The following is a 123,832-nucleotide window of genomic DNA, read 5'->3' as shown; positions in this document are numbered from 1 at the left end:
GGTTTAAAACTGAATTTGTTTGCTTTGAAATTTGCTTTGCTTTGTATTGAAAATTCAGTTTGACTACTTTCACTTTCAGGTCTGAAATTCAATTTCAGTTCCAAAATTCAGTTTTTTGTGTTACACATCCAGGTTCTTGAAGCCACAGACTAATCAAACACAGATTTACTGATTCACGGATGTCATTCACTATTGCTGTGTCCAAATTCAGGACTGCATCCTTTGAAGGATGCATTTAAAGGCCGATAACGTCCTGGATGAGGCGACAAATGCTGTCCAATTCATTTGACTTGGTGATTGACATCCACTAAGCTCATGTATGCTGCACTGCTCCAGCTCAACATGCCGTAAAGGACATTTAACCTGATGTGAAATGTAAATTGATGAATCTGTGTTTGATTAATCTGTGGCTATCCTCAAGGACCCGGATGTGTGACACAAAAAACTGAATTTTGCAACTGAAATTGAATTACAGACTTGAAAGTGAAAGTAGTCAAACTGAATTAATACAACAAAATACATTTTAAAAGCAAATGAATTCAGTTTCAAACCATAAAATTCAGTTTAGTGAAATTCATTTTCAAACCAATGCATTTAATTTCAAATTACACAAATACAAATTCAGTCAGAGCAATTCAAATTCAGTTTTTGATTGCACAAGTTTCTTCCTATACATAGCTGCAGTGAACTTTAAGTTTTTGGGGTTTTTTTGACTACTGTGCTGTTCTGCTACACCATTCCTAATCCCTGATGCTGATGGTGGTGTGTTTGCTGGATGAATGTCAGCTATTGACACTACACTGGAGCTGCTGCAGCCCCCCACCCAACTCCTTTGTATTTATTTAGCTGAAGCTTTCATTTCACTGTCCTTATTTATGACTATCTCCCCTCAACTTCTGATATTCTAATGGAAAAATAAAGAGAGTTTTTACTAAAGCTGCTACTCATCCATCCTGTGTTTTTTTCTCCGTATCGGTGTGTAGATTTCCTCCTTTGTACCGGTTTCAGATTCTTAATGTATGATGGTCTTAAGTAAAAATACCAGAGTTTCATAGTATTAACATGTACGTTTAAAACTAAATCTAGAACATGGTCTATTTTTTTGTAATTATGCAGGCAAAGTTTTTTTCCACTTGCTGCTAAAATAACATATCAAGGTTATAACATTTCTGAATTATTTTGAAATTGAAATTCCAGATACTTGAAGGTGTCAGGTTCATCTACAGGTCCTTCTCAAAATATTAGCATATTGTGATAAAGTTCATTATTTTCCATAATGTCATGATGAAAATTTAACATTCATATATTTTAGATTCATTGCACACTAACTGAAATATTTCAGGTCTTTTATTGTCTTAATACGGATGATTTTGGCATACAGCTCATGAAAACCCAAAATTCCTATCTCACAACATTAGCATATCATTAAAAGGGTCTCTAAACGAGCTATGAACCTAATCATCTGAATCAACGAGTTAACTCTAAACACCTGCAAAAGATTCCTGAGGCCTTTAAAACTCCCAGCCTGGTTCATCACTCAAAACCCCAATCATGGGTAAGACTGCCGACCTGACTGCTGTCCAGAAGGCCACTATTGACACCCTCAAGCAAGAGGGTAAGACACAGAAAGACATTTCTGAACGAATAGGCTGTTCCCAGAGTGCTGTATCAAGGCACCTCAGTGGGAAGTCTGTGGGAAGGAAAAAGTGTGGCAGAAAACGCTGCACAACGAGAAGAGGTGACCGGACCCTGAGGAAGATTGTGGAGAAGGGCCGATTCCAGACCTTGGGGGACCTGCGGAAGCAGTGGACTGAGTCTGGAGTAGAAACATCCAGAGCCACCGTGCACAGGCGTGTGCAGGAAATGGGCTACAGGTGCCGCATTCCCCAGACCTGGGCTACAGAGAAGCAGCACTGGACTGTTGCTCAGTGGTCCAAAGTACTTTTTTCGGATGAAAGCAAATTCTGCATGTCATTCGGAAATCAAGGTGCCAGAGTCTGGAGGAAGACTGGGGAGAAGGAAATGCCAAAATGCCAGAAGTCCAGTGTCAAGTACCCACAGTCAGTGATGGTCTGGGGTGCCGTGTCAGCTGCTGGTGTTGGTCCACTGTGTTTTATCAAGGGCAGGGTCAATGCAGCTAGCTATCAGGAGATTTTGGAGCACTTCATGCTTCCATCTGCTGAAAAGCTTTATGGAGATGAAGATTTTATTTTTCAGCACGACCTGGCACCTGCTCACAGTGCCAAAACCACTGGTAAATGGTTTACTGACCATGGTATCACTGTGCTCAATTGGCCTGCCAACTCTCCTGACCTGAACCCCATAGAGAATCTGTGGGATATTGTGAAGAGAACGTTGAGAGACTCAAGACCCAACACTCTGGATGAGCTAAAGGCCGCTATCGAAGCATCCTGGGCCTCCATAAGACCTCAGCAGTGCCACAGGCTGATTGCCTCCATGCCACGCCGCATTGAAGCAGTCATTTCTGCAAAAGTATTCCCGACCAAGTATTGAGTGCATAACTGTACATGATTATTTGAAGGTTGACGTTTTTTGTATTAAAAACACTTTTCTTTTATTGGTCGGATGAAATATGCTAATTTTGTGAGATAGGAATTTTGGGTTTTCATGAGCTGTATGCCAAAATCATCCATATTAAGACAATAAAAGACCTGAAATATTTCAGTTAGTGTGCAATGAATCTAAAATATATGAATGTTAAATTTTCATCATGACATTATGGAAAATAATGAACTTTATCACAATATGCTAATATTTTGAGAAGGACCTGTATATAAATGAAATGGCAATGTCCAGCCATTATACTGTTCAGGAAGGAGACAAGATTGGTATAAATACAGGTCCTTCTCAAAATATTAGCATATTGTGATAAAGTTCATTATTTTCCATAATGTAACGATGAAAATTTTACATTCATATATTTTAGATTCATTGCACACTAACTGAAATATTTCAAGTCTTTTATTGTCTTAATACGGATGATTTTGGCATACAGCTCATGAAAACCCAAAATTCCTATCTCACAAAATTAGCATATCATTAAAAGGGTCTCTAAACGAGCTATGAACCTAATCATCTGAATCAACAAGTTAACTCTAAACACCTGCAAAAGATTCCTGAGGCCTTTAAAACTCCCAGCCTGGTTCATCACTCAAAACCCCAATCATGGGTAAGACTGCCGACCTGACTGCTGTCCAGAAGGCCACTATTGACACCCTCAAGCAAGAGGGTAAGACACAGAAAGAAATTTCTGAACGAATAGGCTGTTCCCAGAGTGCTGTATCAAGGCACCTCAGTGGGAAGTCTGTGGGAAGGAAAAAGTGTGGCAGAAAACGCTGCACAACGAGAAGAAGTGACCGGACCCTGAGGAAGATTGTGGAGAAGGGCCGATTCCAGACCTTGGGGGACCTGCGGAAGCAGTGGACTGAGTCTGGAGTAGAAACATCCAGAGCCACCGTGCACAGGCGTGTGCAGGAAATGGGCTACAGGTGCCGCATTCCCCAGGTCAAGCCACTTTTGAACCAGAAACAGCGGCACAAGCGCCTGACCTGGGCTACAGAGAAGCAGCACTGGACTGTTGCTCAGTGGTCCAAAGTACTTTTTTCGGATGAAAGCAAATTCTGCATGTCATTCGGAAATCAAGGTGCCAGAGTCTGGTGGAAGACTGGGGAGAAGGAAATGCCAAAATGCCAGAAGTCCAGTGTCAAGTACCCACAGTCAGTGATGGTCTGGGGTGCCGTGTCATCTGCTGGTGTTGGTCCACTGTGTTTTATCAAGGGCAGGGTCAATGCAGCTAGCTATCAGGAGATTTTGGAGCACTTCATGCTTCCATCTGCTGAAAAGCTTTATGGAGATGAAGATTTTATTTTTCAGCACGACCTGGCACCTGCTCACAGTGCCAAAACCACTGGTAAATGGTTTACTGACCATGGTATCACTGTGCTCAATTGGCCTGCCAACTCTCCTGACCTGAACCCCATAGAGAATCTGTGGGATATTGTGAAGAGAACGTTGAGAGACTCAAGACCCAACACTCTGGATGAGCTAAAGGCCGCTATCGAAGCATCCTGGGCCTCCATAAGACCTCAGCAGTGCCACAGGCTGATTGCCTCCATGCCACGCCGCATTGAAGCAGTCATTTCTGCAAAAGTATTCCCGACCAAGTATTGAGTGCATAACTGTACATGATTATTTGAAGGTTGACGTTTTTTGTATTAAAAACACTTTTCTTTTATTGGTCGGATGAAATATGCTAATTTTGTGAGATAGGAATTTTGGGTTTTCATGAGCTGTATGCCAAAATCATCCATATTAAGACAATAAAAGACCTGAAATATTTCAGTTAGTGTGCAATGAATCTAAAATATATGAATGTTAAATTTTCATCATGACATTATGGAAAATAATGAACTTTATCACAATATGCTAATATTTTGAGAAGGACCTGTATATAAATGAAATGGCAATGTCCAGCCATTATACTGTTCAGGAAGGAGACAAGATTGGTATAAATACAGGTCCTTCTCAAAATATTAGCATATTGTGATAAAGTTCATTATTTTCCATAATGTAACGATGAAAATTTACATTCATATATTTTAGATTCATTGCACACTAACTGAAATATTTCAAGTCTTTTATTGTCTTAATACGGATGATTTTGGCATACAGCTCATGAAAACCCAAAATTCCTATCTCACAAAATTAGCATATCATTAAAAGGGTCTCTAAACGAGCTATGAACCTAATCATCTGAATCAACAAGTTAACTCTAAACACCTGCAAAAGATTCCTGAGGCCTTTAAAACTCCCAGCCTGGTTCATCACTCAAAACCCCAATCATGGGTAAGACTGCCGACCTGACTGCTGTCCAGAAGGCCACTATTGACACCCTCAAGCAAGAGGGTAAGACACAGAAAGAAATTTCTGAACGAATAGGCTGTTCCCAGAGTGCTGTATCAAGGCACCTCAGTGGGAAGTCTGTGGGAAGGAAAAAGTGTGGCAGAAAACGCTGCACAACGAGAAGAAGTGACCGGACCCTGAGGAAGATTGTGGAGAAGGGCCGATTCCAGACCTTGGGGGACCTGCGGAAGCAGTGGACTGAGTCTGGAGTAGAAACATCCAGAGCCACCGTGCACAGGCGTGTGCAGGAAATGGGCTACAGGTGCCGCATTCCCCAGGTCAAGCCACTTTTGAACCAGAAACAGCGGCACAAGCGCCTGACCTGGGCTACAGAGAAGCAGCACTGGACTGTTGCTCGGTGGTCCAAAGTACTTTTTTCGGATGAAAGCAAATTTTGCATGTCATTCGGAAATTAAGGTGCCAGAGTCTGGAGGAAGACTGGGGAGAAGGAAATGCCAGAAGTCCAGTGTCAAGTACCCACAGTCAGTGATGGTCTGGGGTGCCGTGTCAGCTGCTGGTGTTGGTCCACTGTGTGTTATCAAGGGCAGGGTCAATGCAGCTAGCTATCAGGAGATTTTGGAGCACTTCATGCTTCCATCTGCTGAAAAGCTTTATGGAGATGAAGATTTCATTTTTCAGCACAACCTGGCACCTGCTCACAGTGCCAAAACCACTGGTAAATGGTTTACTGACCATGGTATCACTGTGCTCAATTGGCCTGCCAACTCTCCTGACCTGAACCCCATAGAGAATCTGTGGGATATTGTGAAGAGAATGTTGAGAGATTCAAGACCCAACACTCTGGATGAGCTAAAGGCCGCTATCGAAGCATCCTGGGCCTCCATAAGACCTCAGCAGTGCCACAGGCTGATTGCCTCCATGCCACGCAGCATTGAAGCAGTCATTTCTGCCAAAGGATTCCCGACCAAGTATTGAGTGCATAACTTTACATGATTATTTTAAGGTTGACCTTTTTTGTATTAAAAACACTTTTCTTTTATTGGTCGGATGAAATATGCTAATTTTGTGAGATAGGAATTTTGGGTTTTCATGAGCTGTATGTCGAAATCATCCGTATTAAGACAATAAAAGACCTGAAATATTTCAGTTAGTGTGCAATGAATCTAAAATACATTAATGTTAAATTTTCATCATTACATTATGGAAAATAATTAACTTTATCACAATATGCTAATATTTTGAGAAGGACCTGTATGTGTGAATCAATCCAAGAAGTCAAGTGAAAGACCTTAAGATGCAGCCGGTATTATCCACAATGAAAGAAGTCTATTACTGACATGGGGTTAGAGGCCACTCAGGTTGGAAGACGAGATTACACAAAAAGTCAGATTACAGTCTGCAAATGCACTCAGGAAGAAATATTATTTTCTGGAGATACAGTATGTACTGGGGTCTGATGAAAAGAAATCTTAAATGTTTGTCCAAAGTGACCATTTTTACTTTTACGTGGAGGATAAGGAGAAACTTGCAAGGCTGACAACATCCCAACGGTAAAGTTCAGGAGTGACGTCATTGTGTTTTTGAGGTGTTCTGCTGCAGGAGAGAGTGGTGATGTTTGCAAAAAAAGATAGTATCACGAGGAAGGAACATGTTGAAATATTTAAACAGATTCCCAAGTCCTCGGGCAGGAAGTTAAAGCTTGGAAGCAAATGGGTCTTCTAAACAGACAATGACCTAAGGCGTACTGCTTTCACTGTTACGAAATGGTCTAAGGACAACAAAGTTGATATTTTTATTTTTTTCAGTTTTATTTATATAGCGCCAATTCCCAACACATGTCGTCCCGAGGTACTTTACAAAGTCAATCCAGTTGAATCATACAAATTTGAGGCAGCTACATACATTCTAGTTAATCCTAACAAAGAATCAGTTTATTTATTCAAATTGTTTAAACATTTTTCTGTCTAAGGAAACCCAGCAGATTGCATCCAGTCAGTGACTTGCAGCATTCCCTCTTCCTGGATGAGCATGTAGAGACAGTGGACAGTCACTGGTGTTGACTTTGCAGCAATCCCTCATACTGAGCATGCATGTAGCGACAGTGGAGAGGAAAAACTCCCTTTTAACAGGAAGAAACCTCCAGCAGAACCAGGCTCAGTATGAGCGGCCATCTGCCACAACCGACTGGGGGTTTGAGAGAACAGAGCAGAGACACAAAGAGAACACAGAAGCACTGATCCAGGAGTACTTTCTATAGGAAAGAAAAGTAAAACATTAATGTTAGTAATTCCTTTAGTGGCTTCATCTGGGAGAGAAAGAACACTGATCAGATGAACTCTGAGCCAGTTTTCAAGTCTAGAGGATGAAAGAGAGCACATAGTTAGTCACAGTAAAATCTCAGACAGTAGCTAAGTCTAGGAGAGAGAAAAGGTTAAACACTGAAAGACAGGACCAAGTGGATCATCTGTTGAAGGTGAGTTTTAAAGTGTCCATCATAAAACCCAACCCTGTATCTGCTGTGGATCACTTCCAGATCCTAGGGAACCCCCCTTTCTCAAGAACTGAGATGGTCTTCACACAAAGAAGCAAAGACTACTTCCTATGGCAAATAAATAAGTTCAACCTTCCACAGGAGCTGATGGTCATCTTCTACAATGCCATCATTCAGTCTGTCCTGTGCTCATTCTTCACTGTGTGGTTTGGCTCATCTATAAAGCAGAACAGCTCCAAACTACAACAATCAATCGGGTCTGCAGAGAGGATCATCAGGGCTAACCTTCCCTCCATCCTGGCGTTGTACAGGTCCAAGGTCAGGAAAAGGGCAGCTAACATCTCTGCACACCCCACACATCCTGGACACAAACTGTTTAGACCTTTACCCTCTGGTGGTGCTACAGAGCGCTAATGGCTAAAAGCAGCCGCCACAGACAGTTTCTTCCCCCAGGCTGTTTCTCTGATGAACAGAATAAACACCTCACAGCCAATCAGCTGCTCTGATGGAAACAAAAATGCATATTTGCACCATCACAACCTGCCTTCCATCTTTTATACACTTAAAAAATAAAACAATTTTGATATACCACATAATGGAAACCAAAGTCAAATTCCTTGGCCAGTTAAGTCAATTCTGATTCTGATAAGGATGCATTCGCCTTAAATTTTACCTCTTGGTGAGTTAACGATCTGGAAAGAACACCATTAACCAGATAGTTTGTTGTGATTTTCTACACCTGAGTTTAGATTTTAATAATTTTAGACCCTAAAAATGGGCAAAAAGTGTTCATTCTTCTTGATAATGTGTATGTTAGTAGACATGAGATTCCCTCAAAATTCTAAGCTTTATTAAAGATACCACAATTTAACACTATTTGCAAAAAATATTTCAAACATAAATATACAGTTGGTTTTATTTATGACAGAAAAGCAACAGGTTCATAACAGAACACAATAGGATATCTTGGAATATTGATGTTGATACATGGACTTAAACATAAAATGTCAGAATAAAATCTGCATATTTCAGTAGTAACTTTTTAGCATTTTAACCCTGCTGCTTTTTATAATTAACATCAAGAGTATGCAGAGCACTTATAAACTCATTAGAAGCCTACTGTTGGCTGTTTAACAGACTACTAGTTGGACACTGTGATTTTAAAGCCTAAATAAGTGATATGGAACTATAGAAAACTAAAGAAAAGCCTTTAGTTTTTAGTAGACTGCCTAACATCAGAAATAGTTTCCAGTAGCTTAAATTGTTAGAGATCCAGAGATCAAAATTAGTCAGCTGTACTTTCATCAACTTTGATTGGGATCAGTTTTTTTCCCGGTAATTCTAAATGAGTCAACTGACAGCATGCACTACTTTTCTCATTTTATGAGTTGAATTAAATCAGATAAAGGTTAGATACTTATGCTTAGATGCATAAATGGGCATAATCTTGTAACTCCTTGGTTTTTTGTAGGAATCGCAACTTCTACCTCGGTCTTTAGAATAAAAATAATCGGAACTGGTCAGAATAAGCAGGTCAGACAAATCGAAATTGTTATTAGCCAAAAAAGCCTGATAAGAGCTGTAGAATTTGTCATTTATTGTAACTGGAGAATAAGTTCCTTTTTCGTTCAGATGACCAGCAGTGGTGGGGGATCGGTGGTTGAGTTGCTCTTTGCTTCTCTTAGAACTGATAAAAACTCTGGCAACTCCGGCTCTTTTCTTTCGTTTCTTAACAAGGTGGTAAAGGTTTAAAATGGTCACTTTTAAGCCTCGGGTCCTATGTACATGTGAGTGCTCAAAATGCCCTTTTAGTGGATTTCTAGTTGAAGTGGCCAAATGCCCATAACAGGGGACCGACGTCGCTACTTCTGTAAGTAAGGTGTATATATATGACGACGTTTCAATGTAAAAAAAAAGAAAAAAAAAAAAAGACTTCAGCGCAAGTCCAAGCAGTCCAGTGATAGCCCCTCCTTTCAGATCCCTGCTCCTTCCTCCTCCTCTTCCTCCTCCGGTCGGTCGGTCGGCTACATTCCCTGCTACCTTTCACCCCGAGAAACCTCAGTTCGATACCGACGCAGTGCGGACAAATCCCGGAATAAAATGGTAAGAACTGTTCGGTGAATTTCCGCCTGATGGTACAGAGGTTTGTAAATAAGTCCGGTCTCCGCATGAATCCCGCGGGTCTCCCGCAGACGGTGAAGCCAGTCGGTGGGTAGCGTGTTGTTAGCTAGCATGGCTGCCACTCCTGTTAGTCCGCAAACTACGGCCTGTATTCGGTGTGTACGTGGCCGAGAAAGAGTTCCGGTTACAAGATGTGTCCTTGTGTCTTTTATGAAATTGCATGCATTTCACGGTAAATCAAGCTTCGGCTTTGAAGCCGGTGTAAATTCTTAAAAAATCTGGGCCGGCCCTGCCCTCTGGCCGTGGCGTGGAGCTTCGGGCGGCCATCTTATCATGCTGTGGTGCTGTTCGGCCGACCAACCCGTACCCAGCTGTCCCGGGCTGATCCAGGCCTGCCGAACAGATCGAACCGTGGCTCTCAGGGTGACTCTCTGCCGGGCTGAGTCAGAGGGTGACTGTGCAGACTGGGTGGAGGCTTTCAGTGACAGCTGTTCTTCACTCATTCGACGCAGAAACAGAAAATCTAATCACAGAGTGTAATTTGACGGACTGGGATTAATTAATGGTTAATACGTTTACATGTTATTGTCAGCTAACCGGTTAACCTACAATATTAGAGTTGGTTTTAGTTTAGTCACAGTATTTAAAAAGGAGGGTGGGGCGTTTTAGTACCGAGTCTTAATGTTGAACAGCATTTTAATCTAATCCAGCTACAGTTTTTCTGACCTCATCCCAATTTATTTAAAAACATGTTAAGACATCAAATTAATTATTCTTTCGTTTTAAACTGACGATTATTCAGAGCCCCAGTTCTTTGGCTTATATTGATCTTTAGATAGTAAGACTAGTAAAGTACATTACAAACTCCTCACATTTAAATGTCTAGGCAGATTTTAGCTACAGTACCCAGCACTGTTTTAGGCCCTTTTTCCATGGGCTCTACTTGGGCCGGCTCGACTCCACTCAGCTCATTGTGCGAGCAGTTCCATAACTGGTTTTTCCAGCCGGTGCCTGCTTTCTTTCTCAGGAGCAGGAACCAAGACTGCTGTTCACTGATTAGCCATGGGATGAGGAGAAATGAGACGTTTTTTGTAGTAGTAGTGCGGGGAAATATGATTTTATTATTTACAATTCATAAACCATGTCTGAAGGCTGAAAGTAAAGAAAAGGAAGCCATGCCAGCTTTCTGAATTACACACAGGCCGGTCACGCTGTATTTAATAACCTCCTAAATCAGCTGGTCACACATTAAATGGCTGTAAATTTCAACCAAAACACACAAACAATACCACCTTCAGCTAATCTAATAGTCCATGTAGAAAAAGAGCGTCTCTCATATAAAAGGCTCAAAAATAAGAAAATTCAGGCAAAAGTCTGCGATGTTTGTGCTTAAAGTACAGCTACAAGTGATCAAAAATAGGCAGGACTGCAAGCCATGACTCCAGCCGTCAGTGAGTCAATGGAAACGCAGCCGGTTCTGTACTAAGTAGCATGAGGACAAGCGGAGTTAACATCAGCATGTTGGCTAATGTTACCTTAATTCTGGAAAACAAAACTAGCTAAAGTGACCAGTTTAGGTGGAAAAGATCTGGATCCATTTCCAAAGCTCATGATTTTTTTAACTGATAACAAAAGATATAGTAGTAATATCCTAAATGAGTGCAATATTTAGGTGATTTACAGCATACACACAATAAGTGGAGTCCAACTTAACATTTTAGTGAAAAAAGCTCTGTTTTCCTGTTGTGTTACATTGTGAATTAAGTGTGATCCTGCAGGAGCCTTGAGGGTGTGGTGCTTATTATTTATATTTTGAGCAGTCGCATTTCTCACACTGTGTGTAAATCTGTCTATGTGAATCTATAGTGAATCTGTTGATTCACTATAGAGTTGGCAGACTCTTTCATTAATGGTGAGATTTTCTAGACTGCCAACATTTCCTAATTCGGCATGATTTCTATGTTCAGTTGTTGCCCTGCATTTTTCAGCATCAACACATAGAGAGCAGTTTTCCAAAACAGATTTCTGCTTTTTGTAAACCTTGTAACACTCTTCAGTTTTTATCAAGGTAACTCCTTTTTTTTCCAAAAATTAGAAAATATTATTTCTAATTACATTTAAAGTTTGTATGTTCATGTTAAGAGTTAACATTTCCTCCTATAAAGCCTCAGCTTACCAATCTTTTCCTTTTGTTGGACATGATTATTCTCCAGGTGTTCAGACAGAGCTGTTTCTATAGTTAAAACCAACTGTGGCACTTCATCTGATCCTTTATCAGATTTATATCTCCTTAAATTTCTAAGGGCAGTCTTTTATTCAACAACTCAATTTAACTATAAAACACTACGTAAAACAAAAAATTTGTGGGGGGGGGTTATTCCATCCCTTATTAACTATAAGTGGGAGCGTTTAAACCTAGTGTTTATAATCTGCCCTGAGGATTCAGATTTTAAAAGCAAATTAACGTACCCTCCTATCTAAGCATTCAGGTGGCTGTTCAAAAGACAACAGGCAAATTTAAGGAGGCTTCTTCATCCACACGTAGTGCAAGGGTCAACCTGTAAATCAGCTTCAGTCCCTGAGATCTCCATCTTTTAAGTTTGGAACAGGTGAATCAGGTGTCTCATTGCCATGCATTGACTGTCAAGAAAACAATGCTGTGCTGTTGCTGGATGAACATGTATCTGTCATAAAAACAGTCGTATCACCCTTATTTCTTGTCTGATTTGTATAAAATATGGCTCAAACTAAATCTCAGAAAATATCTGATGTTATGATTCATCACAGTTTGTTGGTTTCTGGCCTTGATGCTGGGATCTCTAGACTGATGCACTAAAAGAGGGTTCATATAAGGTGGATTGGCCATCAGGAGCACTGGGACATTTCCTGGTGGCATGGCCGTTTGTCTGGCCTGCTCAGCTAGTTCTGCTGGGCAGCACCAAAGGCTCGGTTCTGGTCGCACTTGTTTAGGCCAACACATTATAGTCCATTCTGTTTGTGCAGCTCACCAAAGTGAGCACCAGAACTAGCTTTATGAAGATGTTTGTTGCTCTTTGAGGAAGCTAAAGGGAGTAAAACAAATGTTACGTTTTTACAAAGTATATTGCAAATGTTGGAATAAGATTAACGAACAGAATCTGGGGGGGGGATATGTTTTGCTAAAATGTCCAGGAATTCAGATCCTGTGTAACCATCTAAACTCCAATAATGAATTACTTATGAATGTTGGAATCCTTGTATTATAGTATTTTATTTAATCTTTATTTTAACCAGGTAAAATGTGTTGTGTGTGTATTTTAAACACTTTCATCAGAATCAGAAAAGCTTTATTGCCAAGTACGTTTTTGGACATACAAGGAATTTGTTTTGGCGTAGTCAGTGCAATACAATACAAATTAAAGAGTATAAACATATCTACAATATAATATAAATATATGTGCACAGTTTTAAGTGATACCATGGCATACCTGTGTACACCGCTTAGTTTTTCTAGAATGTTTTTACTAATTACATTCAAGTCAGACTGTCAAAGCAATCTCCTTCTACTCAGATATTTTCATTGGTCTTAAAAAGAACCAGTTTTGTGTACTTCTAATGCTGCTTCTGCAGCAGCACTGACTCCATGCACAGTAATGGCTTATGTGTGTCATGCGATAGCCACGTAATGTCAATCCATTAATATATCAATGGTTTTACCTATAATTTTGAACAAAGACAATGATCATACAGTTAATATTCTAAAAGTTCCTTAGCATTATTATTGTATTACCACTTGGCATGGGTAGCATTATTAAATTATTTTCTTATAAACATTTTAAAATCTAGCATTTTCCATAAAAGAGGTTGAAACCTCAACATATTAAAACTAAGCCACTAGGCTGTTCAGCGTTAGCTATCTCACTGGCTCAATTAACTACAGATATCTCTCGACATGTCATAGAAAACGTGTTTCCTTTTACATCTCTGTGCTTTCCCTGACTTAATTTTTAAACACCCCAGTGATAGTGAAAATAGCTGATTTTGATTTTTATTCTCCAAGTAATGGTGTGCACATGGAAAAAGGTTTGCATGCACGACGGGAAAGCTCTTAATCTGGTGCTTTCACCCATCAGATGTTGGAGTTTCTTTCTAGTGGTTAATGGTTGGGTGTCAATCAACTTGAAAATCGTCGTGTTCCACACTTCAGCTGATTTCTTGGTTCATGTAGAGGTAGTATGAGAGATCTAAAGAGTCTGTAGCGGATTTAGGACTTCAAGGTTAAATGTCAGTGTAAAAACACTGAATATTGTATAGAAAAAACCATGATGACCACAGCAGAGCCGTGAACCTGATGGGTATGTCTAAATGTGTACTACGTCTCCCCCTGCAGGCATCAGGTGTGACAGTGAATGATGAAGTCATCAGGGTTTTCAACGACATGAAGGTGAGAAAGTCTTCAACTCAGGAAGAAGTGAGGAAGAGGAAGAAGGCGGTGCTGTTCTGTCTGAGCGAGGACAGAAAGAAGATCATTGTGGAAGAAGGGAAGCAGATCCTCGTGGGAGACATCGGGGAAACAGTGGATGACCCTTACGGCTGCTTTGTCAAGCTCCTCCCCCCCAATGACTGTAGATATGCCCTGTACGACGCCACCTACGAAACCAAGGAGTCAAAGAAGGAGGACCTGGTCTTCATCTTCTGGTATAGTATTGATTGTGGGGTGCTGGGGGCTTCAGGTTGGAACACCACTTTCTTTGAAAAGATAGAAAAATTTGCGAGTTCAGTTTGACTGAAATAATATTGGGCTGCAGTAGTACAGTGCAGTGCTTCCAGGGGGTTATTCTGATGTAAGGGTTTAGATTTTTTAAAAGTATTTTGGGAGAACTTTGAATAAATATGAATAAAAAACAGTATGTATTGGTTTTTAATTGACTGATTTATACATTGATCGTTGGACCATGTTACTGCAGCCTAAGGTGGAGATTTGTGTCCTCTTGATGAAGCTCAAATGCAGGAAGAAAACATCAGTCACAGCCAATGACAAGCAGAGGCAGCCCAGTATCCATGTTTCCACTCTCTACAGCCCTGAAATGCTTTAAAAGGAATGTAATCCAGGGCCTGGCCTGGAATACATTCTGTCCAACTGATTCAGAGTAAAGTGATACCTGGACTGCATGTCTGTGGAAATGCTTCTGATTGGCTTATGGGCATGACAAATGCCATTTTCAGCAAGAAATTTGAGACTCATGTGCGCAAATTCCTCTTCTGCGTGGTTGTAGATTTGTTCTCATCAACCAGACAGCATGCTCATTTCTGCTTGGAAAAACTAGAGGTTGACTGATGTGGATGTTTTCTGTATATAACATTTTTAGAAAGGCCACTGTCTAGAATAAACTGTAGATGTGTGCTGAATAGAAGAAATCTATGTTTAGATGTTTAAAATCAGTGGCGGCAGAAACGGCTCCATTTAACCACAGAGCCTCAGTTAGTGCTGTAATTGCATACGTGTGCCTTTATCATTCAGGCATCGTTTGTGGGGTTTTCTGGATTATTTGATGGTCAGTGGCAGTGTAAAGCAACAGAACATGACCCCACAGCAATGCTGCTCCTTTTTTAATGCTGGTTCTGTCAGACTTTCAGGTTTAACGTTTTCTTCTGCTAAGAAAGGAATGGATTTTCTATTCACTGTTGCAAAATGCTTATTCAAAGTCAATATTAAGATTTCTCTCGGAGCAACAACACATTATTAACATTATTACAGATATTAATTAAGCCTTTGATCAGTCTAAAATAATGCTGTACTAGTTTAGTTTTCTGGCCCAGGTTTCAGTGTCATACATTACTCATCTGAATTTCCCACGGATTCCAAAATAAAAACTTGAATCTGCAGATAAAACCATAAATATAAAAATACTTAATATGAACTCTAAAGTTGCCTGTTGTCTGGATTGGGGGCTCGGGCCTGTTCAGCCATTCCTCTATTAACATTATAGCAGCTGAGTGTTCGTCGTGTTGTCAGGTTTGATGTATGAATTCTAACAAATCTTCTAATAAAGGCTGAGCAGAAAGTGGTGTAAAATGAAATATGCATACTAAAAGCAGTCATGGGTTATGGAGGTATGATTTTTGAAAAAAAAGAGACCTTGGAGAACTAACCTGTAGCTAGGATTCTCAGAGACAGCCTCCTGTGCACACACACCTGCAATAAACTGGTTAGAAATCTGTTAATTGTTCAGATTACTGTCCATGTTTTTAAAACCTAAAAGAATCCACTCATTAAGTTCAGCCATCCAGATCATGGGTATTGGCGGGTAAATGACCTGGTTGTGTGGGATTTGACCTGTCTGACGCAATCTGGTTCTGAATCAAAAGGCTCTTTAACAAAACATGTCAAGGTGGGATTAAGGATAGGTTTGTCATTTTCATGACATCGGGGCGAGCTGGCTTTACAGGTCCAGGGAGTGATGCAGTGATGGTGTATAACAGGACAACAGACTAGAGTGGAGATGCAACTGTGAATCCATCTACAAGAAGGGACAGAGCAGACTGTACTTCTTGAGGAAGTTTAGGTCCTTTGGTGTTTGCAGCAAGATGCTGCATATCTTCTAAAAGTCTGTTGTGGAAAGTGTGATCTCTTCTACCATCATCTGCTGGGGAAGCAGCATCAGAGCCAGGGACTTAAAAAAGCTCAACAAGATGATAAAAAATGCTGGTTCTGTTCTGGGGACTCCTCTAGAACCTCTGGAGATCATTGTGGAAAGAAGGATTCTTCATAAAATGAAGAACATTATGGAGAACCCTGAGCATCCTCTTCATCAGACTGTCCTACAACAACAGAGTGTCTTCAGTCAGAGGCTTCTTCAGATCTGCTGTAAGACGGAGCGCTACAGGAGATCCTTCCTGCCCACAGCCATCAGCATCTACAACGGCTCTTTGAGGAAACCTTCATAATATGAGCTATAACAACATGTAATTTCCCTTTGGGATTAATAAAGTATTTTTGAATTGAATTGAATTTGTATGGGTTATTCGATCTGCCAGCAGCAGTAAACAGAACTCCGAAGTCATATTGATGTAAAGATTAAGAAGGTTAGATGTATGATTTCTAATTTGAAGCATTTACTTGATAAACAACTGGATTGCTGTTACCGTTTATAAAAGAACTGCATTGAGGAGGAGATTTATTAGTACTGATGGCACTGCTACATGACACCTTCCATCGTCCTGCCCTGCTGGTTAAGGTTTTCGTCTGTTTGCTGTAATGCTGGAGATCGCCGTCTCCATGTGTGATTTCTGAATAGTCAGAGGGAGCGCAATGCAGGTTTCTATTGGAACTGCTTTGTGAAAGAGAACCCTACACAGCGCATGATCGCATCCGTGCTCTACTCATATTAAGCTTCTTAAATCTTGACCAATTTTCACACTACGTCTCCCATGTCTGCTCCAACACTGATGCAGTGGGGTCTTCTTCAGAAACGCAGCACATTTTCTGTCATACATGGACTGTGTGTCACAACTGTGCATCTGCTTTCATGTTCCTGAGTGGAACAGTTGATTCAGATGTATGAATGGATGAGAATTTCAGAACATAAAGGCTCATCTGCGGGTGTTTTTTACTCCGCAGGGCCCCAGAGAGTGCTCCGCTGAAGAGCAAGATGATCTACGCCAGCTCTAAAGATGCCATCAAAAAGAAGTTTACAGGTGAGGACTTGGTGTGGCTTTAAAAGGTCCTAAATACGTCTACGGTTTTTATCTAACATTTCTGCTCCTTTAGCTGGCCTATTGTATTGTTGTGAATTAAAATCAGTACTTGCATTTATAATTTTCTACCACTCCCTTTGTCATTGCACTGTTTGTAACTTTTTAGCTCGGAAACAAGGGTGTCTGTAGTTGGCCAATATCTTCCATCAGTAACCATGTATGTGCTGTAATCTGGGGGAAATGTTTGGTAACCAACATGTAAAAGCAATGGCTGAGCCAAAAACAAACAGTATCTTTTAGTTTTACGTTGGCTAATCATTTAAACATCTCAAATATCCAGTGGCTCTCCAAAATTCTACACACCTCTGAAATAATGCCAGGTTTTTGTGATGTAAAGAATAAATTTTTTCCACCTATAATGGTATGTGTATTCTGTAGAATACAACCGGGGGGGGGGAAAGCCTGATGTATACGCTTGAACTAATACTCTGTTGAACCAGCCTTTAGATTAGCCTTCAGTTTCTACATGTAGTCTTCTTTGTTAGTTAGTTTGGCAATATTTGCTCACTCTATTGTTGATAATGCCATCCACACAGACAAACCCGTGGTTGCATCTGGGGAACAGTAACCCCAGAGAATGCTGCCGCTACCACCAGGTACCACTGAGGGTCTGGGGTTCTTTTGGAAATGAGCAGACATTCAAAAATAACAGGAAACTGTTTAGTACCAACCAGAAATCCCTGCATTGTTGTCATCGGCCCCCTGGCAGCCTGTCTGAGCATCTTTCCATCTTGTCTTTTGATTGTTTGTGGAGAGATATTTTCAATGCTGTGGTGTATTTTTTTATGTCCATTTCTCCTGACTGATATATTTGTACAGTTAGCTATTATGACTCTTTGTGACTTTATGGCCGATGGAAAAGAAGATCCTAGCAGGACTGCTGAACTATATTTAAAGGTCATCAGATTGTCTATATTTGAAAGCATGCGGGAACTCGATAAGATACTGAATACTGAAATTAAATCAAAAGGTTTTTCAACAGTGTATTCATTTAAGAGTATGCACACTTAACCCACTTAAAATACAAAAATATAGCAATATGTTATTAATTTTAACAATACATATTTCTTACAAATATTCCAGAATGTTTCACATTATTGGTTGCAAAGTTTAGGAAATTATTTATCATAAGACCCTGGTTTTGTAACCAGGGTGTTTTGGCTTCTATATGCACTATAATGTCTCGTTAGGAGAAAACGAGCCAGCACACACGGTAAAGAAGTTTTATCTTTAGATATGGTAGACATTTGATTATTTAGGACCATAAAGGCTTTGAGGCAGACATAGGGTTCTTTTTTTTTTTTGGTTTTGCTCCTTAAACTAGTGTCAATAAATCACCAAGTTCAGTTGAGTCTGTTTAAATAACCCTATTTCACCGCAGGCTTCATCTTAAGGTACTTAAGAAAACAATCTAATTCTATTTACACACGGTCTGGTTTTCTCAATCTCTGAGACATTTCGTTGAATGACCCAGGTAGCTTCCTGTTAGTCTAGTCCTGGCATTGCTTTTGTTAGGGGTTTATAAGCTCATACATGGATGATCAGACTGGATTGGTCAGACTTGCCCAACTCAGGTGTGTTTGTTGATTTAGTACGAGTCTGTGTGAATGCTCAGGTGTGGTCTTCTGCACCAGCATTAACTCTAGGAATGTCTTCTCAGGTATCAAGCACGAGTGGCAGGTTAATGGCCTGGACGATATTCAGGACCGCCGGACGCTGGCTGAAAAGCTGGGCGGAAACGTGGTGGTGTCTCTGGAGGGCAAGCCGCTGTGATGCTGCAGCGGTGAGCCGAGCGGAGTCAAGCCAACCGCCGTGCCATCAGGACCGAAGCAACCAACCCCACCTGAACACCGTCACTTCACCCAGAAGCTTGCTCTGTCTATATCCATGTCCTGAAGGTGTTGGTGTCTTTAGGCTTCTTGTTTTATTTTTGTCTTGGTTCTTACTGCTTTCTTTTTTCCTAAACATGAAGAAGATCTCATTAACATAATGATATGCAAACACCTCCCAGTTTGTTGTCATGTGACTTTTGCTCACATGGCAGAAACAAAACAACACTACCAAACCCCAGGAAGGTTCTCTCTCTCCTTCTCTCTCACACAGCCAGAGTTTTGCCAAAAAGTTGATATGAAGGAAGCAGCCACTGTTGTGGAACAAGAGCGCCACAAAGCACTGCCTCCTGCTGTACACGGGTTGCACTCATGAAGCTTTTTACATGAATATTTATTATTGTAATCTTTTGTTTCCTTTCCATTTTATTCAACCGGGCAGACACATTGTGTTAGTCTATGCATAAAATTTTTGTCCAGCACTTTTCCTTTAAACACTACAGGTTGAAACTGAAGTTCCTGACGTTAAATTCCTTTTTTGTTTCCAAGTGAAGATTTGTTTACCTCAGTTTTCATTCTTGTTTGGCTGACCATCATTAGCTGTCTGCTTGTCGCCTTATTTCAGTTTGAATGTAACAGTCACACCAGAGTTGGAGTGCACTTTTGTTTTGTAAAGAAAGCACTAGAGGAAGCAGGTTTGACCCCCTCCCTCCCTCCTCCCTAGCAGTGAGAGATGACTCCCACATCATCATCATCATCATCATCTGGAGCCTTAAAGTGAAACATTGTTTCTGAGATCACAGGAAGCCACTTTGCAATAAAAGCCTGTGGCAGACAAGACGTCTCCTGGTCTTTTATTTTTTTCTCCAATCACAAAGTTTAATTTATTGAAAGGTTTTGTTGTCCTTAAATCTTTAGGGTTACGTCCTCTCTTCATTTTAAAGCACCGTTTCCACCTCATAGCAAATATAGAGCTGTTATAGTTTCTTTATCAATCTGTTATGATTGACACAAAACTCGTGGATTGGGTAGTCTGGTTTTTCAGTGCTTTCACCAAAACCCCGGTTTGTACCGTCGAGGCCGGTTTCTGAAGCTGATCATATGATTGTAAACCCATCCCAGAGGCAGGTTCCCTTTTGGGTAGGTTTCCTCCTGTGCAGGTTTCCTATTATTTTAGATCTGTTTATCATTAGGCTGGAAACTGTTTTTATACTAGGCTATTTTGCGCAAAAAACAACAAATGTATCCATCCTCTTTTTGCAAGGTTTTGTTTTCCTCATCTCAAACCTAAAAAAAGAAATAAAACGGTTCTTAAAAAAAATAAATGTCCTGGATATTTATCACAACGTATAATCCACCTGTGTTGCTCCCATTTGGACCCCACGTGTGCCTGTTGGCTGGGAAGTTCTCTTTTTTAAAATGTCATGTAACATCTGCTCTTAATTAAAATTAAATGATTTGTCACACAGCATCATGTTTAAACGTTGCATATTTACATGCTCATTATTTTGATTTACTAATTATATTTATTCGCCATACTGCATTTATTTCATGTTAATTCATTTCATGTTAATTAATATTAAAATTCAACATTTGACTAATCTTGTATAATGAGGTTCAGTTTGGTTTCCTCACAATCGAAAAGCCTAAGATGCTTCGTCAATAACTTTTATCTTACTGAGGGAAAATTCTATGAAGAATCTTAGAATTCAAAAAATTCTAAGATTTTTCTTAGAATTACATCACTAGGTGCTACTCTAGTCTTAGGATTCTTTTTGAATATGGGCCCTGGTCTTTACCCTTGTTGAAATACTGAATGTGGTGTTCAAGGACAGTATCTCAAGGTTTATTGGTGGAGAGAAGGACACCAGCCTTGGAAACCCAAGTGTCATCTTACTTTTTGCAGATGTTGTAGTACTAGGTACCCTGGCTCTTTATGCCAGTGAAATGTGGTGTTCTGCTTAATGAAACAGAAAATGTTTAGGAGGGCATTAAGGTGTTCTGTTACAGTCAGGACTTTATAGTAAGTCATTTAGTTATCACCACCTCAACCAACATTACACCTCAAAAAATATAGTGGAAAGGTTTAATATTTGTTGTCACTTTGATTTATTACGCATAGAGTAAAATACACAATAATACCAAAAGTATTTGCTTACCCCTCCAAATAATTGAAACTAAGTGCTGCAATCACTTCCCACAGGTACATAAAATCTGGGCATGTAGACTTTCTACAAACATTTATGAAAAAATAGGTTGCTCTCAGGAGTTCAGTGAATTCCAGCATGCAGTAATGGGTGACACATGTGCAGCGAGTGCAGTTGTAAAATTTCCTCATTTCTAAATATTCCACCAGTGGTATTATAAGAAAGTGGAAGTGATTGGGAATGACAGCAACTCAGCCATGAAGTGGTAGGCCTCGTAAACTGGTGGAGTGGTGGGCAGAGGATGCTGACTTTCTGCAGAGTCAATAGCTACAGATCTCCAAACTTCATGTGGCCTTCAGATTAACTCAAGAACATTACGTATAGAGCTTCATAAAATGGGTTCTCATGGGTGAGTAGTTGGAATACTGAGTGCAATGCAAAGCTTTAGATACAGTGGTGCAAAGCACGCTGCCACTGGACTAGATCAGTGGAATCACATTCTCTGGAGTGATAAATCACGCTTCTCCATCTGACAATCGGATGGACCAGTCTGGGTTTGGAGGTTGCCAGGAGACGATACTTCTCTGATTATGTTGTGCCGACTGTAAAGTTTGGTGGAGGGGGGATTATGCTGTGGGGTTTTTCAGGAGCTGAGTTTGGACCCTTAGTTCCAGTGAAAGGAACTCTGAATACTGAATGTTTGGAGATGACCCCTTCCTCTTCCAACGTGACTGTGCACCAGTGCACAGAGCAAGGTCCATAAATACATGGATGAGAGAGTTTGGTGTGGATGAGTTTGACTGGGCCTTACAGAGTCCTGACCCTAAACCTGATAGAACACCTTTGGGATGAATTAGAGCGAAGACTGAGAGCCAGGCCTTCCGGTCCAACATCAGTCTATGACCTTGTCACTTAAGTTGATATGCAAGTCAAGCCAGGTGAGTGAATACTTTTGGCAAGATAATATACTTTAAGCCATTATTTATTGTTTAGTGTCTCAGAAAATTTGAATATTATATATGATTATTAAAAAGGATTTATGAAACAGATATGTAAAGCTTTTGAAAAGTTAAATTTTTCCAGGTTTTCCATTTTTTGTAAATAATATCTTCTCGTGCACAATTAATGTGCTTTTTGTAAATTTTCAAATCACCCTCCTAAGTAAAAAACCTTGGTGTTATTTTTGACCAGGACATGTCATTTAAATCCCAGGTTTCCAGGATTCCCTTCTTTCACCTCCGGAACACACAAGTGATGAAAAGAGTTAGTGGGAGTGCAGGTGCCCCCCTGTTTAGAGTGGAATTTAACTAGGCAGAATGAAAACGAGGAAAACATGAGTCCCTCTCCAATAATGAAAATTTGTAACCCAGCTTGTATGTTTTTACTAAGATGTAATGAGAGCTACCCCCATGCTGTCCAAAGTTGGGACCCTAATGAGTTCATCATGAAAAGGAAAAAATATAAGTCTATAGATGTTTGTAAATGTGTTTAATATTCCAAAATATAGTTGAATATTCAAAAAAGTTTGATTTTAGATAACAGATGGTTAGTTCCTTTATAAAGTAATGGTAAATGGACTGAACTTATATAGCGCTTTTCCAGTCATATAGACCACTCAAAGCGCTTTTACACTAGAGCCACATTCACCCAATCGCACTCACTAACGCTCACACATTCATACACCGATACGCAGATCGGTAGGCAACTTGAGGTTAAGTGCCTTGCACATCGACGTATGGAAGCTGGAATCGAACCCACAACCTTCTGATTGCAAGACGACTACTCTTCCTACTGAGCCACAGTCGTTAGTGCCCTCTTCAAACTCCTTCAATAATTTCTGTTTCTGGGCTTCAGATAATAAACTGAAAAATCAAGTTAGTGTTAGTGTTTGGGATATTACTCTTCCTCTTTAAAAAAAAGTTATAACCAATTCGTATGTTTTGAAGGTTTCCATGATTTTTTTCCTCTCACGAGATTTTTGTGTCTGTTAGTGTTTGGGATATTACTCTTCCTCTTAAAAAAAAAAGTTATAACCAATTCGTATGTTTTGAAGGTTTCCATGATTTCTTTTTCCTCTCACGAGATTTGGGAACTGTGTTCACTTCCTGTCACCAGCCGTTCGCAGCCATGATGGTGGGTTTCTCCTTTTCCTCACGCTCTCGCTTGTTTTTGTGCAGTTTTTCAGCGTGGTGATGGCTCGCGTCGTGATATACACTTGCTGTAGTTATTTTCAGCTCGGACTGTGGTTAAAATAACTGTTTGTTTGTGTCTCCGCAGCAGGAAGGGCTGGACGACGGACCCGACTTCCTCTCCGAGGAGGACCGGGGAGTGAGTGCCCTCCTACTGCCTGTCTGTCTTTGTACCTGTGAATCTGTTCACCTGTCCAACTATGTGTCTATATCCCCCTTGCTAGGGGGGCTTGTTCTTGTTCAACTCAAACCACTGGGTTTTTACTAATACATTTTTAACCTGGCGTGTCATCCTGTCTAACGTTAGCTTCATGCTAGCTAGTGCACCGTCTGTCAGTTGTGGTCAGACTGGTAACCACTGCCTAGAGTCAAAATAAAGACCTAGGGGCTGAGGGGCCTCTAGCTCTACCTGCTAACACAGCTAAAGAGACAGCTAACAGCTATCTGTGGTCAGTTCTTCTGCTTTATTTGTAACCGACATTATCGGTTTGTGCATTCCAGCTCCACCGTCGGGCTGTCACATGACTTAACACACATCTGTTTGTGTTTCTTTTGGCTTTTGACTTAAAATAAGTTTGGGCTTTCATGTCAAACACAGTGGACAATGTGCATCAGACTTGCTAACTTCTGTAGGAACGGATTCATGGTAGATCTACATATATGGGGCTGGCTACTATTGTATCTGAGGATTCCCTATGGCATTGTTTTTCAACCCTGGTCCTGAAGGCACACTGTCCTGCATGTTCTAGAGGTGTAATTTGATGGCTGATTACCAGCTTTTGCTTAACTGGAATCATCAGGTGTGTTGAAGCAGGAATACCGTTAAAACATGCAGGGCAGTGTTCCTTGTGGACCAGGGTTGAAAAACACTGCTCTACGGTGTAGTTGTTGATATGACCCACAATCTCACAGAAAATGTATAATTTACAACAATAGAATAAATTGTGATCATATAAATAATACATTATCAAATATTTATAATAATATAAATAATTTTTTAATAAACATGTGGTAACTAACTTGTAATAGTCTTTTATTTAACTAGAAAGTCATGGTGGTTGCTGTAGGATATATTTTCATCATTAAAAGTAGCAACAGATAATTTTTTGCCTGGGGACCAATTCTGCTTAGATTTCTTTTTTCAATTTCAGCAATCCACTGAAATGGAGAAAAAAACTCCTAAATGTTTTTGAAACTTGCCTGGGCTACCTTTCTGTCTGAAGAAGGGAAACAACTTGGGAAGAAGAAAATGTATCGATTTTGATGCAAATTTGAGTATTTTTGAGTAATTTATTTTTTTGTAGCATCAGATTATATCTAAATATTGATTATTTTGACAACCCTCATAGATGGATGAAAACATTCCTATTTGTTTGAAACTATCATCTTTTCATAAATTGAACTCCAAAACATAACTTAATAAATACACCACGGCCATGTCATCAATAGGGATAGAAAAAAATCATCAAATATTTTGGGTAGGTCAACTTTGTTATCAACAAGAATTCTCAAAACTGTAAACCGCTAACAAAAAGCAGCTTTTGATGGGATGGTGCAGCCAGTTGCATAATCACCAATCAAGTGATTGGATGCCAAATTACAGTCGCAGACCCGCTGATGAGATACGAAATTTCAGTGATGCTGTTGTTTCCGGTCAGAAGACTCATGGTGATCATGAACTACTTGAACTACTTTAAATCTAAATCTGTCAGGGGTATGATTAATATTGGGCTTAACTGTACCTATGCTTGCAGTAGGTAACTCACACTTCAGCAGGAAATATCTGCTTGTGTGGAGATTGTGGGAGTACATTTTAGCCCTGTTCCATCTTGTAGGACAGACTCTTATTGACGTGTTCCTGGATATCAACTTTACTTTTGACTTTTTTAGAAGTTTAGAATAGATGAAGACAGGTGTGCCTGCAATGAGATCTAACTAGGAAAATGAAACCTCAAACCAGTGGATGTTGCTGAATACAGACACTTAACTGGAATACTGAATTTGGCATGCTAGCCTCTTTCCCATCCAGGACATCAATAAAATGCTAACAGTTTTATAGAATTTAGATGCAAGTCTTGAAAAAAACGAACCAATTCTGTCACAATGGGAAACTTCAGGTTAGTTTACAAAGGCAGTGGATACAAAATATAGCTACCTCCCAACCCATAGATCATAACATAACCCAAATGTCAACACTATAAATCAGCTTAGGCCCCCCATATTAGAGGGGGCCTATTTCCTCCCCGCCACACTACCTGCCGGTGGTTGGAGTCTCTGCCCGCTGGGGTACTTGTGGTTCTCGGTGTCCAGGGGCGGGTGCTTTGGTGTGTGCTGGTTCACTCCCAGTGGCTGCTTGCTGGGGCCTGGCCCCCTGGGCTATGTCGGGCCTCAGCTTGGGGGGTGGTGTGTCCCGGGGTCTTGGGCCTCTGGGTCCATGGCTGGATCTGCTCGGGCGTGGACGGCTGCCGGCGGGGCCTGGGTTCGTCAAATAAGATTTAAACCAGCCTATCGCTGTTCCCCTGATCCCTACAGCATGTTCCAGCCTTTCTAAGAGAATATTGTGATTGACTGTATCAAATGCAGCACTGAGATCTAACAGAACAAGTACAGACACAAGTCCATTATCTGAGGCCATAAGAATATCATTAGTGACTTTCAGCAGAGCTGTTTCCGTGCTATGATGAGCCCTGAAGCCGGACTCCCCGACTCTGGAAAAACGGACTGAATATGTTAATGAAATTTATCAGATAGAAAAGTTAACTTTGCTTATGGATGTGCAAGTTCACAACCCTATGGTCAAAATGGGTATCCTATGTAAAACTAAACATACAGGAGCAATATACTGAATAATATATATTAATATTAGTTATTTGACAGGTAGTATCTATTAACAAGTTGTTTGTCTGCCCTCAGACCAAGTCTGGATCAGCAATGCCTCTTTGTTGATCTCTGAAAGTGGTGGATTATGGGATATATGCTTTGTTCTATTCTGCAGCCGCGAGTGGTAAATGTGGATCTGGAGATGGATGCTACACTACAGGTGGACATTTCTGATGCTCTGAGTGAGAGGGACAAGGTGAAGTTTACTGTCCACACTAAGGTGAGACACACTTCAATTTATTCCAACTTATCATTACTTCTCTACAGTCTGAATGTTGAAGTCATATACTTCCTTTTTCCACAGAGTACGCTCCCCAACTTTAAACAAAATGAGTTCTCTGTGGTCCGACAACATGAAGAGTTCATTTGGCTCCATGACTCATTTGTGGAAAATGAAGAATATGCAGGATACATCGTAAGAAGCACACACATTCAAACTGAGCTGCTGGCTTTGTTCAAGAAGTGAATTTATTGTCTTTTATCCTGAGTGAAAGAGCCAGTTGAATACATTTGGTTGCAATCACCATCTAATGAGGATAGGGCAGTTTTAGCATTCACGCATAAATTATTCATTTGTTTTACAGCTTCTGAAATGTTGCTTATATTCTGCTTCTGGAGAATGTTCTTGTGTTCCAAAAGGTTCTTGTCAGTTTGGCACATTTCATAAAGATTTTCTATTGGATACATAAACACTGAAAAAAACATTGTGCAGGGTTGTGAACTATTTTACTTTCAAATAGGTTATGCTAAAAAATATGAGACATTTAACTAATATTTCGAATGTAACAATTTTTTGTTTTTAAGCAGTCGTTTGAGAACTATCTTTCTAACATTTGGCAGTACTGTCCTGTTTAACTAAATGTGTTCAAGCATTAAAAAAAAATCTGCCATTAAGAATGGAACCCAGTGGAGTCTGGTCTTTATGGGGAATGGATGTGTTACTACGACATGATGGTTGTTTAGTTCTGTGGCTTGCCTGATTTTTTTTTTTTTTTTATATTCCTTCTTCATTTAATTTAATTCACAAGAACAATTTCTATATTTTCAGAAGTTATTTTTATGGTGGGTTGCCAGTTCGCTCTCTGTCTCAGTTGTTGTGTCCTTGGGCAACACACTTCACCTGCCTTGCCTGCTGATGGTGGCACTGATTGTATGGTAGCCTCACTTCTGTCAGTCTGCCCCAGGGCAGCTGTGGCTACAGTGTCGCTCACCACTGTCAGTGTGAATGTGTGTATTAATGGCTGGATGACTGAATTTAGTGTAAAGCTCTTTGGGGTCTCTGGGGACTTGATAAAGTGCTTTACAAGTGCAGGCCATTTACGATTTAAAGTGTATATGAGTGGTTTATTGTTTTTAATCCCTTTCTATGCCAGCCTTTAGTCTGTTACATGTCAACCACAGATGTCCGATGCAAATGAAAGAGGAGTATTGTAGGAAAATCTTGGAGAAATCTTTGGTTGTGGCTCTAAATCTGCGGTCTTATGTCACACTGAGACAGGTTGAAGGATGTCCATTGTTAGCGTTTGCAACCAAAGACATCCTGCGATAAATAGCAGACGGTGTCAGATATTCAGAATGACAATCTCGCAGTGTGACAGCTGCTCCAAACTACGTCTACTAATCCGCCAATAGAATTGCAGCATGAAACCGGCATCCCAAGCTGACCTCTTTTTCTCAGCCATAACTGCGTCCACATTCTCCTCCTCCTCCGTTTCTTCATATTTATTTCGAGGCACATAAATGCCGCAACAACAAAGGCTGCATTCTTGATTGTGTTGTTGTGGTTGTCTCTGGCAGCATCAGATGGATGGCACACACTGATGATGTTTCTTATTGCTGTACGTCGTAACTGATTTAGTAGTAAAAAGTCAAAACAATGTGCATACGTCAAACTTGACGTCGTCTCAAAGTTTATTAGATCCATGTCGCATAGTGTGTCATGGAATAGACTTCTATTATTAAAGTCGCACAGTGCAAGAAGGCCATTACACTACTTTGATTGACAATTTATTTTCAGGAATAACTTCAAGCCATCAGCTGCTCATAAATAACCCAAAAGAAAGTATGGGCGTACATCTAGTCACGTATCATTGTCTGCATCATGACCTTCATAGCTTACATGGCACAAAATAACAGATTTCAACAATTGTTGCTACCTAAAAAGCTTAAAACTAACGGGAAAATTTTTCAGCTGAAGTCTGATTTCTACTTTCCTTTGTGATATCATAGAATTCTGTGCATGTGTATCATTTTATATTTCTAATTTTTGCTTATATAGACACTTATAGCTTATATTGACACTGTTGTGTTGGAGCACAGATTGTGTTGTTCACAAGCAACAATTCTATAAATAGTAATAAATCAATACAAAACATGAACACAAAGTGGTTTAAAGAAATGTTAAAATCATCAGAACACAAGTAAACAATGAGGAAAAAAACAGTAATTAATGACTTTAACTGCTTTTATTGCACTTGAACGTCTTGAGTGTAAAGATTATATTATATGCCAGAGACATTACTCCAGTTCTAGGTATGGATGTAAATGCTCAGTGGGAAGCAAAACTGCATGGAATAGATTTATGGCAGAAGAAAAAACTGACTGGATAAAATGGGAACAAGTTGTGCCCTTGGTGATAATATTTTATTTGCCTTTCAGTAATTCCTATATTGGTGTTGGACTGATGGTTGTTCCAGACCAGTGATTGGCTGGGCTACATTTACAATATGTTGGGCTTTTTTTGTGTTTGGTGCAGCAGGAATACCTGGCTGAACACACACACACACACACACACATACAGAATGCAATTAACTCGTGTTTAATGGGTCAGAGTTATTGCGGTAAATAAAGATAGTTATGCTTTATGTTTGTGCATTTTATGACAAAACAAAAATTAGGACATGATCAGATCAACATATCCAGTTTCCTTTTATAGAAAATGTTTTATTGGTGAAAGAGTTATTTTGGTAACAAACATATAACAATTATAGTTAGAATGTTGGAGTCATCTGTGTGTTCCTGCTGCCATGGCAGTCCATTATCTTTCTTACATGATGGTGTACACTCTGAGCACAACCATTTCTTTTATCATGTAAGAATACTAGATCACCACAACAGTAGAAATAAAAGCAATTGTGAACAAGGCTAATACAATTAATCAATTATTGAAATAATTGTCAACCTTGTTACTTTTACAGTTGTGGTGTAAAAGTAACAATTTCTCAGTCTCTGTTTCTTGTGTTTGTCTAGATCCCCCCAGCCCCTCCCAGACCTGACTTTGATGCATCTAGAGAGAAGCTGCAGAAACTGGGGGAAGGAGAAGGATCTATGACCAAGGAGGAGTTTACCAAAATGAAACAGGAGCTCGAGGCGTAAGTCAAACACCTTCTCTGCAGGGCATAATCTCACATGTTAAACAAAAGTGCACACTTGATTGTGGTGTGTTTTCATTCAGAGAGTACCTGGCCATCTTCAAGAAGACTGTTGCCATGCATGAGGTCTTCCTTTGCCGTGTGGCTGCTCATCCCATCCTCAGGAAGGACCTGAACTTTCACGTCTTCTTGGAGTACAACCAGGATGTGAGTGTCGGACACAGATAAACTTAATGATAAGTTAACCACAATTACTCATCAATAAGCTTCATGTAAGGAAGTTTATACTCACCTCACAGTCATCAAGAGATTAAGATGGGAGATTCATTTTCCTCCAGAACATCTTATTAATAGATGTGAAGCAGAGAAAGCACATGGTTAATAAAGACTCTCCTCCAAAGTGGTACTCCCCATTGTTCTTATTTGGTCCTCCTTCGTACATTGACAAAAAAGATTGGCTTCAGCATGTGCACTGATATAAGGAGGAACCATTTGTACAGTGAATAGTCTGAATCTGAATAAATATTAATTCCTTTATTTTTTATCTATAATGGGACAAATCAGGAATTACTGAAGAAATCACTGCCTGTACAGTCTGTGGTGCTGAGTGTGATCATCAATCTATCGTCTCTGACAGTTGAGTGTACGAGGAAAGAACAAGAAGGAGAAATTAGAGGATTTCTTTAAGAATGTTGTGAAGTCGGCTGATGGTGTTCTAGTGGCTGGAGTCAAGGTAAAAGCACACAAAACAGCTCGCACTTCTTGGCTGCATTTATGGTCTCTTATTTGTGATTGTATTTAAGCTTGTTATCTGTTTGTCTTTCAGGATGTGGATGATTTCTTTGAGCATGAAAAGACATTTCTATTAGAATATCACAACAGAGTCAAAGATGCTTCGGCCAAATGTGACAGAATGATCCGCTCACACAAAAGTAAGGTTGAATCACGCAAAATTTTAAAGATAATAATAAATATATAAATTGCAATTACATATCATCATTTTGACATCATCAGAGTTCTTCTGTTTCTTTGAAATGTGTTTCTCTTTCACTAATTTACACACTGATGCAGTGCTCTTTTTTGGACCTTTTCCACCCAAACCCATTCCAGTGCTTAGCTGATGTCAGTGCTTTGGAGACGAGCTCTGGCCCTGGCCCTGAAAACCAGAGCTGTCCAACCGTACCAGTAAAAGTTTGCCTCTTTCTTTACTGCCGAAATTTTGAAAAATAGACAGTCCGTCAGTGCTCCTGCTCTAGCTGCAGGATATGTGCTTCCTCTGTGCCTACGGAGAGAAACAATGACCCAGCTTTGTCCAATCACTCATAAGAACCTGGATTCCACCATTTGCTCGCCTTGACACTCTGCCAACAGGGTTTTGTGTTGCACATTGAATGGCCTCAGAGCTTTTAGATACTGTAAATATCTCTGCTTTCAGGTTTCTTTCCTCGGTGCCTAAAAACAGCTGCCATTTAGCCACATCTATAAAAGATTATTCTAGACAGGTCACTTATGAACAGCTATATGTTGTTCATAAATGAAATCACAGAAAAAACTGTTTTTCAACAGCTGTATAACTTCCTGACACTAATGCCCCTTTTCCACTGGTTCGACTTGGCCCTACTCGACTCCACTGGGCTCTCTTTGCGTGCGTTTCCATTACTGTTTTTTCTGTACTGGTACCTACTTTTTTGGTCCCTGCTCCTGAGCAGGTCTGACCGGGGCTGAGTCGGGACTACATGTGACATGAAAAGTCTGCTGTTCACTGATTGGCCGTGGGAGGAGGAGGAATAAGAAGGTCTTCGTTGAGACAGTGCAGGGGAAAGTAAAAAAAAAACACAGGAGCAACTACAATAATATTAAGGACCACAGTGGCCGGAGCAGGTCATACAAGTCATTTTACCATTTACGGGTCATAAACCAGCCTGAAGGCTGACAGAAAAGAAAAAGGACAAATCACCTTTCTGAATTACATGCAGGCAGAACGCTGTATGTAATAACATCCTAAACCAGCTGATCACACATAAAATCAGCTGTTCAGAGGCACAAATATTTCCCCCAAAACACACCAAACACAACCACCATGAAACAACGTGTTTGGTTCAGACATTTATTGACGGTCCTTTAGCGAAGCAGCGTCTGCAGGAGGAGGGAGCAGGCAGAGAGCAGCTGACCGTAATCAGACTGCCTTCATCGGACCCAACAGGAGGACGAGCCCCTAAATCTGTGGAGCAGGAATATGCAATATCCAACCTAAAACTAAGTTCAAAGGTCAAAAGTCTGCGGTTTTAGTCTTTTAAGTCCTTGTCCTCATTATTGCCATGGATAAGACAAAAACGTCCTCATTAAAGCCCAACATTGTAACTTCTTCAGGCAAACTTTGGAGCTTCACCATCCAGACAGCAGCGTCTCTCCTCTCTGCTCCTCCTACCACCCCACCTCACTCAGAACTCCTGAACCTTATTTTATAAGTTCTGGCTGGGCTGTGATTCAGATAATTATCCTGGTGGATCATTTTAGACATTAAAAAATATAAATAAGACATTCTTGTGTATATATTAATACAAACTTTATTACTATGTAGTTTATGTTTTTGTTTTCTATTTATTCCTATTTTTTTTATCATTTCACGCAGATTACTTTAATGTGACAATGTAACACAGTAACGTTAATTGCAGCACAGCCTCCACATTCATGGCTGGAGGCGGAGCTTCAGCCAGCATAGCTTCAGCCGTCGGCAGGTCAGTGGAAACACAACTGATACCGTACCGAGTAGAGCGAAACCGAGCAGAACGGAGGCACACCAGCTAAAACGAGCCAGTGGAAAAGGGGCATTAATGACTGCTTAGATGTCTTCCAGTCAGGTTTCTGGCCACATCACAGCACCGACACAGCTCTTGTAAAGGTCCTTAAGGAAATCTGCTTCAATACGGATAGTGGCAACATTTCAGTCTTGGTCTCACTGGATCTCAGTGCTGCATTTACCTCGGTCGACTATAACAACTTGCTACTGGTTGAAGATCTGTTTGGGTGTTTCTGGCACAGCACCTATCTGGTTGGAGTCCTGTCTAAGAGATAGGGAGTATTTGGTGTCTTTAGGTAACTACAAATCATAACTAATATCTAAATAATGTGGAATTCATCAAGGTTCAATTCTGGGCCTCTGTTATTTCACCTATATGTTCCCACTCAAATTATAAAAGTGTTACCATAACTACACAGATGACACACAAATCTATTTAACCATCTCGTCAGGATACTATAAGCAAATTCAAACATTGATTAAATGCATTAATTAAATTATGTTGTCGATATGTCAGAATTTTCTTCCGTTAAAACTGAAATAATAGTGTTTGGAGCCAAGGAAGAAAGATTAAAAGCCATCACCCAGCTTCAAGCAGTAAAACTAAAAACCTAGTCTAGGGACAGGGTTCTGGACTCAGACCTGAATTTTAACACTGACATTAGGACAGTAGTGAGGTCAGTCAATTATCACCTAAAGAACATACTGAGGATTAAAGGAATTATGTCTCAGAAAGACTTAGAAAAACTTCTCCATGCTTTTGTTTTCAGTAGACTTGACTGGTATAATGCTGTTTTCATTGGTCTCCTTAAAAAAAAGAAAATTCTACCAAATAGCTGCGGTTGGTTCAGAACACTGCTGCCTGAGTCCTCACTAAGACCATATAACTCCAGTTCTTAGATCTTTACACTGGTGTCCTGTCTGTCACAGAATAGATTTTAAGATCCTTCGGTTGGTTTATACATCTCTGAATAGTCTGGAGCCAAAATACATCTCTGATCTCCTGGTCCATTTTCATGCAACTATGAAAGCAGTGGGTCCAAAATTATAAATGGAATATCTCAGTCTGTGTTGAATGAGCTGCTCTTCACCCTCACAATAATATTGCAGCTGTAATAACGGCACAAATATGCAGAACAGAGGTGCTGCACACAGCAGTCTACAGCTGTTTTCCTAAATGTCTGGGTCTGTGCTCTGTCCCGCCCCCATCATTTCTGTCCAATGGGAACAATGATCGTCATCCGCGTGGCTTTGTTTACAAGTAATAGTTCACTTGCAAAAAGTACAATGTGAAAACAAACCGCACCAAATGAAAAAAATAAAGTTCACTTTTGGTCCGTACCAAACAAGCGGACCAAAGGACTTTCCTGGTGTGAATGCATTTCAGCAATCTACCACTTGGCACTGTGCCTTGTTTTTTGTATGGATTTTTTTCAGGTTCTGTTTTCAAACTTATTTAATGCTTCCTTTATCTGTTTTATATAAAGCATTTGAATTGTCTTGTACATTAGATGTGCCAGACAAATAAACTTGCCTAACCTAAGCTAAACCCAATATGGTTATATTATAGCATTTATTTAAAAGCATACTGCATAAATAATATCTGTGTGGCTAAATTGTCTCCATTCACTACAGCCCTTCACAAAAACACAGAATAAAACAGAGGGAGGGTAAAACAATAAATGAACAAGACATTTATGACTTGGCTCTTGTCCCAGCTATAGTTAAGAAACTGGAAGCTCCATGTTAAAAAGCCCCCAATTTGTGCTTTATTGATTTTTTTTTTCAGGCAAAGAGAAGACATTATTAAATGCGGTAATTTTTTTTCTTCGTTTTTACTATATTTGTACTACGAATGCTGTCTGATTAGTATTTCTGCCTGTTTAGATGCTGCTGATGACATGAACAGAATTGCCTCATCTCTGTACACGTTGGGAACACAGGACTCCACAGATCTCTGCAAGTATGGACAAAATTATTTAGTAAAAAAATAACAAACAAATTCGGTTTTTTATTCAGTTTACAATATTTAACAATAATACAAAATAAATATAATAGTTTAAAGATGCTTTTTATTGTGCCTCAAGATAAATGTTTTTAATGACATGCCCACTTGCAGTGTGTTCAGTTTTAGGCTACAGTTTTCATCCTTCAGCTTGATGTCACCACTGAACGTAAAGCTATATTTTATTCCTTAAGTTGGTTTAATGAAATCACTGAGAAAAAACCAGTTGATTCGTCAACATATCCTGTGACTAGAGAAAGATAGGGACATTTAGATAAAAAATTGAATATTAATTTTCTTCATTCCACATGAAATCTTATCCTAACTTACCTTCATATTTATATTCTGTGGGAATCAAAATGTAAGCATCCTAATATCCCTCTGTTTTCTGTTTCTTTAAGGTTTTTCTTGAAGGTATCAGAGCTGTTTGAGAAAACCAGAGTAAGTAATCCTCACATCTTCTCATCTCTGGTCTTGCTTAGATGTGGAGCTAACATGTCTCCTTGTAGGCCTGTTTACAATTGGACAATAAGAAATACAACTGTGAAATCAGTCTGGATGGACTGAAAAAAGATTTAAGTCAAGTGAATTCAAACAGGATTTTCCAGTAAAATGTTCTCTTTATTTTCTGGTTTTCAAATATATAGTCTTATATTTTCTAAAATGTACATTCCAACCTCACAGGTTGTGAACTTCCCAGAAAACCTCCTGTAACAAAGTATGTTTGGCAGACGATTCTGTCCAAAGGGACTTCCAAAGGAGGATATAGCAGTACAATTATTATATTAACACTAACAATAAGTTAATTAGAAGGAAGACCACTAGTCAGTTACCTGGGCATGTTTCAGTGTGGTACCAAATATACCGGATGTCAGTGAAGCATTAATCACATGTTTGACTACTGCAGTTACCATAGGAGCTATGGATAAGAGTAGATTAGTAGGAAAAGGTCCAGCAGGCATGTAGTAGGAAGGCTACATGTGAGGACTTTAGTCATGCTGTTCTCAGTGACAGGGATAAATGAAGAAAATGATGTGGTAGGGTGTCTGTTATTGGCACTTTTAATTATTTCGGAAGATTTAGGTTTGGAAAGTCCGGTAAAGTGTTTACTGTTTACGCTTTCATTAAAAAATGAGGAAATAGTTTCTGGGTGCCTTTTTTGCATTACTGATGCTGGCAAATAATGACAGTAGTGCCTGGAATTTTTCGGTCTGCATAATCTTTTGATTTTCTTTATGCAGCTTAGAGGTTGCTGTGCAGTGACTGGAGGGTATCATTGAGGATGGGCCTGCAAGGATCCAGTCTTTTGATGGTTAAAGGACTCTGTGTTGAACAGAGTGAATCTGAGAGTCTCTGTTCATAGATCCTGATTTCTCTTCATTCGTTACTGATGGCCTAACTGAGGCTATTGGACAATAGGTTCCACTCATGGATTCAGTTCAATTCAATTCCAATTCAAAATACTTTTTAATCCCAAATGGAAATTAAATGGGTATCTATGCATACATATAGTAGCAGCAAAAAGTCTAGGATCCATTCATTAATGAACATTTAACAGTCCTTTCTGTTGAAAAAACTGAACCATACATCAGTTTTTCCCTAACAGAGTTGGACTAGCCATAGGGTTAGTAACCAGTATCAAGGTATACCCCTACTCTCCTGCACTTCTTATTGTGCACTGCCAGCCAGTTGGCTGAAAGAAGGCTACTACACATTTTCCTTACTTACAGGAAAGACAAATTCAGCTCTTTCCACAAACAGTCATGGTGTGGATAAAAAATGTACCACCCATTGAAAATGGTTACATTTTGTGTGTTTATTCCATGTTTTTGCTACTGTCTGTGTATCAAAAACCAACATAATGAATATTTAGTACTTTAGTAAATGTTTGATATAGCAGCAGTAGGCTGCTGGTTGCTTTTCTGTTATAACTAAATTTAATTAGATCATGTTTTATGTTTTTGTACTTAACAAGAGGTTCTGTAAACTGGACCTTTTAATGAAAAGCTTTTTTCATGCATGTACTTTTGATCATGTTCATGAGAACAGGTGCAGATGGATTTACAGTGATTGTTTCTGTCTCTTGGTTTTTGTCTTGAAGAAAATTGAAGCTCGAGTTGCAGCGGACAAAGACCTGAAGCTGGCTGATCTGCTTAAATATTACCTGAGAGAGTCACAGGCTGCTAAGGTCTGAACACATACTGACAGATCAGTTAACAATAATGAAGTGGTTGAGTGAAACTGTCGATTTGCATGTGTTACTTGGACAGGACCTTTTATATCGGAGGAGCCGGGGTCTGGTGGACTATGAGAACGCTAATAAAGCTCTGGATAAAGCACGAGCTAAAAACAGAGATGTTTTGCAGGCAGAGACAAACCAGCAGCTTTGCTGCCACAAGTTTGAGAAGATTTCTGAGTCTGCCAAGCAAGGTCAGTCACTTTGTTTTGGGGTGTTTTTCCCTGATAGCTATTGAAGCCCCTAACTAAACTGCACTCCCCAAAACACTGTTGTTGGGATAGCGATTTTATGTCAGCCACGCAGCTATACAGTTGCCATAAAAAGTTATGATGGAACGTGCCAACATGTTTGTGTTATGAAATCTTTTCAAATGGAAAAGGGTTATGGTTTAATCATCACTTTACACTGTGGAAATATTGGTATTTTTCAAGAAAGTATAAAAAGAACTACATTTGGTACCACAAAATTATTGAATCATTTAAGATGAACAGATTCACCTAAATATTATATATTCACTTGTTGATAAAATAATTGACCACAGGAGCTACTGAGATTTCAAACATACATGGCACTGGTTTGAATACTTTTTTGTTGTACCAGACAAAACTGGTACAACAAGGTTCAGTTTTTGTCAGCAAAAACTGAACCTTGAAGACTCCGTTTCAGGGACAGAAAGTCTTGATCGGAATGTTGCTGCTCTGCTACCGTTCTCAACTTCTAGTTTTGGTCTAGTTGAACATCCTGTATGGCAAGCTGTTTGTGTATTTATTCAATATTCTTGACATCAGCCATTATGTCAAATAGGAAAACTCTGTTTTCAGTCCTTCTCCACCGTCTAATTTGCTATACAGGTCCTTCTCAAAATATTAGCATATTGTGATAAAGTTTATTATTTTCCATAATGTCATGATGAAAATTTAACATTCATATATTTTATATTCATTGCACACTAACTGAAATATTTCAGGTCTTTTATTGTCTTAATACGGATGATTTTGGCATACAGCTCATGAAAACCCAAAATTCCTATCTCACAAAATTAGCATATTTCATCTGATCAATAAAAGAAAAGTGTTTTTAATACAAAAAACGTCAACCTTCAAATAATCATGTACAGTTATGCACTCAATACTTGGTTGGGAATCCTTTTGCAGAAATGACTGCTTCAATGCGGCGTGGCATGGAGGCAATCAGCCTGTGGCACTGCTGAGGTCTTATGGAGGCCCAGGATGCTTCGATAGCGACCTTTAGCTCATCCAGAGTGTTGGGTCTTGAGTCTCTCAACATTCTCTTCACAATATCCCACAGATTCTCTATGGGGTTCAGGTCAGGAGAGTTGGCAGGCCAATTGAGCACAGTGATACCATGGTCAGTAAACCATTTACCAGTGGTTTTGGCACTGTGAGCAGGTGCCAGGTCGTGCTGAAAAATGAAATCTTCATCTCCATAAAGCTTTTCAGCAGATGGAAGCATGAAGTGCTCCAAAATCTCCTGATAGCTAGCTGCAATGACCCTGCCCTTGATAAAACACAGTGGACCAACACCAGCAGCTGACACGGCACCCCAGACCATCACTGACTGTGGGTACTTGACACTGGACTTCTGGCATTTTGGCATTTCCTTCTCCCCAGTCTTCCTCCAGACTCTGGCAGCTTGATTTCTGAATGACATGCAGAATTTGCTTTCATCTGAAAAAAGTACTTTGGACCACTGAGCAACAGTCCATTGCTGCTTCTCTGTAGCCCAGGTCAGGCGCTTCTGCCGCTGTTTCTGGTTCAAAAGTGGCTTGACCTGGGGAATGCGGCACCTGTAGCCCATTTCCTGCACACGCCTGTGCACGGTGGCTCTGGATGTTTCTACTCCAGACTCAGTTCACTGCTTCCGCAGGTCCCCCAAGGTCTGGAATCGGCCCTTCTCCACAATCTTCCTCAGGGTCCGGTCACCTCTTCTCGTTGTGCAGCGTTTTCTGCCACACTTTTTCCTTCCCACAGACTTCCCACTGAGGTGCCTTGATACAGCACTCTGGGAACAGCCTATTCGTTCAGAAATGTCTTTCTGTGTCTTACCCTCTTGCTTGAGGGTGTCAATAGTGGCCTTCTGGACAGCACTCAGGTCGGCAGTCTTACCCATGATTGGGGTTTTGAGTGATGAACCAGGCTGTGAGTTTTAAAGGCCTCAGGAATCTTTTGCAGGTGTTTAGAGTTAACTCGTTGATTCAGATGATTAGGTTCATAGCTCGTTTAGAGACCCTTTTAATGATATGCTAATTTTGTGAGATAGGAATTTTGGGTTTTCATGAGCTGTATGCCAAAATCATCCGTATTAAGACAATAAAAGACCTGAAATATTTCAGTTAGTTTGCAATGAATCTAAAATATATGAATGTTAAATTTTCATCATGACATTATGGAAAATAATTAACTTTATCACAATATGCTAATATTTCAGCTGACTAATGCAGTTGGTCAGGGCCACTAGAGCATGACTGCATATTTAAAGGCCAGGACGCAACAAGTTAGGCCAAAGTAGCTTCAAGTAGTCAACTAGTATGCATTTTGAGCTCTACTAGTTTACTAGTACTGGTTTAAGGCGCACTGGTTAATTAAGTGACATTTTATAGATGTACTAGTTCACTAGCAAGGTCAAAGGTGGCTTCAACTAGTGCAAATTGTTTGTGCTGTATTTATTTTATGCTATTTAGGTAAACTAGTTAAATAGCTCCGGGCTGCATGGAGGCGCAGTTAGTAGCACTGTTGGTAGCAAGGCTGGGGGTCTTTGTGCATGGAGTTTGCATGTTCTCCCTGTGCATGTGTGGGTTCTCACCGGGTACTCCGCCTTCCTCCCACAGTCCAAAAACATGACTGTTTGTTAAATTGGTCTCTCTAAGTTGCCCTTAGGTATGAGGGGGTGTGTGCATGGTTGTTTGTCCTGTATGTCTCTGTCTTGCCCTGCGATGGATTGGCGACCTGTCCAGGATGTACCCCGCCTCTCGGCCGTAGACCGCTGGAGATAAGCACCAGCTCCCCCGTGACCCGCTATAGAAGAAGCGGTATAGAAGATGGATGAATGAGTGAATGAGTTAAATAGCTAATAATTTTAGCTGTACTAGTTAACTGGGAAGTGTAGCGCACATTTGTGGGCTCAACTACTGCAAGATTTAGGGGAAACTAGTAAATTGTGAGCATAATTTCTGTTAACTAGTTAACATATTGGGGTTTTAAGAGACACTTAATTAACTAGGATCACATAGTTTTCTACATATTTTGTGACATATTTCTTAATTTCCCACACTTTCTGCCAGTGGGCTGAAGAAGGGGGATGAATAGTAGCCATTTTGGTGAGCTAGTTGGGCGCCTAGCGCCGTTTCTTCTCCACCAGGCACCCTCCGTACTCATGTCAGTGTTGTACAGAAAGTGTCTGTGACACTGTGCGTCCTCACGACTGCATGCTCGGAGCAGCTGAACAATAACAATTCACAACATTTCATCTCAAGGCACTTCACAATTAAAAAAAACAAGTCAATTCAATCAAATCAAATCAAATCATACAGATTCCAAGTCAAATACAATCATTCTAATTAATTCTAGTTATCAAACTGTGCAGTCAAATGTACTGACAGTGGAGAGTCACTTGCATTGACTTTGCTGCAATCCCTCATTGGCAAGCATGTAGAGACAGTGGAAAGGAAAACTTCCTTTTAACAAGAAGAAACCTCCAGCAGAACAAGAACCTGAATTAGTGTGAGCAATCCTCTACATTGACCGGCTGGGAGTTTGAGAAAACAGCATACACACAAACACAGAAGTACTTTCTACTTGAAAGAAAAGGGACAGGGTAAAACATTTAGACGGAGCCTAATGTGTCATCAGAAAAGAACTGAAAAGAAAGAACAATGTGATTTCTCACCAGAAAATCAATAGTTTTTGTATCCTTGTTGTGCCAGAGAGGGGTATCTTTCACACTTGGAAAACAGCAGACCAAAAGTCTTTTCATCTTCTGCTCATATGACCTGTCATTTTCTTCATCTGCTGTGTGTTTGGCCCCTCTCTGACTGGAAGTATTATTGTTCGTGTCAGTGCAGTCACAAAACTGTCTGACTGTACATTCGTACATGTTTACCTTATTTACACTGTTCTGCACTACTGGAATCTTTAAAACTCTGGATTGTACTCTGCTACATGCGGTGCCTGCTGGCGTATTGACTCAGCTCTCTGATCATGAACAACATATTTTCTCAACATCTCATCTGCTCAGCGACATTAGTAAAAGTGTTTTTTAGTTTGTTGCCCATCTAGTAAAACATGTGGAGTTGCATCCATTGACTGTTTTCAGTGTCTTTGGTATGATGTGATTGTGCAGAAGTTCCAATACAAGTTATTGTTGTGGGGTTTTAATTGCTGCACACATTATTAGTGATAGTAGTTTTTGTACTTATGTGATACAGGAATATTTTGTTGCTTTGTACATCTTGTATATATCACTGTGATAGAGAAAAGCACACAACTATTTTAAGTCCACTGTAATAGCTTTTTGCCACATTGCTATTTTGTTACAATATCTTTTTATCATAGAACTGTATAAACCGTCTAAAAATTAACTCGTCTAAACCTTTAATGATGTATCTTCTTCTGAACATAGAGCTCATAGATTTCAAGACGAGAAGAGTTGCAGCATTCAGGAAGAACCTGGTGGAGCTGGCAGAGCTGGAGCTCAAACATGCCAAGGTACTGAGGTCACACTGGGGTTAAATTTTGACCCTGTTTCATACATTTTGAAACCAGTATTGATCCATGGGTTAGGATAATTACTTGTCCTGTTTTGGGATTGTTGCACTGCCACAACATACCGTTGTTTCACTCATTTGACCCCAACTTTTACCTCTGAAAGAAAATTGGTCACAAATAACTTAGGAACCATAAAAGCTAAGGTCTGTATAGTTCCTGTACAGAGGGCTGCTGAAACAAGAGCATCTCTGTCCAGAGTAAAGTGAGTTTAACATCAACTTGAACAGAGAGTGTGGTGTCTAAGAAGGAAGCACCTCCTCTAACATTGATACCTTTAAGCATGGTGAAAGTAACGTTGCCCAATGTTTTGTTGAGAAAGGTTCAGGGTTTCTTCTAGGATTTTTTTAAGTCGTGGTGGGGGTCGTCATTCTGTTCAAAACGTATCTGAAACATTACGCATTAAGGTAAAAGTTATATTAATTAACTACATTACTGTCATTCAAATGCAACATATGTCTGCAACAAGTTCCTTGGAACCTTGGAAACCCTGAAGTTTTATAGTCAGATGAGACAACAGTTTAGCTGTTTAGACCCAGCAGTGTATAAGCAAAAGTATGTTTGCAGGGGGCTAGACTTTCCAACCTGTCTGCCATGGTGGTGGCACAATCATCCAGTAGGGTTTGACAAGAATCATAGTAGTTATTTGCCCGGTGGATCAGTGATTAGCACTGATGCCGTGCAGGAGGAAGGTTCTGGCTTTGAATCTCCGTTTGGGCTCTTTCTGCATAGAGTTTTGCATGTGCTAGTTGTCACCAGGTACTCCGACTTCCTCCTACACTAATAAAATATGACTGGTGGGTTAATTCAGTGTAATCCAAAAAAATTATAATAATATGTATGGTTGACACTTAACCAATTAACTCTAGAGATAGGCACCAGCCCCCCCAACTCTGCAAGGAGAAGGGTTTCCATCTTGGATTCAATACTTAGTCTTTACCCAATATCTTCCCCAATGAATCCACTATTTTTTCCAGTACTTTTTGCACTGGAACAAATGGCCACAGACAGAGGGATAGTGTACCAACTGTATTATATATTACTGTGCATTGTGTGTTATATAGCAAAGAAAAGAACATTAGATTTGTTATTTCTTTTTTATATTTGCTTCCTTCATCACTACACAGTGCCACAATAAATTGAATTGTGTTTTGCCCCCCCATCCTTTATATACTCATGCATGTCTGCATGTCTTTCTCTCTCTCTACCACCTGTAGGGAAACCTCCAGTTACTGCAGAGCTGTGTGGGCATCCTGAAAGGTAACACTTAACCGTCCGATCCTGCCTGCAGTCCTTACGCCCGCTGTAAGGACGGAGGCTGTTAAAATGGACAAACACCACAGAATAAAGGACCAGAGAGACAGCAGGGGGTTAAAAATGACACAAAGTCTGTTTTCTTCATCAGTAACCAACACACAGTCTTTACCAACCTCCTCATTCTTCCTCTCTCTCAAGCCACCCATGCTTGTCCTTCTGGTTCATCATCACAACTTTCAACACCGGCACTGGCCCTCTTGGCTGAATGCAAGCCCTGCAACACTTATACTGTGCTTTCGTTCTAGTCTAGCAGAACCATAAGTCAGTTTAGAGCTTCTGTTTTTTTCCCTTGAATGTCCATCAATTGAAAGTCTTGATATCTTTACGCAGGAAGAAAATCCGGTCCATGTGGGCTCTGCAGTCTGGATCTAGTACAGCTCTCTCAGCTGTAGTTGGACATTAATTAGTAGTTGTGCTGAGTTGAAGCACTGTTCTAAGAACTCTTTTAAAGAGTCTAAATGAAATACATTCACCTTTTATAATCTGAAGACAAATGAGATGATAGATATGATGTGCTAATGTGTTGAATAATTAATCCACCCTTGCTATGAAACAACGTGAAGCCAGTATATAAAGATAAACGAACATCACTCAGATGTTGATGCTGAAGGCAGGATGTTGGTCTGCTTCCAGTTTGTCTGGTAACCATCACCTTACGCAGTAAACCAACAGTCTCCAGTTTCTAAAGATGGCACATGAAAGTATTTTATACTTAAAGGAATCAAAATCAAAACCCATAAGAAAAACATCAACAAATATAGCAAACATCATTACTGGAACACAATTCTTAACGATTTCTGCTTCTCACATTCTCCTTACACATCTGACAGATTTTTCTCCTTACTGACAACACATATCACAGTTGACTTAAATATGCGTTACATAATTAACCTTTGCTGAAACTGTTTGACCAGTTACTATATTATTGGTTACCAAATCAGCAAAAAGACAGAACTACTTTAAAATCTGATGGTTTGTTTTGTTTTTGTTTTTTTACTGATAAAAAGCTTGCTTGTTAGCCTTCACCGTCCACATCTTCCTGCTTTGTTATTTTGGTGATGCTTGTATGTCTGGAGCTGTTTTAATGTGTGTTACTGTTGATGTGTGCAAATGGAAACCATATCTTGGCTCCTGTTCCAGTTTGTGTCATTTAAAAATAAAATGAACTATAAAAAGCTTGTACTTGTTTGTATTAACCAATGAATGCTAATTGTTGCTTCAGTTTTCTCTAAGATGCATTTTTTTTTCCATTCCAGTTGATGTTGGAGCTTCAGTCTTTATGCCTTAATGTCAGTCATTCAGTTTGACCCTATTTTTCAAAAAAAAGAGAACTTCACAGTAAATGTTTTATTTGTATTTTTTTTTTCAACTTTACTGTATGTGAATGTTACTTCACTCTTATGTGACCAAAGCTTCCATTACCAATTAAAGATGAACGATTAAAAATGGAGGTGTGATGAAACAAAAGATTTAAATGAATGATTTTGAAACACATTTTACTTGTTTAATCTTCATCAGGTCTGTAATCTACCCTGGTCACCTGAGATTCAATAAAACTTTATGGACACTTTTCCTAAAAGTGCTGTGTTTGAGGGATTTTTTTCTAGTGCCACATAATTGGAAGACACATTTTCAAAGTTTGTGATTAACTGTTTGTGGTCCAATATCAGTTCAAAATGTTTTTATTACCCACAAAACATGATCCAGAGGTTTGCAACGCTAGACTTTATTTTTGTTCCACAATCCTAACCTAGACCTATTAACTAGATCACAGATGAGACACTCAGGACTTAATTCAACGTTGCACACAATGGAGAAACAGGAAGATCTCAATTCCTTGAGGAAAGTGAAACAATACAAAATGTATATCAGGGAAAGAACAGAATGAGTTGAACAGAAGGAGAACAGAAAAGTCTTGTAAATCGTTGAGAAAAAGTCCTGATGTGGGCTAAAAGATTATTTTTCGTTATTTTATCACAACCGGGTTAATAAAAACAATAGTGTTTTTTTCATCATGCTTGTCCTGATTCACACCTTTATCCCGGTTGGACATTTTTGTTTGCCAACCACCATTAAAAATCTTAAAAAGAGTAAACACTGCTGTAGATGGAAAAATTGTAAACCCTCTTTTTTGTGAATTCTATTAATGACTTTAATAGACTGCAGTGGGCCCACCACCTGCAGGGGGAACCGTGAGGGACCGGTGCAAAGAGGATTGGGTGGCGGACGAAGGTGGAGACCTCAGCGGCCCGATCCCCGGATGCTTAGGCTGGCTCTAGGGACGTGGAATGTCATCTCGCTGGGGGGGAAGGAGCCTGAGCTTGTGCGGGAGGTCGAGAGATATCGATTAGAAATAGTCGGGCTCGCCTCCACGCACAGCGTGGGCTCTGGAACCCATCTCCTACAGAGGGAATGGACTCTCTTCTACTCTGGAGTGGCCCACAGGGAGAGGCGGTGGGCTGGTGTGGGTTTGCTTGTTGCCCCCCAGCTCAGCTGTCTCGTGTTGGGGTTTACCCCAGTGGATGAGAGGGTCGTATCCCTACGCCTTCGGGTTGGGGAGAGGTCTCTGACTATCATTTCAGCCTACGGGCCGAGTGGTAGTGCAGAGTACCCGGCCTTCTTGGCATCCCTGTCGGGGGTGCTGGATAGTGCCCCTCACGGGGACTCCATTATTCTGCTGGGGGACTTCAACGCCCACGTGGGTAACGACAGTGACACCTGGAGAGGCGTGATCGGGAGGAATGGCCTCCCCGATCTGAATCCGAGTGGTGTTTTGTTATTGGACTTCTGTGCTAGTCACGGATTGTCCATAACGAACACCATGTTCAAACATAAAGGTGTCCGTCAGTGCACTTGGCACCAGGACACCCTAGGCAGGAGGTCGATGATCGACTTTGTTGTCGTATCATCAGACCTTCGGCCGCATGTTTTGGACACTCGGGTGAAGAGAGGGGCTGAGCTGTCCACTGATCACCACCTGGTGGTGAGTTGGATCCGCTGGAGGAGGAGAAAGCCGGACAGACTTGGCAGGCCCAAGCGCATAGTGAGGGTCTGCTGGGAACGCCTGGCGGAGCCCTCGGCCAGGGATGTATTCAACTCCCACCTCCGGGAGAGCTTCGACCAGATCCTGGGGGATGTTGGAGACATAGAGTCCGAGTGGACCATGTTCTCCGCATCTATTGTCGATGCTGCTGCCCGTAGCTGCGGCCGTAAGGTCTGTGGTGCCTGTCGCGACGGCAATCCCAGAACCCGGTGGTGGACATCGGCAGTAAGGGATGCTGTCAAGCTAAAGAAGGAGACTGCTGACCTCGACTGAGGACATTATCGGGCGGTGGAAGGAGTACTTCGAGGATCTCCTCAATCCTGCCATCACGCATTCCGTGGTGGAAACAGAGGCTGGGGACTCGGGGTTGGACTCTTTCATCACCCAGGCTGAAGTCACCGAGGTGGTTAAAAAGCTCCGCGGTGGCAAGGCTCGGGGGTGGATGAGAACCGCCCTGAGTTCCTCAAGTCTCTGGATGTTGTAGGGCTGTCATGGTTGACACGCCTCTTCAACATTGCGTGGCGGTCGGGGACAGTGCCTCTGGACTGGCAGACTGGGGTGGTGGTCCCCCTTCATAAGAAGGGAGGGTCTGCTGCATAAGAAGGGGGACCGGAGGGTGTGTTCCAACTACAGGGGGATCACACTCCTCAGCCTCCCTGGTAAGGCCTACGCCAGGGTATTGGAGAGGAGAGTCCGACCGATAGTCGAACCTCGGCTTCAGGAGGAGCAGTGTGGTTTTCGTCCCAGTCGTGGAACACTGGACCAGCTCTATACCCTCTACAGGGTGCTCGAGGGTTTATGGGAGTTTGCCCAACCGGTTCACATGTGTTTTGTGGACTTGGAGAAGGCATTCGACTGTGTCCCTTGTGATGCCCTGTGGGAGGTGCTCCAGGAGTATGGAATCGGGGGCCCTTTATTAGGGGCCATCCGGTCCCTGTACGAGCGGAGCAGGAGTTTGGTCCGCATTGCCGGCACTAAGTCGGACCTGTTCCCGGTGCATGTTGGACTCCGGCAGGGCTGCCCTTTGTCACCGGTCCTGTTCATAACTTTTATGGACAGGATTTCTAGACACAGCCAAGGGCCGGAGGGGGTCTGGTTTGGGGACCAGTGGATTTCGTCTCTTCTTTTTGCGGAAGACGTGGTCCTGCTGGCCCCCTCTAGCCAAGACCTACAGCATGCGCTGTGGCGGTTCACAGCCGAGTGTGAAGTGGCTGGGATGAAGATCAGCTCCTCCAAGTCCGAGGCCATGGTACTCGACCGGAAAAGGGGGGCTTGTCCTCTTCAGGTTGGAGGGGAGTTCCTGCCTCAAGTGGAGGAGTTTAAGTATCTCGGGGTCTTGTTCACGAGTGAGGGAAGAATGGAGCGAGAGATCGACAGACGGATCGGTGCGGCTGCCACAGTAATGGGGGCGCTGTGCCGGTCCGTTGTGGTGAAGAGAGAGCTGAGCCGAAAAGCAAAGCTCTCAATTTACCGGTCGGTCTACGTTCCTACCCTCACCTATGGCCATGAACTTTGGGTCATGACCGAAAGAATGAGATCCCGGATACAAGCGGCTGAAATGAGCTTCCGCCGTAGAGATAGGGTGAGGAGCTCGGCCATCCGGGAGGGGCTCGGAGTAGAGCCGCTGCTCCTCCACATCGAGAGGAGCCAGTTGAGGTGGCTTGGGCATTTATACCGGATGCCTCCTGGGCGCCTTCCTCGGGAGGTGTTCCAGGCACGTCCCACCGGGAGGAGGCCCAGGGGATGGCCCAGGACACGCTGGAGGGACTATGTCTCTCGGCTGACTTGGGAACGCCTTGGGCTCCCCCTGGAGGAACTGGAGGAGGTGTCTGGAGAGAGGGACGTCTGGGCGTCTCTGGTGAGTCTGCTGCCCCCGCGACCCGGTCCCGGATAAGATCCAGTAAAATGGGTTGAAAGATCTGTGGTGATATATCTTCCTTTTTGTTGATTTTAATTTAAAGCCCAAGTAATCAGTCCTGCAGTCTTTTATGTGCATTATTGGATGACAGTTACTCCCTTTTATTTTTACATCGTATTTTATTTTAACTCAGAATAAATGTGTTGTCCTCGTCTCTTACAGCCCCTTGGAAAGCGGACAATGTTTAAAGGTTAAAAGATTTTTTGTTAGTTCCCCAACAAGAATACTGTATATGAGTGTGTTTGTTTGTCGGCATCTGTTCTGTAACTAATCCGTTTTAATAAAGCGTTTAAAAAAGAAGAAACACACGCGCACATTTAGCGCTTTTATTGTGAAGGCCGCAACCGGAAACAATTGTTTTTTTCTCAGGAAGCGCGGATTAAGTGTAGAGGTGTGCTGAAGTCAGTTCGCATCAAAATGAGCTCCATTGGAACCGGAGTGAGTGTTTACAGTTTATTTTACTCTGTATTTCGTTGTTAAACACAACGTGGCGTTCTCTATGATTGCAGATTTATAACCACATATATGTTGATTTCCTAAAATCATGTTCCTGATAGAAACATTTAGCTTGTGATCTGCCATGTTCGCCTGCTGAGTCACAGACAGCCTATTAGCAAAGGCTAAAGTGAAAGTAAAATCCCTCGTTGTTTCATTTTAAATGTATTTATTTTACTCTATGTCGAAGCTGCATTGAAGTCTGCTGGTATAACACAAAATCTCAGTGGAATTATGGATCTCATTTAATAAGTTTACTTGAAATATTCTGATCTGGACATGTTACCTAATGATGCTAACAGCTAGCTGCAGCGCCTGCCAAACTGTGTCAGTTAAATATCGCTCAATGAAGAACACAAGTTAACCCACTATTTAAACACATTTGCTTCATTCGGGGGGTCTGACTTCATAAACCAAACTTCCGTCGTTTGAGTAAAATCCAACCTTTAGAGCCTCAGCTGTTGCCTGAAGTTCCTCTTTCTCAATGCATTTTATTCCATTTTTTTTTCGGTCTTAACAAAATGTGCATCAGTTATATACAGGAAAATAAAACTGTATCAGTGATGTAATTACCTAAAACTTTAGTTATCATCGTTAAAATTTAAACAGGAATGTGAGGTTTTTATACAAATACTGACATAACGGAATATACAGATGCATTATCTCTAATTAAAATATTGCAATCTCAATTTTCTCTTACAGATGATCCACTTGGTCCTGTCTTTCAGTGTTTAAACTTTTCTCTCTCCTAGACTTAGCTACTGGCTGAGATTTTACTGTGACTAACTGTATGTGCTCTCTTTCATCCTCTAGACTTGAAAACTGGCTCAGAGTTCATCTGCTTAGTTGTCTTTCTCTCCTAGATGAAGCCTCTAAAGGAGCTACTAACATTAATGTTTCACTTTTCCTTCCCATAGAAAGTACTGCTGGATCAGTGCTTCTTTGTTCTTTTTGTGTCTGCTCTGTTCTCTCAAACCCCCAGTCGGTCGTGGCAGATGGCCGCTCACACTGAGCCTGGTCCTGGTTCTGCTGGAGGTTTCTTCCTGTTAAAAGGGAGTTTTTCCTCTCCACCGTCGCTACATGCATGCTCACTATGAGGGATTGCTGCAAGTCACTGACTTGACGGAATCTGCTGGGTTTCCTTAGACAGAAAAACTGAATTTGCTGACCTGACATGCTGACTACACCATGTCTTGTGCTGGCGTTGATCCACTCTGTTTTGTTGATTCAAAAGTCAGTGTAGTCATCTACCCGGAAACTTTGGACCCTTTCATGCTACACCCTGCTGACAAGTTTTATGAAGATCCTTATTTCATTTCCAAGAACACTTTGGTGCCTTTCTAAACTGTCAAAAGTACCAACCAATGGGCTGTTAATAGGAGGAAGATGAGAAGCCAACATTACAGACGAGGTGAAGGCTGCTATTAAAGCAACCTGGGCTTCTTTACCACTTCAGCAGAACTTAATTTTTTATTTTTACCTTTAAAAGACATTAACGTCAGCTTGTGTGTGTGTGCTGCAGTACGACCTTTCGGCCTCTACGTTCTCTCCAGATGGCCGAGTGTTTCAGGTGGAGTACGCCATGAAGGCTGTAGAGAACAGCAGGTTGGTCTCTACAATAGATTCATTTATTTATTCTCGTTCGTCTAACCTGGTGTAGAACATCATGATTGAACAGAAATAACTCGTACATGAGAATTTTGATTATGGTTTCAGATTGTCCAAGCTTAGATGGTGATTTGTTAGTTTTCATCCAGTAAGCTTTGAACGTGTTGTGTGTTTTGTTGCAGCACAGCCATTGGGATCCGCTGTAAGGACGGCATTGTGTTTGGGGTAGAGAAGCTTGTTCTGTCCAAACTTTATGAGGAAGGCTCGAATAAACGCATCTTCAACATTGACAGACACGTGGGCATGGTAATGTTCCCTGACCTTCAGAACAAACACTACACAGCTGTGGGGTTCTTCTTGCAGTGTGACTTTGAATTTATGTAACGGAGCGTTAATTCTGTGACTTCTGTAGGGCAAAGTAAAAGCAGAAATCAGACCATACAGTCAGCATTAAAATAAATCCATCTGATAATCCGTTCAGATAAAATCTATTTTCCCATATCTGACTTTAACTATCCAAGTTTAAACCTTAAACATTCTCCTGTTGTTGTAAAACTAGCAGCTGTAGCTAATCTTTCCTCCATTCTCTCCCCTAATTAAAGAATTAATAGATATATACAGAATAATCTGCTTGTGACCAAAAAAAAGCAATTTTACACATGACCAGCCCTGATTGGTCACAAACAAACAATCCGTTTTTATTGCAGAACTAAGGGGGTATTAAGTCGGCTTCGTCGGCCACCTTGCTCACACATCTTATCAGCTCGACCCACAAATGTTCTATGGGATTTAGATGAGGACTTTGTGATGGACCCTAAAACATTAACTCTGTCGTCCTTAAGCTATTTTGTAACTAATTCCGTGGTATGCTTATTGTTTTGATCCATTTAGAAGACCCATTTATGGCCAAGCTTCAACTACCTTGCTGATGTATGAGATGTTACTTCAATATTCCCACATCATGTGAAGTGCTACGGTCCCTGTAGGAGCAAACACCTGCGCAGCACTATGCTGCCACACCGTACTTAACAGTTGGATAGTATTCTCCTGCTAGCAATCTTCCCTCTGCATGCTCAGTATGAGGGATTGCTGATTAATGGTTAAGTCAATGCCAGTGACTGTCCACTGTCTCTACATGCTCATCCAGGAGGAGTGAATGCTGCAAGTCACTGACTGGATGCCACATGCTGGATTTCCTTAGATAAAAAAACCTTTAACCAATTACAGTAATAAACTAATTGGCTGTATTGTTTCATAACTAGGATCAGTTGGAATGGATGTATATATGATTATACAGTGGGGCCAAAAAGTATTTAGTCAGCCACTGATTGTCCAAGTCCTCCTACTTAGAAAGATGAGAGAGGTCTGAAATTTTCAGAAATTTTCATTGTTCACTTCAACTATGAGGGACCAGGAAATCACATTGTAGGATTGTTAAAGAATGTATTGGTAAATTATGGTGGAAAAAGTATTTGGTCAATAATAAAAGTTTAACTCAATACTTGGTAGCATAACCTTTGTTGGCAATGACAGAAGTCAATCGTTTCCTGTGTCTTCATCAGGTTTGCACACACTGCTGCTATTTTGGCCCATTCCTCCATGCAGATCTCCTCTAGAGCAGTGATGTTTTGGGGCTGTCGCTAGGCAACACAGACATACAACTCCCTCCACATATTTTCTATGTGGTTGAGGTCTGCTGACTGGCTAGGCCTTCCCAGGACCCTGAAATGCTTTTTATGGAGCCACTCCTCCGTTGCCTGAGCGGTGTGTCTGGGATCATTGTCATGCTGAAGACCCAGCCACATTCCATCTTCAATGCTCTCACTGATGGAAGGAGGTTTTGGCTTAAAAGCCCACGATACATGGCCCCGTTCATTCGCCCTGTCCTCCTGTCCCCTTTGCAGAAAAACAGCCACAAAGCATGAGGCTTCCACCCCCGTGCTTCACAGTAAATACGGTGTTCTTGGGATGCAACTCAGCATTCTTCTTCCTCCAAAAACGATGAGTTGAGTTTGTGCCAAAAAGTTCTATTTTGGCTTCATCTGACCACATGATATTCTCCTGATCCTCTTCTGGATCATCCATATGCCCTCTGGCAAACTTCAGACCGACTTGGACATGTACTGGCTTAAACAGGGGGACACGCCTGGCCCTGCAGGATTTGAGTCCCTCTCGGCGTAATGTGTTACTGATGGTAGCCTTGGTTACTTTGGTCCCAGCTCTCTGCAGGTCACCGTCCTCATGATCATTTTGACCCCACGGGATGAGATCTTACGTGGGCCTCCAGATCGAGGGAGATTGTCAATAGTCTTGTATGTCCTCCATTTTCTTACCATTATTCCCACAGTTGATTTATTCACACCAACCTGCTTGGCTGTTATAGATTCACTCTTCCCAGCAGGTCTACAATTTTCCTCCTGTCCTTCAACAGCTCTTTGGTCTTGGCCATGGTTGAGTTTGGAGTCTGACGGTTTGAGGCTGTGGACAGGTGTCTTTTATACAGGTAATGAGTTCAAGCAGGTCCCATCAATACATGTAACGAGTTCAAACAGGTCCCATCGATAGGTAATGAGTTCAAACAGGTCCCATCAATACAGGTAACAAGTTCAAACAGGTCCCATCAATACAGGTAACAGGTCCCATCAATACAGGTAACGAGTTCAAACAGGTCCCATCAATACAGGTAACAGGTCCCATCAGTACAGGTAACGAGTTCAAACAGGTCCCATCAATACAGGTAGCGGGTTCAAACAGGTCCCATCAATACAGGTAGCGGGTTCAAACTGGTCCCATCAATACAGGTAACGAGTTCAAACAGGTCCCATCAATACAGGTAACGAGTTCAAACAGGTCCCATCAGTACAGGTAACGAGTTCAAACAGGTCCCATCAATACAGGTAACAGGTCCCATCAGTACAGGTAACGAGTTCAAACAGGTCCCATCAGTACAGGTAACGAGTTCAAACAGGTCCCATCAGTACAGGTAACGAGTTCAAACAGGTCCCATCAGTACAGGTAACGAGTTCAAACAGGTCCCATCAATACAGGTAACTGGTTCAAACAGGTCCCATCAGTACAGGTAACAGGTCCCATCAATACAGGTAACAAGTTCAAACAGGTCCCATCAATACAGGTAACAGGTCCCATCAATACAGGTAACAGGTCCCATCAATACAGGTAACAGGTCCCATCAATACAGGTAACGAGTTCAAACAGGTCCCATCAGTACAGGTAACGAGTTCAAACAGGTCCCATCAATACAGGTAGCGGGTTCAAACAGGTCCCATCAATACAGGTAGCGGGTTCAAACTGGTCCCATCAATACAGGTAACGAGTTCAAACTGGTGCTATCAATACAGGTAACGAGTTCAAACAGGTCCCATCAGTACAGGTAACGAGTTCAAACAGGTTTCATTAATACAGGTAGCGGGTTCAAACTGGTCCCATCAATACAGGTAGCGGGTTCAAACAGGTCCCATCAATACAGATAACGAGTTCAAACAGGTCCCATCAATACAGGTAACGAGTTCAAATAGGTGCCATCAATACAGGTAGCGGGTTCAAACAGGTCCCATCAATACAGGTAGCGGGTTCAAACAGGTCCCATCAATACAGGTAACGAGTTCAAACAGGTCCCATCAGTACAGGTAGAGGGTTCAAACAGGTCCCATCAATACAGGTAACGAGTTCAAATAGGTCCCATCAATACAGGTAACAAGTTCAAACAGGTCCCATCAGTACAGGTAACGAGTTCAAACAGGTCCCATCAGTACAGGTAACGAGTTCAAACAGGTCCCATCAGTACAGGTAACGAGTTCAAACAGGTCCCATCAATACAGGTAACAAGTGGAGGACAGAAGAGCTTCTTAAAGAAGTTACAGGTGTGTGAGGGCCAGACATCTTGCTTGTTTCTGGGTCACCAAATACTTTTTCCACCATAATTTACAAATAAATTCTTCCTACAATGTGATTTCATGTTGCCTCATAGTTGAAGTGAACCTATGATGAAGATTTCAGACCTCTCATCTTTCTAAGTAGGAGGACTTGGACAATCAGTGGCTGACTAAATACTTTTTGGCCCCAGTGTAACTAATGGATATATTTTAATAATTGGCTAAATTTCTTAAGTCAACATTTGTTATGAATTGACACTATATAAATAAACTAAAAGGTTAACCTGGCTTTTTACAGTGTTGATGGAGTAATGACTTCTTCCTCTCTGAGTGGCCTATCAGCTCATGTCGCCACAGGACTTGTTTTGCTGCAGATTACACACTCTCACACATTTCACTCCAAAACCCGTTCATCTCTGGGACACAGAACCCGTCACCTGTCTCAACAGTTCGATGGCTGGACATTCCCATGCTATTCATACCTGCTTAGAGCTGCTTGAAGAGTTGAACTTGGTGCCTTCAGGCTTCTGGAAATTATACTCAAGGATGAACCAGACTGGTAGATGATCAAAGTTCTGTTCCAGATATATTTCTTTATTTCTCTATGATGTCACACAAGGAAGCAGTGTCTTTTGAGGAGATGCCTTAAATTAACTCCACAGGCCTGCATCCAATAACTTTGGTAACCCATACACAGTAGTGTGTGACCAAGCTGGTGACCCACATGAGTAGGATGTGTCAGGCTGTGTATGGTCCTGCTACGCACCACTGAGGCCCCTGTCTGTTAAATAAATAGTCACGTTGTTAATATGTCTTGTTTCTTCAAACTTCAGCCATCCACTTCAAAACAAGACTGAGTAGCAGAATAAATGTTGAGCACTGGCAGGGAGGATTTGGCAAGTTTAACATTGGTGCAACCCTCAGTTTATTTCAGTAAATGAAAAGGTTTTATTGCAGTTAGACATCAATAACCCAGCTCCATGAACACTTAAATTGATTCTCATAGTTTAGGGAATAAATGTTAGAATTATAAAGATAACAAACCTTAGCTTCTCGGCCTACAATACACTGTGAATCTACCACATAGAGCTGTTTTAGTATGACCGTTGTTTCTAATTTAGGTAGTTGATCAAACTGATGTCAGTGAATTCCTCTCATTGCTCCTCCAGGTGGTGGCTGGCCTATTAGCTGATGCTCGCTCCCTGGCTGAGGTAGCCAGAGAAGAAGCTTCAAACTTTAGATCAAACTATGGACATGACATTCCTCTGAAGGTAACAGAACCACCCACCTTTCTGGACCCCACAGTGCATACTAAAACATGCTGCACATTTCAGGTTGACAAACCGCCACCATGTCTTAGACTTAGTTTAAGATTTGATCCAACATCTGCTGTTGTTGCAGCACCTGTCAGACCGAGTGGCCATGTACGTCCATGCTTACACACTGTACAGCGCTGTGAGGCCGTTTGGCTGCAGGTGAGTCCAACTTCTATTACCAGCATGGTCAGGAGTGGTGGGAAACTACTGCTACCTGAATGTTCTCCTATTACACCTCTGCAAGACCAATGTTTAACAAATAAAAGTTAGGGTGCAGCATGCAACATAACACACACTACCTGGACTGTACTTGAATTCAGACTAGCAGCTTTAAGTTTCATCTTTAAAGCGGTCTTCATACTTTAAAGATGACCTTTAAAGATTCTTGCATCTTTTAAACATTCATGCATGCTTTCATTCTGTCTACTTTCCTCCCCCACTCTTTTATTTCCACATCTGATCCCAATAATAAGCACTGTTGTAGCCATACTGCTGTCCATTCATTGATTGATATCTATCAGATATGAGGCGATTTTGCTGCAGATTGTGCAGTCTGGCATCCTCCATCATCCAGCATGTTACTGTACCATTAAGATTTCATGATCTTGAGCTTTACAGTGTGACACGTTCAAGTTCTGTACAATTTTGGAAATTGCAGTTTGTGCCTGGTTTAAAATGCACAACTTGTATTCAGATTCTTGGTTATGTGGGGCTAGTGTAATTCAATGAACTTTTGTAATGTGCCTTTAATTTGAGCTTGTGTTTAACACCATATTAAAAATGATCAATGAGGCAATATTGTTAAAATGGCTGACACTGCATCAGACTGTTGAATGTCTGACAGTAATGTATTAAATGCTTTTATCTCAAAGGTCTGTTAGATACAGATGAAATAAGTCTGTATTCATTTCAGGACTGCTTAGTCACAACTACAGAACCCAACAGATCAAAGAACTACATAACTCAGTCCAACATTAGAGAAGCCATAAAGTTCTTGTATCGCTACCTTTAGTCTAGGCTCTAGATCACCATCCTATATTTTAGTTCTTGCTGTGACCTGGTGAAACGTTCACCCTGAGGGAACCGGATCAGATAAAAAAAAAAGACCAGTTAGTTTATTTGGTGTTTCTAAACTCTGGTGTACATCAGCTGTGTCATCAGAGCCTTAAATTGAACTGGCATCATTTCTGTAGTTTCCTGCAGCAGAATATCAGGATTTCTTTCTAGTCATTAAGCTTCTTTTTATGTCTCAGGCTTTGGTCATTGATGTGTTTTTAAGCAGAAAAAGTATCAATCAGCCTTAAAGTTATCTTCTGCTGTCATAGCACACTGAGACTGAACAGAACAAAACCATGATTACAACACGTAGCAATGCTTGTATAAGACCGATGCTGTGTTACATTCAAGGAGCACGTTCAAAGACCCGTTTGTTAAAATGAAGATCATTTAAAGGTTTGTAGTGAAGGACCTAGCGGTAACTGTGAGTGAGGCCATGTTTGCTACATCACCTCCTATTCATGCTATGAATGGGTCTCTGACAGTTCTGTGCTGTTTGTTTCATCTCAGTTTCATCCTGGGCTCATACGACAAAGACGATGGTCCACAGCTCTACATGGTCGACCCATCTGGCATCTCACATGTGAGTCTGTCAGCTCTGCTGTAGTGAGTGCAGGTAAAAGCAGCAGATAGCAGGACTAACCACAGTGTGTGTGTGTTCAGGGTTACTGGGGATGTGCCATTGGAAAAGCAAAACAAGCGGCCAAGACAGAGATTGAAAAGCTGCAGGTGAGAAGCTCTAAAAGTAACAGCTGGTATTCAAATGTTCAAATGCTCACACTGAGCCTGGTTCTGCTGGAGGTTTCTTCCTGTTAAAAGGGAGTTTTTCCTCTCCACTGTCGCTACATGCATGCTCAGTATGAGGGATTGCTGCAAAGTCAACGCCAGTGACTGTCCACTGTCTCTACATGCTCATCCAGGAGGAGTGAATGCTACAAGTCACTGACTGGATGCAATCTGCTGGGTTTCCTTAGATAGAAAAACTTTTTATCCAATTTGAATAAATAACTAACTCTGACTGCACTGTTTGATAGTTAGGATTAACTGAAATGTATGAATCTGACTTGAATTCTGAAAATTCATTGAATTGACTTTGTAAAGTGTCTTGAGACGACGTGTTGTGAATTGGCGCTATATAAAGTCTCAAGGGTTAGCTTAAACATTTTATCTGATTATATAAACATACATCTGGCAGGAAAGCCTGAGTGCTGTACTACCAAACGGGTTCAACAGAACCTGGCTATCTTAAGCCCCTATTCCACAGAGACCCTGAATTGCCAAGAATATCAAAATTTCAGGATTCTTAGTTGAATCATAATAAGTTTCTGAATTCGTAACTTATTTTATTCTTATGTCCCTTTTCCATTGAGGGTCTTAGCTCCACATCTCTACTCCACTCGGCACCGAACCTGTTGTGTTCTCATGGACTCACTACCGTCAGTGTAGAGCGCTGTGGCGCTATTAATGTCAGATTAAAGTAATCTGCGTGAAATGATAAACAAAATAGGAATAAATAGAAAACAAAAACATAAACTACATAGTAATAAAGTTTGTATTAATATATACACAAGAATGTCTTATTTATGTTTTTTAATGTCTAAAATGATCCACTAGGATAATTATCTCAATCACAGCCCAGCCAGAACTTATAAAATAAGGTTCAGGAGTTCTGAGTGAGGGGGGGTGGTAGGAGGAGCAGAGAGGAGAGACGCTGCTGTCTGGATGGTGAAGCTCCAAAGTTTGCCTGAAGAAGTTACAATGTTGGGCTTTAATGAGGACGTTTTTGTCTTATCCATGGCAATAACGAGGACAAGGACTTAAAAGACTAAAACCGCAGACTTTTGACCTTTGAACTTAGTTTTAGGTTGGATATGGCATATTCCTGCTCCACAGATTTAGGGGCTCGTCCTCCTGGTGGGTCCGATGAAGGCAGTCTGATTACGGTCAGCTGCTCTCTGCCTGCTCCCTCCTCCTGCAGACGCTGCTTCGCTAAAGGACCGTCGATAAATGTCTGAACCAAACACGTTGTTTCATGGTGGTTGTGTTTGGTGTGTTTTGGGGGAAATATTTGTGCCTCTGAACCGCTGATTTTATGTGGGATCAGCTGGTTTAGGATGTTATTACATACAGCGCTCTGCCTGCATGTAATTCAGAAAGGTGATTTGTCCTTTTTCTTTTCTGTCAGCCTTCAGGCTGGTTTATGACCCGTAAATGGTAAAATGACTTGTATGACCTGCTCCGGCCACTGTGGTCCTTAATATTATTGTAGTTGCTCCTGTGTTTTTTTTTACTTTTCCCTGCACTACCTCTTCAAATACCTGTTTATTTCTCCTGGTTTCATGGCCAATCCGTGAACAACAGTCTGTTCATGTCTCCGACAGTGCCGGATGGACCTGCTCAGGAGCAGGGACCAAAATAGTAGGTACCGGTACGGGAAAAACAGTACTGGAAACGCTTGCAAAGCGGGCCAAGTGAAATGTAAAAGGGGCATTAGTCAGTTCTTGTCTGGAATTTATGGTATAAGTTTTGAGCTGTTTAAAATTCTGGTGCTAAATTCACAAATCACAAAAATCTCAGTTAATTCTTAACAAATTCGTAGGTCATTCGTAGGGTTCATATCTGATTCCTAATTAGCTTTTAGGAATTCCTGTGAACAATTAACTGAATCAGAGATTCATGTCTGGACCACTCAGGGCCAGTGTACCTCCTAAAACTGCCCAAATCTCTCTTCTACTCATGGAAAAAAAAAAAAACGGAAAACAATGAAATAAAAAAACAAAATAATAAAAGTTTAACAATACATACAAAATCTTAAAGTATTCTATTTTCATTGCATTTATGTCTGGAAACAAACTCTTCAGCTTCTAGCTTTTATTGGCAAAAATAATCTCTTAACTTTTAAATATCAACAATCGTCATTCAAATAACATTCACTCCTCCTCATCACTTTTATTATATCTTGATGGCAAATCCAACGCATTGTTAAAAATAGTAACGATCTCAAACTTAATGGAATCTGATTCATAGGTGCATTCGACATATTGTTCACATAGTTTCTAACATTTGTGCAGTATTCTTATTAGATTCTTGTAAATCTCTTGACAATATTCATGCAAATCAAACTGAATCTCATGATTTATCTTAATCTATCGTACCCATGTCATAACTGAATCTTAGGGTGTCACAAATTTGGCCAGAATATTTGCATAGAACCAAGAATCCTCATGGCAATTTGTGTTATTGATGGTCTTTGTGTAATAGTAGCATTAGACAGATCTGACTCAATCAGCAAGGCTGGGTACCAACTCAGTAAGTCATCCCAGTTTTCCTAACTCTGGATCAAAATTGAAATAAGAGGACTAATCCCTGTTATCAGGAAAGAGGCTGGTTAAAACAAGAGTTTTGGCTTCACCACAGCTTTGGTTTCCAGCTGAGGTTTGTGCTCCAACACACCCAGGAAGAAGTGAACCAGCTGTGTTATACTGAAAATCTAGAATCTGAAGGCACCTGGATAAACTACTAATCTGCTTTGTTTTACAGGTCTGGGGCTGTCTTATGAGCAAACATTGGTGTGTTGTGAACATGTAGCTCTTAAGTCTTTGTGATGTTACTGTTTCTGTTTTCAATCAGATGAGAGAAATGACCTGCAGAGAACTGGTTAAAGAAGTCGCCAAAATGTGAGTAAAGCCCCGAAACCACCTGCAAACAAAATCATTCAAATAACATTCAAATGATATTCTTGAATAGAATGTTAATGTTGAAATTAACATTAATGTTGAAAACTATTCAACACTGTTGGAATAGTTTTATTTGGCTGTAAATGTATTTCCCAGCAACCCTCAGGTTGGCACTACAGAGCGCTATTATGACCAGCAGCCACAGAGATGCCTTCTTCCCCTAGGCTGTCTCTCTGAACACCTAACAGTCAGAGCTGGGAATCATAAATGCATACATGACAAATAGTCATATTCAGTAAATTAGAATCTGTTCCCCAGCGACTGGTTTGTCAGATTAAAAGTACCTTTTGAAAATGAAAACAACCTTTAAGCAGGTATTTAACACACTTTTCATAAAAATTTTGATCTTTCTTAAGAAACCTTATATTTTTACCAAATTTATGTTTAAAGTCTGAACATTGAGACCTACAGAGCCTGACAAGTGTCAGTGGGTAAAAAAAAAAAAAACCAAAGCCAGTGGAAATCCGAGCACACGCTTTACTAAACTGAGCGCTCAGTTTTGCAATCCGTGCGAGCAGATTACGTAGTGACCTCTGTCCAGAGTTTGAACGCTTGGCCCACACCTGCGAGGTAAGTTCAGTGGATCTGTTGTCAGATATGAAGTTCAGTTTAGTAAAGCGTGAGCACGGATTTCCACCAGCTTTGGTTTTTTGTTTTGTTTTTACCCGCTGACACCTGCCGGGCTCTGTAGAAACCAAAGGGGGACCAAAAGTCAAATTCCTTGTTTGTGTGCACAAAGTTAATGAATAAAGCTGATTCAAAAAACATGGAGTCGTGAAGTAAAACAAGAATCCAACAATATTCCTGATCTACCAGGTGTCAACCTTTTCCTCTAGAGACTGGAGGATCTTAGCATGGCAGGATCAAGTCCTGTAGTAGTCTGATCATCCCATCCCTAATTAGTAATGAACTAAAAGGTTAGTTTCCACTTTTCTTTTTCTTCATCAGAATCTACATTGTGCATGATGAGGTGAAGGATAAAGCATTTGAGCTGGAGCTCAGCTGGGTTGGAGAAGGTAAGAGCAACTTAGTAACCGTTCCTCATTTCCAATCTAGCCAAGTTGTTGAATGATGCACCAATCAGCCAGGGATCAGATGCGATCAGCTCGGACCTGTCATCAAATGTTGAAATCTATTTAATATCAAGCATTAGATTTTTAGTTTTCCTCTTAAGTAAATGCATCAAAACTGTAAACTCTTTCTCTTTTTGGCTGTAAACACCTTAATAAACACAATTTGTTTTGAGTTTAATAAAAATCAGATCAAATTTAGGGCGTATGTTTTGCTGCCACATGATCTTGTCATTTTTATTTCATTTATTAATACATCTATCAAAGAAACAGCCTTTAACTACGGCGCTGGGCACACCTGTTGCTAGTGCTGTCTCAGTATCCAGTTCTTCCTATTAAAATTAGATATTTTGAGACCTAAACAGTAACTTGTGATTTTAAAGGACAAATCTAACAATCTGGGAGAAAATATATGTTTAAAAAGGATTAGAAATGACATTGGTGTCTTTATAGTACAAAACCTAAAACAACCCTCCATCCACACACTCAGTTTACTGTGGCACGATGAATGCTTATGTCAACAACTGATACCCCTGTGTGTGTATTTATGCACCTTGCTTCATGCTCTTCTCTCCTGCTTTTGGCTCTAGCTGTACTACAGGTGCAGTACCTATTCTAGAATTGCGCTGCTCAGTGTGGCAGCAGGTTGGAGTAGCTCTGTTAAAGAAACATGTATAAAATGAGTTACAGCCACATTTCATTTCCCTTTGGGATTAATAAAGTATTTTTTGTACCTGCTGCTTTCTGTCTGAAAAGACCTTTCAGACAGAATTTGAATGAACGTGTCTGACCTCAGAGAACTGCTGAAACTAGAAACCTGGATATTGCCCAGTAAAAATCTGATTGGTGCATCTCTTCTAAAGACCAACTGAGGAGGAGAAATGTTTGTTCTGTTAAACTATCGGCTCTACGTAAATACAGGCGTTGCACGGAAGGCACAGTATATTGTGTTACCACGGTAACGCATTTGATTCTTGTATTTTTCTCTTGGCAGTGACGAATGGACGACATGAATTGGTTCCCAAAGACATCAAAGAGGAAGCAGAGAAATATGCTAAGGTGAGGTGTTCTAAAAGTAAAGTTGAATTAAACTGTTGTATAATTAATCAATCATCTGTCAGTTCCCTTCATTCCCATTAAACTGTTTCTATTAGACATTTAAGAAGACCAGGAGATTTCTTTATGTTTCTCAGTGTTTAGTTTATTATTAAATCATCAAATCAGCTTAGGATCGAAAAAATAACCATAAATTACTAATTAAATGAAAATGTATTTTTAATCAAACTAGTTTGTTTCCAAGTATTTACTGATTAGGAATATGATTAACAAACTAACAAGTGAAGAACACACAACTACTTGTGATGAGACTAGAAGAGTGCAGGTCGAAAATGAAAATAAATTTTCAGCAATCTTTTTTCATGGAGTTGTCTCTAGTGGTTATTCAGACTTTATCAGAGTCTCAGAAGCCCAGTGTGAGAAGGTCTCTTGTGTTGTGATTTCTATATAATCTTTCTAGCTTTCTTAGCGATTTCTATATAGCTTAAAGGTGAAGGTGTTAAAGTTGTTGGCCATACCCATTCTTATCCAGTTATAGATCAGCAGAGCCACACAGAATTATGTTTGTCATTCTTTATCTGTCACTCTTAAGGACCGGCCTGGCTTGCTCCCAGCAAGGAGGTTAAATCAGAGTTTGGTCTGACTCCTCCGGACTTGTTTGTTTGGAGAGAGGAATCTCTGGGTCTCAGCAGAGGCCAAGTGTCTGTATGAAAGCAGAGTTGCCATGGCAAGTTCCTTGTGAATCATTAGTAAACGGTGCTTCAAAAATGTTGACAAAGGTTCATCAAAACCTCCAGCTCTGCTCTGAATACATCTGCATCCACCCGAAGGAAAACAGACACTCACTCTGTCCCCCAGAAATCACATTTGGTTACAGCATGCTTTGTCAACTATTTCCCCCAACAACATACATAATTAAGCCTCAGTAAGGACCACATTTATCCATCCCTATTCATCCGAGTCGGTCCAGAGTAAAAACCGAACCTCATCAATAACTTTTATCAGTCACACAGTGCTGTGCTGCTGCAGCCATCTGTTTACCGCTGGATCTCCATGATTCAATGCATCTTACAGTCTGTAAGAGGTTTTCATTTTTTCTTGTTACATTGATGGTATGTTTGGCCTGTCAGGGTCCAACAGAGTGTCCTTTAACAGGCCAGGATGTTTTCAATGCTTCCTGAAGGGAAATCAACATGAGTAAAAACCCTACAACCCACCAAACTGTCTCCTAGAGTAAAATGATTGCAGCTCTGCTTCAGCGTTGTTCTAATTCTGTGTTCAGGTTTCCACTTCACCATCTAACAATTAAACAGACCCTCAGGGAATAACCAGCAGTTTACTACTAGTTCTGAACTTCAGTTGAACGTCTTCAACCCAATGTGTTGAGCATTAAACATTAGAATAAAATAAACCAGGTTCAACCAGTCTGACATGCTTCTTTTAATCTGGAAGAGTTTCAGATAATCACAATGATGGGACCTCCCTACCACCCTATGGGGGGGGTCAGATCTTTCCCCTGACCTTCAAGGATTCAGGGAGATTCTGGAAAACATTCCTGAACTTCACGCTGACACGTTTTCTGTTTCAGGATTCTCTAGAGGAGGAGGATGACTCTGATGAAGACAACATGTAAATGGAGCGCTGGCCCCGTTCATCTTCATCACATCCTGCTACTCGGACACATCGGAGCTTTTTTTTTAATATTGTTTGAGCTTTCATGTCTTTGGTTTTGCATTCTTAGCTTTGAGCTTAAATAAAGAAAATTAACCCAATTGTTTCTGGTGGTGTTAATTTATAACATTGTAGAAACTGTAATCATCTGAGTTTTGACTGGAGCACGGGTACACAGCACACACCTCAGAGCAGGCATTCTCTTCTTCATGGGTTTCTTTTACATTTCATTTTAAAATGTGTCAAAAACCAAAACATAACGGTTAAATTTCCCCTACTGCAGTGTGATAGTTTAACCCTTAAATGAACAGGCATAGAAATACACTTGAAAATTATTTCATAACCATTTTCTGATGTATCTAGGCTAAACTTTTTCTTTTTTTTTTCAATTTACAGTTAGTATCCCCCAGGATATATTGCCAGTTTAGGGTTAAAAATAACAATTTAACATATTTGTAATATTTCATATAACAAATTGTAAAACATTGTAAACACTGAATTAACTCATTTTATATTTTGCATTTAAATGTTTTTGAAAGTGGCACAAAGTCACAAAATTTGATTGTGTAAAAAAATTAGCAAATGACGTTGAACACTGAACATGCCTGCACCCATATCATTGAATAAAAGAGAACCTTGACAAAAAACAAATCTTTCAATCATCCAAATTCTGTATTCTGAGGTTCATCAGTTACTAAAATCTGTGTAGAGCCTCTACCATATTCCAGCACCAATGAAAACGGAGAAAATGGTGGTAAACATTCAGACCGCTATTTTATAGCACTACATCCCATAGAAACAATGCATTTAAATTCTTTGAATACATATAGGATCCACATTAAATTTAAACAATGCACATTTAAGAATAAAATATTTTAATATGGTACATTAATAAAATGAAAGAATTAAAATAAGTAAACGTTTGAAAGTAACTTCCTGTTTTATACCTGTGAATAAAGATATTTAAAAGAAAAGATTTAACTGGATGAGGAACCATTGGGTCTCAGTGCTGTTCTCCAATGAATGTGGATTCACACTGAAAAGAAAGGATGGTGCTGGACTTTAAGGAAAACTGTGTAGTGGGGTCTGGTTACACAGGACGGCTTTAGAATGGTACTTTGACATGTCCACAGTACCCAAATACCATCATGAATGCAGTTTTGGGATTTAGGGGTTTACGATCTAGTGAGTCATTGTGTAGAGAAGTCATAGCCCTGCACCCAAAAACCTTAATGACCCGATGACCCCATTGAACGAGAATGGACTGCCATGTCTCAGGATACAAAAGGTCCACATCGTTATCAGGCTGTTATTGATGCTCAAGGACATGTGACAAGCTTTTGGAAATATTACTTATTGTGATTTATAAATGAACATTTCCAGTTCATTTTTAGTTAATATACAATAAGATCAAGATCAGTTTCCAATGCCAATTGGTTAAAATAAGCTGTCTAAGGAAACACAGCTGATTACATAAAACAGAGGGAACATAAAGGTAAAAGTTGAAATAACAGCAGATAATGTAAGATTAGGGTGTAGTTGAGTGAGGGATACACTTATATCCTCCAGCAGCCTAAGCCTATAGCAGCATAACTACAGAGATAACTCAGGATAACCTAACCCACTCTAACTATAAGCTTTATCAAAAAGGAAAGTTTTAAGCCTAGCCTTAAAAGTAGACAGGGTGTCTGCCTCATGGGCTAAATTTGGGAGCTGGTTCCACAGGAGAGGAGCCTGATAACTAAAGGATCTGACTCCTATTCTACTTCTAGAGACTTTAGGAACCACCAGTAAACCTGCAGTCTGAGAACGAAGCGCTCTGTTAGGAATATATGGAACAATCAGATCTCTGATGTATGATGGAGCTAGATCATTAAGGGCTTTATATGTGAGGAGGAGAATTTTAAATTCTATTCTGGATTTAACAGGGAGCCAATGAAGGGAAGCTGAAATAGGAGAAATATGATCTCTCTTTTTAATTTTCATCAGAACTCTTGCTGCAGCATTTTGAATCAGCTGAAGGCTTTTAACTGCATTTTGTGGACATCCTGATGGTAAAGAATTACAATAGTTCAGCCTTGAAGTAACAAATGCATGGACTAGTTTTTCAGCATCACTCCTGGATAGGATATTTCTAATTTTGGCAATGTTCCGGAGATGAAAGAAGGAAATCCTAGAAACCTGTTTAATATGGAATTTAAATGACATGTCCTGGTCAAAAATAACACCAAGGTTTTTTACTTTATTACCGGAGGTCAATTTAATGCCATCCTGGTTAAGTGATTGACTAAACAGTTTCTGAGTATACAGAAGCATCAGAAGAGTACCTGTCTTGTTCTAGTATCAAGAAAATTCACCCATCAGTTCTCAAGGACTACAGAACTGTTGCCCTGACATCCCACATCATGAAGGGCCAGGTAGAGCTCCCTGTTGGCAAACCTGACTAAGCAAATGAGCACATATCAAGACCCCCCGCTGTTTGCTTATCGCTGGGGAGTTGGAGGTAAAGATGCCATTATAGACCTGCTTCAACAAACCCACTGTCATCTGGACAAAGCCAGCAGCACTGTGAGGATCATGTTCTTTGATTTCTCCGGTTCATTTAACACAATTCAACCTGATTTGCTTTGTCAGAAACTCCAGAAGACTCAGGTGGAGGCCTCAACAATCTCCTGGATCAAAGACTACCTGACAAACAGACCACAGTTTGTGAGACTGAAGGGTTATGAGTCTAACCAGGTAGTCAGCAGCACAGGAGCACCACAGGGGACTGTACTCTCACCATTCCTTTTTACTCTGTACACCTCAGACTTCCAGGACCAGACAGACTCCTGTCATCTGCAGAAATACTCGGATGATTCTGTAGTCGTGGGGTGGATCAGAGATGGACAAGAAGCTGAGTACAGGAAGGTGGTGGACCGCTTAGTGGCATGGTGTGGAAACAATCATCTCATGATTATAGATTTAAAGAGAAGCAGGAATAGGTCAAACACTATTTCCATCATGGGAGAAATGGTGGAGTAGAAAAAATACCTCAGTGGAGCCTCCTCTCCATCAGACTGTAATACAACAGTGTTTTCAGTTGGGCTTCTTCAGATCTGCTGTTAGATGAATATCGTTTAATTTCCCTTTGTGTTTAATAAAAGTAGTTTTGAACTGAATCTTTATTCATTTCCTACAAACTAACTTTTTGCATCTTAATGTTCTTGCAGAGTTGTCATTTAAGGATGGATACAGTAGAATCATGGCTTCATTTGTGGGACATGGAATACATAATGCTGTGTAGTCCCACCTGCTTCATGAGTTTCAGAACTCAAGAAAATGAGAATGCAGCAGCACAACAGACCAGGTTAAAAACTTTATTAGAAATGAAGAGCACTGCTTGTTAAACACACACACACGCACATACACACACACACGCACATACACGCACACAGCATGGCTTTTGTGTGTTTCTGTATTTACATTTTCACTCTCAAATCTCCACCAGCAAAACAAGAACCAGACAAAAAAAAAAAAAAAAAACAACCAAGGAGTAAACAATACTACAGTACAAACAGTCTCTTAGAAAATATTAGAAATTATTCTTTTGGGGTGTGTAAAATGTAGTTCTCAAATACAGGTGTGGTTTACTCTTTTTTTGAACATTTTATGTACAGAACAAGCAAATGTTGAGGAGCTGATAGCAGCTGTCTGTCTGAACCCGATGCAGAACAGAACAGAACATGAGAGAGAAATGTGAGGAAGAGGATGTCAGTGCCAAGCTGCGAGTCCAGAAACGGGCTCAGAATGAGAAAGAAGTGAGTCGGCTTCTGTACTCTGGTTTTCATCTTTCAGAAGAACTCACAGTTAAAATGGTATGTTTTCACATGTGCTCACAGTGTGTTTATGGTCAGGACAAATTTACTTCATTGGTTGAACTGATACTGGGTCAGTTATGATATTTCATTTAAGAAATCATTAACATCGCATTAACGCAAAAAAGGTTTTGCAAAAGAAAAAAAATGATCTAGAAATTTCAACTCGAATTTTGACTTGGTGAGAAAATTTGTCCCAAAATTTATCTAAAGAGGGAAAAAAAAACTGAAATGGAAAAGATTCGGTCCACAAAGCCAATAAATACCAAAGAAGCTTCAGAATATTACATTTAATTTACATAAGAACAAAAAAGTTGACAAATAATCTCTCTCACCATTTTATTAAAATAAAAGCTTTGATTCCATATAAGATAAAACTGAAACTAGAAGCCCATCTACTCATACATTTTTTTAGTAAGAAGTTAACATTAAAAATGGCAGGCAGTCATAGTCAGCCTCTGGGCTTGTTTCTGTTTAGGCGAACCTACTGCTGACCCTGAAAGCAAAAACCACTCGTGAGATTATTCTGAAATACGGACAGAAGCATTGGCACCATGCAGGAAAAGGGAAGGGAGGGACTGGCTCTCATTTGTCTCCTCAAACTGAAAGTCAGTCTTCAGTTCAGCCCCTTGTGCAGTCCCTCCTCCACAGGTGAGAAGAAAGGCTGGGTTCCCCTTTGTAACTGCATCAGTCCCACATCACAGCTACACTCTGCAAGGAGCTCTGTCCACCTCTCTGCAGCGTCCTCAGAGCTCATTTAAGAGGGCAAAGTCTGGGGGTGAAGGGATGCAGTCCATGTGGGCGTGTCATCACCTGCACTCCACTGCCACGGTGTTCTGAGCCGGCGAGGCTGAGGATGGACTCATACCTGTGTCTGAGGAGCCTGAGGAGGTGGACGCTGTTGTGTTGGACACTGAGGACAAAGGACAGAGATGGATAGTTACCCAATCAGCACAAGTTAGTCTCACTTTGCTTGCATTTTATACAGTGTGAAGTAAAAATGCAGTCTTAGCACTGATTCATCAGAACAGAAACACCTGCATCAACAATAGATCATCTACTTCCTCATGTGCATCTCAGACAGCAGAAAGAAGCAGCAAAACCTCAGATTTTTCCATTCATTGTTGATATGACCGAGAGCTCCATCATAATATAGAACTGAAAACTCTGCTGCTCCCACCTTCTCTCTCCTTCTTTTTTAGTCTCTTCCGGCGTCTGTCGATGGAGGCCACCTCCGACTTGAGGCTCATGTAGTACTTCCTGATCTCCTGCAGCTTCTCCTGTAGGAAGGAGATCCTCTCTGTGCTCGACATGCTGTCCAGCTCGTCTGAGGAACAGGGACAGATTATTACAGAACACTTACCAGCTTGCTCCAGTCAAAGACAACAATGTGTGGGACTCTAAATATCTGTGAAGATTTTAAGTGGCCATATATAATAGACCCTTCCCCTTAATACACACTCAGGATGTATCATTTTAAAGCTTACAAAGAGAGGTGGGAACATTGTGATGAAGAAACAGAAGAATAAATAAAAGGAAAATGTGAGTTAATCAGAGACTGTCTCGTTGGGCCAATATTCTGCTAAAGTGTCACAGTTACATGATTTCCTGGTATCTGCCAGCCCTGCTATCTGGATACAAATATACAGTCGGAGGAGATACTTGTATATAATAAAAAGTTTCCATCGGGACTTATTTGTATTTATGTATCGGAGGAGGGAACAGCTGGACCTAAAACGTTCCACCCCCACTGCAAATGTGGTTTATTGTTAGATATCAAATAAGGACCATTTAAATATCTAAACAACTAATAAGTGGTTTTTCCAAATTCAACACAAAGAGAAAGCTTTAATGGCTGCTGGAGTCTCAACATTATTCAACCCTTTAATGACAAGCAGCTTTAGTAGAAGGCATCGATGATGGCCACTCTAATGTCCAACACTTTGTCTGAATCCAAGCCTTGGTGGACCTTTGATCTATGCTTGGGATCACGGTCCTTTTGGAAGGTCCAGTGATGGCCAAGCTTCAGCTTCCAGCAGGACCGAGCTTCAGCTATGTTTGCCATCCTTACCTGGTCGTCCCCATTGTCTGATATAAGTGAATGGTGGTGTTTTTTAGACATACCCATGCCCAAGCAAACCTGTGACGGCAGCTTTGCAGGAAGCTAGAGTTGCTAGAGAGCTACCTGGGCCCAGCTCTGTGCAGAATTCATTTACAGCCTGACTATAGTTGGGTCCTAAAGCTCATATAGCCAGCCTTCACTTCACACCTCAAAGCTGTGAAACAACCTGAATGGCTCAGGGGATCATTACTAATCTTTTTATTAATTTCTACAACAAACGTAGGAGGCCAGGTTGTTGTGGGACAGCAGCTGATGTGTCCAATCACAGCCAAGTGTAAAGTGTGTGTTTTTACCAAGCTGCAGGGTCCACTTGTAGGAACGCTGGGGTGATGGGAAGTTGTGTTTTTCTTTACTCTGTGTAGACGGAGATGACAGACCAGGACAACGAGATTTCTGGGATTTGGACAATGATGAGAGACGAGACTGGTCCTCACTGTCGCTGCTGTGTCCTGGCAAGATGACCAGGAGAAAAAAGGAATTAACGTCCAAAACAAGATGCAGAAAGAAGCAAACATGTATCAAGACATCAGATGAATGAACTGGCAGATTTTCTGCTTGACAAGCCTTGAATAGAGACCAGCCAGGTATGAACCTAAAACTGCTCTTTCCCCTGAGCACTGAACACACCATTCCTGGGTGTGGACACAGTAACTAAGAAAACTTGGTTATTGTTGCTAATTGGTGAGGTGTTCGAAGATGAAGTCAGAGGCAGCAGTGACTTACGAAGCGGTTTAGTGTGAAACTATTTTCTACGACGTTGAAAAATGTCTGTTGTCCTTTTAGGGTGTAAGAGATAAGAGGAAGGCTCAGTGTTGTACATCAATTGCTCTGGTTTATCCTTTTGACCGTTAATCCCTGCTGGTCATTGAGCATGGTGGATTTTGGAAATGTCGAGAGGATTTTGAAAATCTGAGTTACGGTAAGGATCTATATTAAGTAGAACAGAGGTGCCCGACTGGTTGATCACAACCGGTTGATCTTTGGATGACAGCAGGTTGATCAAGAGCGTGTCTACCTTAGATTGCATCACTGACAATTAATTTTGTGTGATCACAATATGGCCACATATTGCCATCTCCTGGTTCACTTATAACAAATTAGAAATAATCAGGCTAGATACGCTGTCCTCATTTTAGCGCAGAGGCAAACTAAAATGAAATTATTATACCAATAGCACAAAAAGGAAACCTGGAGAGAAACATCAAAATGGCACAAAACCTACGAGGGATTTTCCAGCCAGAAGTGAACTGTCCTCAACTAGCTGCACAGCAGTCTCTGTCTACAAGAATGAATACAAGGGTAAAAGAAGCCACTGTTGCATCATATCGAGCAAATCACGTATTAGCAAAATAGAACAAAAGCATTCAAAAATGGCGCGTTAGTTACGAAGCGTTTTTGTAGTCTGCCGACTCTTTTTTGGAGGATTTCAAAAATAAATCAGAAATATTAACAGCAACTAAGAACATCCAGTTGTCCAGAAACTATCATAAGGCAGCGTGAAGACATTACACAAAAAATGTAGGAACAGCAGAGCATCACCCCTGCAGCTCAGATTGGCCCGTCTTTGCAGTTTTAAAAAGACTCTGGTCACTGCTTTCACACACACAGTGTGATGCTGGCTCTGCTTCAGAAATTATTGACCACTCAGGGATGAAAGGCCAGAAAAGAAAATTTCAACACTGTTCTAATAAATTTCGTTTTTGCAATTTTTGAAAATAAATCGATATAGGCTAGGAAAGGTATTAGCAGGTCAAAAACCAGACCTTGGAAATTAGCCACAAACATCTGAGTAGTGTTTCTCTAGGAGCGAGAAATCCAAGCAATAACATCATGTTACCTGCTCCGTTCTTGTCGACCTTGGACGGGGTGTGTGTCCGTTTCTGGTTCCGTTTGTGTTTCTTGGCAGTTGGGCTGGAATTTATGTCATTCACCCTCTTCTGACCTGAGGAGTCAAAGGTCACAAATGTCACAACACAAATCAAAAGCAAAATCAGGCTGCACACTGTTTAGCTTTGCTGCTCTGTCCTTACCTCTTTCCTTGTTATCCTGCATAAAGAGGAGAGAGGATGAGGAGGAGGTGCTTCCCTCAAACCCAGGACTGGAGTCTCCCCCCTGATCCCCCCTAGCTGATCCTTGCTCTTCTTCAGCAGAGTCCTTGGGAGGGTGTAGCTCCTCAGGACAGCCAGTGGGAGTGGCAGTTATTAGGAAAGGCCTGACCTGAGGCTGGGGGAGATGGGAGCTGTGGGTCGAAGAAATGGAGGAGTGGACAACAAGAGGCAGAATGGGAGGAGCCTGTTTCTGTTCTCGCATCATGAGAAGGAGGTGCTCTGGTGAGGAAGTGGGCTTTTCCTTCTCATCAGGGTCATCCAGGTCAACCTCATGGCAGACAAGTGCTTCAGGGCCAATCTGTGGCTCCAGCTCTTCAGCTGGGGTGGGAACTTGGGCATCTGTAATAGGGAGAGCTGTTCCAGCATGCACCTCTGCATCCTCATGAAGTGCACATGTCAGCTTCTCCTCTGCCTCAACGTTCTGCTTCTCCTCTACAGGACAGAAGAGGTTCTCTGATTTCCCTCCTCCATCATTGCTCCGTTCTGACTGCTGTGATGAAGGGAGGGGCTTGTGCATGGCAGATGAGGCTTGAGATGAGGGGGGCTCTTCCTGCCTTGCGTCAATGCAGAACTTCTTCTCGGGTGTTTTCTGATCTGTTGCCTTGCGCTTCAGTGGTGTAGTGCTCCTCTCTTTAGGCAACATCTCCTCCTCCTCCTCTGTGGCAGAGTCTGTGTCTGAGTTAACAGAGGGGGACTTAGTAGGAAGGTGCTGGGAGGGGAGGCAGTGAAGGACCACCATGGGTTCTTCTTGTCTCTTGATGATGCTACGAGGAGGAGTTGATAGCAGTGTTGCCTGGGGGGGGCTGGGGGAAAGGTTTGGTGTGGGGCTAGGATTACAGTGAGGGATTAAGGGAGAAATCTCAGAGGCTGCCTCCCTGAGGATGGCCCTGCGACCTTTACCCCTGGGGGACTGAAGGGGAGTGGCACGGCTGTCACTCTCGGCTGTGCTAGGTGAGGAGGATGTTGGCGTCTGTCTCTCAGGCGGGGGAGATGTCCTGCCGACTGACGTGTCCAACAGCACTTCCTGTCCAGGTGACATTTTGTTCTCATCTTGGACAGGTAATGTCCTTGTCGCTGGACACATTTTATCCTCCTTCAGGTGAACTGGTGACACTGTGGGCTCCTCTGCAGGCTCCTCCTCCTCTTTCTTTTCCGATTGGTTCAGCACCTCATCTGATTTCTCTTGAGGAATGCTGGGACACAGAGGTGTGGTGACATCCGGCAGCGGAGCAGTAGCTCCTGAGGCCACCACGTTGTTGTCATCGGCAGGTTCAGCTACAGACATCTCCCTGGTCTCGTTGTTCTGCTCCTCAGGCTGTGGTGGCTCCTCATCTGGCTCGCAGGTCTGAGGTTTGGATCTCCCTCGCCATGACAACAGTTTGTCAGTTTTCTCAAGCCCATCGTCGGCCTCGCTGTCATCGGAGGAGTTTCCAGAATCCTCTGCAGGGAAGGACAGCAGTGATTTTAAAAGGGCTGCGTTATTTTACCCCAGGAAACAGAGTGGCGTCTTTCTTACCATTAGATGCCTGATCTGACTCATACATGCCAGAATTCCTCCTGGTTCTCCTACGAGGTGTATCTGCACAAAGAAAAACAAAACTGTCATTAGCCTTCTGTTGCAAGTTCTCAAGTTTACTATACTGATTAAAATTGTTTCCTTCCATAGGATGTCAGCACAATCCTCATCTACCATTTCCATTGGCAAGGTTGGGCGTGGCGTCTATCCGGGTGCTCTTGCCATTGGACTGTCCCTCACTGCTGGGGGTTTTGGAGACACTGCGTCCTGAAGAGCTAGTGGGCGTGGTCCGGAGTTGAGGACGTCCACGCTTTAAGCCGGTTGGCTTAAGAGGTGTTATGGATGCTGGCTTCTCTTCATCTTTTTCTCTCTCCTTCTCTGGTTCTTCCTTGTCTTTGTTCTGTCAGAAGGAAAACGGTCAAATAGAATTAATTCATCCATTCAGTTTCAGAATCAGCTTCTTTGACAAGTTCGTACATACAACAAACAAGGAATTTGACTCCGGTACACTTTGCTCTCTGGGTTTCTTTCTTTTTTTGTTTTTTGTGTTATAAGATATATTCTGCATATATCTTTATGTCCTTAAATACATATATACAATATACACATATACAAGGTGGAATTGTGACTTCAGTATGCTGTTGTTTTGTTCTCTATTAAATTTTCATCCGAGAAACAGCCTGGGGGAAGAAACTGTCTCTGTGGCGGCTGGTTTTAGTGAACAGTGCTCTGTAACGGCGGCCTGAAGGTAAAACTATGAACAGTTTATGTGCAGGGTGTGTGGGGTCTGCAGAGATTTTAGCAGCTCTTTTCTTGACCCTAGACCTGTATAAGTCCTGGATGGAGGGAAGGTCAGTCCTGATTATTCTCTCTGCATTCCTGATTATTCGTTGCAGTCTGGACCTGTCCTGTTTGGTGGATGAACCAAACCACACTGAGATGGATGAAGACAGAACAGACTGAATGATGGCAGTGTAGAAGATGACCAGCAGCTCCTGTGGAAGGTTGAACGTATTTTTTTTTTTACCGTGTCCTGTCCGGCAGAGTATCGCTCGAATTGTTGTCTGAGTGCCAAGAAATTGCCCAACAGATTTACTTTCACAAGCAGAGCATCACAGCTAATGCTTTAAAACTCTGCTTGATATTTATAAAATAAACTTTATTATAAACTTCTTTGGGATTATTTCAAATGCTACGGACACGGAGACTGAAATGAAAAGGAAAAAAGAAGCTTGAAAAAGAGAGAGATGGGGGAAAAGGGAAAAAAAGGAGGAAAGAGTGGAGGAGAGAAAGAAGGATGAAGAGAAGAAAAGATTACACCCTGCTTGCTTATCCACCTGCAGCTGTTTTTTTTTAACAAAATTGTACACGGTAATTATGAATGTAAAATGTACTTAGTGAGAGTTGCAGCCCAATATAGAACATCTGTGTATCTGTCAACACCTGAAGCTTAACACCTGTGAGTATGAGTGTGGACGCGCTTTTGTATACAAGGTTTCTCCACAAAAATATGCAATAGGGAGTTTGAGGACCCACAGGCCTGCCCAATGGTCTCTGGATGGACACTGAGGAGATCCGAGCCACAGATATCCAAAGGCCCCTCAAAGCACAGGAACCCCAGGAGAACCACAGCCGGGACTACCGCAACCCCCCAGAGAAGAGCAGTGGAGAGTCCCAGGGGAACCACCCAGCAGCGACAGTGCAGAAGCCCCAGGGAGCCGCAGTGACGAGCCCACAGGCCCCGCCAGCGGACGTCCACGCCCGAGCAGACCCCGGGACACACCACCCCCCCAACAGAGGCCCGACAGAAACCAGGGGGCAAGGCCCCGGCAAGCAGCCACCGGGAGTGAGCCAGCACACACCAAAGCACCCACCAAAGAAGGTTGAACTTCTTGAGTTGCCTCAGGAAGTACAGTCTCTGCTGGGCCTTCTTCCGAACTTGTCTATGTGTGAGGACCATCTCAGGTCCTCAGAGATGGTGGTTCCTAGGAACAAGAAGTGCTCCACAGGTGACAGTGTTGTTGAGGATGGTGTTCTCCGAAAGTCCACCACCATTTCCACAGTCTTGAGTGGGTTGAGTTCAAGGTAGTTCTGACTGCACCAGTGTACCAGCCAATCCACCTGCTGTCTGTATGCAGACTCATCACCATCCTGGATCAGTCCAATGACAGTGGTGTCATCTGCAAACTTAAGGAGTTTCACGGACGAGTCCGATGAGGTACAGTCATTTGTGTACAGAGAGAAGAGGAGTGGGGATAGAACACACCCCTGGGGGGCACCAGTACTTATTGATCTGGATCGGGAGAAGATGCTCCCCAGTCTCACCTGCTGCTGTCGGTCCTTCAGGAAGCTGTTGAACCACTGACAGGTGGAGGCTGGGACGTTGAACTGGGTGAGCTTCTGGTGGAGGATGTCTGGTATGATAGTGTTGAAGGCCGAGCTGAAGTCTACAAACAGGATCCTGGCGTACGTCCCTGGATGGTCGAGGTGTTGCAGGATGAAGTGTAGAACTAAGTTAACAGCATCATCTGCCGACCTGTTTGCTCGGTAAGCAAACTGCAGGGGGTCCGGCAGGGGGCCTGTGATGTCTTTCAAGTGCTTCAACACCAGCCGCTCAAAGGATTTCATGACCACAGACGTCAGGGCTACAGGCCTGTAGTCATTTAATCCTACGATGGTGGGTTTCTTGGGCACCGGGATGATGGTGGATCGTTTGAAGCAGGAAGGGACCTCACATTTCTCCAGTGACTTGTTGAAGATCCGGGTGAAGATCGGAGCGAGTTGATTTGCACAGGCTTTCAGGCATGATGGGGAGACGTTATCAGGTCCTCCAGCTTTCTTTGTTTTCATGCGCTGAAAGAGCCTATTTACATCTTCCTATGAGATCTTTAGTGCAGGCAGAGGATCTGAAGGTAGGGGGTTGGTTGTTTTACGGGTCAAATTTGTTCCTGAATGGGATGTGGAGGGGATGGTTTGAGGTGTGAATGGCTTCTTGTCATGTCTGCAGTAGAAGCCATTCAGACAGTTCGCCAGGCGGGGATTCTGTTCAGGATGGGTGGGGGCACTCCTATAGGCAGTCAGGTTTCTCAGACCAGTCCATACAGCCAAGGTATCACCAGTAGAAAGGCTGTTCTTTAGCTTCTCACTGTAGCTTCTCTTGGCTGCTTTGATCTCATCGTCTATACATCTTTTTAGGGTTGCTTTTAGGCTGGTGTCTACCTCCAGAGGTCATTGGACGAGAGGCGGGGTACGCCCTGGACTGATCGCAAGTCATTCACAAGGCAACTCAGAGAAACACAGGACATAGGTTGGGACTGTGGGAGGAAACTAATGTACAAAGAAGGAACCCACACATGCACAGGAAGAACACTACACACAGAAAGACAAAAATTTTAACCAAAGCCCAAAGGGTCATTGCTAAAGAAGCTGGTTGTTAACAGAGTGCTGTATCCAAGCATATGAATGAAAAGTGAAGTTGAAGGACAAGGTTTGGCAGAATGGTTCACTCTTCTGACAAACTTTATGAAGATGCGGATTTCATTTTCCAGTAGGACCTTCCCACACTGCCAAATGGTACCAAAAGCTCCTTTAATCACCAGGAAACTGATCTGACCTAAAGCCCACAGAGAACAACAAACAACAAAAATTAAAAGAGAGATGATTCCATAAATTATAAAAAGGGATGAAGAACGATATGCCCCTTTCCCATTAGTGTGTCAATAACTACTCTACTCAGGTCGGATCAACACGGTTTAGTTTGTTTTCCATTACTATTGAGTATCTCAATATGGACGGGATCATCAATGGCAAGGTGGGCCCACAGTCCAAAGAAGTAACTTGATGTGATTTGTTGTCAAACAACCAGACTGCTGTTCAGTCTGACTGCTGTCAGACTCAGAGTGAATGAAGAGAGCCAGAGAAAGCTGCAGGCACAGAGAGAGAGAAGCCATGGAGCTGAAAACTACATGATAGAGGATGTGTGAGGGCAAGCCAATGCTACCTGATGCTAGCTTGCTATAGTGGTCATATACACAATAGGCCCAGCATACAACAATCTAATGGTGGAAGATAATGGTTATTAAAATATGCTGGACTAGTGACACTGCCCCCTACCCAATCAGCGACCGTTGGTATTCTGGCATTGCATTATCACCTCGACTCGGCACAGGAACTGTAGATGTTAACAGTTCCACATGACTGTTACTAATAGGAAAGGCCTCAAAAGAGAGTAGAGCTGTGCCGTGCCGAACCGCGATAGAAATGCATGGAAACACTAGAGCTATAGATTTAAATCCAACTGAAATTACTGCAACCTAAATAGTAAAAGAGGAAATGTAAATTATAACAAAGTAAAAATATATTTAAAAAGCCAGCGTTGCCCCTTCCATTATCAGAATCAGAATCAGAAAAGCTTTATTGCCAAGTACGTTTTTGGACATACAAGGAATTTGTTTTGGCGTAGTCAGTGCAATACAATACAAATTAAAGAGTATAAACATATCTACAATATAATATAAATATATGTGCACAGTTTTAAGTGAATGAGAGTAAATATAGAGCAGTATAAGATGCAAGAGCAATACAACAGTGCAGGTGATCATTGTGCAAGTAAAGCAGGAGTCCATGCTGAGCGTTAATGTAACGCATAGAGGAGGAGGGGGGGTGTGCGTGTGTGAAAGGGAGAGTGTCAGGGTGGTTTCTGGGCTTTGTTAACAAGGCTGGTGGCAGATGGGAAAAAACTGTTCTTGTGGCGTGAGGTTTCGGTCCGGATGGACCGCAGCCTCCTGCCAGAGGGGAGAGTCTCAAAGAGTCTGTGACCGGGGTGGGAGGGATCAGCCAGAATCTTCCCTGCCTGCTTCAGGGTCCTGGAGGTGTACAGTTCCTGGAGCGACAGTAGACTGCAGCCAATCACCTTCTCAGCAGACCGAATGACACGCAGCCTGCCCTTATCCTTGGCTGTAGCAGCGGCGTACCAGATGGTGATGGAGGAGGTGAGGATGGACTCAATGATGGCTGTGTAGAAGTGCACCATCATAGTCTTTGGCAGGTGGAATTTCTTCAGCTGCCGCAGGAAGAACATCCTCTGCTGGGCTTTCTTGATGAGGGAGCTGATGTTTGGCTCCCACTTGAGATCCTGGGAGATGATGGTTCCCAGGAAGCGGAAAGATTCCACAGTGTCAATTGTGGAGTCACAGAGGGTGATGGGGGCAGGTGGGGCTGGGTTCTGCCTGAAGTCCACAACCATCTCTACTGTCTTTAGAGCGTTGAGCTCAAGGTTGTTCTGGCTGCACCAGTCCAACAGATGGTCCACCTCCCATCTGTACGCGGACTCGTCACCATCAGAAATGAGTCCGATCAGGGTGGTGTTGTCCGCAAACTTCAGAAGCTTGACAGACTGGTGACTGGAGGTGCAGCTGTTGGTGTACAGGGAGAAGAGCAGAGGAGAGAGAACACAGCCTTGGGGGGAACCGGTGCTGATGGTCAGGGAGTCAGAGACGTGCTTCCCCAGCCTCACGCGCTGCTTCCTGTCAGACAGGAAGTCAGTGATCCACCTGCAGGTGGAGTCGGGCACACTCAGCTGGGAGAGCTTCTCCTGTAGCAGAACTGGGACGATGGTGTTGAAGGCAGAGCTGAAATCCACAAACAGGATCCTGGCAAAGGTTCCTGTGGAGTCCAGGTGCCGGAGGATGAAGTGAAGGGCTAGGTTGACTGCATCATCTACAGACCTGTTGGCTCTGTAGGCAAACTGCAGGGGGTTCAGGAGGGGGTCGGTGATGTCTTTTAGGTGTGAGAGCACAAGGCGCTCAAAGGACTTCATCACCACAGAGGTCAGGGCGACGGGTCTGAAGTCATTAAGCCCTGTGGTCCTTGGCTTCTTGGGAACAGGGACGATGGTGGAGGACTTGAAGCAGGCTGGCACATGACATGTCTCCAGTGAGGTGTTAAAAATGTCTGTGAAGACTGGAGACAGCTGATCAGCGCAGTGCTTCAGGCTGGCTGGTGAGACAGAATCCGGACCAGCAGCTTTCCGGGGGTTCTGTCTCCTGAAGAGTTTGTTGACGTCCCTCTCCTGGATGGAAAGAGCCGTCCTCGGCGTGGGTAGGGGGCTGGTGGGGGGGAACTTCAGGGTGGGGGTTGGAGGTGCCAAGGCCCCTCTTGAGGTTGGGGAGGTGGATTGTGGCTGCAGCTGTTGGGGGGCGTTGTGGGGGATGGTTGCAGGACTGTCCCTTTGTCTTTCAAAGCGGCAGTAGAACTCGTTCAGGTCGTTGGCGAGGCGTCGGTCGTTGATGGAGTGGGGGGCTTTCGGCTTGTAGTTGGTGATTTGCTTGAGCCCTTTCCAGAGAGACGCAGAGTCGTTGGCTGAGAACTGGTTTTGGAGCTTCTCAGAGTACAGTCGTTTGGCCTCTTTCACTGCCTTGCCAAACTTGTACTTAGCCTCTCTGTATATGTCTTTGTCCCCACTCCTGAAGGCCTTTTCCTTATCCAGTCTTAACCTTCTGAGTTTAGCTGTGAACCAGGGTTTGTCATTGTCGTAACTCACCCTGGTGCATGATGGTACACAGCTGTCCTCACAGAAGCTGATGTAGGAAGTCACAGCCTCTGTGTACTCGTCCAGACTGTTGGTAGTAGTCCTGAACACATCCCAGTCTGTACAGCCTAAACACGCCTGGAGATTCTCCACAGCCTCACTGCTCCACTTCCTTGTCGTCCTCACAACAGGTTTGCAGAGCTTTAGTTTCTGCCTGTATGCAGGAATCAGGTGGACCATGATGTGGTCGGATTGGCCCAGTGCAGCACGTGGGACGGCGTGATAAGCGTCTCTGATGGTGGTGTAACAGTGATCCAGAATGTTGTCCTCTCTGGTCGGACATTTAATAAACTGTCTGTATTTGGGGAGTTCGTGGGTGAGATTACCTTTGTTAAAGTCGCCAGCGACGATTACTAAGGAGTCCGGGTTGGTCCGCTCCACACTCAGTATCTGGTCGCCGAGCATGCGCTGTGCGACCTGCACGTTAGCTTGCGGCGGGATGTAAACACCGACCAGGATGAACGAAGCGAACTCACGGGGGGAATAGAAAGGCTTACAGTTTATGATGAAGGCTTCCAGGTCTGGAGAACAGTGCTGCTGAATCACTGTCACGTCGTTGCACCAACCACTGTTGAGGTAAAAACAGATTCCTCCACCTTTCGCTTTGCCGGAGAGTTCCGTGTCTCTGTCCGCTCTGTAGAGCTGGAATCCTGCCAGCTGCAGCGCAGAGTCCGGTATTAATCCACACAGCCACGTCTCCGTGAAGCACAAAACTGACGATGAATAAAAGTCCCTGTTTTTCCCCAACAGCAGTTGTAGTTCCTCAATTTTGTTGGGAAGTGAGCGCACGTTAGAGAGAAATATTCCAGGTAACGGTGTTCGTAGTCCACGCTGGCGAAGACGTACCAGCACCCCAGCCGGTTTCCCTCTCTTCCGGCGTTTCACTGCGTGAACAAAGGTGAGCGGAACCTTTGACCAGAATGTCCAAAAATTCCAGAGCAGTAGGCAGAAAAGTGGGAAATAACTCCTCTGGTGTAGTAGCCCTGATGTTCATGAGTTCTTCTCTGGTGAGAGAGCTCCAGGTACCATCACAGAAGACCGTTTTAAAGCAAAAAACAAAACAAAACAATGCGCACCAACACGCCGAGGCGACCATCTGCGGCGCCATCCATTACCCAAGGAGGGTGCCTGAAAATACCCAACACATAACCCCTCACTGATGTCACTAATGAAACATGTTTGTTTACCTCTCAGTGGCAAATGCTGTAAAGCCATCAGTAATCAGGTTCACTGATGCTGAGGATTTTATAAATCACTATGTCCACATCCTGTTTAACCTAAAATATGATCAGTTCTTTCATCTCTGGTTTATGCTCACTCTGAGCACAATCAAATAGGAAAAGATCTATGTTGATAAGATTAAAATATTAGCACAATTGATGCCAAGCCTGTTTTCCCTTGACGGCTTACCTTTACTTTTTTCCTCTGTCTCTTCTTCGTTCCTTTCTCTGCAGGCCAAATGATACGGTCAGCCTTCACCCATTCATCGTACCTGTGGATCCGACACATAGTCAGTCCCAAACTTACACAACTCTGTCATTTTTAGCTGTTTTGTGGCTACTGGTACCAATTAATGCACACTGCTCAAACAAATGGCTGCATTTCCACTCCAGTATGCAGTCAAGTTCTCCAGAGTCCTGCTAATGACCTTGTTATTTGATTCAGGTGTGTTGAAGCAGAGGAACATCTAAAAGTTGCAGGACACCGGCCCTCAAGGACTGGAGTTTGACACCTATGCTCTACAGTATACAGCGATAGGCTTCATCTAGAATGAAGCAAATATTCATTCTGGCAGTAACCAGATCTTAAGAACAGCACATTAACATGCAGGTGGTTTAAAAAAAAGTTGCACTACATTTTTAAATGAACACTTTGCTAAAAGCCTGAACTAATCCCACTGACCTAACGTTCCAGCCATAGTAATGAACCAAGTAGAACTGTTCTCCGTTGTCCACGTCTGTCTTCTTGATGTGTGCCTCATAGATTTTCTGGGTTTTTCCTCTGCCGTACTTCACCCTGACCTTTGTTCCTGCCAGATAGTCTCCATCCTCTTCATCTTCACTTCTAAACAAACAAGAAAGAAAAAGGCCAACTATTTGTAGTTGTATCCTGGGCCTTACATTCAGCTTCGTTATTTTATTTCTATTCATATACACAGTTGCATGTTTAATCATGCTAAACTAGTGATCACTAGTTAGCTGCTCATTGTGAGCACACTTAACTACAAACCTGTGCATAAATATTTGCTGGTGTCTGTTTTAGAAATAGAAATTACAATGGCATTCTTTAATAGGTTCCTGATCTGAAAAAAAATTGCTACTTACAAAAGATTTACCAGATAGGAGACGTTACTGCCATCTATGACAGAGGCACACGTCTCTGTCACCAGAACAGTTCTGTCAGAGATGAGCTCCTCTTTGAGCTGCCTCTCACTAAAATGGGTCAGACATCACTCCTTAACATATTGGAGGAGTGTGCATCAAAATACACAAAGGGCTACAACAGCACCAAGCTCAAGGTGGATTAAACTGAGATGTGGTCATATTGTCCTGAACATATTGCTATTCACTCTCAGACTGCAGGTTTACTGGTGGTTCCTAGAGTCTCTAGAAGTAGAATGGGAGGCAGATCCTTTAGTTATCAGGCTCCTCTCCTGTGGAACCAGTTCCCAGTTTTAGTCCGTGAGGCAGACACCCTGTCTACTTTTAAGGCTAGGCTTAAAACTTTCCTTTTTGATAAAGCTTATAGTTAGAGTGGGTTAGGTTATCATGAGCTATCTCTGTAGTTATGCTGCTATAGGCTTAGGCTGCTGGAGGACATAAGGGTATCCCTCACTCAACTACACCCTAATCATACATTATCTGCTGTTATTTTAGCTTTTACCTTTATGTTCCCTCTCTGTTTTATGTAATTAGCTTGTTTTAACCAATTGGCATTGGAAACTGATCTTGATCTTATTGTATATTAACTAAAAATGAACTGGAAATGTATGAATCTAGATTTTAATCTTTTTATATAACTGCTTGAGTTGATTATATAATTCTGGGTATAAAAGTAAAGTCACTTGAGATTACATTTGTTGTGAATAAGAGCTAAGTTTCAACTGAACATTGCCATGTATAAAATTACTAAAAATAATTAAAAACAACTTTACCCATGTCCTCTTCTCGTCTCCTCCTCGCCTTCTTCCTCTTCTTCCTCCTCATCGTCCTCTTGCTCCTCATCGGATCCTTTCTCTGATTCATCCAGTCTTCTGTTGCTGCGTCTCCTCACCTCTCTTTGTTGCTCCTCACCGTTATCTGCTCCTTCCCGTCCAGTATTTTCTGGCTTGACGGGCAGTTTTCCCCGATTCCCCACACCCCTCCTCCTCCCCTACAGTCAGACAGATCAGACCTGTTTTCAGTTTCAAATGATACTTCAGAAAAGATTTATTTTCAAACATCAAGCTGGTTTATTCCTCCAAACTATAATCCTGAGCTGAAAAAATGAAATGACTATAATGAACCTGATCCTCCATGTGATAAACAAGAATTCTCACCCTTGGTGATGACTGCCCCTCCTTCACCACCTCCTCGCTCTCACTCTCTGATTCTGCCTCCTCCCTCTTGTCATCAGTAAGCTCTGCCTTCGCCGGCGTTGCGAAGGACTCCTTAGACTCAGCTTTACCTTTCTTGTGATTAATCTGCATGGCGTTGGGATGGGGGTTGTTGTGGTGGATGGTTCTAAAGGTTATACCAGTGGAGCAGCAGTACTCCTCAAACCCAGACAGATACCTGACAGCACAGATCATTGTAAATGATTCCACTGAGGCTGTAATGTGGCATTCTCTTCATGACACAAACTAACCCGTGACAATAAAACAAATACAACAAACAGTTCAGACAGTTTAAAAAAATATCATTATGTGTACTAAAATCATTTTTTAAACCTTAAAAAGACAGCCCAATTTGCTATTGATCTATAAAAAACAAAAAAGTCATTTGTCATTGCTGTTCCTTAGAGAGTAATCAGAATTGGCTTAAGCAGCATCAGCAGGTCAGAGCTTTACAAAAGTGGTGATCAGAAATATCTGGTCAGCACATTTCTGTTTGTTTGCCATTCAGCTGTTACTACTAGCCATAATTAGCCATCACAACACTATCAGTAGGGGTAATGTTTGGCAAGGATGCCGAGCCTGAATGGTTCAAAAGGATGATTTCATTTACTTGTTGCACTGAGTTTTCTCACTGTGGTCACAACATCCCAGCAGATCTTATAAGAACCGAATCACATGACGACAGACGACACCACAGACGTGGAGCTAAACAGGTAGATGTATTTTATCAGCCTGACCATGGTGGTTCTTACTTTTTGTAGGCCGTCTTGACATTATATGAAGCGGCCGAGTTAAGTACTGGGATCCCCAGATCCATGTAGACCTGCTTCCACACTGTGCCAGACTCAATCTGAAACAGCCAGAAAACCAAAGCATCAGTGAACTGCCATAGGGCGTCTTTATCCAGAGGCTTTTCCACGTCTGTTGGGTTCAGTCAGACAGCCAAGAGGATCATCAGGACCTCAGTCCACCATGCGAAACCGTTCTTGTTATATCATCACTCACATGACCCAGTTCTCTAAACAGTCTGATGGTCTACATTGACTTTCTCACCTTGCGGCAGCCTCCCAAGTGGTAGACCAGCCTGAAAAGCTTAAAGAGGTTCAGGTCTTTATACCCCAACACTGGGGGCTTGTTGATGGGAGTGCCTGAGAGAGAGAGAGAAACACATCAACATTACTCCTTCAATTTACCAGGAAGCATTCTTGTTGCAGCATGTTCTACTGCACAAACGCAACAAACTGCTGCCAGTCAGGCAAAGCTAACAAAAACATCTCTTATTGTGTCAATAAAATACAGATTACCCATCTCTGATTTTAGGCTCCAGGTTTTAATAGTTGAATTTGAGACGTACATAAATGTCTCATCTAATATAATTAAAATAATTTTTCTTTGTTTCAATCAAAACATATTTATCACAATGACACTAATAACTCAGTCCTTTCTCAATAAAATTAAGACCTAATTTCCATTAAAATGCTGATGGAGAGAAACCATCGACGGATAACATCATTACTGTTTTCTCAATGTTTTTAGGAGGTTTAGAGCTTTTCTTAAATGAAACCATATTAGTTCAATTTTTCAGGTTCTCATCAGTCTTACCTCTGTCTTCCATGAATTTGTAGAGCTGCTGGAGAAAGTTCTCTTTCTCCTCAGGGTCTGCCTCCTCCTCTGGCTAAACAGACAGAGAGGGTCAGAAAGAGGTCAAGTAATTAGTCGGACTTTTACCTTTGGGTGAACCAGCACAACCTGGGGGTATGACTATTGTCAATAACTGAACTACATAAAGCTAGTAGTTGCTTGTACCATATACAGCCTGGAAAATATGCATGGGAGATGACAATGCTTATCTCACTTAATTTATTTACAACAGATTTATTAATCTAAAATTCACACTAGATATCCGTAAAAACCAGAGTAATCTAAAACAAAAACAAATCAATATAATTAAATCCAGAAATGAACTTCTATCTAATAAAGTAGAATAATACAATGGATAAGTATTTAAAATAAGAAGGAATGCCACAACAATCCATAGAAAGTCAAGATACTAACAAATGATCAGTTTTTGGAAAGCAATCCTGCTCACTATTAGTGCTAATAACTATTAGCTGCTTTAGTCCTTGATGATGGCCTAGCTCTCAATTCCAAGGAGTTATAAGTAGCATCTCATGGTGGATAAAAAGCCAAGCGCCCTCTTAAGACCATTACAACCTCATTCTAATATATACTGATGACATTTGCTCCAGATGTATTTCCTGGCAATGACCCAGTAGAATATATTAAGTAAGAAAACATTGACATGTTCTAAGCTGACTTACTGTCCCCTCTATAGGACAGTAGGAGAATGACACATTCAATTTACTTGTGTGTGTGTCTCCTGTGAAACATGTTAAAAACATACCTCCTCTTTTATGTGCTTCTTTCTCTTTTCTTCTTCATTGTCTTCCTCCTCTGCCTCACTTTCCTTGTCATCTTTGTCATCGTCACTAGAGGATGAGTCTAGAATCTGACTCATGTCCATCTTCCACACTTCTGGAACCTCTCTGCTCCTCAGAAACATCTGGGCTCCTTCAAACCCTGCAAGGTATGGAGGAGATAAAGCAACACATGAGGCAGATATGGTACAAGAAAGGAGAGTGGGTTGAAATGAGCAGGCATGAATGGGGAAGAGGAGAAGGAAGAGCATCTCACCTTTCCTGTTCGAAAAATCAGACCTGGCAATGCTGATGGAGGTGACCAGGTGCGCATGTCTCCTCCCCACTGTGTAACTACGGGATTAAGACAGAAGGTAAGTCATTAACAAACTCACCAAATTAGCAAATTTCTCCATACATGGGAAAAAAGAAAAGAAGAAACGTAAACTCACAATTTGCCATCACAGAAGGACCTGACCAGACACTGATCCTTCTTCACCACCAGCTCATCATTGCAACTGGGAGACACCACCTGCAGAAGCAACACTGTCTGCTTAGTTGCGTCCAATCAGCTGCAGTTACACATGTAACAGGAATCAGAAATATAACAAAAACAAAGCAACGTTTTACATAAAAACTGAAAAAAGCTGATGAGTAAGCATCTATCATTTAGGAGAGTTGATGTTAGGGCTGCTCGATATATTGCTAATTTATCACTGCCAATAATATGCATATCACAAAGAACTACAGGTGTTGGACAATGAAACAGAAACACCTGGTTTTAGACCACAATAATTTATTAGTATGGTGTAGGGCCTCCTTTTGCGGCCAATACAGCGTCAATTCGTCTTGGGAATGATATATACAAGTCCTGCACAGTGGTCAGAGGGATTTTAAGCCATTCTTCTTGCAGGATAGTGGTCAGGTCACTACGTGATACTGGTGGAGGAAAACGTTTCCTGACTCGCTCCTCCAAAACATCCCAAAGTGGCTCAATAATATTTAGATCTGGTGACTGTGCAGGCCATGGGAGATGTTCAACTTCACTTTCATGTTCATCAAATCAATCTTTCACCAGTCTTGCTGTGTATATTGGTGCATTGTCATCCTGATACACGGCACCGCCTTCAGGATACAATGTTTGAACCATTGGATGCACATGGTCCTCAAGAATGGTTCAGTAGTCCTTGGCAGTGACACACCCATCTAGCACAAGTATTGGGCCAAGGGAATGCCATGATATGGCAGCCCAAACCATCACTGATCCACCCCCATGCTTCACTCTGGGCATGCAACAGTCTGGGTGGTACGCTTCTTTGGGGCTTCTCCACACCGTAACTCTCCCAGATGTGGGGAAAACAGTAAAGGTGGACTCATCAGAGAACAATACATGTTTCACATTGTCCACAGCCCAAGATTTGCGCTCCTTGCACCATTGAAACCGACGTTTGGCATTGGCATGAGTGACCAAAGGTTTGGCTATAGCAGCCCGGCCGTGTATATTGACCCTGTGGAGCTCCCGACGGACAGTTCTGGTGGAAACAGGAGAGTTGAGGTGCACATTTAATTCTGCCTTGATTTAGGCAGCCGTGGTTTTATGTTTTTTGGATACAATCTGGGTTAGCACCCGAACATCCCTTTTAGACAGCTTCCTCTTGCGTCCACAGTTAATCCTGTTGGATGTGGTTCGTCCTTCTTGGTGGTATGCTGACATTACCCTGGATACCGTGGCTCTTGATACATCACAAAGACTTGCTGTCTTGGTCACAGATGCGCCAGCAAGACGTGCACCAACAATTTGTCCTCTTTTGAACTCTGGTATGTCACCCATAATGTTGTGTGCATTTCTATATTTTGAGCAAAACTGTGCTCTTACCCTGCTAATTGAACCTTCACACTCTGCTCTTACTGGTGCAATGTGTAATCAATGAAGACTGGATACCAGGCTGGTCCAATTTAGCCATGAAACCTCCCACACTAAAATGACAAGTGTTTCACTTTCATTGTCCAACCCCTGTACCTGCACTGCAATAAATGTAAATGAACTGCGTAAGAAGACTATTCTGGTACTCTATGCCTGGACAATATTGATGCAGCATAAGATTTAGAAGGTAAAGAATTGGTAAAGCCATTTAAAAACTAACTGAGTTGTTTTATCATCAATGCAGCAAAACTCAACAAAGTTTTTCAATAAAACTTTGAGATGAAAATATTTTATTTTCTAGTAGCTGGTTAGACTGCTCTTTATCTGAGGTCTACATTTCCTATAACACCAAAGCAGAAAAACTTTAACACTTTTTAATTATTTTTTGCAAGATATATCGATAATGCAACATTGGCCATTATTATTATTACATACTGCATAGTTCCCTAATATTGTGCAGCCCTCGTGGATGCTGCCATCAATGATTGTCAGCAAGTAAAGCTGCTATTTCTGGTCGCTGGTTGTGGGCACCAGCAACCTCCTATAGAAGTCTTTATAGTAGCACTCAGAATTACTGAACACACCGTTACACAGAAGATAGCAGACAGCCTTTTAGCTTCTAATGTTTACCAGAGCCATGAACCAATCAGCAGAGTCCTCCACATTCTCTATGCTGCAGGTCTGCCCCAGCAGCTCATCACTCAGCCTCTTCTTGTCGTCTTCCTCTTCTTCACTGGATGAAGTATCATTCTCCTCATCAGCTCTGAAATACAGTTGAGAAAGTGGAACCTCAGTTTACAGCAAAGAGGAACTGAAGCACAATCTAATGTGGGAAAGTCCAGCGCTCAGCTAGACCAGCAAGCATAGCTTCTGATGAGTGATAAATGTGAACAGTTGGATGAATATTTCCAACAGTGGAAATAAAGGTCACAAAACAATAATGGTAACGTTGACTCTGGAGTGAAGCTGATAATGTTAAATTTGAACATAACTAACATGATATATAATTGTTTTAAGATGGATAAAACAGTTTGAGACAGTGTTTGTTTTACATGTCTTAAGAAGGCAACATGTTTCTTAAATCAGTCAATGTTGCTTGACACTAACAGGCAATACTGTGCAAACTCATTAAAATATAAATGACCAATGCTATTTCCCACAATTACAGCAATATATATATTTTTTCCTTTAAAAAGACAGGATTTTATGTGGGGAAATCTTGATAAAAATCAAGATCTGGAATTTTTATATATTTTTGTCATATTGGCCCCCCTTATTTTAATTGCGCTTTCTTGACATAGACTTCTGTGTTTACCAGCCTTTGGAGCAGAGCACAGACACAGCAGCTGTGGCGAATTCAGTCCGTTTCCCTGCTTCAAACTTACAATCAGCCTATAATTTACAATACTGGAGGGGGCAACAAGCTTCCATACAAGGACAGAAACCACGATGGTTGATTTCTCCTCTCCTCTCCGCGGTTATGTAGGAAACAAATTTTAAAGCATCAACTTGACTGTTAGAAGAAACTACCAGGGGAACAACATGTCTCCGTATTTTCCCCTCCCTGCTGCTCATGTGTGCGTCTGCATGGTGCAGCCTTGCATCAAGACTTAAATAGGCGCATTCCTCCCCCATAGGTCGGAAACAATATATTTCCTCTTCCGCCACAGTAAATTGGCAATGTGTGAAAATCTACTGACGCTTAATTTAGAATTATTAGGTAGTCCAGGGTGTACCCTCCCTCTCATCCAATGACTGCTTTTTGTTCTTTTAAGTTTTAAAGTTAAAATATGATAAAATTTTGGTACTTTACTGAAGGTTATCATACAGTGAGATTTTATTCTGACCCAAGCCACATTGTCACTGCTGACTGCTGTAGCCCGAAACAGCTACCAATATATACATAACACTGGTGGGCTGCTAAACAACACACATAATATTGTTTCAAATAAATCTATATTATATACATTTTGTTTGTTATTATTCATCTTTACTGTTCAGTGTTTTTAGTTTTATTTGATATATAAACACACAAGTACATGTCAATAAATTACTGGAAGAAGACCATGTAAATTGAGTCCATTTATCATTTATACATTTCTATAAATAATTTGGTTTAGTCTGTAAAGTGTCTTGAGACTACATGTGTTGTTAATTGGTGCTATATAAATAAACTGAACTGAATGACTGATGGACTGCAGACAACCTGTAGCTGAATTTTAATTTGACCTCTTTTATAGTTCACTGCTGTGAGAAGACTTATGTCCAGAATTGTTGCGACACAAATAAACTGAGCTAAACTATATACCTGATGGTTTGTCTTATGCTTCATTTAGTTATCTGTAGCAGGTTCTCAGGGAGGCCATAATAACCAGGGTCATCACTGTAACTGGCAGTGGATTGGTCAGACAGCCAAGAGAAATTGTGACATCACATGATGTCATCAGCACATAAAGCGAAACCATTTCTCAGCATCATCACTCCTCCTCCATATCCAGTCACAGTGTGAGCAGTTATTCTGTCAATGATTAAAAGAAACCCCCACACCCTCCATCACAGCTGTATCTGGTCCAGTTTCTTTTATTCACTCTGACACAAACTACAAGAATTAAACCACTGATCATCATTCTTTGTGGTATTTTTGGTTTTGTAAAGTTAAATGTCAAAAATATACATCAAACAAACAGTTAAGAGCTCTTTTCACTGACCTTTCCAACTTGGAACATTAGCTACATAGGTGTGAGGTGTTTCATTCATATCTATATCTTGCTGTGGCTGTTGACACCTTTCTTGTTTGCATCCCTGTTCAAATTGTTTAAAGCAAACTAAAACCAAAAACTCACACAGCCTGGGATGAGCGTCTTCCACCTCGGTTTGATTTTTTCCCGATGACTGGGGTGCCAAAATGCTCTGGGTTTGTCAGTGGCAGCTGGTCCAGCGTCTGTGTGTAAGAGTTTTATAACATTTCAAAAATAATTCAGACTTTTGCTAGAAGGTTACTGTCATCTGTCACAAACCTCACCTCACTCTCAGCAAAATGTCTCTCTCCCTTCAGACACAGGGATGTTCGACGAAGAGTTTTCTCATCACCATCATCAAAAACTAAAACGCACAGAGCAGTCAACACATTAGGGGTGGAACCTCTCAGAGGCCATCTTATGATGACAGCACCCAAGATCAGATCTACAGTAATGGCCAGTACCAGGAATCTGCAGTCTTTGACCCACAAGTTTTTATTTTAAATACAAGCCAAAACGTGTCAGCATTTTCAAGTGAGAAAAGGTTTGATGTTGGAGGTGATTAGGATGTACAGTTATTAGAAAAACTAAGTACACCCTAATTCAGTTCTAGGGTTTTACGTATCAGGACATACCAGAATATATCCAGTCTTTACCAGGATCCTACATCATGTAAATCTAGCCTGAAAAGCTGTGGTCCACTCCTGTTGTTTCCATACAATTTGAAGAATTAGAGCAGCAGCAAGGCAGTGCTAATTAAAAGACAGGATTAAGTGATCATTGCGAGCGGCGCTATAAAAACAGGGCTTTGAGCAGTTTGCTGAAAAGCCCTGTCACAGGGAGCCTACCGGTGTGTGTCAATTCAATTCCAATGAGGAATCAGATCAACAATGACCTTAAAGACGCTGCTTTTGCTGCCCATCTATCTGAATGGGGTCAAGATAAGGCCTGCAAACAATCTGCAGACCATCATTCTACAGAAACAACAATTATTAACAGAGGGAAAACATTTAGGATAGCTGCTAGTGGGCAAGGCTCAGAGAAATGACAAAGAACACCAAAGCACCATCTCAGACTACATGCATAGGTTAGCATGTTGAGTGTTAAAATTCTTTGCAGGACAATCTGAACCAGGGTTAGAAAGGTTGAAGGAGAAAGTCTAATGTCTCTAAACAAAGAATATGGCACTATGACATAGGTTTGCGAAGCTGCGTCTGAACGAACCTCTACACTTCCATAAAAATGTCCTTTGGATAGATGCAACCAAAGTAGAGATGTTTGGCCATGATGCACCTGGCAGTGTTCGTCAAAACCAAAGAGCACTTCAGTGCAAACAACTCATGCCAACTGCCAAGCATTGCGGTAGAGAGGTGCCGTCTGTGGCTTGTTATGCAGCCACAGGACCTGGGCTCGTAGCTGCCACTGAGTCAGCCATCAACATATCTGTATACCGCAGTATTCTGGAGTCAAACGTGAAGTGTTCTGCCAGACTGCAGTAGTTTGAGCAAAGTTGGGTCAAAAACAAAACAAAGATCCTTAAAGCAGCAACAAAATGGGTGAAAAACAAAATCAAAATGTTGAAACTGTCCAGTCAAAGTCCAGACCACAACTTTATGTGTGAGGGTAAGCTAACGCTACCTAACGCTAGCTTGCTATAGTAATCTTTTACACATTAAGCCCACCGTACATCTATTTAATGGTTGAAGATGATGGTTATTAAAACAACAAATATTCTACCCAATCAGTGACCAACAGTCTTCTGATGTCACGTTTTCAGCACAGGTCGGCTTGCTTGGATCAGCAGGCCAGCAGGTACTAAAAACAGTATTGGTTCCATGTAACTGTTACTGATGGAAAAGCTTAAAAAGTGAGAGATGCACCGAACAGCGCCGAGTAGGGACTAGTGGAAAAGGGCATAATTTATTTCCCCCAAATCTGCTCTGAAGTACACTCAACCGTGTGACATCATTTTCTTCATTTGTACCCAACCACCAGTCTCCACCCACTAGGGTCAACTAGGCGTCTCTGCAGACACCCACATGCAGCCCAGATTGTTTTGTCCATGTAGGACGTGCATGCCGACAGGGACCATAATGGTCTAAGTCAGAGGGTGGCACTTGCACCCAGGAGATGAAGAAAACAACATAAGATCATAAAGAGAAAAAGAAACAATGAAACTTGTTTGAAGAAATTCTGTGAGGAGAAAAATGCTGTTTTCTCACTGTGGATAATTTATCTCTAAGGAAAAACAAGGATATAAATACTGCATCGATGTTCAGGTGAGAAGCAATTCATTTCTTTATTATTCTTTCTTTCAGTTCTATTCTTCCATCTCTGAATGGACAGTGTATAAACTTGTGCATTATTACCCCCTCAGAGGCCACAGTGAGAACTGTAGAAGGCAGTTGTTTTAGGTTAACTATAAGTACTATAAACAGGGGCACACGTTTGTCTGGCAAGACCAAGCGGACGGTACATCAAGCTCTTAACAGAGCTGTACAGAAAAAAACGTATCTGCAAACCTCACAGAACTGAAGCAGCATTGGAAAGGAGAGCGAGCCAGAATTCCTGGACAACCATGTGAGAGATTCACAGTCAGACTGAAAGCAACTACTGAGAGCAACTGCTGCTAAAGGTGGTTCTACAAGCTCTTGAATTATGGAGTGTACTTTGTTTTTACACACATAGCTTATTCACTTTGGCTTTGTCTGTGTTTAATAAGCAGTACATTTGTGGAATCAGTTGTGTTTTTGTACATTTCAGGATAGACTTGCATTTCTTTAGCAACTAGTAAAAGCCTGTATTCACAAAGAATCCTAAGACTAAAAGTAGCTCTTCATGATGTCATTCTAAGAAAAATCTTTGAATTTCCCCTTGGTAAGATAACAGTTAACAGACAACATAGTGCTTTTTAAGCTTTAAGAGAGCTCCTAACCTGAGGAATTGTTAATGGGGATCCATCATGCAAAATTCACTTTTTGATCATTTTTATTCTATTTGGGTCTCTAATGCTTCTACAAATCGTCCAAACACAAAAAAACCAATCAGCCATTATTTGGCTATCAATGAATGTTTTATTTTTTCTAGAAAACGCACGCTTTCGAAAGCTGTGTAATTGTGGCGTCACAATTACACAGTCACCTAGCAACGTTACCTGAGTCCCGCCTCTGACTAGCAACTGAAGCGGAGCTCCACCCACTTGATTCTCAGTAAAGGATCACGTCTCGCCAGCTGGTTTTACCTTAGACCCGCTTTACAATGGCTGCCCTCAAAGGCAGATGTTCTGTTGGCTGCAAAGACCCACATGTGTCCATGCACGTTGTCAGATAACAGAGATTCGTGGCTTCATTTTATTTTGGAGGGCAATGTTCCAGTCACATTGCCGAAGACTGGACTAGTTTGCACGAATCACTTCACCACAGACTGCTTTGAGAACTCACATCAGTACACGTCAGGATTTGCAGAAAGACTTAGACTGAAGAAAAATTCAGTCCCCGCTGTTGGTGGCAAATCTGCAGATGACAGAAATGTCCTGTCTTATAAGTTTTGTTTTCATTTTCACTTGTACAAAGTGCTGGTTGGGGGCGTGGCCAGATACAGCTAATTTGCATAAAAGTGAAAAAAACAGCTAATTTGGAAAGGAGGTCGGAAAAGGGGCAACTGAGGAGATGAAATCTCATCATCTGAGAATGATTTTGTGTAAAAAATGCAATCAACATGTTTTGTATAGCCCATAGACCTATCCCAAATGTTTAAAAAATATAACAGGTCACCTTTAAGAGTAGTAAGGATGACATTTAGTGAGCCTAAGAGTGTCTTAACCAGAAAAGACTGTGGAAAGACAGAGACAAAGGAGAGATATTCTCCTACAAACAGAGCATTAATAAAACGCTACCAGCTCAATGGTGCAGGGATCCAACCCTTTAGTAGTCTTGTAAATGAGCACATATACTTCTATAACAATCATACAATTATTAATGTAGAGATAAGATCAACTTTATCATCCCCCTAGGGGGAAATTAAAAAGTTTTATCAGCAGGAGAGGTTAAAGGTCAACCCCTAGTAAGGTGATATTATAAAGGATAAATAAATAGAAACAATAATAAATAACCATGAATAAAAAGTGAACAAAATTACAAACAATATAGTACATAATTATTTAAATATTTACAGACTGTAAAATGCTTTCAAAAAATAAATTTATAAAAAATTGAAGAAAACAAAAACTTCTATATACTATATACTTATACTATATACTTAAATACAAACTTTAGACAAGAGAAAGTACAATAATCTAAGTACTATATATATAGAAGTATGATGTAAATGAGGAGAGTAAGTATCTGCTGTATTGTACATGATGATGTCAGCAGCCTTAGCCTAAATGATCATCTAGAACGCTCCCATCTGTGGAGAAGTTCTCTGGTGAGCTGCTATCTCCTCTGTAGCTTCTGACTGCAGCAGGTACCAGAGCTGCTCACATTCCAACCTGGTGAAAGCTGAAGGAACGACGCATTGATCTGCTGGGAATACCTGTTTGTTCCCACCGTGATCCCAGGACCAAATCTACCTTTCAACACTCCTCTCTTCTCCTCCACCAGCAGGCTCTGCTCCTCTGTTCAGTTTGCTTTTCTCCACCTTTTTTTTCTGTTTTGTTTTGGTCATTTTCCCAAACTAAACCTCATTACACAAGAAGGAGATCACAGTAAAAAGCTGAATTTTAATATTAGTATGAAATTAATTAATATGAAATAGATGCAGTATGGTCACTGTCATGGTGATAAATCATTTAACTTAGCCAAGTTTTATCATCATTTCTGAATCCAGTCTAATTTCTATCATCGGTTAATATCTTTCCATTGATTACTAGGAGCCCTTTTGTTTCGTTTTGCAACAACCAATCAGAGCTCTTAGAAGGCAGCGTCACACCTAACTACGGGTCAACCACTCCTCCTCACTAAGATAGGAATCTCTGTCGTCTCCTTTCTCAGAGTCGCTCTCAGCAGAGACCTGAATCCTTCTTAAGATAGGAGTCCTTGGTAGGAATCTTTAGGCTAAGTTAGGAGCTCTCTGAGAATCTTCGTGACTATGGGCCCAGATCATTTTTAGCTATTGCTAGCCTGCTCCATAATAAAGGCCCAGGAGAACAGTTTGAGGAACATGGTTGTTCATTGACTTTAAGGCTAAAGGTTATCACTTACTGCCCAGACCCACTGCTTTAGACACTGATTGATGATTCTAATCAAAGATGATATTGTCTGCTGCATTTCATCACTGTAACTGGCAGTGGATTGGTCAGACAGCCAAGAGAAAATGTGACATCACATGATGTCATCAGCTCAAAAAGTGAAACCATTTCTTAGCATCATCACTCCTCATACACAGCCAAGTCACAGTATTATGCAGTTCTGTCAGTAAATAAACAATCCCCCCCATCCCCCATGATAGTCAGACAGACTACCAACTGATCCTGCTGCTCTTCCAGGTGTTAGACTGTTGTCTTCTATTGGTTTGAGACTGTTACTTTGAAGACTACAGAAGTCTTGACACAGCTTATGTGTTTAAGCTTATAACAGCAATTTGTCTTCAGTTAGGACAAACAGCTCTACAGTAAACACAATTTAGACCATAGTAAATTTAAGCAGATCATCTGGCCAACCTACTGGTCCCAACCTATCTAACACTTAGGCCACCAAGTGGAAAGAAGTCTTCAAGGGTGGGTCTTTAGATATCTCAACACTCACCTACTGTGTAGAGGCTGGCATCTGTCAGTTTACCGATGACGGCCTCGCTGCTCAAACCCTCATTGCTCCTCACCTCCACAGTGGAGCCCACCTGTAGAACACACATAGTTGATCTTAAATTCAGTCATAGAAATTATACAACAAACCTATTACCAAGTTTCTTGATTAATGTGAATATCAGTAGCACTTTGCCATTCAGAGTGACTCATGTATTGGCTAAAAGCACAAATGGAAAGATATGGAATATGTTTATATGAAACAAAAATAAAATATCCAAGCAGATATTTCAATTTAAATCAGTTTCAGAGAACCAGGGAATTTCTGTTTAGAACTTACTCTGATGATCTCGGCTTTATAATTCAAACCACCAACTAATCCACAAGGTATTTTTATTGGGATTTTAAGTGAAAGACCAATTTTGGTCTTTCACTTAAATTGTGCATAATTGTGAAAGAAAAATGATACTAGGTATTCAGAATATTGAGTTAATACTTAATAGATCCACCTTTAGTTGAGTTTTCTTGGGGTATGTTTTTACCAGCTTTGCACATCTAGAGACTGTGTGTTTAGGGCAGGGGTCCCCAATTAAAATAGCAGGAGGTCCACTCCCTCCATCATCCAAACACTTTGGGGCCCCAACATTTTAAATCAAGAGACAAAAATATTTTCTTTCATCTTTATTTCACATTTAATTAACACTATTTTTTAAACTACTGATCCATTATTCACATGCCCATAAAATCATTTGCTGAACAGAAACACGCAATCCAATTTCAGTACCAATATTAAACACACTTTGAATGGCTCCGTCGAGCTGGGTCTGTGCAACTTGGTATAATTCTGCTCTCCTTGTGCTTGTGACAGGCATGGCAATTTGCTTCACCTTTTCCTGAAATTGTTGCCCTTCTTTTCCATCTAAAAGTGTTTCTGCCACAGCTTCCATGCACTCTTTGATCATTTGGTCAGTGAAAGGCTTTTTGTGTTTTCTCAAAATCCACTTTTCACACAGTGAACACTTGTAGGCTCACTTTTGTGCTGTAAGAGACCAAATGCTTCTGTCTATTCATCTTTAAATGTGTGATTTTCCACTTTTACGTATTTTTGATGAAAAATAGAAATATTCTTCTATTGCAATAGAAGAATATATATTACTTTTTTTTGGCAAAACAGCAAATTTAGGTAAATAGAACTTGTTTATGTGTCTTTTGCTAAGACCTTGTAAGATAATAAACAACTTTTCTAATGCGCTATCAGCAAGCGTGAGCTCCCAAGCTAGTAACCTAGCAGCCCGTGTCGAAGGACCCGCATAGCTTCTTCTTTGTGGTTTTCTGGCGGTTGGCGTACAACGACGAGGTGAATTACTGCCACCAGCTGACTTGGAGTGTGGATCAGAATGTTGCTGAGCTACATAGCTGTCCTGACTACAGAGTAAATGAGAAAAAGCTTTGCGATTAGGGCAGCAGCAACAGCCCTGACTGAAGCACCTCATTGCCTGACTTGCATCACGTGCAGCCCGGGGCCAGACGCTCCGCAGGGCTATACCATGTTAACACGAGATGCGGCGCAAGTGAAACTAGACGCTGTTGGACAACATGCAGTAATATATAAATGCTTAAAATCTGGTTGGGTCCGGATTGGACGGCAAGTGGTCCGGATCCATGACTTCTGGTTTAGGGTCACTCTCATGCTTGAAGGTCTTTTGTAGCCTCCTTCCAGGATTGTCCCGTATTTTACGCCATCTTCCCATGAATTCTGGCCAGCTTTCCTGTCCATATAAAGGAAAAGCATCACAGAATGATGCTTCCACCACTGTGTTTCACCAGGGCAATGGTGTGTTCCAGATGCTTTGCTGTGTTAGGTTTCTATCTCATTAAGTGTTTTGCAAGTAGCAAAACTAGTTTACATTTGAGCACATTATTGCCATTTCCCCTGCATGGCTTGTTATTGCAGTAACTCTTTTGGTGTGTTGTGGCCCTTGGCCTTTCTGATGCTGTTTGTTCACCAACCATCCTCTGAGGCCTTCTCAGAACACAAGGATTTATGCAGAGATTAAATTATACACAGCTGGACTCTACTGACCGGGTGACATCTGAAGCACCTCCTGGATTTTACCACACTTTTCAGATTCTTACATTATGTATATTCCTCAGACTTAAACGCTATACAAGCGCATGCCATGTACCATTTATGAGCTAAGGAAAATCACTTGCTTAGTACACTGTCAATTCTTTCCTTTTCTCAATCAGAAACTTCATCTAGTTCTGATATAAACTTCCAGAGCTTAAGATGACATGCATCAAACTTAAGATGTTGAACCAGCTTACCCTGAGAGGCCCTTTGACCTGGTCGTCTTGCACAACCTGGGACGTGCTTTCACCTTTCAGAGTCACCTGGGAGCAGAGATGAATGAGAGAAAGAAGGTTAACATCGTTCTCTTCCCTTCCCTTCACTTCACTTTACCAGAAAGTAGAAACCAATCAAGGGTTTTGGAATGGCTCATAAACAGCCTGGAATGTCTTTCCAGATAATCTTTACCCCACTGATTCATAAAATACATTTTTTGATAAATTATTTGTTCTTCAACATAGCGATTGTTTCTGTCACTTTTTCATTTTCAGCGATCAAACATGTGAAAATGCCTGATGGTTTAACTTATCCCTGCAGACAATAAATTTCTGGGTTACAAATAAGAAAAAAAAAGAGAAACAAACTAATTTTTCCCGATTTTTGGTCTAAATGTTAGCTCACGTGCCCCACACACACAAGTTAATACTATTGCCTTTTTTCAGATACATGTTCAGAATGGTGTTAATTTAGTAACATAAGAAATTGTCTATTTATTGCTCTGAACATTTTAAGAAGGATTTGTATGAACACTTTTTACCAAGTACATATTGTGTAAGTAAACTAGCATTTACAATAGCTAAAAGGTTCCTGCATTTTCTTGCCATGTCGTGTTTTAAAACTGCCTGCATTGCATAGAGCTAAACTCATAATTTCAGTACTAAATTGGAAGTAGTATCTGAAACTGTGTTAGACATATTTGCTGTGTGGGTTTTTACCATCAAGACTCTGATCTCCGTAGCCATGATGTGCTTTGAATCTTTATTTTTATGGGTATATAGTTGCCAGGTGGTGGTTTGCTCCTATAACTCCAGCTCTTACCTTCACCTTGACCATGCGTTTAACAGTCTTGATTTTGGCTTCACAGAAGGCTCCTCTGTACTTGGCACTGACATCTGTCCCCACTGTCAGGTAGGCAGGCTCGTCTGCTGCCTGAAACACATAAACTAATTAGAATGCACACAGATGTATCAGGCAAGCAGTGCAGCGGCTGGGTCCAATCACAGAACGCTTCCAAGTGACCTCCAGTGGGCCACTGATGTGAATGTCTCTGACCAAACCATTAGAAACAGACTTCATGAGGGTGGACTGAGGGCCCAATGTCCTCGAATAGGCCCTGTGTTCACTGCCTGGCATCCTGGAGCTCGACTGGCATTTTCCAGAGCAGGTTCACTCTGAGCACATGAGCCGTGGTGAACGTTATACTGCCTGCAACAGACCAATTGTTGGTCTGGGGTGGTATATCCATGGAGCGACAAACAGAACTATACGGGATAAACGATGGTACCCTGACTGCCATTAGGTATTAGGATGAGATCCTTAGACCCTACGCTGGTGCCGTGGGTCCTGGGTTCACCCTGGTGCATGATAATGCCTGCCCTCATTTAGCAATGAGTATGCAGGGAGTTCCTGGAGGATGAAGGAACTGATACCAATGACTGGCCCACTGAACCAAATCCAATAGAACATCTCTGGGACATCATGTTTAGGTCCATCCAAAGCCAACAGGTTGAACTTTAGACTGTCCAGGAGCTCAGTGGTGCCCTGGTCAGGATCTGGGTGGAGATGCCCAGGACACTATCCATCATCTCATAAGGAGCATGCTCCATCGTTGTCAGACATGCATACAAACACGTGGGGCCATATAGACTTCGAGTACCATTTTGCAATGACATTTCAGCAACTTGGACTAACCTGCCACATCAGTTTTTTAGTTTCAATTTCTATGTGACTTCAGTCATACGTGGTTAGATCACTATCGTTTTCATCAAATGAGGTGCCATCTTTTTGTTCCTAACAGGTTAAACACACCATATAAGTCTGGATATCCAGCAGGATTCTTTTTCCAATTGACCTCAGGTGTGTTTAATTTATGTGTTACATTTCAAATGCTATGCATGCAAATTCTCAGTAATATATCTGAGCTGTTGCATTGACTTTCACTGCCTTTCATGGCCTCAGTTCATTTAAACATTTAATGGCCAAGCTGTTAAAGCTCACTAAAAGCAGTGGGGATGTTGTGATAAAAGTAAAGGCAAAAATATGTTTTAAAAAAGGGGCAAAGCAAGGGGCTTAACTAGAATTCAGTCAGTCGGTCATCTTCTACCGCTTCTTCCATAGTGGGTCACGGAGGAGCTGGTGCCTGTCTCCAGCAGTCTACAGGTCCTTCTCAAAATATTAGCATATTGTGATAAAGTTCATTATTTTCCATAATGTAATGATGAAAATTTAACATTCATATATTTTAGATTCATTTCACACTAACTGAAATATTTCAGGTCTTTTATTGTCTTAATACAGATGATTTTGGCATACAGCTCATGAAAACCCAAAATTCCTATCTCACAAAATTAGCATATTTCATAATCATGTACAGTTATGCACTCAATACTTGGTCGGGAATCCTTTGGCAGAAATGGCTGCTTCAATGCGGCGTGACATGGAGGCAATCAGCCTGTGGCACTGCTGAGGTCTTATGGAGGCCCAGGATGCTTCGATAGCGGCCTTTAGCTCATCCAGAGTGTTGGGTCTTGAGTCTCTCAACGTTCTCTTCACAATATCCCACAGATTCTCTATGGGGTTCAGGTCAGGAGAGTTGGCAGGCCAATTGAGCACAGTGATACCATGGTCAGTAAACCATTTACCAGTGGTTTTGGTACTGTGAGCAGGTGCCAGGTCGTGCTGAAAAATGAAATCTTCATCTCCAAAAAGCTTTTCAGCAGATGGAAGCATGAAGTGCTCCAAAATCTCCTGATAGCTAGCTGCATTGACCCTGCCCTTGATAAAACACAGTGGACCAACACCAGCAGCCCATTTCCTGCACACACCTGTGCAAGCTGGCTCTGGATGTTTCTACTCCAGACTCAGTCCACTGCTTCCGCAGGTCCCCCAAGGTCTGGAATCGGCCCTTCTCCACAATCTTCCTCAGGATCCGGTCACCTTCTTCTCGTTGTGCAGCGTTTTCTGCCACACTTTTTCCTTCCCACAGACTTCCCACTGAGGTGCCTTGATACAGCACTCTGGGAACAGCCTATTCGTTCAGAAATTTCTTTCTGTGTCTTACCTTCTTGCTTGAGGGTGTCAATAGTGGTCCTTCTGGACAGCAGTCAGGTCGGCAGTCTTACCCATGATTGGGGTTTTGAGTGATGAACCAGGCTGGGAGTTTTAAAGGCCTCAGGAATCTTTTGCAGGTGTTTAGAGTTAACTCGTTGATTCAGATGATTAGGTTCATAGCTCGTTTAGAGACCCTTTTAATGATATGCTAATTTTGTGAGATAGGAATTTTGGGTTTTCATGAGCTGTATGCCAAAATCATCCGTATTAAAACAATAAAAGACCTGAAATATTTCAGTTAATGTGCAATGAATCTAAAATATATGAATGTTAAATTTTCATCATGACATTATGGAAAATAATGAACTTTATCAAAATATGCTAATATTTTGAGAAGGACCTGTATGGGCAGGAGGCAGGGTACACCCTGGACAGGTCGCCAGTCCATCACAGAGCAACACACAAACAATCACGCACACGCTCATTCATACACCTAAGGGCAATTTAGAGTGACCAATTACCCTAACAGGCACGTCTTTGGACTGTGGGAGGAAGCCAGAGTACCCAGTGAGAGCCCACGCATGCACGGGGAAAACATGCAAACTCCTTGCAGAAAGACCCCCAGCTGGTAATCAAACCCAGGACCTTCTTGCTGCAAGGCAACAGTGCTACCAGCTGTGCCACCGTGCAGCCCTTAACTAGAATTGTCATAGTTATATTCAGCAAAAGCAGTGCGAATATGGTTTTCAGATATCATGTAGCCCTACTGCAAATCCATTAAAATATAACATGCCTTTTACTAAAAGGCAGAACTTGTTTCTTTTCGCATCAGTTCCTTCTATATCAAAGAGAAAAAAAATATCTTTCTAACCTTGCAAATAGCTTAGTATTTTCAAAGATGTAAAGTCAAAACCAGGTTTCACATCAGCTGGTGCATCAACTCTACATTTTTCAGAACCTTTCCCATTCCTTATGTGTAAAAAAAATTTTTTTTTAAAGTTTTTTTAATTACAAACTTAATGCTTTGAACATCAATTTAAGTGTTCCAGGTGCTCAGCTTTCCCCTGTGCTGACAGATGTCTGACACTGTGCAAAGACCAGACACATGACACAGATATAGGAAACAAAAATTAGGGGTGCACCATATTAGAAAATCTTGCAATGGCGAAAATATTGATAAATATTGCGATGATGACGACATCAGCTGCGATATGTGTCTACCTTCTTCTTTCCTTCCCTTGTCATATGTACTTCCATTACTCTGTGACCTTTAGCTTTTTGAGCAATGCATTTTGTTCTTAGTGTTAGCCTCTGTCCAACTGGATAATATATTAGGATGTAAAATTAAAGTTTATCACACATTTTAGCCAACAGTTATTACACTCCAAACAGTCTTTTGTGATATGAATGTTGCACATACGGATAGTGCAATGATAAATTAGCTAAACGTTGTGCTGCTCTGGTTGAAAATCTTTATAAAAAGTAACAGACATATTGCTGCGGGAAACCCAGACTTGTTAGGTTAAGGGGGTGGGGGTGATAAAAATCTGACACCAAGATGTATCAGGGTTGTTTTCTCTGTAGTGATGTCAACTAATGACAATTATTATTATTATTATAGATTGTTACTGCCATATTACAAAAAAGAACAGACAATAATAATAAATAACAGACCAAAAATACATTATAAAAAACTAACAGGTATCCCACTGTTCCTAAAGAATAATGAACTGCACTGTACTCAGTGTCGGTCTGTAACAAGACTAAAACAGGAACAAGCATAGGGTTCCAGTGGCCAACTATCAGACAATGTAGCATAACTCGTACTGAGAAAGCAACGCTGCGTGGGGTATGATGATCTTAAATCAACCTAGTTACTCATAAATGCACTTTTATTAGACGATTATGTCCTGCAGAGGTTTTAATGCCACCTTTTGACACAAAAGCTTTAGAATGCATTGATTTGACTCCAAAGAGGCCATGTCTGTTTACAATAGGTAACTTCAGTGTACCTTTGATCGCTCATTGTTTTGTTTTTTAAAACCTAGGAGGCCTGTTTTTTGGTTGCAAGATCTGGACGAAGCAGCAGCAGCTCAGTTGGCCCTGAGCAGAATGAGTCCATGTAAACATGGGGCTTTAGGATGAAGGAGAAGCTTAAGCAAACATTCATTTTTGGATGTAATGAAAGTTTCATGAGCGCAACCATCTAAGTTTGGTGTGGGGATGTAATGCAAGTGTAAATAAGGCTGCAAATCCCGCAAACAGCACAATTAGATAAATGTCTTGATAGAATGAGGTTCACAGGGCAGATCCTTACTGTACATACAAATATAGGGTTGTGTTTTTGCAGGTTTAAGATTATTTTTACTTTTCATGTCTTCCAGAGAGGTGGAAACAAAATAAACCCTGGTTAGATCTAATGGCTATGATATTCATGTTTAGTTAAACCTGACTCAAAGAAAAAAGTTGTTCAACAACTCTTTAGCCTCAGGGACTTGTGAACAGGACCCTAGATGGCCTAAAAATTATATTTCTTATTTTTACATCAGAATGTTCTAAAAGTGAGTGTTACCTTTACAGAAAAGCCAGGGTTCTGATCCCAATGGTAACCATTTGGAGCTAAAAACAAATATTTATATCTTCCTCACAAAATTTTACCTTAGGGGAAGCCTTTTTTCTCTGATTTTTATCAGACTACTTTGAAAAACATTTACTTAATTTACTGCAAGACTTCTGTTCATAGCCACCTTTTCGTTGCTTTTGGCACTGAAGAGGTGATTTACATGTAAATATGACAATAAGTCAAAGCTTTCACCACTAAATGTTGGTAAGAAAATCTGAAGGATGTAGTGATGAAAATCGAGGGTCAGTGAGTGTTTAAACTGGACAAACGCCGGCGGGCAGGCCAGTAGCTGGTTCCAGCAGGTTCCCTCACTGGAATGGGAACACGGAGCTAAGACTGACAAGAGTTCATGGCGCAGGGCAAGCACTCACCTTCATCTCTCCGGCTAGTCCAGGGATTCCAGCTCGAAGGATTTCAGGTCACTGGAAGACAAAATAAGAAGATTATTAAAGCTGACGCTGTCATGGAAAATACTCTGTCCCAAAAGAACATTTTAAGCTAACCAACTAGCCACGCACTTGTGTTAGCGCAGGTATTCTTTGCTTTCTCAAAACGGCCCCCGCCCCCACTCTCCCCGGAATGGTTTCTAAAACTTATCCAGAGACGTTTACTTTAACCGATTGTGAAGTGACGATCAGTGTGGGCTGCTGGGCTCTGTGGACGGCTCGGTGGGGGCGCAGGGTGACTGCAGCGCGGCCATTGAGAAGCCTTTTCACTTCCCGCTTCGCTCCCAGCGCCTCTGAGTCACGTCGCCATCACAGCTCGCAATGTCAGTTAGCTCCGCTATCTTTACCATGTCCGCCTCTATCAACGCTGCCTGATGAACTCCTGCTGGGTGGAAAAGTCCTGCTAAAGAGCCTACCCCCAACCTAAACAGAGTCTCGGGAGCAGTGGAGCCGAGCGGGCTTCACCCCGTCTTCCTCCGCGGAGCGACATTTTAGCTAGCTGGCTATTAGGCGACTCAACTAGCCAGTTTGTCATCACGGCGATTTAAACTGGATCTGAAGAAGGGCAGCCCCAACACGAGAGCACACGGGACCCCGTTTGGTTTCTGAAAACACATCAAGTTTCATATCGGTGAACAGAAAATCTATCACAACGGCCGGGGCGAAAACTGTTGGGAAGTTATTTATTTAATAAGCGGCTCTTCCACAAAGGCGCAGGAGCTTCACATTGCTTCACTGCCATTCACTTCACAGCCAGCACCGTTCTGTAACAGGCAGCCGACCTCTTTACCGACATAAACTCGCTCCTCCGAAGACCTCCTGTGAATTAATTTAGCGTTCAAAGTAAACTGTTATTCATGTTTACACCATAAAGGATTATTACTTACACTCTCATACGCCGTTGCTTCCTCTCTAGCTTGAGCTGCAAAAGCGATACACGGACAACAAGCTGTTGAGCTCCGAGCTGTGTTTCCCGAGATGTGATTGGCTGTGATGACAGCAGTAGTCACAACTGAGATATCTAATTGGTCGAACGCTTCCCCCATTTCCATAGGATGTACCGTATGTGAGACCGCTATTGGTCAATACGAACGCGGCGCCACAAGGGAAATGACGACAACTGCTGGGGGACTGTCCAATCACAGGTAAGCTTACAAGAAAAAGCAAAATAATGCAAAATGGAAAGGGACTAATTGGACAAATATTTTTTGTTCCATCACCGGCGGGTTATTATTGGTTGCGCGGTCTTCCTTGTTTGTACTAACAGCGTAGGAAGCCCAGCCCATCTACGTGATGGAGATGTGCGCACTATACTTAATACAAAGATAATCGGCGTTAGCAGGTCTTTCAAATGCTTATGTGTAAGATTAGTTAGTTCACTTTATTAAAGACACGCATGGGTCCCCAAACACATTTAAGAATTTCTTCAGACGACCTTTGAAGACCGCCTGATCCTTACATCGCGTCAGTGACCAGCTGAATAATGGCTGGAAACATTAAGGGTAGCGCACACACTTCTTAAACGACTCCATCGGATTTTTAGTTCGAATGTTGTCTATGGTGAGTGGTACTGGGAGTCTGCACAGGAGGATCACCGTAAAGAACGGCGGTTAGCCGTCGGTGTCTAAGCCCTGATTGGTGGTGGGGCAGGCTCCGTGGCGCTAAGACCGGAACCTTGACGTCAGATGAAAACGTAACAGTAACAGCCAGGGGGGCATGTTGACTCCATGTGAATGTTATCCCTGATCCCGAACAAATGTTCTGGTGCCATTTTCACCAAGGACACTGAAGGCAGTTACGGATGACGTGTTATTTAAAAGCGGCATACATTTAGGGGCATACAATATTTGTTTTATCAGGAAGATCATTTTGAAAGCACTAAAGTGTTGTTTAAAAAAATCAAACCAAAAAACCATCTACAGCAAGTGAAAAGCATTTAAAAGGTCTTAAAAAGAAAAAAACTAGCAAGATGCTCCAGTTGAAATGGTCATATAAGTGTTCAGATAAGGTCTGTATTACAGAAACGTTAACATACAATATATCTTCAAAAGTATTGGGTCCCACCACCAAATCCATGAATTCCCGGTGTTCCAATCACTGTCATGGCTGCAGGTGAATAAAGTTTGGTATGGAGAAACTTGACTGGCTTGCACAGAGTCCTGACCTCCACCTACTTGAACACCTTTGGGATGAATTAAAATGTACTCAAATAGGGTTACACAGACTATAAGGAAAGCTAAGGCTAACTTTTTCATTTCCATTATAGAGAATGCAAATGGCAATGGGAAGAGTATGGCGAATTCTAAATAAATTATTAGGCAACACAGCACACAGGACAAGACCCTTGAAATAACTGTGAATAATGTTCAGAATAGAGATCCAAAAGTTGTTCCAAATACTTTTAATAATTTCTTTGTTAATAGTGGGTCTGAAATTACAAGGCTCTTCACTCCCTCCAGTCTTCTACCACACCTGATAAATGAAGATCTGCTTTTTTTTTAGTTAAGACATACAACAGTGATAGAGGTAATAACAATCGTTGCCAATCTCAAAAGCTATAAGATCAAGAATGATCAGGATTTGGAGGAAAATATATTTTGGGAAAAGATATTAAGACAGCTGGTACAATTCTTACAAATGCTTTGACAAAAACGCAGTTGGCTATGAGATGCCTGTCTCTCACTAAACACCAGAAAAAAAACTGTCTGGATGATGTTCACCAAAAAGTCTGTAAAATGCAGGACTATCAAACAACCAACGTTACTGAGCAGACCTTATGTGTTTCTAGAGGGAGAGGAACTAGAGCTACTCACCCATTTTATATATCTTGGTTTAATTTTGGACTCCAACCTTACGTTTAAAAAACACATAAAGGTAACTCAAAGTCAATTTTAACCTACAAAACGTCAAACAGATTAGGCCTCTAATCTCAACAGAGGCTGCTAAATCTTACCTTAACTGTATGATGTTATCACACATTGAATATTGCTTCACAACATGGTCGTTTCCTTGTGCAACTGCATTAAAACCTATTAAACAGCTTTCTAAAGAAGCACTTAAAGTATTTGATAGGAAGCTACAGTCATATATAACAAATATAACTTAAGTTTTGAGAATTTGCAATTATTTTAAAAACTGCCTTATTTTTTAAGTGTTTTATGGGTAAGGTACCAACATCCCTAGAGCATTTTATTAAAAACAAAAAGGTCCACATAGAATTCGGTTGACCTCTAGGTTGGACTGTGAGGTTCAATTCAGAACTTCTTTGTCCTCACTGAATGTTTTATCTGTTAAAGGATGCAAGTGTTGGGACACACTGCCTGTTACCATTAGAGAGCCCCACCCATCTCTGCTTTAAGGGGCAGCTTAAAGCATGGTTGGTCAGTAATCAGGACTGTGATCATTGAGGACTTTGTGTTTTAGTCATTTTCATTACAGGTCCTTCTCAAAAAATTTGCATATTGTGATAAAGTTAATTATTTTCCATAATGTCATGATGAAAATTTAACATTCATATATTTTAGATTCATTGCACACTAACTGAAATATTTCAGATCTTTTATTGTCTTAATACGGATGATTTTGGCATACAGCTCATGAAAACCCAAAATTCCTATCTCACAAAATTTGCATATTTCATCCGACCAATAAAAGAAAAGTGTTTTTAATACAAAAAACGTCAACCTTCAAATAATCATGTACAGTTATGCACTCAATACTTGGTCGGGAATCCTTTGGCAGAAATGACTGCTTCAATGCGGCGTGGCATGGAGGCAATCAGCCTGTGGCACTGCTGAGGTCCTATGGAGGCCCAGGATGCTTCGATAGCGGCCTTTAGCTCATCCAGAGTGTTGGGTCATGAATCTCTCAACGTTCTCTTCACAATATCCCACAGATTCTCTATGGGGTTCAGGTCAGGAGAGTTGGCAGGTCAATTGAGCACAGTGATACCATGGTCAGTAAACCATTTACCACTGGTTTTGGCACTGTGAGCAGGTGCCAGGTCGTGCTGAAAAATGAAATCTTCATCTCCATAAAGCTTTTCAGCAGATGGAAGCATGAAGTGCTCCAAAATCTCCTGATAGCTAGCTGCATTGACCCTGCCCTTGATAAAACACAGTGGACCAACACCAGCAGATGACACGGCACCCCAGACCATCACTGACTGTGGGTACTTGACACTGGACTTCTGGCATTTTGGCATTTCCTTCTCCCCAGTCTTCCTCCAGACTCTGGCACCTTGATTTCCGAATGACATGCAGAATTTGCTTTCATCCGAAAAAAGTACTTTGGACCACTGAGCAACAGTCCAGTGCTGCTTCTCTGTAGCCCAGGTCTGGGGAATGCGGCACCTGTAGCCCATTTCCTGCACACGCCTGTGCACGGTGGCTCTGGATGTTTCTACTCCAGACTCAGTCCACTGCTTCCGCAGGTCCTCCAAGGTCTGGAATCGGCCCTTCTCCACAATCTTCCTCAGGGTCCGGTCACCTCTTCTCGTTGTGCAGCATTTTCTGCCACACTTTTTCCTTCCCACAGACTTCCCACTGAGGTGCCTTGATACAGCACTCTGGGAACAGCCTATTCGTTCAGAAATTTCTTTCTGTGTCTTACCCTCTTGCTTGAGGGTGTCAATAGTGGCCTTCTGGACAGCAGTCAGGTCGGCAGTCTTACCCATGATTGGGGTTTTGAGTGATGAACCAGGCTGGGAGTTTTAAAGGCCTCAGGAATCTTTTGCAGGTGTTTAGAGTTAACTCGTTGATTCAGATGATTAGGTTCATAGCTCGTTTAGAGACCCTTTTAATGATATGCTAATTTTGTGAGATAGGAATTTTGGGTTTTCATGAGCTGTATGACTAAATCATCCGCATTAAGACAAGAAAATACCTGAAATATTTCAGTTAGTGTGCAATGAATCTAAAATATATGAATGTTAAATTTTCATCATGACATTATGGAAAATAATGAACTTTATCACAATATGCTAATTTTTTGAGAAGGACCTGTATATAGTTTTTTTTTAGTGCCCCTTATATTTATGTGTGAAACGGTCTGAATATTGGTATCTTGTATGTTTTATGGGACTACGGACAAAAATATTTACGACAACATTGTACGTTTATTAATATGCAGTGTTCCATTTGTATAAAATCAAAAAATCAAATGAGCTGAGGCTGCAATTCTAGTTTCCTCATCTAATTATGAGCACACTCCTAAACCTTGTGGAAGATGTTTACAGAATAATTAAAGTTGCTGTTGCTGGGAACGGTGGGTCTATCAAGAAATTAGACCTTATAGATTAAGAATAGGATGTCAAAGTTAATCTAAAAGTAGACAGACAAATACTTATGGCAATATGGTGTATGTCAGTAATTCAATATTTATTTACCATATAGATTTATTACACACAATATATTTCAAGCACTTATTTCTGTTAATTTTGATGATTCTAGCTTACAGTTAATGAAAACCCAAATGTAGTGTCTCAGAAAATTAGATTACAAGAAAATGATAAAGGATTTTTAGTACAGAAATGTGCACCTAACAGTGTTACCATGTCTTGTACAGGATATGCACTCAGTACTTAGTCAGGACTCCCTATGCATGAATTACTGCATCAATGCAGCGTGAATGGAGACTATCGACCTGTGGTTCTGCAGGTGTAATGGAACCAAGGTCAATTGTGTAGTGGCCTGCGGTTTGGTTGCATTGTTGGATTTGGTGTCTTATCTCCCATATATTCTCTACGGAGCTCACGTCAGGCTAGTTTCCTGGTGATACCATGATGATTAAAACTCTACTGGGACTATTGGCAGTGTGGGCCGGTAACGAGCCCTGCTGGAAAATTAAATCAGCATATCCATAAAGTTTGTCAGAAGAAGGCCGCATAAACTGCTCTAAACTACTTGGTAGATGGCTGCATTGACTAGGGACTTCAAAAAACCCAGTGTACCATCAGCAGATGATATGGCAACCCCAATCATCACTGTGGAAACATCTCACTGGACTTAAAGCAGTGTAGATTCTGTACCTCTCCACTCTCCCTCCAGACGTTAGGAACTTGATTTCCAAATTATATGCAAACTTTACCTTCATCTGAAAAGAGGACTTTGGACCACTGAGCAACAGTCCAGTTGTTTTACACCCTAGCGCAGGTAAGACACTTCCGACGTCATCTCTGGTCCGGAGTGGTTTGACACAAAGAATGTGACGGTTGTAGCCCATGTCCTGGATACACGTTGGTGTGGAGGCTCTTGGAGCTCTAAGTTACACATAAACTCTTTAACAGGTTTTGCCTCACAATCTTTTGAAATGTGGTTTCATCTAGAGCAGCAGAGTATATGGATTTGAAATCATCATTGCAATATCAATGTGTGTAATATCTTAATCACAATGGACTGCTTGGATGGTAGGAGGTAATATTTCCAGTGTCATGTATTCAAACTGTGCCCATCTTTAACATTTTTGGCCAGTTGTATAGACTGTGGCTTCCCTTAGTGCCCACACCAGGAAGATTTCCTTAGTGACTGGGATGCTACATCCAAACATGAAAACATGTAAAAAAAAAAAAGTGTCCCTAGTTTCTACAGACCATCAAATGTTCCCCCACCATGTTTTAGAGGAATGTTGGCAGGTCTGGCTGTCTTTTACTTGAACATATGGAAAATAGTGCTTGTTGAAAATTCCTGTAGGTCCTGTTATGTTATCATGATCCCATTTGTCTACAGCAGTAAAACTCAGCATTTTAACAGGGGGTGTGTACGTTCATGACAGCCCCTGTAATATTGGCCCTAATGTGTACATATTCATTAATTTCTTTATTTCCTTTTCTTGGTTGACAGAATTATATATTAGGGGGTATGCAGTCAAATTCATGTGTTCATCACCCTGTAACATAAATGCATTAAACTACCAATTCTAAATATTCAGTACCTTCAGCTTACCCATTTTGTCTTTTTGAAACTAGATGTGAACATATTTGGACAGGAAGGTTAGAAGTAATGCTCTAACAGCAGAACTAGGCAACTTGGAGAGTTAGTATCCTTTCAATTAATTATTTTCACAATTATAAATGCATGATGATACAGTCAAGGGGCAGATATTGTTATTTTGGTTCACTGATGCCGACCAAAGAACTGTACTCTCCATCACATTTTTGAGTCCGTCATCATGAAATATTGATTTATTATAAAATAAGAATAGTTTAAAGACTGGAGAAGATAAAACATGCCAGTGAAGACTAAGAGAGCTATCTAAGGCAGGTAAGATTCTGACTGCTCATAACCTAAAAGTAAAAATTCCAGACTCAATTTTCCAGACTTTACCAGTCCATAAGGTTAATTTTAAAACAGAAAACACTAAAGAGTACCAGAAATTCACGGCAGATATTTCTACAGTGGGCAGGCTTTAAATATGACTTTTGGAAATAACAAAACTGGAAGGAAGGTCATGCCTGGAAAGGAAGAAAGGAAGCATGGAGGTAGGCACAAGATTGGAAGAAATAAGAAATTTTAAAGGACAAAGGGAAGGATTGGTTTGACAGGGATAGAATAAAGTATTGGCTTAAGGAAGAAAAGAAGTAAAGGAGGGGGAAAGAATAAATATCACAAGGGGAAAAAAGACAAGAAAGACACAAAAAAGATTCAAGGAAGGATGAAAAGAATTGGCACAAGAAATGAAGGAAGGGCAGACCAAAGAAAGGATTGACATGAGGAAGGACAACAAGAAAGGAAGGGAGGATAAAGGAAATAAAGGAGACAAGGAAGGAAGTGCACAAGAAGGGAAAGAAATGTGGAAGGAAGGAAAGACACAAAGGAAACAAGGCAAGGCAGAAGGAAGGAAAGACAGTAGGAAAAAAGAAGGACTTAAGGTAAAGGAGGGAAAGACAAAAAGAAGGAAAGAATTAAGGAAATGGAATAAAGTAAGAAATATCTGTGAAAGGAATGACAGACAGACATTTACAAGGCAGGAATGACGACATTAGGACAGTGGGATACGGTATACAAATATTTTTCTATTTTCTGATTGGAATTTCCATACTTATGCAGACTCAGAAAATACTGAAACCTCATTTCCAGAATTTTCCATACTGTGTAGGAATTCTGTTAAAATCTACAAGTGCTAGAAGAAATTTCATAAACAGACCATACATCTGAACTTTTTGAAGTTGTTGATTTTATTATTTTCAGGCAAACATTGAAACATCTGATCAGAAGCTATAAGCCGCCCCCCATACCCACATTTAAGGATATAAGATCAGTTTCAGCACACAAGATGCTAAATCTTAAACCCAGGTGGGTTCTGCTACAGAAGACAAGACAGAATCAGGATTTTGCTTTGCGTCCTGCTGAACTGATGGTGAGCCTTTATGCACCGGTTGACCTGTGAGGTGTCCAAGCTTTGGCTCAGTTTTATGCTGACCATGATCGAAAGCAGTTTCAGTTTTCACTGTGCCGACTTTGACAAGGTTCTGCTGGACCAAGACCAGTTTGACCATGCTTACTTTCAGTGTGAGAGCAGTTCAGCGAGGCTGTCCCAGCAGTCCTGCCTTAGCTGCAAGAGCTTCATTCTGCTGAATGTGATACTCCTGGAAACGCATGGAGATCCGCTGAGTCATCTTTAGATACTTCTGCAGGCAGGACTCAGAGCAGCTGGACTGCAAGAAGAAATAGGAACAACTTAGATCAACAAAAAGGAAGTTACCTTGTGTTGGGGATGAATAGTTTAAATATTCTGCTGAATTGTTTCAGTCATTTTAACAGGCTGACTGTTGCCCTAATGAGGTCACTAAGCAACAACTGTGAGGTTTTTCGCCCCCTTTCAAGAGGCACAAGTAGGGTGCTGATAATCCACTACGTCAACATTTCATACCCAATTCTCAGGTACAAAATGAAGTCCAACCCGCTTTGATAACCAACAAATTAAAGTCATTTTCTATAACCTAATCATAGTTTACATTGAGGAAATGTGGTCAGCAGTCTCTAGTTAACATCTAACAAGAGAAGAGTGCTTAGAGTTATTTAGGTTTGATCCGGAGTCATCTTATCCAATATTTCATACGAGCCAATTGACCCAAACTGGGACCAGAACCAACATGATTAGAAACCAGGTATAATATAAAAAAGTCAGACTAATATAAAGAATGGTAATTGTTATAGAGAACTGTCTTAAATAAGAACATGAGTGAACAACAGATTTTTAGTTCATTTGAAAAGTTTAAAACCAAATTCACTCAATGTCATATCAAGTAAAATAAGAAATAATAATATCTATAGGTTGGGAACATATCGCATGAAACTGCCTGTCTTAAAAGATACGTTTCAGAATCATCATCACGTGCAGCCATGGCAGCAACATAACTGTGGTTTGCAGCATCAATGTTATTAATCTAATATATATATATATATATATATATATATATATATTTATTTTTTTATATATCTTCCTGCTTTTTAGAACTGATCTAGGCTCAGTTTTGAACAAACTTTGCGTTTAAGATCTGGAGAGCTTCTGGGCCACTGCAGGTAACAATACACCGAAATCACCGTGTGGAACATACTTCTGTTCAGAACAAAAAGGAACAAGAAATGTTAAAAGGTTAAAAAGAACCCTCCCAAAAACACCCAACCATTGTCAGGGAGGAAGTTCTAACCTAGCAGGCCATGTGGCGCAGGCCAGGCGAGGTTATTATCTTTGAATTAACATACATGTGATCCATCAGCACCATGTTCTAAAAACAAAGACCTTTCAACACAAAAACCAAAGCACACACGTTTGGAATCACTTCCAAACAGGGATGGGCATCGTCAACCATTACTGGCGGAAAAACTTCTCATGATGATTAATTTATTGAAAAAATGTTTAACTAACAGATGCTGTTTTCACAAAAGCCAACAGTTTGGATGGGGTTATTTAATTTTTTTGCACTGTTGGTTCAATAAGAACATCAATACATATATCTGAAAATATGACAATGCATGAATGTGTTGTTCAGTGCTAACCAGAGTTCTGAAGCAGTATTTGTTTGCGAGGTTCCGAATGTTCGCTCGCTGTGACAGACATATACATTTTTATCATCACTTTTATCATCACCACAGCAAATGGCACAAAATGTTGTCATATACCTTTACCTCCATATTCGCCATTCCTATTGCAAACACAACAAAAAGTTTTAAAGTTTGGAGAAAAAAAAAGTAATTTATCAAGAATAAAATGTCTTTTTTTTTTTTTCTTACCTCCTCAGGCTTCACATCTCTGGTAGTGAAATCTTTGACACAGTCCATGAAGCAGTTCTCAGTGACTTTGTTGTATGTCCCCAAAAACTCCTTGAACTAAGAGTCAAGTAGATAATACACCTGTCAGTAACAGCCCATTATCTCTCCCATCTTCTACCCCATGCTGAGCAGGGTGGAGTGTCTGTCAGTGTCTGTGTGTCTAACTGAGACAGGAAAGATCAGACATTCTGCTGAGGCGTCAAAGCTAGATATACTCATGTACAAAAGCGTAATACTTGCTTATCAATGTTCCTGTTAGGACTGTATAATGTCTTCCACATTATACAGTCATGTTAAAAATAAGGACACCCCATTAAATATTCTGTTCTTTCAAAATAAATGTTCACATCTCAATGTTGAATCTTTTTTTATCTCTGGAAAAGTATATGATTTTACAGGCAAACACCCAAACTTTACTTTGTTTTACTTGATAAAAAAATATTAGAAATATGTTTTCTAGCTGAGGAAAAAGTCAGGACACCCTGCCCCCTAATAGCTAATAGTAAACCCTTTGGATGAAATAAGTACAGTGAGATGCTTCTTGTCTCAATCTACCATCTCTGACATCAGTCTGAGCAATGTTTGCCCCACTCCCCACTTCCGCTGTGAGATGTTTGAAGGGTTTCTTGCATGTTCCACATGTCTGAAGACATCCCACAGCAACTTAATGAGGTCAACATCTGGGCTTTGACTAGGACTTTCCAGGTCTTATTTCTCGGCCAGTCCTTGATGGATCTACTGGTATGTTTTGGATCATGGTCGTGTTGCTGGGCCCAGTTCTGCTTCGGCTTTTATTTTTCTACAGATGTTTTCATATTGTCCTCAAGCTCCATTTGATATGCAGTAGAATTCATGGTGGATTCCATGATGGTGAGCTGGCCAGGTGTGGCTGCAGCAAAGCAACCAGATTTTAAGTTCTTTAGAGAACCTCCTGAAATCCATTTTTATTAAAGGTCGTCATACAGTGAGAATCTCACAGGAGCTCACGCACCAGAACATTTATCAAGTTGCGTGACCAACCTTTGAGTTTTATTTAACTGCAGCCCATAGACAATTTTTAAAAGACAATTTACTACTAACTAGATGATGCATTCTTCTCCTTAATAAGATGGATGCAGAGATATGAATAACTCATTTGGTGAAGATTATCTCTATGCACCAAATAAGACCAAGATTTGTGGTCAGTTTAGTGAATGTTTGACACAAAGTGATGGTTCCACCACTTGGCCTCATTAATGTGCCTCTCCATGCACAGCCTAATGTCATAGAAGAGCAGGCAGCCTTTACTGAGCCAGTCTCATTCTGTGTTTAAGCTGCTCTGATCATCATGGTCTGTCTCCACTCTTCAGCTTCCTGTTAGAGTGTCCTACATAACAATCCTCAACTAACAGCAACCCCTTATTTTACTAAACATGAAACCTGGAATAAAAGATTATAATCTGAAAACCATCAGACGGTAGTTATAAATATGTAGATATAAAATCATATTTGTTAGATATGTAATAACATTGCCGTTCTATCTTATGTTGAGGTGGTGACAAAAAACTACTGTAACTGCAGTAAAGTAGGGAAAAGCTCGTACACATGGTCTGCTTACCTGTTTGATCTGGTCAGACTCAGTCACTTGGACGGCCATAGTTCACAACCTGAAGAAAACACATACAAGTCACACGAGTGTCATTCAAAAACTAACCTGTACATTAACACACGGTAACACTACTGCTCTCAGAAGGGTTATTCTGGCATATACCCTCTGACATGGCTCATAACCAATGTTTCAAAAACAGCAAATATCAGCCTAACCTCTAACACATTACACAAAGAGAAAACACTAGTAAAAACAAATTGTTAACATCAATATCAAAAGCTAGCTAATTAAATAAGGTGACTATACCACAAACCATCAAATGTCAAAATGCAAAGTAAGTCACTTTTTCAATTTCCTATTAATTTTCTATACTTGTTTACGAATTATAAAAATAGTCCAAATTGAATAATAATTTGTTACTTTGTCTTATATGAACTTCGCAGGATTTACTGAACCTCAGGTTATCTTTACGACTGAACCTGAATCTGCTAAATGGATCATGCTTATCGGGCACTGGGGTTGGTTTGCTAGTCGCCCCTTAGCTCAGTCGTGTTGTGTTGGGGTTCACCGCAGTGAAGGACAGGGTTGCACCCCTGCGCCTTCGGATCGGGAAGAGGTCTCTGACCATTGCTTCAGCATACAGGCTGAGCAGCAGCATAGCCTGGACAGCGCCCCAGGGGAATCCGTCATTCTGTTGGGGAACTTCAATGCCCACATTGGAAACGACAGTGACACCTGGAGGGGCATGACTGGGAGGAATGGGCTGCCCGATCTGAGTGCTGTTTTGATGTTGGATTTCTGTGCCAGTCACGAATTGTCCGTAACATACACCATGTGCAGGCATTAGGGTGTACATCAGTGCCCTTGGCACCAGGACAACCTAGGCCGGAGATCAATGATCGACTTTGTTATTGTGACTTCTGACCTCCGTCCGCATGTTCTGGACACTCAGGTGAAGAGAGTGCCTAAGCTGTCTACCGATCACCACTAGGGGTGAGTTGGATCCAAAAGACTGGCTCTATCCCCTTCGCAGGGTGCTCGAGGGTTCATGGGAGTTTGCCCAACTGGCCCAGGTGTGCTTTGTGGACCTGGAGAGGGCATTCGACCATGTTCCTCCTGGTGCCCTGTCCTGTGCTGCAGGAGTACAAAGTCTGGGCCCTTTATTAGGAGTCATTCGGTCTCTGTACAAGCAGAGCAGGGGTCTGGTTCACATTGCTGGCGTTACGTTGGACCTGTTGCCGGTGCATGTTGGACTCCTGTCTGACCTCTCCTGGTCAAACGGGAGTCCCTGCCTCAAGTGAAGGAGTTTAAATATTTCAGGATCTTTTTCACAAGCGATGGGATAATGGAGTGAGAGATGGATCAGTGCAGCTGCCACAGTGATGAGGATGCTGTGCTGGTTTGTTGTGGTGAAGAGAGAGCTGAGCCGAAAGGCACAGATCTCAACTGATCCGTCAGTCTATGTTGCTACCCTCACCTGTGGTCGTGACCGAAAGAACAAGATCCCAGATATGAGCTGATTCGCTGGGCACTCCCTTAGAGATAGGGTGAGGAGCTCGGTCATCCAGGAGGAGAAGACGCTCCCCCTGGACGCCTTCCTCAGGAAGTGTTTCAAGCACGTCCCAACAGGAGGGACCATGTCTCCCGCCAGGCCTTGGAATGCACTGGGCTCCCACCAGAAGAGCTGGAGAAGGTGCCTGGGTCTCTCAGCTGATGTTTTGGTCAAGACTGATGAGCATAAGATGAAGCATAAGATGGAGCAAAATGAGCTGGGTTCAAACTCAGAACCTCTTGATTACCTCTTGATTCATAACACAGCTACAATCACCTAAAGCATTTTGCACAAACAACTTATAAGGTCAGAACTCTTTCAACAGGTCATGGTTTTATTGTTTTTCTACTGAATTATTGAAAAATATTCATCTCTGTTTCACACCTCCCCTAAAGACAGCACTGTGTCACCTCCGTGTCACAAGGGAAACTTGGTGAATTAACCTTAAAGGCACATTGGTGCTACCGCTGTTCAGAGCAGGCGTTTTGCTTCGAAATGATGATTCATCCAGAACAACTGACATTTTACTCTCCTGACAAACTCAACTTGCTTCTAGTTTCCATCTGCAAGTCCAGTACAAATGTCTACGGTTTAAACAGGACAAACCTCCTTCCAAATGCTTAGTGACAATGTTCTAATCATGTGCCCCTAATGGGATACCCCACTGTGTGATTTCAACCATTTTAAGTGGAAATAGATACGTGGATATTCTATTTCTCCATTGAAATTGCATTTTTATGACATTTTGCAGAAATTTTAATAGGCATTTTCTTCAGATTTTAGTGTCCATTTTAATACTTTGATTGTTTTCGACAGTATTTATATTAGATCAATTAGAAAAACACACAGAATGTCATGAGTTGTCCTCATTTCTCCACGACTGTAAATTGGAAATTAATGATCAAAAATCTAAATACATTTTAAATACATTATACTGGATTTGTTTTCACTTTGGTATTTTATGCTATTTCTGTTAGTAGTAAAGGCTTTCTGCTGCAGGACTGTTTCTAGGCCATACAGGCTTACTAAACCATCTATGTTTACCTGCAAGGACTCAACGACAACTAATGATGCATAGCTTCTGTTCTCAGAGGACATATTTAACCAATACTTGAACTGGTTACCAGGAGATAGGTAATCCCAGCAAATTGGAAACATGATTTAGGTTCAACGTAGTAAGCTGAACGGTTCGGTCCTCGGGGACATTCTGGGTTTACTGGCGTGCATGTGTCAAAGCATCCATCTGTGTTAATGACGGTTACCTGTGTGTGTCCGTGATGGGCCCACGCTGGTAGTGTGGATGGCTGTCCGTGTGTGATGCAGAAGCTTTGAAGGGCGAAAAGAGAAACACAGCCGCAGATTCCTTACAAAGAGTTAAACACCTTCATTACAACTAAAACACGCTGCACTCGGTATTCACATGAAGTCAGTCGTTCAGTTCTATCTGTAGGCCTCTCACTCGCAGAGGCACGAAAAGGTTACAACACTGACAGCAGCTAACCATGAGGAAATCTTCTTCTTCTTCTTTTTCTTCTTCTTCTTCTGGTATTATTTTTTGGCGGTCGGCAAATAACTTTGTGGTGTGCATTACCGCCACCGACTGGTATGAAGTGTGGTTCATCATGGTTTTAAATTTACATATTTACTATTACAACAATCAAATTGTATTTATTAATTTAGTTTTTTTTGAAAAATCTAACTATAATTTGAATATGTCTGCTACCTAAGCTTCTTTGTGATTATCTATCAAACTAAAATTTTCTTTAAGACATACAATTTCTCTCCTCAAAATTGTTCTTTCTTGTTCATATTTCTGGCACTTCAATATTACATGTTCTATTGTTTCCTCCTCTCCACAATAGTCAAATTTTCCTGTATTATGTTTCTTTATTTTAAACAATGTAGAATTAAGTCTTGTATGTCCAAATCTTAATCTTGTAATTAACCTTTCTTCTTTTCTGCTCTTTTTCCAGTTCTTACTTCTCCTTCTATCTTGTTGATTCTATAAAACCATCTTCCTTTCCTTTCTTCATCCCACCTTTTTGTCACTCTTTCTTGATTTTCTGTTTAATGATATTTCTCACCTCTGACCTACTAATATTAATTATAAAGCTAATGTGGTTCTGTGTTGCCTTCTTTGCCATCCTGTCAGCCATCTCATTCCCTCCAACTCCTACATGTGCTGGTACCCATAAAAACTCTAATATTAATCCCATCCTTAGTATTCTGAATAAAGTATGTTTTATTTCCAACAAAATGTCTGGTCTACCCTCTGAATGATTATGTTTTAAACTTAATAATGCTGAACTTGAGTCTGAACAAATGATTGTTTTTAATGGTTTTATATCCTCCCCCCTGCTAGCAATATTGCTAATAATTCTTCTGAATATACTGATAATCCATTTGTAATTCTTTTTCCTACTTTTATTTTAAATTCTGGTATTATAAATGCTACTCCTATTTTTTTCATCTGTTTTTGATGCGTCTGTGTAAATCTGGACATATTGATAGTTATTGTTTATATATTCTTGTATTATACTTGAATCTAAAATACATTTTGGATCCTTTTTCTTTTCCATCAATCCCATATCCACCACTACCTCTGGTAATAGCCAAGGTGGTATCACTGGCAAGGGCAACATTGAACTTATTTCTTTATGATATAATTGAAATTCTTCTGCTATGTTATTGATAATCCAACCAAAACTCTTAATTTGTCTTTTTTCTTTTTCCCAGCATGGCTTTAAAATATCACGTGTAGGATGACCCGGATTATTGCTTTGTAAAATTATCGAGTAATTTATTAACTGTTTCCTTCGCGGATCTAATGGCATCTCTCCCATCTCAACCAGGAGTGGTTCTGATTGTCTTCTTCTTATTATTATTCTTATTTTTTCTTCTTCTTGTGTTTTAATGCTGGATGGCATATCAATTATAAAGGGCATTACCGCCACCTATTGGAGTGGAGTTTGAACAGATGTTCAGAAAACGGGTACCTTTACCTTGACAGCAGAAAAATACATATTCAAGTCAGTTTTATTTATATAGTGCCAATTCACAACATATGTCGTCTCAAGGTACTTCACAAAGTCAATTCAATTGAGTCATACATACATTCCAATTAATCCTAACCATTGAACAGTCCAGTCAGATTCAGTTTATTATTCAAAATGATTAAAAGTTTTTCCATCTAAGGAAACCCGGCAGATTGCATCGACTCAACTTGACTTGCAGCATTCCCTCCTCCTGGATGAGCATCTAGCAACAGTGGACAGTCGCTTGCATTGACTTTGCAGCAATCCCTCATACTGAGCATGCATGAAGCGACAGTGGAGAGGAAAACGCCTTTTTAACAGGAAGAAACCTCCAGCAGAACCAGGCTCAGTGTGAGCGGCCATCTGCCACGACCAACTGGGGGTTTGAGAGAACAGAGCAGAGACACAAAAAGAACACAGAAGCACTGATCCAGGAGTACTTTCTATAGGAGAGAAGAGTAAAACATTAATGTTAGTAACTCCTTTAGTGGCTTCATCTAGGAGAGAAAGAACGCTGAGCAGATTAACTCTGAGCCAGTTTTTAAGTCTACAGTATGAGAGAGAGCACTTACAGTTAGTCACAGTAGAAGCTCAGTCAGTAGCTATGTCTAGGAAAGACAGGGTTAAACACTGACAGACGGGGCCAAGTGGATCATCTATAGGAGATGAACATTAAGTTGTTGGCAGCAGCAGCTCAGCCGATGACCCCCTCCAGGAAGGTGCTACAGCTTCAGGTGTAGCTTCTAGAAAGAGAAAAAACAGAGAGAGAACATGAAAGTAAAGTAGAAATAATGGCTAATAACACAAAATTGGATAGTAGTATGAGAATCTAGCATTAACTAAATGATCAAAAAACAGAACTTGGCCTTTTTTTTCAATTATATTAATTACATTTTTTTGTTGAAATGTAATCTGTTCAGTGCTTCTCTGGGCTGTGTCATTTCTTTTTCATATAAACTGCCCTTTATGAAAACATGCTGAACAGATTTGTATAATTTATTTCCCAATATTCCAGCCAAATGGTTTGAACATAATGTTTATGATTAATTTGCATTCAGCCTGGCAATCAGCCAGTTATTTGGCTAGAATGTCTGCATCTTCGTTTCCCTCCACTTACGTATGTGGAGGATTCCAAACACTGTACTACAAAAAAAAATTTTTTTTGGACTTGAACATAACTTTTTCATGTAACTTTCTTTATCCTACAGTATATAATAAAACATAGTTACCACTGCCATAAAGTGGGAGTAAATATAGACTGTCACATTGTGATAACTCTTATAAGTTTTTTTAACACCAGCTATCAGAATTTGTGACTATCCATATTTCCATGCAGCCCATTAAATCAGTGGAGACTATTATTTTGTCAGTCAGTCATTTTCTACCGCTTCTTCCATAGTGGGTCGAGGGGACGCTGGTGCCTATCTCCAGCAGTCTTATGGGCGGGAGGCGGGATACACCCTGGATATGTTGCCAGTCCATCGCAGGGCAACACACAAACAACCATGCACACACTCATTCATACACCTATGGGCAATTTAGAGTGACCAATTAACCTAATAGGCATGTCTTTGGACTGTGGGAGGAAGCCAGAGTTCAGCTTCCGGCTTCCTCCCACAGTCCATGCATGCACGGGGAGAACATGCAAACTCCAAGCAGAAAGACCCCCGGGAGTCGAACCCAGGACCTTCTTACTGCAAGGCAACAGTGCTACCAACTGCACCTCAGTGCACAGCAGTATTATAATTTTACTTAGAGATGTAATACTGTCACATTGTCTGATAACAGCTATGAAAATATATATTTCACTCCTGGTTGTTGACAGGAGTCACATATTCTAACATCCACATGTAATTAGCAATTTGCTGGTCTCAAATACAGGTGTTTGTTCTGTTTGGTTATGTGTGCCTTGGACACCTCAACTACACACTTTCTGCAGCCATCAACAAGGTTCTGCCTGGATGGTTGTGGCACCATCAAGTTCTGGGGTTGTATGCCGTGTGATAGTTTCCCCCTGAAAAAAATAAATGTTTAAATAAACCATTAAAATCCCCAAGTGACTAAAACTTTCATGTTTATGAGTGGATAGACTTAGAGAGTAAAGTTAGTATGTCATTGGATCTTTTGCTGGAGGATTATGGATCAATTGTATGTATTTTTTTTACTTTTTGATTATAAAGAATTATAATATTTCAGCACAGAACCAGTTAATGGATGGAGTACTTTTTCTGTATCACTTGTGAAAGCAATAAGTGGGATGTCAAGCCTAATAAATGGGGTTGGGACCACCAATTGTGTTGTGCAGGAGGTGGATACAGTACACAGCTGATAGTCCTACTGAATAGACTGTTAGAATTTGTATTATGGCACGAACAAAGCAGCTAACTAAAGAAAAACGAGTGGCCATCATTACTTTAAAAAATGAAGGTCAGTCACGCCAAACAATTGGGAAAACTTTGAAAGTGTCCCCAAATGCAGTCGCAAAAACCATCAAGAGCTACAAAGAAACTGGCTCACATGAGGACCGCCCCAGGAAAGGAAGACCAAGAGTCACCTCTGCTGTGGACGATAAGTTAATCCGAGTCACCAGCCTCAGAAATCGCAGGTTAACAGCAGCTCAGATTAGAGAACAGGTCAATGCCACAGAGTTCTAGCA

At 41.3% G+C, this 123,832-nt stretch overlaps 5 protein-coding genes and 2 non-coding genes across 11 annotated transcripts; 3 read left to right on the top strand and 4 right to left on the bottom strand.

Annotated features, from left to right (window-relative positions):
• The first annotated feature begins 9,333 nt into the window (after positions 1-9,333).
• On the top strand, positions 9,334-19,900 carry cfl2 (cofilin 2 (muscle)). Its single transcript, XM_047345319.1, has 4 exons — positions 9,334-9,478; positions 13,866-14,173; positions 17,097-17,173; positions 18,894-19,900. Exons 1-4 carry the CDS (start codon positions 9,476-9,478, stop codon positions 19,004-19,006), a joined length of 501 nt encoding a protein of 166 aa, XP_047201275.1. The 5' UTR covers positions 9,334-9,475; the 3' UTR covers positions 19,007-19,900.
• A 3,351-nt stretch (positions 19,901-23,251) lies between these two features.
• On the top strand, positions 23,252-44,370 carry snx6 (sorting nexin 6). Of its 4 annotated transcripts, none has more exons than XM_047345027.1 (14): positions 23,252-23,342; positions 23,487-23,537; positions 26,394-26,498; positions 26,583-26,693; positions 29,528-29,649; positions 29,733-29,856; positions 30,287-30,382; positions 30,476-30,581; positions 34,337-34,412; positions 34,856-34,895; positions 36,556-36,642; positions 36,725-36,884; positions 41,332-41,417; positions 42,692-44,370. In XM_047345027.1, exons 1-14 carry the CDS (start codon positions 23,337-23,339, stop codon positions 42,743-42,745), a joined length of 1,224 nt encoding a protein of 407 aa, XP_047200983.1. In that variant the 5' UTR covers positions 23,252-23,336; the 3' UTR covers positions 42,746-44,370. The 4 variants fall into 4 exon arrangements, with proteins under 4 accessions (XP_047200983.1, XP_047200984.1, XP_047200986.1 ...); XM_047345028.1 differs by having other exon boundaries at positions 23,263-23,342; positions 23,490-23,537; XM_047345030.1 differs by lacking the exons at positions 26,394-26,498; positions 26,583-26,693 and having other exon boundaries at positions 23,322-23,342; positions 23,490-23,537.
• A 3,707-nt stretch (positions 44,371-48,077) lies between these two features.
• Positions 48,078-63,755, top strand: psma3 (proteasome 20S subunit alpha 3). Its single transcript, XM_047345954.1, has 11 exons — positions 48,078-48,190; positions 49,770-49,852; positions 50,038-50,161; positions 54,918-55,019; positions 55,150-55,223; positions 56,631-56,703; positions 56,784-56,849; positions 59,751-59,797; positions 60,806-60,873; positions 61,922-61,986; positions 63,572-63,755. Exons 1-11 carry the CDS (start codon positions 48,170-48,172, stop codon positions 63,614-63,616), a joined length of 768 nt encoding a protein of 255 aa, XP_047201910.1. The 5' UTR covers positions 48,078-48,169; the 3' UTR covers positions 63,617-63,755.
• A 4,031-nt stretch (positions 63,756-67,786) lies between these two features.
• On the bottom strand, positions 67,787-105,722 carry arid4a (AT rich interactive domain 4A (RBP1-like)). 2 transcript variants are annotated; one of them, XM_047345156.1, is made up of 25 exons: positions 105,618-105,722; positions 104,656-104,706; positions 99,430-99,540; positions 98,589-98,654; positions 96,265-96,355; positions 90,805-90,884; positions 90,626-90,723; positions 88,413-88,545; positions 86,311-86,390; positions 86,136-86,212; positions 85,846-86,021; positions 85,044-85,116; positions 84,495-84,589; positions 84,194-84,291; positions 83,385-83,619; positions 83,001-83,218; positions 81,749-81,910; positions 81,257-81,338; positions 73,432-73,657; positions 73,258-73,320; positions 71,664-73,181; positions 71,471-71,575; positions 69,927-70,082; positions 68,692-68,838; positions 67,787-68,424 (listed from the first exon to the last, which is right to left on the bottom strand). In XM_047345156.1, exons 2-25 carry the CDS (start codon positions 104,659-104,661, stop codon positions 68,321-68,323), a joined length of 4,200 nt encoding a protein of 1,399 aa, XP_047201112.1. In that variant the 5' UTR covers positions 104,662-104,706; positions 105,618-105,722; the 3' UTR covers positions 67,787-68,320. The 2 variants fall into 2 exon arrangements, with proteins under 2 accessions (XP_047201112.1, XP_047201113.1); XM_047345157.1 differs by lacking the exon at positions 105,618-105,722 and adding an exon at positions 104,803-105,183.
• Positions 90,183-90,268, bottom strand: LOC124856073. The gene has a single exon (XR_007035247.1). It is a non-coding gene; the product is annotated as a small nucleolar RNA SNORD53/SNORD92 (small nucleolar RNA).
• On the bottom strand, positions 95,812-95,897 carry LOC124856069. The gene has a single exon (XR_007035242.1). It is a non-coding gene; the product is annotated as a small nucleolar RNA SNORD53/SNORD92 (small nucleolar RNA).
• A 7,158-nt stretch (positions 105,723-112,880) lies between the features above and the next one.
• timm9 (translocase of inner mitochondrial membrane 9 homolog) lies at positions 112,881-119,690 on the bottom strand. Its single transcript, XM_047393033.1, has 4 exons — positions 119,404-119,690; positions 116,599-116,647; positions 114,963-115,058; positions 112,881-113,383 (listed from the first exon to the last, which is right to left on the bottom strand). The coding sequence occupies exons 2-4, from the start codon at positions 116,635-116,637 to the stop codon at positions 113,249-113,251; spliced, it is 270 nt and encodes an 89-aa protein (XP_047248989.1). The 5' UTR covers positions 116,638-116,647; positions 119,404-119,690; the 3' UTR covers positions 112,881-113,248.
• Positions 119,691-123,832: the final 4,142 nt, after the last annotated feature.

Source organism: Girardinichthys multiradiatus, chromosome 19, assembly GCF_021462225.1.
Source record: "Girardinichthys multiradiatus isolate DD_20200921_A chromosome 19, DD_fGirMul_XY1, whole genome shotgun sequence".
NCBI lineage: Eukaryota > Metazoa > Chordata > Actinopteri > Cyprinodontiformes > Goodeidae > Girardinichthys > Girardinichthys multiradiatus.
The sequence above is the reverse complement of the archived record's forward strand: the minus strand, read 5'-3'. Positions and strand labels throughout refer to the sequence as shown.

Excerpts from the sequence above, each read along its gene's own strand:
- arid4a (XM_047345156.1), bottom strand. Across the intron at positions 86,391-88,412 it reads CTGATTGGTTCATGGCTCTG|GTGGTGTCTCCCAGTTGCAA; the intron begins GTAAACATTAGA and ends TTGCTTCTGCAG. Across the intron at positions 84,292-84,494 it reads ACTTGGGAGGCTGCCGCAAG|ATTGAGTCTGGCACAGTGTG; the intron begins GTGAGAAAGTCA and ends TGGCTGTTTCAG.
- psma3 (XM_047345954.1), top strand. The coding sequence starts at position 48,170 with ATGAGCTCCATTGGAACCGGA. Across the intron at positions 55,020-55,149 it reads GACATGACATTCCTCTGAAG|CACCTGTCAGACCGAGTGGC; the intron begins GTAACAGAACCA and ends CTGTTGTTGCAG. Across the intron at positions 59,798-60,805 it reads GTTAAAGAAGTCGCCAAAAT|AATCTACATTGTGCATGATG; the intron begins GTGAGTAAAGCC and ends TTTCTTCATCAG.
- timm9 (XM_047393033.1), bottom strand. The coding sequence starts at position 116,637 with ATGGCCGTCCAAGTGACTGAGTCTGACCAGATCAAACAG. Across the intron at positions 115,059-116,598 it reads AGTCTGACCAGATCAAACAG|TTCAAGGAGTTTTTGGGGAC; the intron begins GTAAGCAGACCA and ends CTTGACTCTTAG. Across the intron at positions 113,384-114,962 it reads GAGATGTGAAGCCTGAGGAG|TCCAGCTGCTCTGAGTCCTG; the intron begins GTAAGAAAAAAA and ends TTCTTCTTGCAG.
- snx6 (XM_047345027.1), top strand. Across the intron at positions 29,857-30,286 it reads TCTTGGAGTACAACCAGGAT|TTGAGTGTACGAGGAAAGAA; the intron begins GTGAGTGTCGGA and ends CGTCTCTGACAG. Across the intron at positions 34,896-36,555 it reads AGCTGTTTGAGAAAACCAGA|AAAATTGAAGCTCGAGTTGC; the intron begins GTAAGTAATCCT and ends TTTGTCTTGAAG.
- cfl2 (XM_047345319.1), top strand. Across the intron at positions 14,174-17,096 it reads GACCTGGTCTTCATCTTCTG|GGCCCCAGAGAGTGCTCCGC; the intron begins GTATAGTATTGA and ends TTTACTCCGCAG. Across the intron at positions 17,174-18,893 it reads CATCAAAAAGAAGTTTACAG|GTATCAAGCACGAGTGGCAG; the intron begins GTGAGGACTTGG and ends ATGTCTTCTCAG.